Consider the following 144179-nt stretch of genomic DNA (forward strand, 5'->3'; position numbering starts at 1 on the left):
TCTCACGTCAATGTATTTACACAATGCTTAGTTAGCCTTAAACCCAAATTAACAAAAAGGTTCATATTGCAAAATAGCTAACATTTCTACAAACTCATGAGCACCGACTTGGCTTGTCTCTACTATTCTGAGACAATCACACACTCTTTGATGTTCAGCTCTCTACTCCTTACATAGTACAATCCAGGAATAGCACAAAGGTAAACTCCTACCTATCCCCACATCTCCCCATGAGGCGGTGGGTCTTTAATAAATGCAAATAGTATACATGGAATTCTGCATATATTCTTCGATGCATATTCTTGAAAGAATAATTAGGAACACACAAAGTTAATATAATGCTAAAATACAGTATGCAGCAATTAAATCATAATTGTCATTGTATAGCTATGGTGACATTATATAAAGAAGAATAGCACTTTATCTGGTGAATATCAGACTCAGTTTTCCCATTTTTAATTTGTTATGTTCTTTTTATATCCCACCTAAATAATCGAGTATTAATATTGGAGTGGTTTTTTTTCCTGCATTATCAGTGATTTTACCTATATAACATGTGCAGTTTTAAAAATTGGCAAAATTGATGCCAAAATAAGCTAGTAATCCTAAATATTTAATTACGTGATACAAACACTCAGGAGCTTCAGCTATTTATGTTAGGAAAAAAAAGTCCAATTATATAGAGAGATTCAGTTTTAAATGACCATAGACGATAAAAATTTCAAGCAGCCAAAACTACCCTTAAATACCCTCATTAAGCCATTGAGGGCAGGGTGCATTTGGCTGCAAACCATTGCTATACGGCAACTGTTCAGCACACTCGTTTGTGAACTGCTGAACTAGACTCAAGGAAGGAAGAAAGGAGAGTTATTGTGCAAAGATTTCAACAGACAGATCCATCTGCCTTGAAAATACCTATGAAGTCTCCATGGACCAAAAGGGGAATTGGTAGCATATTCTAAAGTGCTCCTCCTTCCTGAAGACATTCTTTCCTTGACTCACTTTTAACCTTTGGCTTTTATAACCTTAACACCTATTAACAGACATGTTTGGGGTGAGCTCTGAGGCGATAATGAGGCTTCATCTTAGAGACGGTCAGTTTCTAACGACAGACTTCAGGTACCTGCATTTATATGAGACTGCACTGATCTAATTAACTTGATGGAGAAAGTCAATTCAAGGATTGTAAATATTTTTGGTTTTGTGTTACCACCTATAGTGAGAAAGTCTACAGAAATAAAAAAATATTGTCAGTGGGGTTATAATCATTTTAAACAAACAAACAAAAAGAAAATTCGTCCCGGAAACTAAAGTCATGTTAGAAACAGAAGAAGCCAGTCAGATCATCACTAAGAAGAGCACTTCTCCAGCTTTCACGTGTGCACAAATTATCTGGAGATCCTGCTCAAGAGCCGACTAGAGCCTGAGATCCACATGTTTGACAAACAACCACAGATGCCTGTGATGCTGGTCCCCACACCACACTGGGTAGCAGGGCTGTAAATCACCCTCCCAGAGCCAATAGCCAGAGATACCTAGAGCACACTACACTGCGCGTGAAGACTAACTACCAACCAAAAAACCACAGAACAAAATAAGAACAATGAATTGACCTCTTATTGTAATATACCGTAAGCAGCCCTTACTCTCCATCTTTTCAGACAAGTATGTTTCTATTCACATCCTCAAATCCGACACTCCACAGAAACCATATGGAGGGTTGTCTTCAGATATGGAGGCCACTATGATGTAGACAGATTATGGAGCACATGCAGGGTGGTATTTTTGTGTAGGTGATGCTAATAGACAAAGAAGACAATGGGGCCACCTTGTGAGCACGGAAAGTTTATAAGCTGTTTACATGAAGAAGGGACTCCTTCACCTATTGAGTTGCTATTATTGTTTAATTTTAAGCTTCCCTTTTAAGTTTCATGTAGTTGTTACATGATTATGGACAAGAATGAAGTGAAATCATAACAAAACAAATAAAACCCCTGTATTTTGGTAAATTTGGTAAGACAGCCACTCAGTATTATAAAAAGAACAAAACAATCCCATAATCTTTAAACTTGTTATCAGAATTCAGTGGTTGCATTGACTTGAATTTACTAACCAGTTCAGGCAGAAAAATTAATCCTTCTCAAAGTCCTAATACCCATCTTTTTAGGAGTTTTTCAAATTAGTGAGTCACAAACCCCAAGCAAATAACTTGAAGGAAATTATCAAAAAGATTTTGCTGATTTAATTTTTCTGGAAGTAGGATTTTGAAGCTACTTTAAGAAAGTCTATAAAATTGGAGATAACTCAATAGATCTGAAAATGACAAAAAAGACTCTCAAGAAACAAAAGAAATAATACAAAAAGAAAAGAAGGATTTATGCAGAACAGATATTAAAGGTGTAGTGTCAAAAAAATTCTGGGTAAGAAAATCTGTTCTGATAACTTGCAATGTTAGATTAGAAAAATTTTGGAATATTACCAAGTTCCATGAAAAACATGGAAAATAATTTCAAAGGAAAGGGAGGGGACAAAAACCCCAACAATTCATCCTCCTCTCTAGTGAAGAATATTAGCGTATTAACAGACCAAAAGTTTCTGGAGAGTTGCCATCTGTTCTATGGAAGAAGAAATGACATATAGCAATATGTGTAATTATAACAGGTACCAGTTCAACTAATGTTTATTGCCAGTGTCAGGTGGTTTGAAATACCCAAGAAGTATCAGCACAAACTAATGTCTTGCAATCACTTTTTACTTTTGTGTGAAAAGGAATGGTAAATTGTTTTTGTAACATCTCCATAATAAACCTTATTTTCACCCCTTTTCACCTTGCCTTCTATAAAAGGAAGTAAAAAAATGAAAGGCAATGGCTTCCATGACTGCTTACTTGGATGGTTCACAGCCTTAAACTTAGGCAACAACAATCAGTTTATTTAAAAAAGCATCTGAACTCAACACAAGGAAAGACTTAGCTCTGTTTAAATAGATTAAATATGTACCTTCAGACATGGGTGACCTGCCATCTTCCTCCACTCCTCCCCTGTAGTCTCTGGAGAATCAGCGTCCTGACAGAAGTATACTGGAACTCTGTGGGGGCAGAAAAAAGTTTGAGAACTACTTCACACAGGCTTACTTCCTATTTCTTTATTTCTTCTTTTCTGACCTCATTGCAGAATGGACAATTACTTATACCTTTAAGTTCACTTCATGAAACATAATAATCATTGTTTCAAGCAATGTATCTTCTTTCCTCTTTCCTCTCTTCCTTCTTTCTCCATTCCCCTTTATCGTCTTTCCTGTTAGTCATTTCTTTCCATCCCATAGTCAATCTCTCTAATGCTTTTATTGTGACTCTTTTGTTGGCAGTTTTCTTGCAAGATGAGTATTGTTGTTTTGTGCGCCTGTATATAAATTTGTGTATGTTTTGCCTTTTGCCCTTAAGCACCATAGCCTTAAGATATATTAATATTGCTATGCATATATTGGATCCACCCCTGCTAACAGTTACACCCCTGATGTGTATATACCACATTGTCACAGTGCTAGATACCCAGGCTGCTTGGTCTCTCTGCCACCGTATATAATGCTGCAATGGACATCCTTGTACATATCCTCTTGGGTCTGTGTGATAAATTCTTTGAAACATGTATCAACAATGGAATAACTGGAGGTTTCCAGTCTAAGAGAGTGTCTTCTCCACATCATCCAAGACCACTCCAACTATATTTGCAACTCAAGGTTTTATTTCTATAGCTTTAAAGAAGATAATGGTCTAGCTTGATTGGAACATAGATATTTAGGAATTTATTTATTTATTCTTCTTTTGCTCATTCAGTAGTTTACTGAATACCAAATATGCGTATTTGATGGTATAAAGATAAATATCTATCCTTCATTTTACATATATGTGTGTGTGTGTGTGTGTGTGCCATTTTTACAGATGGGTAAAATATGGCTTGAGGTCATGTGATTATTAAGTGACAAGAGTTAGAATTTGGAAAAAGTCAAATTCCAAATCCCCTCAAGAGAATAAAAGAAAGAGAATATTGTCTTTATAGGAAAAACATCACCTTGTTCTCTTGAGAGTGGGAAATGAGGGAAAATAGATGTTCTTCCTCAGAAAATTCACACATACAGTTCTTGATTTGTTAGTGGAAACTTGCACCTTGGTAAGATGTGTCTTTAACCCAAGAGTTTTGATATAGTGCTTTTGTGTTCCAGAGAGAAGAGTGGATGCTCTGAGGCTCAGGCCAGTATTCTCACTGGAAGCTGAGCAGGGAGGATCTGGCAGCACAAGCTTCTGAGAAAGACTCTGTTCCAGGGGTCATCTTTCCCTTTCCTGAGTACTTTTTAAAATATAAGTTCCAGTAGAAGGTGCACAGTACGTAGAGCAGCAGCATGAGAATGAAGTGTCACAGTATTCCCTTAGCCATGGTTTAAATTATCCATGCACAACTGTGGTTCTGAAACACATGATCCTCTTTCTAACATGTTCTCAGAAGGTCAATAATAGCCTAATGCTACATCATGATGCCTACGTCATTAACCTTACTTCATCTCATCACCATTCAGGCATTTTATCATCTCCCATCATCACAAGAAGAAGGGTGAGTACAGCACAATAAGTTATTTTTAAGTTTATTTATTTTGAGAGAGACAGAGCAGGCAGGGGAGAGGCATCTGGAGAGAGCAGGAGAGACAGAATTCCTAGCAGGTTCCACACTGTTATCCCAGAGCCTGACACAGGGCTCAATCTCACAAACCATGAAATCATGACCTGAGCCAAAATCAAGAGTCAGATCCTTAACCGACTGAGCCACACAGGTGTCCCCAGTACAATAAGTTATTTTGAGACTGAGAGACCACATTCACATCACTTTTATTACAGTATATTGATATAATTGTTCTATTTTATCATTAGTTTTTGTTGTTCATCTCTTATTGTGTCTAATTTATACATTAAACTTTATCATGCAGGTATAGGAAAAAACAGAGTATATATAAGCTTTAGTACTATCTGTGGTTTGCAGCCATTCACTAGGGGCCTTAGAACAAATCCCCCCAGGCTAGGTGGGGACTATTGTTGCCTAAATGAATCTCAAAAAAACATAAGGAACACCTGCCGGGGTGGGGAGGGTTAAAGGAGTAGTGATCATTTCCAGTTTAAAAACTCCAAAATCAGAGGTTCTTAACTTTTTCTAGTTTGATATCTCAAAAACATAAAAAGCATTTCAGTGATGTATTGTAACAATGGCTGTCCGTTTAATATTAGTTTTGAGTGAAATACATAATAGCAAAAGCAACAATGAATTTAGTAATACTTCAATTTGTACCTAACATTTTACAAATACCAGTGATATAGTTTTAGTTTATTAATTTATCTTTAATGTTACTACTTTACTTTTGGTGGTTGTATCAGAAAAGCTCCAGGGTGACTTGAATAGTAACAGTGGGGTACCCTTGGCTTCCTTTTTGGTGTTTCAATATAAAAAGAACCTGACTACTTCTCTGCTCACTGCAGCCGGCTTAATCAAAGACTCTGATGTGTCTAATGCCACACCAGGATGGTGGCTGGTGGCTGTGGCTCAGGAGCAGACCCCCAGCTGTTCCCTTTGCCCCACTGACTGCCAGGCTGCTTCCTGTGACTTCCCCAGCCAGGTCACACAGGTAATCATGCTGCTAGAGGCTTGAGGAGATTGTGAGTTATCTGGGGATGCCAACAGTGTGGCCATAAGTGGGAGACTGGACTTCCCAAGACAGGCTTGCTCACCAGTCACTCAGACCTGCCTTGGGGAGATCGAGGTAGTGGGGGATGGCTCCCCAAGAGTACTTAGCACTTCTGTAGGAACTTATTCCCGGACGTGGAGCCCAGGATGTAACACGACTACTCATGGATGGCCCAGAGCAAATAGCTGGAGGGGACAGCTGCCACGCTCTTGCTTCTGGGCTGATTGATGGAAATTTTGGCTTATGATTATACATGGCAGGGACTAAGGGGTGCTGGACCACCCAGTCCATCTGCAAAGGAAGTCTCTTTGCTGGAGGCTGTTTTACCACCAACAAATGTGCATGCGCTCAGGGTGTATATTTATTATACTCTGTGTTATTCATTGCCTTTACAGACTAAAGCCTATGGTTAATGCTTGATGAACATTTAGATTCCCAAACCCTTATAATTATTTACTCTCTCCACCCATCAACAAGAGACCATGTCTTGGAAATCACTATTCTAAATGCCCCAAATCAGTGTCCCTAGTTGGGTACTTAACATACCACCTTGTACTGATATTTTTAGGTTATGTATTTTTTGGTTAGTATGTTAGTATCCCTCATCTCGTACATGTGGATTGTAAACTCTCTGAAAAGAGAAATCATATATTACATTTTCATACCCAGGATGTTCAGTGGCAAGAACACAGCTTTGCAGAGAGCCATGCTAAATGGAGGGGGAAAAAATTAGTAAGCACCAACTCAGTGCCAGGAATTGTGGCAAATGCTTCACATTTACAGAGGACACTTAAGTTAACTTTACAACTTGCATTGTAAACCCTTCCTTTGTGCAGCAACAAAGGAATGGTTTTTAAACAGTGTAATCCCATCACCTAATCTCATTCCCTTGTCTTGGAAGGATTCTGGAGCACAGGTGTAAGCTAATCAGAGCACTGCACTCACCCAAGGGGTCATTAGATTAAGGCTAGGCATAAGACATAAAGTGGACCATCAGATTGAAAGCAAAGTGTTTTTGTTTTTGTTTTTCCATTTTGGGGGAAGGAAGCAAAGCTGTGCACAGCCAATTAATGTAAGGATCTAGATCCTTGAAGTCACTGAGCCATTAAACCAATCAATCAGACCTGAACTACTCTGTGGCAGATTCCCATATCTATCATCTACCTTTCTTGACCTGCTCTCTGCTCTGAAAGGCTGATTTGTATGAATGTGTAAGTGGCCGCTCTTCCCTCTGGCTTCCAGTTGGCTCTAACTAATGGGGGAACATCAGCAGGACACGGAAAGGAGGGAGAAGAGTAAGGTCAGCATATTTATTCTGAGACAACGTCCTGTCCTGGAATACCTTCTTTTCTGAGACAGTACATCCCTTTACTATCTAAACCAGCTTGAGTTTGTTTTCACTTCCAGTGAAAAGTGTCCTGCTGAGATAGATATATATATATATATATATATTATCCCATATAAGTAGCCTTAGAAAAAGCTCAAGGAGTATTATTTCCATTTTACTTCAATGGAACGAGGGCCCAGAGAGATTGCCTATCTTGGACAAGATGTTGAAGGAAGCCTGATTTTTTTAAGTTTAGAAACTGATTTACGTTTACTAAACACTCTATTTTAGAATTATTGATTTCACTTTTTAAAATTTAGTAAGTGTCTTTCAAATACTTTCTTAGCCAAAGATCATGATCATAAAATAGGCTCATTTAACCTTTTATATAGGTTTCAGTTGGTGCTGGATGCCATATATATTCTCCTTTATCATTTAATCGCCCCTAATCTGTGAAGATTCTAAAATAGAATATATAGAAATCATAATTTGCCTCCTATTAAAGAACACCTTGGGATACATCCTAAAAGCTTTAAAAAAAAAAACAGCTATTTTTTTAGAAATCATTTGAAACTTACAATGGAGCTGCATGAATAGTACAAAATATATCCTTATATGCTTTACCAAGATTCCCCTATGGGTCATATTTGCCCCCGTTACTTTTCCTTTCTCTTTTCCTCCCTCCCACCAACCCCCCTCTGTGTATGTGTATATATGCCCCATATCTGTATATATATCTTTTTACTTCTAAATACTTTCGTGCATATCTCCTGAGAACAAGGACATTCTCTTATGTAACCACAGTGCAGTTATCAACTTCAAGGCATTTAACATTGAATACTTCAATCTCTAATATTTCAATTTTTCCAATTAACCCAATAATGATCTTTACAGCATTTCCCCCTCCATACAGGATCCAGTCTAAGATCACATGTTGTATTTGGTTTTCGTGTCCAATTAAAGTTTTTTTTAATGTTTATTTATTTTTGAGAGAGAGAGAGTGCGCACAAGCAGGGGAGGGACAGAGAGAGAGGGAGACACAGAATAGGAACCAGGCTCCAGGCTCCGAGCTGTCAGCACACAGCCAACATGAGGCTTGAACCCATGAACCTCCAGATCATTACCTGAGCCGAAGTCGGACGCTCAACCGACCAGCCACTCAGGTACTCCTTCATGTCTCTTTAATTTATTTGAGTTGGGAAAAGTGCCTCAGCCTTTTATTGACTTTAACCACAATTCCATTTTGGAGCTTCCTGCCTCATTCCTCCCTTTTAAATATAATGCTCCTTTTTTTTTTTCCCTGCTGTTTCTCCATGATTGGATTCAGTTTATGCGTATCCTGTCAGAGGACTACCTGGGTGAGGTTGTGTGCTCCTCAGGATATTGCACCCAGAGGCACCCACAGACCATCCGCCTTTCCTTGATCACTTTAATTGTGACCACCTGGTCAATGTGTTGTCTGATTTTTCCACTATCTAGGACAGAGGCCTGATTTTTACAATCAGGATTTGTCAGACTGCAGTGCTCTGCTAGTGGCTGCTTCCTGATGACTTTGATTCATCTGCCCTTGTTGAGAAACTTAATAGAACCATTATTTGCTGACTCTAATTGAAGTGAGTTTTCTTTCTCTTAAGACCAAAGTCTGGGCAAGGGAGGTTACAATCAAAGGATTTCTACAGCTTCTGAATTGTTTTCAAATCCTAACAATTGGCCTCTGGCTATTCAATTAAATAACTGTTAAGGGAAAACAATCGATTTTCCAAACCTCTTTTCTTGCAGGCCCACGTTGCTTTTAAGGTATCTTACCTTCTCCGTAAAAGAAGTGTCTGCTCTGTCTGTTCAGATGTAGGGTGATTTGTTTCTGAGCAGCAGGTAAATTACTTTGTTCCCAGAAGCAGCTTTGGGAGGAGGGAGCTCAGGGTGGGAAGGTCCTCAGAGGGATTTATGCAATGGTTGGTCCTCTTCCGCATTGCTGGGGTCCCGGGAGCCTTGACAATTTGGTTCTAGTCAACCCCGAAAGTGCTAAAGGTCACATCTCCAATATTTCTCACCTAATCTTTCTTGACCGATTTTCCCTGTTCCAGAAGGTAGTTGGGAAGACACTAAACTTTGGGCAGGCTTTGCAGGTGGGTCTCTGGGCTCATGTGAAATCTGAATGTAATAGCTTTAAGTAAACAACTGATCTTAAAACCAGTACAATTGGTTGTTGAGTCAAAATGCATCCCAGACCTCAAAGACTTTGAGAGAATGCGAAACCAAACTCCTTACCTGTAATTACATTCTGTTGATTTGTCTAAAGTAATTCCCTTTTGTCACTTTAGGCTGCACAAAGCCCTCAAGAGATAACGGCAGGCGTTGTTGGCGCGCACAGTGCTGGTGTAACAGCCAGCAAAGAAAAGAAAACTTGTGGTCTGTGCATTTCACTGCAGGATACAAATCATGCAGCAGAATCTGGCGACTATTATGAGGCTGAAATAAGCACATATAGTCACAGAACAAAGCAACCAAATTATGTATTTAACATAATAATAATTATAAAAGCTTCCTAGGCATCATTTTGAACTATCTGCTGCCATGAGTCCTGAGGGCTTCCTTCCACTATGGGGAACACTAAAAAATGAACAGTGACAGGAAGCTGGGGTGGAGAGCGGGCTCAGCCATTAGTTTCCTTTTGTGTGTGAGCAATTGTTTTAAAGTTCATTGCAATGCTCAGGGTATCATTGTTTCCACAAATTACCCCTTGGATGGTTTACTATGAGTGCCAGCTTCTCTGGGGTACCTTCTGGATTTTACAAGTGGTTCCATCACACAATGATTATTATTCTTCAAGAAATTATCCAGAGTGGCTTGTTACATGACAGACATGTGGTTTGAATTTTGTTATAAACACAGAACAAAGGGTCTGAGAGTGTTTCTTTTCATTATCTGAGCTGTGTGGCTCTGAGGAAACATGAGACAGTTCATTATTCAAATGAGAATATTTTTTTGCCTTTCATTTTCGCTTTTATTTCTGTATATCCATGACATTTCAGCAAGCAAGCTGCCTCCTCTAGAAGCACCATCTGCTTTTCTTTTCAACTGTGACACCATCTGAGAGAATACCTTCTCACTCGTAGAAATACATGTGGCATGAGGGGAGTGGTGTTGTTAATTATATATTACATATATAGGTGTGTGTGTATATGTGTGTGTGTACTTTTTTGTTAGTTTTAATACCAGAGCATAGATATATAATTATGAAATTTGATGTCAGTAAGACAGCTAAATAAAAATTTCCAACCTAACTTTCTCTCAGGTCTTAAATCCCTTCTTAGTGCAATGGGATATAAATTCCATGAGCGTGGGACTTCTGTGTGTGTTCACTGGTATATGCTGGAATCTAGAAGAGTGTTTGGTATATAGTAGGTGCTAAATAGTTGTTGAATGACGAAGTGTGAATAACAGGGTTCTTCCTGAGTACTTTTTGTGTGTTCAGCATGTACCAGTCAGAAATTACTCTTGCTGGCTGTGGATGTTCATGCCCTCCATCCCCATAGTGGCTGTGATCCTCTGTTGCCCTGCGTTAAAATACACTGTGATAGATGATGGTCTTGGATGGGGATGCTTTCTCTGACCTGCATCTGCCTGTGCTGCCAACTCTCTAGAATCACACAGGAGTGTCAAGTTTTCCCACAGGAGTGTCCAGCCTGGGCCCTAGCCTTGGGACTTTTGCTTCATTATTACACAGATCACAGAAGCAATCAGACCTTATTATCTATTGAGACGACTCCTGTTAAACTGCTACCATAACTCAGGAAATCTGTGAAACATAACTTCCTAGGTACAGCTTTGGATAGTGCGGTATAACTGGCCATGAAACAGCAGCTGTTGGACTGCCCTGATGTCCTGCAATTGGAACTGCATTGTCTCATTTCAGCAGAGGTTTCAGAAAGAGGCAGGGAGCAAGACTGGCTGCTCTTCAGGTTTCCATGGCGGAAAGTATTCATGTCCACACCTTGGGCCTTTACAGCCCATTCATAGAAAATCTGATAGCAGCAGGCGCTTTCATTGGTCTTGACAGACATGTATAGAAGGGAGAGACAGAGGTCATCCATGATATCATTAATGCCTAATAGCTAACTGACTTCAGAGGCAGAAACATATGATACTATTTTTTTTAGGAGCCGCTCTAATGAGAAATTTCCAGTGATTTCCCATTCCCAATAGAATGGAAACCAAAATTATAAGCAAGGTGTGTAAAAATCTTAGCTAAACGTACCTTCTTAGATGAAGTCTCCTTGCCCACCTGTGGCCACCCTATACTGGAAGTGAGCTGGAGGACAGTCACCATCCAGTAGGCACCCCTACTGTGGTAACCATGCCATGTTGCCTTGAATGGAATGCCCTCACCTCTGGTGGTTGAAGGTCTAGTAAAGGGGCTGATGACTTCCTCTGTAAACATATTCAATTGAGGTACTCAAGGTACAACTAAAGGGAATTTTGCAGCAAGGAGTTGGAGAGAGAGCTTGGAGCTCCAGAGAGAGGTCTGGCTGGAGACTCAGCTTGGGGAGGTTGCAGCTCTTGATTGTATGTGAAAGTATAGGGTGAATGAGATCATGTAAGATGAGTGTGTAGAGTAAGAAGAGACGAGGACATAGGTTTTATGGGAAAAGTGAAGAAACTGGTACCCATGAAAAAAAATTATGAGTCAGTGATCTGAATTAGAGGAAAACAAAGGAAAGTGGTATTTGAATAATTAAGCTAATAATTACTGAATGCCACCTATGTGAGACAGCTTTTTTTAACCTCTGGGTGTCAGTTAATTCAACTAATACAACAACCATATAAAGTTAAGTTTTATTATCTCAATTTTTAATATGAGGCACAGAGAGGCCAAGTAGCTTGTCTAAGAGTACCAGCTGGCAGGTAGTGAGGATTAAGATTAGACTCATCTGATTCCAAACTTGGTATCCTATCTCTTCTATAATATCTCTCCAATGTAAAAAGAAAAAAAAAAACAAAAACAACAAGGCAATCAGGATGTAGAGAGTGGCTCAAATTTTCACAATGCCACATGCTCCACAGAAGTCACTTAAGATATGAATGGGATCAACGTGGCTTTCCATCGGATCTGACAACTAGGATGATACGATGGTTTTAGCATGAGTCACTCTAGTGGACTTGGGGCAGGTGAAGTTTGAAACAAATGAGCTCCAGGGAGTCACCTATATTTCATCTATTTCTTTGTCACAGGGTCTAGTTGTAGGGCACTTAAATAGATATTCAAAAGATAGTCATTCTCTGAATATTTCCAAAGGTAAACTTGAACATAACTTCAAATCTCCATAGTACTTTCAATTCTCTATTTCACTGTAGTTGTATAGAAACAGCCCACAACGAAGATACAAAGCTGTATACCTTGAGTAACAAGCAGGACTGGTAGAGTTTTGGTTTGTGTATGTGGGAGATAGTGGGAGAGGCAAGCTCTACAGCTTTTTAAAGATGAAGAAACTGAGGCATGGAGAGATGAAGTAACTTGCTATGGTGAGGAGGGAGCAATTGCCTAGTGATTACCTCCAGGAGATCTGAAAGGCTTTCAGCCTTACCAAAACTAAAAATTCAGTTTGGGGCACCTGGGTGGCTCAGTCGGTTAAAGCGTCCGACTTCAGCTCAGGTCATGATCTCACAGCTTGTGAGTTTGAGCCCCGCATCTGGCTCTGTGCTGACAGCTCGGAGCCTGGAGCCTGCTTCTGATTCTGTGTCTCCTCCTCTCTCTGCCTCTCCCCTGCTCATGCTCTCTCTCTCTGTCTCTCAATAATAAATAAATGTTTTAAAAAAAATCAGTTTGCCATTTAATGCTAATTAAATTCCATTCCTGTCTTGTCAATTCTGGTGGGAAAGAAAGGGCTTCTAGGATGAGTATGAAAGATCTTTAGGAACCTCCCCTCCTGGGTTCTCTTAGGCTCAGGAAATTAAGGAGCCAATGCTTTCTGCAATCATCTCTGCCCCAGTCCCAAATCATGAAGGAACCTCCTGCCCTCTTCAGCAGCTACCACAAAGACTGACCTGAAATATGACTGTCCCTTCTCTAGTGTTCAGACCAATTGAAATTTTTTTTTTTAATTTTTGGGGGAGAGAGAGAGAGAAGAGAGAGGGAACATGAGGGAGGAACAAAAATAGAGGGAGACACAGAATCTGAAGCAGGCTCCAGGCTCCAGGCTCTGAGCTGTCAGCACAGAGCCCAAGGTGGGGCTCGAACCCACGAATGTGCGATCGTCATCTGAGTTGAAGTTGGTCTGTTAACCAACTGAGCCACCGAGGTACCCCCAGACCAATTTAAATGAAAGATTTCCTTACCTCAGATTTCCTCAGGAATTTATGCTGGGCAATAGCACGATATTCTTCTCATTACAGTGCAAATGTAAAAGTCACCAACTAATTGCAACTAGTTATGATTTTATTTTATGTGTTTAAGAATATATAGAACTCACTGGATGATAATAGTTTGTTTTTATAGTCATACAGTTCAATTGCCCTCTACTAATTTTAAACAATATCTGGGTGTTAGAAAAACATTCAAAAGAGCAAAATTCAAAAGGAAACAACATCAAAACCCTTCACTAGAAAAACCTACCCATTTTAAAAAAAATTAGTCCAAAGTTGAATTCTCACCTGGTTCAAACAGAATTCACCTTTTCCTTTGTAGGGTTTTAGAATGGAGTAGGCAGAGAAACAAAGGGAAAGCAGTAACATGTGTAAGTGATCACCAAAACACCAGCTCATTTCCAACTAAAAAGACATGCTTTGTACACGGGTCACAGAACACATCAAACTAAACAAAAGTGCTGAGGAAAGTCACAGCTTATGGGGAAAAAAACCCAGGAGAGATTTTTTTGCAGGTAGATGGATAAGAAAGGGTAAGTTTCATTCTTGTGGACTGCAGCCTAGGCTGTCTGAAATAACCAGTTAATAACGTTAATAATAAATCACAAGATAACTCTAGAAACAACTATAGGGGGACCATGCCAAAGGGACTAAATAAGAGAAGGGACTTTCCAGAGTTAGTAAAAAAACTACCTAAAAGAGTGGGAGTGGATTCTTTCCAATGGAGGGAAATTCCTCTGCAAGGGTTTTCTTTTGTGGCTACGTTTTCTAGCATTGAAAATAGTTCGTTCTGGAGAGAATGCAGCCAGTTCACTATTGAATTTGCATTCAAAGGTGAGAAGAACAGCTGGGGAAAAAAAGCATTTTACAGTAAAGCCACATAAGAACGTGCAGGAAGGAGTCTGGCCCAGTGAATTCGAGTTTTTCATCCATATTTTCACACATAAGTGCAGTACGTCCCATTAAGCACACCTTTATGGGCCATTTGCCCCAGTGATGCAGCCAGAGTTGCTCAAAATCGATGATTCTTATATTGGCTTCAACTGAATGTTTGTGAGAATTTTTCACTGCCTTTCAATTTTATCAGCATGCCAACCCATAAGTAATCTACAAACAACCCACAAATGACCCAGGGCACAAACCTGTCCAGAATTATCTCTGTCCTTTCTTCCATCTAAAAATCAAGAGTTCTGGCAAGGAACACATATTTGGTTTAGTGATGTGTTAAGTCCCCCATTGCTTTATGCTTCACAGCCTCTGTAACCTCTAGCATAGCAAAACCTACATGGTATGGAAGAGAAGGAAGAGTGCAATGATGTCATAATCAGCCTTGGTCAACTGGAGAGGAAGGAACAGAAAAAATTATCAAAAATATAAACATGGGGCTCTTACTCTGAGTGACATACTATGTTACATGTGGTGGGTAATACACCTAAGAAGCTTAGGGTAAAGTTCTCGTCCCTGGGAATCTCTCAATCTAAGGTATTATCTGGAGAGAGAGATACAGAGTCATTACTTGAAGCCTGTATTTTGAATAAGTATGTAATAAAAAGCCAAGGACTCTGTGCTAAGAATCCTAAATTAAGTAGTATCATCTCCCAGCTACATTCAGCTTGTATGGGACAAAATTTACTAGAACAAATGAGAACATCCCTAAATCTGGAAGAAAAAAAAATGATGCTTTACCTGTATGAACCCATTTAATCTTCACAACAGCCTTATAAGCTATTATTATTGCTATTTCCATTTTATAGACTGGTAAACTGAGGCAGCAAGGTTAAATAATGTGACCAAAGTCATACAACTAATATGCAGCAGAGATGGGATTATCCTACAGTGTATCTGAGCATACCCAGGCCCCAAATGAGTTATAAACAGTTCAGCAGTGAAGATGAACCAGGGATTGGTATTAGAACTCATTGTAGAGCCTGCCAATGTTATTCAAATAAATGCATCTGTCATACTCACATACATAAAGGAAGGTTCTTGTGCTTCCTGAGTAAGGTGGCCAGATAATTTGTACAGATACATCTCTAGAGATAAATGAACAATTAGGGTTCCAAAAGATCTTTTCCCTTTTATTCTTATATGCAAAGTACCATTAGATAAATGAGTTGCTCTGATGCAGTTACTTTGCATCTATGAAAGTATATACATTGAAAAAATCTTAATAGCAATTTACTGACCTAGGAGACTTCAGAGTCAGGGAGCATCAAATGGAAAGGGCTGAGGGAAAGGCCTAGATCAAAAGAAAGGGAAGGCAGCATTTACTAAGTAAGTGCTTAGTAAACGAAATGTTTAGGTGAGGAGCCATGAGGAAGTAGACCAATAAAGATGTATTTTTCCAAGAACCAATTATCCATCCAAGCACTGCTTTAGATGCTGTGGAGGAAAAATGCCATCCTCCTGCGTCTGTGTAACCTCCATTATTATTGGGGAAAGAAAACTAAAGCACTTAAAATAATTGTCAAGAAGTGCTAACCATGAGTCTAAAAGCTCAGGAAGAATACTGGAGAACAACTTCCTGGCCTGAGTTTTCTGAGAGAGCAAAGCTGACTTCTTGAGCATGGAAACACCCATCAACAGCCTGAGGATGAACTTTTGGGACTCTGCCTGAAGAGCCTGTGGAGAAAATCCAGGCCCGATCCTCAACCTGTTTCACTAACTGCCTCCCCTACATACACAGAAGGCAAATGGCTCTGTGGCCTAGTTGATTAAATGCTTCATCAGGCAGACCAGCCCCTGGGAACTGTATGCAACATTTTATTGCCTTTCAAGGCAATTGTTTCTCATTGTATAGATGTGCCTGAGTGGATAAATAATCTAGAGTTTCAATGCCAAAGGCTAATTTGCCCTGGCTTGGGAAATATCTGGTTTTGAACCCTAAGCAGCATGAATTATATTGATAGGTGTGTATGTTTCTGGCTGACCACCAAGGGCCCCCCTTCCAGGAGGATGGGAAAGTTGTGGGATAAAGTTTTCTCACAGAATTTACCACTGACTGTAAAGTGAAATGGCTACAATGAATACTCATCCTTCCCCATGCCATCTTAATTGGGTTGGCAACATGTATAATTACCATGATGGCAGAGGAACCCTGTGATGCTGAATGAAGGACCAGCTTCTTTGGGTATTTGCAGACAGCCACAAAAAAAGTCATTTTCTGAAAGGTCTGACCACCAATGAACTCATTTGAGTAGAGGTACATTTTGCTTTGCTTGGGCTTACATGGCTTTCAAAATGCAATGCTTTCATGCCTTAGAAATAGGAATTTATAGAAAGTGAATGCTTGCCAGTTAAAGGGATTTTAATCTCTCTTTCAAATGCTGTTACTAAAGTTCAAAGCATGTAAGGCTCTATCAATGGGTTGCAAACCACCGTAATACAACACTTATCCAATTTGCAAGGATGTTAGTTAAAAAAATTTTTTTTCTCCCAAGGGGGAAAAAGGGCTTTGCAGAGAGAGCCTACCCAGGAGTAAATTATAAAGCTCTCCCACGAACATCAGAGCTACATAAACTTAAATGTAATTACCACCTTGGTAAGGAAAAGAGAGTCTTTATTTTTTACCTTTTCAGCAAGAGACTATCCACTCCTAGAAGTTCATGAAAGGTCATTGGCAGAATCTAACCTCTACTTTATGCAAACTACCAAGACTAAATTATACATTTTTTAAGAGCCTGCTGAATGCTATACAAAGTCTTCTTTACAAATGCCAATTTCCAGTCCAATTGTCAATGAAACTTCAAGTCAGTGTCACATGCATGTAAATAATATTGAGGTTCTTCAGTTAGATGTCTTTTACCTGGGATAGTTTCATCATGTCCCCCTCTGATTCCTCATTACCAGAGGGAAGCTAAAGGATCGTCTGATGTTGCAAAAATAAAACCTGAAAAGTGCTTTGACTCTTCTGAAAATTAATGAGCTAGATTCTTTCAGGGAGTACAGTCCCTCATGAAAATACATTATACATTTGAACTCTATATTAACTAAGAATCCTGTGGTACCATTTAGTAAGTTATGGGCTTTCAGGGACTCTTGGTATACATTTTTCTTTTATATGAATTAATATTAAATGGGAATATTGCTCAAGGAAGTGGAGGAGAGTAGGCTGTTCTTCAATAGCAAAGGTCAAAATTGTGAAACAGATGTTTGCTTATAGTACCCTTCTGAGATGTCCTTTTCTTCAGTTACCTCTCTTGCTAGCATGCAACTCAACACCTTCTAGGGACACTCCCATGTTAAAGAGACATGTTTGTATGGACCCACCCATTTTTGTACTCCTATTTATTTAGCATGACTTTTTCTTGTTGGTTGAAAGTACTCAAGGAGACTGGGACTATTATTCAATTATTCAATCCCTAGGGCTAGACCTCTAGGTAGAGCCATGTAGGGACTTTCTGATGTGGTTCAAATTACACTGCTTGGGCAACTGCTCTTATGATGAGTCTGATGTGATCTGAGATATCGCTGGGTTGATTGGCATAGTAGGGTCTCCTCCCTAAGGAGTTTCTGAGAAGGGCGATAAGGAGATAATTTGTATAAAGGGAAATCAAGCCCATCCTTCCACGATAGGAAATAAAAGTATATCTCAAAGCTTATGCTGTATGCCTTACCTGATAATATAAACTACTAAGAAATGCCTATCTCTCACATTTTGGATAAATGGTGGATCTGGGTCGATAGAGCATGTTTTTTTTGTTTGTTTGTTTTTGTTTTTGTTTTTGTTTTTTTCTCCTCTATTCTGTAACATAGAGTTTGGAAGTGTTAGTGTGATTTTCTTAAAATTTCTATTTTAATGCCAGGAAACAATTTATTCCCTGGAAACATGTAGCTCAATATTTCTTAAAAGCCAAAAGAACAGAATGTGAAAAGGCTTTTCAAAGAAGTTTCTGTCTTAGCTAAAGCAACAGCAATGATAGTAGTAATCATGATCATTATCTATTTCATTTATATAGGATTTTATAGTTTAGAAAGTACTTTCATGTACATTATCTCATTTTTTATATAACCGAAATCTTGCACAATACAAAATTAGCTGTTGTTTATGTCAAGGCATCCTGTGGGTTATTAGAAGCTGTAGGCCAGATGTTATGAATGGTGTAAAGAGTGTTTCTTGGCAGAGCACTGAAAGGTCCACGCTTTTGGGTAAACTTGAATGGTAAGATAATGAGAAGAAAATTTGGCTTGCTTTGCTGAATAAAGGCACCAGGGAGGGTCAGGGACAACAGAGCCATAAAAGCCTGCTTTAGGTTCACAATGCCTCAACTCAGGAAGAGCAGAGATCCAGCAGAAGTGGCAGCCTAGAAATCTACATGAGATGGGTATCGAGCCACACTCAGGGGAAGCAGGACAAAGTTGCAGGAGCTCCTCTACATAGGAGCTTTCCATTTATGATCTTGCATGAATTGGCGAACAAAGCTGCTGGCCAAGGAGGAGCACCTCCACTCTGTTCTATCACCATCAGCTTCATTCATTCATTTACCGTCCTTTTCACACATAGTTTTTGTGCCAGGCATTCTGCTTGGTGTTAGAGACACACAGTGAGCAAGACAGACACAGGTCCCTGCCCTCATACACCTTGTCTGGTATAGACAAAGAACAGGAGAGCAGAAAACAGATTGAGATAAGTGGTATGGAGGAAATAAACAGGGCAATAGATAGAAACTTGAAACATTTAGAGAGCATGGATCAATCGCAGGAGCAAGCTCTATTAAGAAAGCCTGAAAAATTGCCTTCTGTAGGGGCGCCTGGGTGGCTCAGTCAGTTAAGCTGCAGACTTCACTCAGGTCACGGTCTCACCATTCTTGAGTTTCGAGCCCTGCATCGGGCTCTGTGTTGACAGGTCAGAGCCTGGAGCCTGCTTCCGATTCTGTGTGTCTGTCTCTCTCTCTGCCCCACCCCTGCTCATGCTCTCTTTCTTTCTCAAAAATAAATAAAACATTAAAAAAATTAAAAATTGCCTTATGTAAAACAAAATATGACACCTCTTTGACTAAGTGTGGACTAACTTCTTCCAAAATGTCATAGATAGAAAAGATCACACTTCGATGGAAAATAAATGATTAGGGGAAAAACAACAAACACGAAAGTGAATATATTTTCAGAGTACATTAAATCAAAGGAGATACCTTTCTGTAGAAGAAAGCAGGAACATCAGGGTTAGAAATGTGCTGTGGCAGACAGCCCTTCTCCCCAACTCTTGGTCATCACCTTGTGCCAGAAGCCCAGTGCAGCTGCCCTGTCCCAGCACATGGTAGAGTCATGTAGACGGGGGCATGAGAAGCATAGACTCTTCCTGCTCTGCCCCAGGAATATATAAAAATGTCAGGTGATTTCCCCTCTAGGAAGAGTTTGCTGGCATTGAAAAGGAATAGCAGATAGGAAAGTCATGGGATAGTAAAATCCCTTCTGCTTCTCGGGCACATTCACTCTGTTATTCTGCTGCACCAGGAAAGAAGGCCCAGTATCCTATTTCCTTCTAGAGCTTTTTGAACCTCTTCAGACCACAGTGTAGTCTTGGCAATCTTTGAGTGATGGGATTTGTAGGTACTATTGATCAAATCCTTACTTCGTAGCTGACATTCTTTCAATTCAAGAAGCATTCTAAATCCTTTATTATACACTGTGAATGTATTGCTGGGAACTTTGAAATAATATTTCGTGTCCTATTTAGTCTTTGTGGAATAGAAACAAGATATGCACAGTTGGCAATTCTTTTCTCCTTGAAGTTCAAATGTATTGTTATTTGAAAAAAATTAATTTCTTCTACTTATTTGTTAGTTTTATTTATTGACATACAAAAAGTTGCACATAACTTCTATAGTTATACATAACTTTATAGTTGTGCATAACTATACAATGTATACAACTTGATGAGTTTAGAGATAACTATATATCCGTGAAACCATAACCACAATCTATGCCATAAACCTATCCATCACTTCCAAAAATTTCCTCCTCTTTTTATTATTATTATTATGATTTGTGATAAGATCTACCCTTGACAAATTTTTAAATATGCAATATAGCCTTTTTAACTATGGATACGATTATATACAGTAGATCTGTAGGATCTTATTCATCTTGTACAACCAAATCAAACATAATTTTTAGGCTCTTTTGTAATATCTGAGCTGAAGGAAATTACAAAAAAATCTATACTGACCAAAATAATTTTATCATGAGATTTTTATTATTTATAAATAATAAATTATAAATGTCATTTATAATTATAAATAACAAATTATTTATAATGTTTATATAATATTCATAAATATATGTTTATAAATAATAACATTAATATTTTTATTATTACTATTTTTTTAATAGTAATAGCTTATTTATTAGAGAGAGACAGAGACAGCAAAAGCACAGCACAGCACAAGCACAGACAGACAAGCACAGCACAAGCTTATTTATAAATAGCTTATTTATTAGAGAGAGACAGACACAGCACAAGCAGGGAAGGGACAGAGGGAGAGAGAATCCCAAGCAGATGCCATATTGCCACCTCAGAGCCGAAAGCGGGTCTGAAACTCACAAAACCATGAGATCATAACCGGATCCAAAACCAAGAGTTCAGATGCTTAACTGACTGAGCCACCCAGGTGCTGCCTCTATTACTATTATTTTTAAATGCTGATTTATTTTTGAGAAAGAGAGAGCGCACAAGCAGGGGAGGGGCAGAGAGAGGGGGACAGAGGATCTGAAACGGGCTCTGCACTGACATCAGTGAGCCCGATAAGGGCCTCAAACTCGCAATCTGTGAGACTATGACCTGAGCTGAAATTGGACACTCAACCGATTAAGCCACCCAGGTGCCCCATGAGATTTTTACTATTAACTTTTAAGTCAAGAATTGATGCCTGAAGGAGGCATTCTACTGTTAGTCACCTTGCTGATAGCTAACCACTGCTCTAATATATAAGAGAAAACATTATTTTCTTGTGTTTTCCTCCTTTCTTCTTAGGGTTAAATGAAACCTAAGTATCTCCGATGTTGTAAAGGAAAAGACACTTAAATTGGTTTACTTTCAAGTAACAAGCTAGTAAGACCATTCTTGAAATTGTGCCCCTGGAGAGGCCACAAATTTTAATTATCCTTCTGTTTCCAATGGTGTATACTATAATTTTATTTTCTGCAACTCTGACTGAGGACTCCAGTCAGGACTTCTAAGGAAATTATGCCATTAATTTAATTACTAAGATTTTTATTTGTATTTAACTTATGAAAAAATATATATATATGTTGGGAACTGCTTAAATGGTGTATTATTTCTCTCTATTCATAAGAGAAACAACCACTGTTGCTAATAAATGTAGCTAGGAGAAGTGTGCTGGGATTCATCATATACAGCATACAGTTAAGCTCTTATAAAAGCAATCATTTATTACATGTGATCATATTTACATTTCTCTATTTGTGTTGTCCAGAAGAATTTTGTTGCGAAAGAATGGTAAAGGAGGCCAATAACCATTAATATAGCGAGATAAGTTCCTTGTAGAAAGACAGAGAAGGCCACAGCAACATTATATGCTAAATTTTCTAGGAATTGTGGATAGCTGTAGATAACTGGGTTTCAGCCAATTTTTGACAGCATATAAATAATTTGATATGTACCAAAAGAACTTTGGAAAAGTTAAGATGAAATTTTCCTTAGAGACATAACTATATAAAGCTGGGTTGCTGATTATAATGTGTGATTATAATGTCCCAGCTTTGCAGCCCAACAGTAAATACATGGGCTCCCAGAATGGGGCTAAAAAGAAGGCCTTTTTTTGTACTATAAGTTGGCTCTTACAGATGTTGGGAAGGAAACAGCAAAAAGAGCAAATAGTTGGTTCCAGTTTGTAACAGGGTTCAAACATTTTTAGGCTTACCATTGTTGTTATTTTCCAATAGAATTTGGTTTGACTCTGCCCATACTTCTACTGCTACCTTTTATTTCTGCTGGCCTCCACCTGCTTCCTACATATACCTCACTCAAAAGATGCTGGGGCGAACCTGAAATGTATTTGTACAGTGAAAACAGTGACCATATCTGTGTCTGCACAAGCAGTATGAAGTACTGTCCCACTCATTCAGACTCCTGATGGCAAATCACTGTGTTATGATAACTGATCAATAACTTCATTTCGCTTATGTGTCTGAATTTAAGTATCCAAATAAAATTGCTGGCTGACAAAATGATCAGAACAATTGTCAGGAAGACAATAGGATTGGCTAAGCATCTCCCAAAGTTTATACACTAGGCCTACAGATGCTGGGCATTGGGGTAGAATGAGGTAGAATGGATACATTTGCATATAGGCAAAAAGGCTATGATAAGTCTTGCACTAAATAAACCTATTTGATTTTGCTTGATGCAGCCAAAGGGAACCCCCTTCCCCTTTTTTTCACCTAAAAACTAAAAACATTCTGAAGAGTCAAAATTTTGGCAAACACAACTTTGAGAAATGCTAGTCTGGACAAGTTCTTCATTTTACAGATGATGAACTGAGTCCTTGGAGATTAAACTACACACTCACGTTCCCACAGTTCATCAGTGGCTTATCTGGCCCTAAAGTCTAGAGCTCATGACGTTCTAAGCTTCAGTATACTATACCCAACCTGTTCTTTTTATCTACAGTGCCTCAATTCAGCAGATAATTTTGCAATATTTACTTCTCTTTTTAAAAAGCTTTTTAAAAGTTGAGATGCAATTGACTTTAAGCAAACTTCACCCTCTTAGTGTCTAGTTCTCTATGAGTTTTGAAAAATCACCACCACAATCAGCAGTTCCATTTATTTCTTAAAATGTTAAATTTAAAAGTTTTTAAAAATGTGTGCTAGAATGCATTCAAATAATTTCAATAGAAATATGTTCAAATGAGTTTAAAATCTGCTTAAGAAAAGAATCTTAGTCAGTCTTGATCAATGCAGCTGACTGTATACAGACTTCAAGAATGACAATGGGTACAAGAATTATACTGGGAAAAAGAAACGACGAGCCAAACAGTCAAAGATGAAGCTGTACCAAGAGAGGAACATGTAGCTGAAGAAATAACCAGCTGGGACTTTCACTTCTAACTGACTGTCTATGCATAAACAACTAAAGGGAGAGAAAGCAGCAGCAAGAAATCATCTTGACAATTCCTGTAAGAATTTCTGAGAAATCCTGGGCAAGAAGCCCCTCCCCACCCCAAACTCTTCACTCAGGGCACGGCCATTTCTCTTTGGAAATACAGTACTTTTGATCCATCTCCCTCAGTTTTTCCTTTCTCTACCCTTGTACTTCTCAACTTCCATTCCTGAAGTGAACCAGAAGGTCCCCTCTTCTGCTTCTCTGAGATACATATTATTCAGTGGTGAGCTAAAATCATCATGTTTTAGTTAAATACCAGTCATTGGAAGCCTTGTGGAATCATTCAGTTTTGAGAATGAAACTCCTAATTTCAGTTTCATATCGTAAGTACATTTATGCTGCTTGATTATAGTTTCCAAGTGAATTCTATCTTTAAAATATCGTGTCCAGTTTTGTGTTTGAGGCAAAATGGGCTCTGATTAAAAGAAGCAAATCTCGCTTTTATGAACTTTATTCATTTATCCAGATTTTTTGTTTTGTTTTGCTCTCTTCTTGACCATTTCAAACAGAGTGACTAGGTAAGAAAGCATACCTCACATGGGACTCTCCTTTATGGATGCCACCCCCTGAGTGGGAACACATCCTGTTTGCCCTAACTTTGTCCTAGCCTGTTTGTTTCCCAAAACAACCAGCTTTAACCATGTGGGATTGGAAACAAGAAATAAGATACTCATCAGGAGGGGAGAGCATGCCTGCTGTGCAGGTAGGTCTTGCCCAATTTTAACATGAAAAGGATCTGGTAAGAAAGAAAACATGAAGCCCTAGAAAAGAACAACAGTTGCCATGTGGAGGCAAAATGAATGTGGGTTGTGTATACTGACTCTCCATAGGGATTACACTGGGGAGAGGAGGCTGCTGGGCCTCTTCCGCCCTGTCAGATGGCTGAGCGAATAAAGTGCAATCCTAGTGCAAACTGGCTGCTACCCATGTGCTACGGAGCACTGATTTCTATCCCTCTGCTCCAGCTGGGGGCCACATGGAAGCCAAATGCACAAGGATGTCTAAGAATGCAACCACCAACTCTGTCTGCAGAAAAATATGGTCCTAGAATGGCAAGTATGATAGAGCTCTTTAAATCAGCAGGATGACCTGATCCCCCAATGGGATACTCTAATATAAGGAGCTCTTGCTACATGTCAGACACTGTCAGGTGATCTACATGCTTCACCTCATTTTATACTCATAGCTGAGTATGAATACAGACCTTAAAAAAACCCTCTTTTATAAAGTTGGAGACTGAGGTTCAAAGATGTTATGTAACTTTAAGCTCCAGATTTGGCAAGTGGCAAAGGTGAGATTTGAACCCAAGTCTGGTTGACTCCAAATTTTGTGCTCTCAACTTTCCTGCACTGCAGGCTAATGAGGCAAAAGGAAACATTTGTCCTGCATTATTTTTCTTATGCCCTCAAAGGAGATCCGTTCCTTTGGCTGCTTAAAGGATGTTGAATAACTTGTTCTTGTCTTTAGGATGGTAAATGCTTTAGTCTGACTGCTTAGCACAAGCCAATTCTCACTATTCTTACAGAATGCAGTGATGCTGGTATATGCCTATGTTTTACTCCTTGGATAGTAATGGCTAATCTTTTCATGGCTAGGCAGTTAAATTAGTTAATCTACAAGCAAGAATCAACTTGAAAAGTTGTTGGAGAAAATTTACTTCTCAGCCCTTTCCCAACACTCAGGGAAGGGCACGCTGATGCCCTGTTAAGTTTCTTCGGTGCATTAATGAAGTCTCCTATACAAATGGGCATAACTTCAGTAAAAAGTCAATTTCAGGCAGGAAACCAGCACTCATTTGGTTTAGGCAACAGAAGCTTTCTGCATTTTTAATCTTCTCACAGGTAGCATGGGTCACTGGTGTATTTGTTTTGAACATTTCATGTTGGAAAGCAGAACTCTAATTTCTCTGCTAACCGGTGCTCTTTTGTAAAGTAGATATTAGCACATCACTGAGTAATAAATAACTCAAAACCCATGACAACCATAGGAACATCAGGTTTCTTCTTGCCTCACATGCTTGCCAGGCAGCTGAAAGAATGTCTGAAAAAGATATCCGGAAGGTAATGAAAGACAGAACTTTCCCTCAGATATATTTCTTGGGGAATTTACATATGCTATTATTTACCATATCCTATAGGATATGGTGAAATAGACATGACAGTCATATTTGGAATGAACACAAAGCTTTATTTATGTGCCATACATATGGAAATAAGATGAATTTCCATGAAGTCCTAAGAAAAGTGCATTGACTCATTTCTATTTTACTTTTTGTCCTCTTATAATATAACATGGTAACAGCCATACCACATGGGAAGTAAATTCACAGTTACAACCATTCAGATATTCCCTGATATGTAAAGTTTGTAGCATTACTCTTTTGTTAAGACTCAGAGCCCATATCGACCTGCTGGTCTTGATGCATATGGTGACCTGGCTAAAAGTCTGGATTTGTTAGTGGTTGCCAGCATAGTCTTTGATACTATTGTTGTAGAAGGAAACAGAAAAATTACATTAATCTACCAATTTCCAATGGATTTTTATGTGAATCAAATGACATAAGTTACATAACAGTTATCTGAAAACTATAGGACATTTTATAGAAAAGAGTTTACTCAATACAGATAAATCTTACAAGTATAATGTGAAGTGAAAACCACAAGTGACAGAGCACTTTACACAATATAATACCATTTTGATAAAACTCAAAATCAAGCAAAACTAAACAGTTTATTATTTAGGTTACCTATATATGTGATAAAACTATATAAAGAAAGGAACACAAAATTCAGTATAGCCCTTACTTCTTTCCAGGGGACAACAGGAAGGTGACATAGATTAGTAACACACAGGTAGACTCACATTCTGGTTTTTGAATGTGTGGTAGTTTTGTGGGCATTTGTTATATTATTTCGTTTTGAAATTGGAATAAATAGTCCCTATATTTTATAGTTATCATGGTATGTTCAAAAGATAATGAAAGTTTATATCAAATGGTGCTACATAATAATAAGAAAATTCAAATCGAAATTTTATCTCTGAATCATCAATGACATTTTTAGGTTCATATATTTTTTAAATTGCTTCCTTCTCTTCCTTCCCGTTTTCCTCTCTTTCTCTTTTTCACTTGTTCTGACACCCACAGACTTACACTGAATACCTAGGTAGCATCAGAAGCAGTACAGCAGAGATGAATAAACTAGCAGAGTAACATTGGATGGAGACTTGGAGCCAGGCTCTATGACTTGCTGTCTGGTGACCTTCAGCAGGGTCACTAAACATCGCTGTGCCTTAGCTTCCTCATCCTAAAAATGGGGATTCAAGTCAAACTTGTTTCACAGGGCTATTACCAAGATTAAATGAGTTAATGTCTATAAAGTGCTACTCCATATTGTTAAACTAGATAAACCCTGTGCTGGCAACTGAAGTATAACAATGAAAACAATGTGGTTTTAGACTTGGACAGCTTACTTGGTCAGTTCTGCAAAAACAAAAAATTTGTACTGAATGCACCATCACATTACATGAATAACAGAATTTGAACAAAAACTTTTCTGTAAAAATACATTTTGAGAAAGAATAAATGACTTGTGTCTGTTACCAGGCCTGGATTAGCTTGTAAAGATAAAAGAATGGTGTTCATCCACCCAGCCTCTAAAATAGTCCTATGCATTCACTCTTCCATGGAGAGACTACTGGAAGACCTCATGGTGGAGACGGTGGCCTCATGAGATAAAACCGTCAGGCTGCTCATTAATTACCTTGATGAACTGTTGACAAAATATTAGTCTAATGAAAGTTCATAGACAGAAACAAAGAGTAGCTGAACATAAGCAGTGATTTTCTTGTTATTCCAAGAACTGTTATAAACTGTGACCCCTAGACTAGATTGTAAACTCTGTAGACGCAAGAAAAATTCAGGGATGAATCTAAGATTTCAGTCAAATTGATTACAACCATGGCATGAGAATTTTGTTTGTAGGAATTAATTATTCACATAATTGTTGGATGGAGTCTCAGGAGATAAAAATAACACATTTTCTCTTCACTTTGGTAAAAATCCTTTTTGGTTTTTGTCTTCTTTTTTTTTTTGAGAAAACTCTGTAATTATATACTGACCCATTAACTTTCAGGATTTTATAAGAAATTATGATTTTTGGATTAATTTCAGAAATCATAGTTTAGTATGACAGTAGGTTTTTGTTGTTTTATTTTCTTAAAGACATCCAAGTTATGATGAAGTTGTTACGAGATGAGAAAACAGCTAGCAAAGAGCTATGACAATTGCAATAACCAGAAGTCATAAGAACAAATATGCAAACATGTGGTTTAGGGTAGAAACCAGATGAAAAGGTTATTATGAATGTCAAGCTAGAAGCAGGAGAAAGAAAATTAGGAAAGGAATGGGAACATAACAAGAAAGATAAAATGAAAGGCAAAAATATATTATGTTAAGAAAAAGATATTAAAAGAGTTCATGTATCCATTCCATTCCACTCCCTTGATGGAAAGGAAATCTGATGAAAAATCAAATGACGACAGTAGGCAAAGATTGCCTTTGCTTTGGCTTAAGCACAGCCATAGTCTTACACACTCTGCCTCCCTATATAATTGAGGCCATTTTCCTGGTGAGTTCCAGTTTAGAAAAAGGAAGGATAGAATCCCATGATTCATTCCAAACCTGAGGGATTTTCGGTTTTGCTTTTGTTTTGGATCATATGTCTAAACAGGAGAGCACTAGGCTAATGTCTGCAGCATATCACACACGCAAACACACACACACACACACACACACACACACACACACACATATACACAAGATCCTGCTTCTGAAGACTATCTATCTACATTTTCCAACACTATAAAAGTGATGATTACTCCAAGCCTGTCACCCTTGGGTGATTATGCCATCTCATCACTCACACCAATAGAGAGCTAGGTCTTTCTTGTTTTAAGAGCCTGAAATGAAGGAGCAAGGATTCTAGAGATTTTCAACTAAGCTTTCTTTCAGAGATTCTAGTATGCATATTTGGAGTCTTCCTATTGTTTCCTTGTTCAACAAGAAACAATAGCCTGCTCAGAGGCTGAGAGTTTGCAGTGCTCAGAGGCTTGTTGTTGCCGCACCCCAAAGATACTGCTGACAGGCTTTGGCTGTGCAGCAGAAGGCATCTTTGTGGAGTCATGCACATGGGACAGTTGTATAGCACATTTCACACATTGTGAGAATGAACACACTGAGTGCCAACTGCTGACATTAAAATATGGCTGCAGTATAAAAATACACTTTCTTGGAATAGAAGAGATGTCATGGGTCATCCCTTCTAGGACAATACTAAGAACAACAACAAAAAAAAAAGACAGAAAATAAGGTTGGGAGGAAAAGGAAAAAAAAAAACAACCTCTGAGCATTTAAAATATCTTTTTCATTTGGAAAGAAACCATTGTAACTAACAAAGAGTCGGTTGTTCTGCAGCTCCTTATTGCCTTCAGATTTGGATATAGTCATCACTAAAGTGTCTGTTTTCTACAGTCTAATTTCAAATGTAATGTAAAAAAAGAAGCAAATGTCTCATTTGGGCTCTTTAAAATGTATTACAAGTATGCATTTGTGTATATGAGGCATCTAATAATGTAGTAACCCTACAAAGTCAGGCTCACACAAAAAAAGTTTTACATTACAAGTGGAAACTATGATTTTCAAGAGTCAAGAGAAGGAACAAACAGCTAATTTTCATTGTGTGCACTAAAAATAGAAGCTAGCATAATGATGTATGTTTTCCCTCTTTAACAGCAGCAGTTAAAACTAAGCCTTTGCTAAGAGGCCAGTTGAGTATCCTAACACCCATTTAACACCACAGAGATTTAAACTCTCAATTCCCTTGACTGATTATTGTCTTCACATCAGCTTAAATTATTAACTTACTTATAGGCAATTTTGAAACAGCCACAACATCCCATTATTGCATGATTGACACAGAACATGCCACCACTTTTATTTTAGAATGAACTATTTAAACATGCTGGCATCTATGGCAAATAATATAACAAAACATAAAGTAGCCACCATGCAGAGTTAGTGATGTTTATATGGATTTAAACAAACATTTATTGTTTGTATGGATTAATTTATCCTCTTTTCTGTTAATGAACAGGTAGGTTATTTCCCTTTGTTGGCAGGGAATAAGAGCATCTTGTATGTGTGTTCTCATGTAGATATGAAAAAATTTTTTCTGAGACATAACTGGATGTGGAATTGTTGTGTCATGGAGTATCCCAGCTTTAGACTTGCAAGATACTGATAAATTGTTCTCTAAAGCAAATGGACCAATTTATTCTCCCAGTATACTATATCCCTGCAAAACTGGATATTGTCAAACTTTAATTTTTCAAGTTTTCTATTTTTTTAAACATTTATTTATTTTGAGGAGGGGGAGGGGCAGAGAGAGAGAGGGAGACAAGGAATCGGAAGCAGGCTCCAGGCTCTGTGCTATCAGCACAGAGCCCAACGCGGGACTCAAACTCACAAACTGCAAGATCATGACCTGAGCTGATGTCTGGACACTTAACTGACCGCCATCCAGGTGTCCCTCAAGTTTTCTTTTTTTTTTTAACATTTTTATAATGTGAAAATTGAAACATTATGAAAGTAGAAATAATATAAGTCTTGATGTACCTTACAGTTTCAACAATTATCAACTTATGGTCAACCTTGTTTCAGGCATACATCCACCCCCTACACACCTACCCCATTATCATCATTGGATGTTTTGAAGCACATCACTGACAACATATTATGTCATCTGTAACCATTTCAATCTATGTCTCTAAAATATGAGGATTCTTTGAAAATCACTACAAAATCATCATCATATCTAGAAATTAACAATAATTTCTTAGTACCATTACATAACCAATCAGAGTTCAAATTCCTAGCTCTGTAGGAATGTGAGTCTATGATAGCCTGATTGTATGAATTGTCAGAGGAAATTAGAAATTTAGAGTTTCCTCCTGAAGTTAAGCTTCCAGAAATTTTAAGAACGCTGTATAAAATATAAAATTTATAGGCTGGTGATGGTCTGAGAGCCACGTGTTTTGACACCTGGATTAGAGGTTTTCTAAATAATATATGTTTTAAAATCTGATATTTGGATGGTTGGGGTAGTTCAGTTAGTGGAGAAGAGGAAAGTGGAGCCCATTTGTAGGACACTAAAAGATTACCTTGGGATGGAGGGATTTCTTCCATTCACAGCTTTCCTTCTCACCCCACCAGCAATTCTGATGGTCTCCAGTAGGCGGCATCTGTCATTCTAACTGAGGATTTTTGCCACAGCTATTGATAGGGAAGTGCTGCTTTCTTTAAACTATGTTGGGATAGGGAAAAGGTGGGGCGATGATCAGATGAGGCACAGACTTTGAAATCTGGTCCCACCCCGGGCTATGTTGGTGAGGAGGTTACATGTGAGGAAAGTTGAGTGACTTGTTCAAGGACACATACTGCTTTAGTGTCATCTGCTGATTTTTTAGGTTTCTTATCAATTCTCAACTTTTGCGTACAGTCAGCCGATCTAGTCATGAGACTGCAGGAACATCTCAAGGCCCACAGAAATGCTAGGCTTTTCTGTATGCATAATTAGGGTTTAATTAAATTTAATTATTTAAATTAAATTTAAATAAGAGTAAGAATATGAAACATCAGTGAAGTCAGAAATTAAGTATGCAGGGCCTTATATGTGTAATAATTTCACTGTAGTTTCTTGCTATAGTTTCCAACACTGCTGATGGGGTTTGCATAGAGATAATTCCCTCATCATTGTAGCTCTAAGTAATATTATCATTTTTTAAGTGATAATCTTGTTACAAAAACTGTTATATATGTATTGTGCGTGCACGCACGTGTGTGTGTGTGTGTGTGTGTGTGTGTGTGTGTGTATAAAACAGAGATGTTGAAGCTTTTAAACAATAAGTATAAGGAATAGTAGAAAGTAAGTTTCTTTATGACCAAAAAATAATTAGATGTCATCTGAAAATAATACATGTTATCATTTATTGAGTCTTACTATGTATCAGAATTGATGATAAGTACTTTGCAAATTCTCTCACTTGATCTTTTTAACAAGTCTATGAGCCAGCTAGTTTTACAGATGAGGAACCTGAGGATTATATGATTAAGAGTGACCTTAGATTTGACCCAAGACCTCTGACTTCAGAGCCTATACTATTATTCTCTGCACTACACTGCCTACCTAAGCAGATGCTTCAAATTACATTAGCATCATCTAAAATTCTAACAAAGATCACTCATCATCGTCTTCTAGGGGATTAAAGAGTTGACCAGAATTGTTTGTTCTTCACTCCACATTTCCTGTGAAAGTTCTGAGACTTGATTTCCTCAAAGCCACATCTGCCGAGTGGCATTGCTCAAAATTCTGGCTTGTGTTTCTTTCTTAGCACATACTCCATCATATGTAGCTTGAAGTGAGACTCCTAACAAAGAAAGTGAAAACACCCAAGAAAGTAACGTCAAGGTGAATATATCTTATAAAAGACTTTATAAGCATTAGTGAGGAGGTTATCTGACAATGTGCCACAAATTTAGACCTCATTTAAACACATGATGTGCAATAGTTGTCTATAAAATGTAAACACGTTGTATATATTTTAACATCCCAAGTTTAAGCATGTTGCTTAATGAGAAAGAGCTGTTGTATGAAGCCAGAGTAATATAGCATTTATGAGAAATCATATCTTCACTTGACTTTATGGAAGTAAAATTAATCTGTGAGCAATTAGGTATTGGGATGAAAATTGTTTCCTGTTTCCTCAAATAATACTTAGAAATTTAGGTACGGGCAATTAGTTGTGGTTTACTCTCCCAGGCAGCAGGGCAGATTGGTAGACAGGGACTGAACTGGAAACTCCCTGACATGCAAACTCTTTTAAACCTTGGCCACTCATCAGTATTTGCTCCCCTCCATCTTGAAGAGTCCACATCTACTTTAGTGCCTTATGCGTGAAAGGAATAGTGTCAAAAGGTTTTGGCCCTATAGTTTTTTGGAGGATTTGTTTTATTTTATTTTTAAAAGTTCATTTGCATTCTCTAGGTAGTGGTATACACTTTCTAGTCTGCTGTACTCCCCATAATTCCCTATTAATTAATCCTAGCTGCTTCACTCATTCACTTTGTCCTGTACATTAAGACATTTGCAACCCTATTTTATGACCTAATGGAGAATGATTCATATGTAAAAAAAAATACAATAATAGGTTATATGTGAGTAGCATGATTGTGACACAGTGGGGACACTGTAATGGAATGAATGTTTGTGTCCCCCCCAAATTCATATGTTAAATCCTAATTCTTAATGTGATGGTATTAGAAGGTGGAGTTTCGAGGAGGTGATTAGGTCATGAATGGGATTAGTATCCTTATAAAAGAAACCCCAGAGAGCTCTCTTGCCCCATTCTACCATGTGAGGGCATAGCTAGAAGATGGCTACCTGTGAACCAGGAAGCAGCCCCCATCAGCCAGCGAATCTGACAGTGTCTTGATCTTGGACTATCTGGTATCCGGAACTATGAGAAATAAATTTCTGTTGTTCACCGGCCACCAGTCTATGGTGTTCTGTTAGAACACCCTGAATGGACTAAGGTAGTCACAAAGGAATAAATAATTCTTCAGATTAGGGGAGAGATTAGGAAGGGTTTCTATAAACAGGTGACCCATGAATTGATATTAAAAGACATATAGACTGCCTAGGAGTATGGGGTGAGAAAGAAAGGAATGCTTGCAATAGGGAACATATGATCAAAGAGGAGAAGAGTGTCAAAAGGAATTTTGGAGGCAGGTAGGGGACAGATTTTGGAGACTATTAAATGAGATGAGTGGTGAGCAAGTATTCTTTAGATGTACCCTAATTCCAATTCCAAATACATGCATTATTAAATAAGGACAGTGCAGATTGTGACCTAGGGAGTAAGAAATAAATTGCTTACAATTTAATCTTAGACATTTTCAAGATGAAAACTCTAAGTGACAAAAGGAAACTTTGTAAGGTAATGGAAATGTTCTATCTTGAATGGGATATTGGTTTTATGAATTTTGACACAAGTCAAAATTCATCAGGTTGTACATTTAGGATCTGTTCCTATGCATAATAATACCTCAATGAAAAAATTATAAAACAAGGAATATTGCTATAAAATCATAACAATTATGATGTTTTGTTTTTTAGAACTTAAAATTTTATAACTAAATGGTATTTAAAAGTCAGTTTCTCCATTGCACTAGTCAAGTACTCAGTAGCCACACAGAGCTGGAAACTGCTGTACTGGATGGTGTTCATGTGGAGTATTCCCATTATCACAGCAACTTCTAAGCATTTGAAACACTTCGTCCTCATGGATTTGGATATATTTGACTATTTTCATGCATATGTCATTTTTGATTTCTCTTCCTTCCACCTATACACCACTCAATGTTGAATTATTCTTGGATTTTTGACTTGTCATTTTCAGCTTTTTCAGCTTAATTAAAGCTATAGGTAAGTAAAACTTTCTCAGGGCCAGATGACAACATATTTGTGCAATATTAGATTATGTTTGCAACTTTTCTTGCCCAGATATTTTCTTCTCTCTTCAAGCAGTTATTTTCAGAAAACCAGTTACATGAGCACATAATCTATTTTCAGTTTGGTTTTTGTATGGATGAGGTTTGGCAAAAATATTATCATTTCTTGTATTCTTGTCTTGTACCCAATGGGTGCTGTTTGAACAGCATAAATTTCAAATAATTGAAAAACAGAAATCAAATATTCTGAGATTTCTTAAGAAGAGGAATGTATATATGAGTGTCACGAGGGTATTGCCATAATCATGATTGGGATAAACACATTCCTGTTTGTTGAGGCAGGCCACTCATTTGCTTGACCTTGCCAGAAGTTCAGTGGCTGACAACTGAGGTTTTATAGTGTTGGAGGTCTGCATGGCAATTTTAAGTCTGCCATTTAGTAACTGTGTGATATTAGGCACATTATATAACCCCTGTTGTATTAGTTTCCTATTGCTGCTACAATAAAGTGCAACAAAGTCAATAATTTAAAACAACACAAATTTACTAAATTATAGCTCTGGAGACCAGAAGCCAAAGGGCTACGCTCCTTCTTGGATGATCTAGGGGAGAATCCATTTGCTTGCCGTTTCTAGTTCTTACTGGCCACCTGAATCCCTTAGCGAGTTGGTCCCTTCTGCTTTCTTCAAAGTCAGCAATGTCTGATTAAATGTTTCTCATGCTGCATCACTCAGACAATCCTCTTCTATTGTCAGGTCTCTCTGTACTTCCCTCTTACAAAGATGCTTCTGATTACATTGGGCCTCCCTGGATAATCCACTATAATCTTCCCATCTTAAAATCCTTAATTAATCACATCTTTAAAATACAAGATAATATATAGGTTCTGGGGATTCAAACATTGGTTCAATTCAATTCACAGGTTCTGGGGATTCAAACATTGACATCTTTGGGGGAGGGGTGTAATTATTCAGCCTACCATCCTTCATCAGTAGAGTAGAAATAATAACACCTATATAGTGTATGTACTTTGTATACTTTGTAGGGTTATTGTAAGAAATAAGTAAGATGGTGCACGGCATGCATTGAGCAGAGTTAGTGTTTAGTATTAGTAATGATAAACTTAGTGGGATAAACTCATCTGTACCATCCTAATGAGTGATGGTATAACCTTGGACAAGCTATATTGTGTCTCAGAACTTCAGCTTCCTAAACTGAAGACAACAATACTTAATTTTCCAGGATGTGTTAAGGATTAGAAATAATATTCGGTAAGAGCCCAGAAGAAGTAGGAACTTGATAAAAGCTGTAAGAATAATGGCAACCATCAATGTGATGATGTTGAAAGGGCGAAAAATTGAAGGGAAACTCTTTTCTGTTAGAAGGTGAAAGAATTTGAACTGACTTTATTCTGCATGTCAGCTCATATAAAAGAGGTTTTATGTGCTTGATTATGGCTTCCTGATTATTCTTTCTTGCAATTCTTATAAGTAGCTTCAGGATTTTCTTTCTTCTTATTCCTTTGAATCACACTGGAAGCTTACATCCTTTCACTTTGCCCCAAATAACATATTCCTTATGTTAAATTCACTTAGTAAATTCTAGAACATAGTAAACCTTATATGATCAGTCTTACTAAAACCCACGAGATTAGCTATCTATACCTCTATTTAATGGGGCAAAAAATGAGCATATTGCAAATCTATACTGAGCTCCTAGTAAGCCATGCTAATATTACATCCAGACCCACTATATGATGTCCCAGTATGACTTTCATGATCCAACAACAAAATTTACCCATGACAACAGATCATTACCTTTGTTACAGAAGTGCAAACTGACTAAATATGTGTATTTATGTGTTTAAATGTTAGTCAAAAGCCTTTTTCTGTTGGGATTCTATTTCCATTTTGATACACATGTATATATTTACACACGGAGCCAGATAGCTTGGGTTCAAATACTGGTCCTCTCACTTACTACTTGTCTGAACTGACAAAGTTACTTAGCTTCTTTTTCTTCTGTTTCCATATGTTAAAGTGAGTGTATAAATAGGAGGCACATCAGAGGATTGTCAAAGGTCAGATTGTGGGAAGGATTAAATGTATCAATACATGTAAAATGCTTAAAACAGTGTCAGGTACATATAGAGACTGTATCAGTATTATTATCATTGCTGTATTCTTTAAAAAAGTAAAATTATAACTTGTCACTTCATTTAAAAGTTGTCTACATGTGAAATGATGGTTTAGACAAGATGGGCACCAAGCTACAATTTATTTAGGGTTGGAGACACACCATTGCATTTTCACAACACTAGGGTTATTGTGAGTTTTCAAAGTGTACATTCAGTCCAACCCTAGAGAGAAACCCAAAAGGATGGGTAATTTTACGAAGGAAAAATTAGATATACTTTTGGATGTTTTACTGATATGTTTGGCAAAATGCCGTTCAATAATAACCACTGAACAAACTCTGTCAGCACTGAAGGGCTCATGTGACAAGATCCTTGTTAAAAGACTTGGAAGCTGTTATAAAGTGGCACAAACACTCTTATTAGTTCTATGTCCACATCCAATCCCTGGTGCATTGTGCTCTGTATGTAGTCTGTTTCTCTCACCATAACGCAGGAAGCTTGTATTAGCATGGTTATCTGTGACCCTTGGAATTTAGCATTACAATAGATTAGTAATATGTTTAATATCTTGTGGAATAGAAAGGTATCATTCTTAAGTAGCTAAAATAGTCCACACTGCATAAGACAATCCCAGATGATAAACAAAAAGATGAATTTTGTAAATATTTCTTTACTATTTAGTTTTTGCCTGAATAGGGAACTTTTAACCTTAAAATGCCAATAGTAGTTTCAAAATGTTCTCTGTGGAAAATGTACAGAGTAGAATGTTCATCCACACACTTTCAATGCAGGACTCTAAGTGACTGTCGCTTTCCCTGACAGCTGGCAAAGCCTGCCGGTCCTCCCAGCCAACTCCACTGTTTTATAGGTGTGAAGATGGGGTTCCAGAAAGGTTACGTTAGCCAACGCCAATTTATTTCTTAGAAGTAGAAGCTAGATGAGAATGTTAGTATCCACCTCTTTTTACTATATCAAATTATTTTTTCTTTATAAATTTTATGGACTATGGAAGCCAAAGGAATCACTATATCCACATCTTTTATTCCCACATCCAGACTATAACCTATAAACACATTTAGTTAAATATGATCACAGTTTGCTATTAAACTCCACGTCTCTCTTTGGTGTTGTTTTGTCCTTGCCAGCAAGTCGGTCATAGATAGGATTTCTCTCAAGTGTTCCCAAAAGAGGTGATTCTGTGAGCCAACTGACAGAGGGCCAGAATCCTGAGGTCGTCAACTCGCATTCATATACAGTTACATATACTTTTTTATTGAAATGCGTGTTTGAGGCACAGCCCACGTATCAGCTTTTCCCACTGACCTCATTTAGAATGAGGAGAAGATGAATTGTTCCTAAAATTCAGAAGTTGTCATGTTTCATGTCTTGTGATTCTGCTATGGCAGCAACAGTTGACTGGATCATGGATGGATAGCCTAGGAAGCCCCAAAGAGATGTTCTCGACCAGATGGTAACTGATCAGACCTAATCAGATTATTTTTTGTTTTAGGAATGAAAGAAAGAGAGAGAGAGAGAGAGAGCAAAAGAGAGAGAGATAATAGAGTCAGGGGTAGAAGCTGGTGCTAAATTGTGAGAATGGCTGATTCCAAGGCAGGGAAGAAAGAAAGGGCTCATGATCTTTAGAGAACAATAGTTTACCTGGATCACTTAAACTGCAGAATTGATGAAGAAGTAAAGATTTGTTGAACACCTACTATGTGTTCGGCACTGTTCTAGGTGCCAGGGACACAGTAGTGTATAAAATAAATGAAGCCTTAACTTCATATAGCCTCATTTTGGGGAGAGAGTGGAATGGACAATGAGATGTTGATGCAATAGATAATAGGTTAGAAAGTGATTAAGTGCACTATGAACAAAAATGGTAAAGCTTGGTAAGGGGCATCAAGAGAGTTGGTAGTGGTGGTAGATGAAGGCTTGTTATTCAATTTTTTTTCTTTCTCAAATTATTTTTTTTCTTGTGATAAAAAACGTATAACAAATTTTAAAACAGAATATTTAGAGCAGGTCTCATTAAGAAGATATTTGAGGGGCGCCTGCGTGGCTCAGTCGGTTAAGCGTCTGACCTCGGCTCAGGTCATGATCCCTCAGTTCGTGAGTTCAAGCCCCACGTCGGGCTCTGTGCTGACAGCTCAAAGCCTGGAGCCTGCTTCGGATTCTGTGTCTCCCTCTCTCTCTGCCCCTCCCCTGTTCATGCTCTGTCTCTCTCTGTCTCAAAAATAAATTTAAAAAAACATTAAAAAATTTAAAAATAAAAAAAAAGAAGATATTTGAGCAAACACTTGAAGGAGATGAAAGAGCTACCTCTGGGGCATAGATGCTAATGTCCAATAGATGAGGACCTATTGTTCTAGTTCACTTTGGGGCTTCTATATTGAGTTAGATTAAGGGAGACCCACTGAGAAGTCACCAATAGCCCCAATCTACAAGAGCTGCTAAAACAACACTGGAAATGTAATGTAGTGATTACCAGAACGTCTCTCAGAAAGAATATTATACTGTGGTTGGAAGGAAAGAGATGTTTGAGGCAGAGAGGAAATCTACCTCAAGAGACATAGAATGCATGATTCCTAAACTACCTTCTAAAAAGGGTAAGTTCCATTTGCTGTAGGCTTTTATTTGGGGGCATGTTTCTCTTTCCCAAGTGAATTTTGCATTTTGGGGTCAGATTTGAATTTCTTAGGAAAATAGTAGAGGGTAAGGCCTGCCACTGAAGCCCATCTTCTCTACTTTTTCTCCAAGTAATTCTTACCAGCTCTCCTAATACTAGAGAATACTGGATTGAAGGGGTGATACATTATTAGACTGCATAAGCGTAGTGGACACTGTTGCATCCCACCCAGATCCCCTTCATTTTCTTTCACTAACCCATGAGCTCAGCCCCCATCTTCTGTGCTGTGCTCCTAAAAACTGGTACCCATGACTGCCCGTGGACATTGGAGCCACAGAGGCTGCTGCCCTGACTGAACAGAAGGATCTTAAATTTTCTGTTCTTTTCTTTCCCATTCTTGTCTTTTAGCCAATGCTATCTGAAGTGAGGTCTAAAAGCCCAGTTCCTTCATCTCAGGGAGGTACAAGCTCTGAAGAGTGATTTATGTCCCAGAGATGCTCTGAAATCAGGCTGAAATCATGCTGCTACTTAGCTGCTTTGCCTTCCTTATCCTGCTTCTCCCACTCCCTTACTGGTCTCTCCTAAGAGCGCTTCCTAAATAAATCACTTTCATCTGTACCTGTACCTGTGCTCAGATCTGTGTTCAGGGTAAATCCAAACTATGACGACAGAGTGGCCACATTCCTTGTCAGATTATAGCTGTATATTTCAGCTCCCGGAGCACTAAGAAGTTGCCCAGAAGTTGCCTGGAATTCCTCATTTCCTTGTTTACCTGAACTTTTGCTGTTCCTTGAAATTGGAATGAGCCTAACTAATGCAAATGACAAGATCTTTTCTAGGAAAATACTGGAAATCTCAGATTCTTAGATGCTTCACAAGGAGCCATGAGTATAATAGTTCTTAAATTGTGGCAATATGGGGGTGTTTGCTTCAGCAGCACATATACTAAAATTGTGTTTACATTTTGTGAACATGTAAAGGTACGTTTAAGTATCTGACACTGTTGGGTGCAAAACTTATTAAACTCCTTTATCAAATAAAAATATTCCAAAAACTATTTTTTCCCCAGAATTGAGTCATTAATAAAAAATCTGATCAATTAAATTTCCTGGAACAGCTTACACAACTAAAATTTTGGTATTGCTGATTATTTTTTATAAGTCAAATATTTAAAAATCAGGCAGACATATATAAATGAATACACTGTATGTCAGCTAACTTGACAATAAATCATATTTAAAATTAATAAAAAAATAAAAGAAAAAATAAATTTAAAAAAGAAAAAAAGAATTAAGTTGTGTTTTTCCTCTTTACATAAGTGACAGTCCTTTAACTGCATGGACGTATCAGTAGAGTTTGTGTTTTAATGGAATAAAAAAATTACTTACTATGCCAATGTTTACCTATGGCCCCTCATGGTAAAAATGGAATTCGTGTGGAATTATGAGTTAATTACAGCTCCTGAGATACTTATTTATACATAACTATAAAAGGAAGCATCTTGTGTAATATAAAACAAAACAGTTAAAACATTTAATTGGAAAATGCAAACAATTAAATATTTGAAAAATAGGAAGAAGTCTTTGTAGTCAAGAAAACCAAATACTTAAGAAAAAGTGTTAATAAAATGTTGAGTCAGAGAAAGCCAAATAAATTGATGGTCTCACTGATTACTGTAATATAATATATAAAAGGAAGTGTGAAGAAAACAGAATAACCAAACAAATCTTGAAACAACTGAACAAAGTTGGAAGACTTAATAACACTTGTTTTCAAGATTTACTATAGATTATAACCAAGATGGTATAGTGCTGGTTTAAGGTTCAATGGAATAATATAGAGAATTCTGAAATAGGTCTATAAATATTTGATTAATTGATTTTTTTAAATAAATGAGGAGCTAAAGTAATTAAATAGGAAAAGAATAGTCTTTTCAAGAGATGCTACTGGAGTATTTGGATATCCATATGGGGAAAAAATGAACCTTAATTCTTACCTTACATTATATGTAAAAATTAACTTAAAATGGAAAATACACATAAACATGAAAAATTAGAACCATAAAACTTAAAAGTAAGCCTAGGAAAAAGTACTCATGACAATGACATGGACAAACATTTCTTTGAAGACAAAATGTACACACCATAAGAGTAAAATTGACATACAGTGTGCTCTCAGCTTTGGGAATAGATTCCCATGATTCATCGCTTACCTACAATACCCAGGGCTCATCCCAACAAGTGCCCTCTTCAATGCCCATCATCCATTTTCCCCTCTCCCCCATCCCCCATCAACTCTCAGTTGTTCTCTGTATGTAAGAGTGGCTTATGGTTTGCCTCCCTCTCTGTTTGAAACTATTTTTCCCCTTCCCCTCCCCCATGGTCTTCTGTTAAGTTTCTCAAAGTCCACATATGAGTGAAAATACATGATATCTGTCTCTGTCTGACTGACTTATTTCACTTAGCATAATACCCTCCAGTTCTATCCACATTGCTGCAAACGGCAGGATTTCATTCTTTCTCATTGCCAGGTAGTATTCCATTGTATAAAACCACATCTTCTTTATCCATTCATCAGCTGATGGACATTTAGGATCTTTCCATAATTTGGCTACTATTGAAAGCGCTGCGATAAACATTGGGGTACATGTGCCCCTAAGAATCAGCACTCCTGTATTCTTTGGATAAATAGCACCTAGTAGTGCTATTGTTGGGTCATAAGGTAATTCTATTTTTAATTTTTTGAGGAACCTCCACACTGTTTTCCCTAGCAGCTGCACCAGTTTGTATTCCCACCAACAGTGCAAGAGGGTTCTCGTTTCTCCACATCCTCTCCAGCATCTGTAGTCTCCTGATTTGCTAATTTTAGCCACTCTGACTGTCATGAGGTGGTATCTCAGTGTGGTTCTGATTTGTATTTCTGTGATGAGGAGTGACGTTGAACATCTTTTCATGTGCCTTGGCCATCTGGATGTCTTCTTTAGAAAAGTGTCTATTCACGTCTTCTGCCCATTTCTTCACTGGATTATTTGTTTTTCAGGTGTTGAGTTTGGTAAGTTTTTTTATAGATTTTGTATACTAAACAACTTAATTCTTTAAAAGAAGAATCTTCCCGACATTTCTGGACTGTAGATACACCTCTCTTTGAGTTGAAAAATGATACTAGAATACTACAGAGTTCTATTATTCTGGATATTTTTGGGCCCAAAATTACTTCAAAATAGACATAATAATGACAGTTTCTTTAAAAATTTTTTTTTTCAACGTTTATTTATTTTTGGGACAGAGAGAGACAGAGCATGAAGGGGGGAGGGGCAGAGAGAGAGGGAGTCACAGAATCGGAAGCAGGCTCCAGGCTCTGAGCCATCAGCCCAGAGCCTGACGCGGGGCTCGAACTCACGGACCGCGAGATCGTGACCTGGCTGAAGTCGGACGCCCAACCAACTGCGCCACCCAGGCGCCCCAATAATGACAGTTTCAAAAGATAAAAGATTACATTTCAGTATTTCAAGTATGTCTCAATAGAGGAGTGAAACAAAAGTTTAAGAGAATAACCTCACAGATACCTAGTAGAAGTTGTAAATTTATGTTTTGGAAAGGAAATAGTGTAGAAGAGGTTTTAAATATATAGTTCCATATTCATAGAAATAATCACAGAGATTTTGGTTTCTTATCTAACTCATAACACTTTAGAGATACCAGTGAGAAATGCTTCACCTAGAAATTGCTATATATTATATATTCAATGTATTCAAAACTGTTCCAGTATGATGGGCTAACATTTAATTTTTACATATAAACTGATAACTCTATTTGCTTCTATTACAGTCAATCTTTATAAATATGACAATAGCTAGCTGATAAGAGTCATTCAATTAACCTGCACTAAGATGTCTCTTTTGGATATTCATGGACCCAATCATTTTTTTTTTTTTTTTTTTTTTTCAGAACATCATGTAATCATGCAGTGTTCAAGTCAGGGGACTTAGGTGAAAGAGGTAGGAACCCAGCTAAATTGGCTCAAGAATTTGGGTTATGAAAAAGATACAGTGAGGCTCACTGAAATCCAGAAACAGGATCCACTATGTAACAGGGCCTGGGAACCCAAAGTTATAAAGCTGTTAGGAATGAAGGCTACTTTGTCTCTTTGGAGTAGGAGAGACAGGGGTGCAGGGTTATGGGATCTCAGCTACTTTGTGTATATGACCCATCATCAACTCTGCCTGCCTCTTCTTCAGCTTGTACATAATCCAGAGAGACTGATTCAGCTCCTATCATGGGAACTCATGATACTTACATTTCTGACCCCCATTTGCTATCTAGCTAAGTGTTTCGGTATCTAAATTTCCAGGCAAGATTGCCCCCACTTACACTTTTTAGTCAAACCTCACAAGTCAAAAGTTCTGGAAGAATATGAAGGAACTGACTACCTTTGAGTCAACTGTCATACCTGGTTCAATTAACTGTGGTCAAGGAGAGGGTATGGGGTCACTCAGCAGAGAACATGGTTTTGCAGGGTAGCAAGGCCTGCCACTAGTAAATGTTGAATGTTTGTTGAATGAATGAATACATGCATGCATGAATGAATGAATGAATGAATGCATGAATGCATGAAGGTGGTATCTATAAAAAGAATAAAGCCCAGGGTCTTAAAGATAAAACTTGGTGATGCTCTAGGATTAAAGGCAACAAAAAACAGAAGAGGAGGCATTAAATGTATTTACAGGCATTTTATACCAAATACAAACAAGCTATATTGAAGGGTGTTATGCCATCTGTTCACCACATAATTACATGGTTTAGGAGCCCTGCCTGCTTAGAGGAAGACGACTAGATTAGAAGAGCAACAGTATGATTCCATAGGCCTAATTCTCAATATTATTTCCTTCTGCTTTTAGGTTTTAGCTAGTTATTCTGTGGGTTTGAAAAATATTTCCTATTATACCATGTAGCAGAAGTTCCTTCATGTGTTGTATTGTGTCGTAAGGGGGAGAATGTAGTTGGCATGTTAGTGGAACCTTTGTTTCTTGATTGATATGTTTATTATCTTAATCTGGAAAATCTTCTTAGAAAATTACAGATTGGGATGGTTTGGCTTAGCTGTTTGCAACATACTTCTGCGCTCGAAGGATGCTTGTCTTTTGAGCTACCCTATTTTACTTCTGGACAAGAGACTATTAGGATGGTCTTTAACTATTAGGTTATCTTTTTAAAATAACTTTTTGATTAGATTTTTTTTTCTCTTAGACTGCATCTCATATGGCAGCATGCACTTTCCTGTACATCTTCCTTACCAGGTCTGGAGTTACACTGTTCTCAATGTATAGAGAAAACTGTTTCTTATAAGTCCCTTTATTGTCTTCCCTTGATGTGCTTACAAAGTACTTCTGCACTGAAGTTTTTGCTTGCTCAACCATAACCCAGGAATCATTTGGTGCTGTGAGGGCTGAATATGCATCTATCTACAGGCCACAGAGCCCAGAAACTTTGTTTCCAGGGATAATTTTGGGGAGGACTGCATAGTTCTGCAAACAACCTGCTAAGGCACCAGGTTGGTTTTCACTACATTCTACCTTATATTCATCTTCGCCTGCTTCCACTTGGCCTTCAGAGATCTTGTCCATACCTACTCTGTTAAGAAGCCGTGCTGGCCCACAGCAGGCCCCCAAGGACTCAACTATGTGCCACAGCAACATTTTTCAGGAAAACTTCTATAGTTTACATTGGACATTTGTGAGCAGAAGCACTTTTCAAATGACCTTTCTGTTGGTAACACTATCATCCTATATTTGGGTATGTTTTACTTTTTCTTATCCTAGATTTCTAAACAGTTTTGAGCACATTAATCAACTCTACCTCCTCATCTTCTCCCATATTACACTTGGAATCTCTGGAGGTAGGCTTTATTCTCAACAATTTGAACAAACATCATCTAGCCAAACAGAAACTCATGTTAGCAGCTCAGAACAGACCGGCAGGTCTAGCAGCACTCAGGGAGATAAAGTGTTAGTAGATGTTTGATTTTGTTTTTGTGTTCTGAGTATGAGTGTTTTATGTATGTTTGTATGTATGTATATGTATGTATGTATGTATGTATGTATGCCACTTTTTAAAAACCGAAGTATACTAGACACACTAAATATCTGATTAGTTTCAGGTGTATGTAACAGTAATTTGATATTTTTATACATTACCAAATGATCCCCACAATAAGTCCAGTTACACCTGTCACCACACAAAAGTTATTATAATATTACTGATTATATTCTCCACGCTGTACATTACATCCCCATGACTTCTTTTTTTAATTGAAAGTTTGTTCCTTTTAATCCCCTTCACCTATTTTTCCCATCCCCCCCAACCTCTCCCCTCTCTCTGGTAACCATTAGTTTGTTTCCTATATCTATGAGTATCAGGATTTTAAAGTAGCAGGGAAATTTTACCAAAATCTTCTTGTAGCAGTTTACAAGTACCATTGCACATATTCCAGTGTCCTTGTGACATTCAGATACTCTCTTCTTTAATTACAAGCAGATGTGAGGATTGAAATATCATGGTTGATAAAGTAAGTAATGTGGCAAATAATTCAAAGAATTATAGCTCATTTTCTAACACAGGATTACGACAGAAAATCATCCTGAGAGGAAGCTTTCTTTACTTTGCCTTGGAAATTTTCACCAATGATATATTTCTTATTTAATGTATTGTAGTGACCTTGCTCTAATGCTTTCTCTTTCTGATCATTCTTTAGCAATAAACCAGAAATAGGAAACCACCATCAGGTTCCAGTGGGAGTTGGATGTCAAATCCACAAAGCTGAACTTCAAAGTGTTTTAACAGATTAAAAAATAGAAGACCACAAAAACCACATGGACCACAGAAGGGAAAAAAGCTTGTTTACAAGGTCAGTTCAAAGTGTAGCCAAGTGAATGACCTGTATTTGGAATGGAACTCACTGGGCCAGAAACAGCCAGTGACACTCCTGAAGACTAAGACTAAGGTAGGTTGACTGTGTATGGATCAGAGGGAACGAGGGTGTGTGTATGTGTGTGGATATGCATGAACATATGAGCAGGGTCTATCCCAGTACTGGTTATAGGTACTATTTGAGCTCTTTCCTGTTGTAAATCATTCTAATCTTTAAGTGTTTCCTTTGGTTGCTTTCATGTCTGCTCCAAACTTGCAAATTCCCAACACACGAACTTCTTCCTCTATCATCAACTTTGTCCTCTCCTCCACACAAAGTGCACTCAACTATCCTTCTCATGGTGACTATTATTTAGGGATTCCTTACTATATGTGGGCATCCTGCTAAAAGCTAGACACCATTGCTTCATGTAATCATGACAACATTGATGGGTTTGGGGTATTCTTATACCCACAGTTCTTAAAGTTGAGGAAAGTGACTCTTCAGGAGGTAAAGTAGTGTGATCAAAGTCACATAGTAAGGACTTGAACCCAAACTAGTCTTAATTTTAAATAAAATTGTCTTTTAGCAAAAACAAAAACAAAACACATTTTTAGACTCTAAAAGTAAAATTACTCTAAAAATGGTGATATGAAGAACCATCAAAAATCTACCTTCCCTTCTTTGAAATGAAATAAATAAAATTAATTAATTAATTAGGGATATATAGATTTTTTTTAATTTAAAAAGTGCTAAGACCAAGATTTAAAAAATCTGAAAGAAACAACCTATCAAAGGGGCACAACCAACAAAATTAACTTCAAAAATGTGACAGCCAGGGATAAAAAGCAAAATATCCTGTCCCCAATGTGGCCTTCCTTGACCCTCTGTCTTACCCTACCTGCCAAAGCACTGATGGGCATCATGAGCAAGTACAGAAAACACTCACTAATATCCTAAATACGACTATCATTTTCCTTTCCTAACTGAGAGGGGCTTGGAATGGCTGCTGGGAAGGGAGCAGTGGGCCAGAAAATGTGAACACCTGTGGCTGGTTCTGGAGGAGTAGCTGGTCTTAGAGTCCCAGGCTGAGCTAGAGAAGCTACCCAAGATGGCGACAGCCACGGGACTCACCTCGTAGGACCTCCTCCTTGGTGCAGTAGATTCCAACACAGGACATTTAGCAAAGAATGACCAAATCTGGAAAATACTTCAATCATGATCCATGTGCTTGGCTGGGAATTGGTAGGCAGGGCATTAAATGTCTGAATAGGACAGGGAGAATGCCTAACAGGCCTCACCAGGACTGAAGAAAAATTGAAGTCAGGGATGAGAGTGCTGGGTAGCCTTCTTCAATTTTACCTTAAGAACTGTTTCTGATATTGTAATGCTTTTAAGGGATTACCATGTAAACTTCCCAAACACCCATGGAGAAAGGTCGCTGAGAGTGTTTAGCAGAACGTTCCAAATCCGAAAGCCAGCCGCAAGAAGAGAGCTACTTGACACCTGCAGAGAAACTGTCACTTCAAAGGACAAATGGGAGGGTCTCTCCGAAGGATCAGGATGTAATCCCCTGCTTGGGCAGAAAGCTCCAGCTTTTTGTGGGCAGCTTCCCAAATTCCCAAGAGGCTAGGTCTCACTAAGTCAAGTGGCTCTCTTGTTAATTACTGCAAGAGCCTTCTAAATCTCCAATGAAAAGATTGGGTTGCATACAGTTTTTCATCTGTGCTAAAGACTGAACACTTAGCACTTCATCTCCAATCACAGCTTCCCCTCAGTGGGGCAGGATGTGTCCAGCTATGTATGGGATGTGTTTTCCCAGAGCACAGACCTTATCAGTATGGCAGGTTTTAAATAATGATTAGATTTTATAGCTATTCTACTAATACTGAGAAAAGTCCTAAGTATTCTAGAACCTCACCTAGAAAGTCTGGTGTAGATGGACAAGGAAAATGTACACATTCTCAGCTTCCTTAAAATTATTCTGTGGTCTCCATCTGCTAAAACAGATTCTTGAAAATTGCCAGAGAGCATAGGAGAATCTAGTTTCAGGGCCAAAAAAGCTGGATTATATTCCTGCAATTTCTTTTCCATATATTCAAAACATTCCCCTCTTGGGGTTCTGTGGGTTGCTGATTAGCAGTGCAGTTGCACAAAGCAGAGCTCTTCTGTTTAAATAAACCTAAGATACCTCAATATTGCTCAAGTCAATACATCAGGGATGGGGGGAAAGCTCAAGTACACCTTTTGCTAAGAATATGCTATTGCCTTACTTGTTTGGAATGTGACCAGCATTTTTTTAACTTTTTGTCAGCAAGTTTCCTCTTTTGCTTTCAGGTGACACTCCTTTTCTCATTATTCTTTTTGGGTAATCTCAGAATTCAAGGAAATTTTGTTCTTTTTCAAAAGATGACACCCTGAGAAGTGAAGAAAGACCTGCCCTGAGTCATAAGGATGATTAGGAACAAAAGTGACATCTCCCAGACTTTTGTTCTCCTGTATCATGGTGCATTCTCCTGGCATTCACCATGTTCTCATAGGGCTTGGATGGATATGGCCAGCCTAGCCAGACAGTTTCTCAAAATTTGAGACTTCCTTTCTTCTGCCCTTCCTTCCTCCCTCCTCCCCTCCTCCCTCCTTATCTCCTTCCTTCCTTCCTTCTTTCCTTCTTTTCCAATCCATAATATTTTCTTGACATATTTTAAGCATAATTCTTGATGTTCCTTATTTAAACATGGCATATATACATATGCGTGTGTATGTGTGTGTGTGTGTGTGTGTGTGTGTGTGTGGTGTTTTACAGTTGCCTAGTTGGAATGAAATTCCAACGAGTTGTGGTTGCTAAATGTCCTTGTTTAATGTCCACATAGAAAATTAAATTTCACTTGCATCTTTGCACAGCTCATTCAAGTCAATAAAACCTATCATGAACCTGACATGTTGTTTGGCTGCCTAACTGGAATCAGGAGTGATCAGGATTATGCGCTCTTCTTCACTCTAAGAAAAATCCCTATTTAATACTACAGGACATTTACAGCAAGGCTGGAAAACACAACATTCAGATCCTACTATCCAAAGTTTTAGGACAGAAATTGAAAGGGCTCTCCTAAGTGCCAGAGGCAAGGAAAACACTGGCGTTTGTCTTGACAGAAACAAAACAAACAAACAAAACTTTCTCACGGAAATATTCTCTGATACCAGAAAGTCTCCTCTGATATTCACTTCTCATGTCAAGACACGGCTGAAGTCCCTGCATTCTGCTAGTCACAGGAAAGGAGATTATTGTGTGGCTTCAATATTCTTACCTTTCAGAAGTGCTAACAATGTGTCCCATCTTCACAATGAACCAGCTTCTTTCTTGCCAAGCTCCAAAATAAGTTGTTGGGCAGGAGAAGCGAAAAAGGCTGGTACTTTTATGACATTAAATATAAAACAACTCCCCCCCAAAATGGATGAATCCCAAAGGGCTGCTTACATTTGCTTCTGGCCAACAACACTCCTCAAAACTCAGCATGATGGGATTTAACAACAAAACGACACCAAACCAAACATGGCAAGTCAGCAAAGAATTCTGCTGTTTGTGGAACAGGTTTGGGTGAATTTGCTGGAGTGGCAGACTTGCCCCCAACACAACCTGCCAAGGTTTGTGAGGCAGTGGCAGTTTTACCCCTAGCTCCACATTAAAATCTCCTGGTTCAGGACGTGGGTTCAGAAGTACTATGTCTGTGCCTCATCTTCAGAGATGTTTTTTCCTCTCTAGGGAGCCCAGATATTACTATTTCTCTAAAAAGAGTTCTAGGGGATTCATGTGCAGTTAGAATTGAGAACCATCTGGTTCTCTGCAGGAACAATTAATTAATCAGGCGCTATGAAATCAGGAGACTTAATTGTACCTGATTTATTCAAATGCCCATCAGGTGTACATGACTTTCTCAGAAACTTGCGAAAAAAGGCTATGATCAAGGTTTTTAGAAAAAGGCTCCGAGTAAATGTATGGATTCTAAGCACATAAAACATTAATGCAAGTGCTCAATATCACTGACTTACAACAGAAACCGCTGTTATTGATTTGTGGTATCTACAAGTACTTGAAGGAATAGATTGTAATTTGAATCAAATTGCTCAGAAAATTCCCCTGTTAAGTCCATCTACTAGAAAAATATTATTAGAGAATAAGGAGTATGTTATTCTACCCAATGGACCTGAACCCACCTGCTTAGGCCCATACAAGAGACAAGTCAGCTGCCCACTGGCTCATCCTTCTCTCTTGGAGAAACTCCCTTTCTAGGCACAGAAGCACTCCTCTTCCATCCTGAGGCTGTACATAAAGACACAATGGCCCACAGTCCTATGGAGCAGGGTGGCAGAGGTGAGAAAGGGGTAAACCGTAAGGACTGCTAGAGGCCTAAAGCAGGGGTGGAGACAGAAAGAAGGGATTTCTGGAGGAGAGGGCACAGGGGCTTTGTACCTGAATAAGAATGCCTTTAAATTTTGGCTTTCCATTAGAACTATATGCAAAGCTTTAAAAATATTCTGGTGCTCATATTCCACCCTGGACCAATTAAGTAAGAATCTTTAGGAAGGGCTTGTGGCATCAGATATTTATTTAAAACTCAGAGATTCTAATGTGCAGCCCGAGTTGAGAACCACTATTGTGCTATCAGCCTCTCAAAGGGCTAGTAAAATAAATTGGTTATATACATAGCATGATTTCTTAGGTGCTGAAAGAATCCTCTTCCCCTTCTTTGAGTTCCTACCTGCCTAACACACTAATGCCTAAGATTCAACAATTAGAGATTAATTCCTTTGACTCAGTGAGAGATTTTCTCTTGTATTATAAAGCACACACTCCAGAAAGAAGTGTATGGAGCCTTTAAAGTCATTTAAACCATTATTAATGGGTGTTTTAACAGGGGAAGGAATGACCAAAAAGTCAAAGGGAATTTTAGGGCACCAGGAAGGGCAGCACTAGGATTAGAGTGAAAAAGGGGGACTGAAGACTAAACTAGCCACCTCTTCAGTTTTGCTGAGAGCTAGTTCCAGAGGACGACCTCTGTAGACTGCTGGCTTCAGAAAACTTGCGGCCTGGGAGACGTGCAGGCTGAGAACTTGAAGGGAAAGAAACTGGAAAACTCGAGGTTCAGTGGTCACATGGAAATGGCAAGAGAGCCTCCAAATGGCCATTCTTCTGGTCCTCCAATCTTTGAGAATCAGAGAACTGATCAAGGCCAATGTCATGAATTGATAGATGAGAAAACTGGTTGAGAGTAACAGGGATGGGACTATGACTCAGATTCCCTAACTTAATTCACACTTTCCATTCTGCCAAAACGTTCTCTTTCACAAGAAGGCCAACTTCTCCCTTCCTTGGATTTACTTTTTTTTTTTTTACTTTTTTTTTTAATGTTTATTTTTGAGACAGAGAGAGACAGAGCATGAACAGGGGAGGGGCAGAGAGAGAGGGAGACACAGAATCTGAAATGGGCTCCAGGCTCTGAGCTGTCAGCACAGAGCCCGACGCGGGGCTCGAACTCACAGACCGTGAGATCATGACCTGAGCCGAAGTCAGACGCTTAACCGACTGAGCCACCCAGGCGCCCCGGATTTACTTTTTATATGGGAGTGGATTTATCTCTTCTCCCCAGAGGCTCTTACTATCAATTATGTTTTTTCATTCCCTGAATACAGAGAGCTCCCAACTTATAGAGGGACTGTGTTCCAAAAGCTTAAATGGAAGGTGGTTATCTATAATTCAGAATACACTTTCTTAGAGAAACCAATGTTATATATGGCCATTAGCTTCCCAGATCAATTCATGAACAACTTCAATCAAATATTCCTGAAGTGATGTGATCTTCTATAACCATTATGGAAACAGGAGTTTATCAAGTCAAGAAATCTTGACTCCTCTCCTCAAATAACTTATCTCCCCATCAGTCCTACTATAATAACACTTTAGGGAAAAGATATCAAAGTAAATATTCTTTGTATCAATGCATAATGTGGTAAGTCACTAAATGTAAGTTTACTGTGAAAAGTTTGGTGAGGGAAGTGAGAGAACCTTTCCTCCAAAAAGGAATATATATTTTACAGATGCATAAATTTATAAATAAGGGGACATAGGTAATATCTACATATTTACTTCCTAGCAGATGTGCTTTCATCTAGAAAAAATAATTGTATTTTCACACTTAAAAATTCAGTGGAGAATATCCACTGCATCAGGTCTAATAATACCCAATACTAATTTCCAAATTTTGTATCTTGAAACTATGGTGTAGAACATGCTATATTTGAGGATGCTTGACATTTCAGTAGCAAACACAAGTGACAGAGGGACTTCAGCCAAGCCATAGGAGATGTGGCAGATTTATTAGTGGAGAGAAATGTGTTCCTAATGATGACTTTGAAAGATGGCATAGGAGTTTTGAGAGGATGTGTTCTCTGTAGCTAAAGATTTATCTTTATGTCTTATAAAGTAGCAAAGTTGTATCAGACTCTACAAAGGAAAGGGATCGCTGGCCATACAGAGCAAAAGTAAGTAGCCCTACAGGATGTAAGATGAAAGAACCATGAATGCAGCCAGCCAGCTATGGGGTAGAGAACTTGCCTTTCAAGCCACATACAGAATTCTGTCAGACAAAGGAAAGAGAAACAACAGCTGAAGCAACAACAACAAAAAAGCAACAAAAATCAGGGGTGGGAGGTCATCAGAGCAAATCTTCACACGTGCATCTTCTGACTGCTGGGAATGTGGATTTCCTTTAAGTTCTGAAGAAGCAAGGAGACGACAAGTTTTAACCACCATTTTCTAGAAAAACATGTTTCTTTATCTAGCAACCTCCTGTCAGCTGATGACACAAGAGTTGCTTGAAATGTGACTCAGTACCTAACTTCCCATGTAGATCCTCTGTTGGCCTTTAACTTTGATTTTATATGCATGCCTCTATCCATCCACACATGCAACAAATCTGTAATGTAATAAGCCCCTACTTAGTGCCAAACAATGTTGTAAGTTCTGAAGACAAAGTAGTGAATTACAAAAAGTCATTCCTTTATTTTATAGGGGAAACAGACAATAAGCCAATAAGTAAATAATCATATAATTATATAATTTCAGAGATAAGGAATATTTAGTAAAAGGAAATAAAGTGAAGGGGAAATACAGAGCTATTTTAGATAGGATGCCCTGCTGAGAAGGGGATATTTAAGTAGAGTCCTGAATGAAAGAAAATGAGTCAGCTATTGGCAAATCTGGAGAAAAGATGTTTCAGGTGGTGACATCTACTAGAGTAAAGGCCCTGAGGCAAGAACAATCTCAGCATATTGGAATAATGGTAAGACAACCAGAAGAGAGTTGGAAGACAGTAATGTGGGGTGAGAGAATGGTAGATGAAATCTGAAATGTAAGTGGGGCCCAAAACATGTAGAGTCTTGAGGACTTTGGTAAGGAGTATGTGAAGGGAAACCATTTGGAGATTTGGAGCAAAGGACTGACATAAGATTATTTATATTTTAAATGCCATCCTGGAAAATCTGCTTCCAGTGGAGTAATAAGTATTGAATTTACCCTCCTGCCTGAAACCATTAGAAAACCAGACAAAATATATAAACAACAACTTTCAAAACACTGAACATCATGCAGAGAAGGATCTCTAAGAGACAGAAAACAAATCAGGTGGATCTTACAACTGCCTGGCTTACTGCCTAAAGAAAGTTTCCAGGCCACAGCAAAGGAGGGGAAGCCAGGTAGGGCCCACTGATCTCATGAGTTGAGGGGACAGTTGTGCATCTGGGGAAGGCAAGGTATTTCAAGATGACAGAGCACAGAGAGGAGAAAGCTGTGCAGAGAACTCCAGGGATCTGCAAAGGGGCATTCAATTGAGTACTGATCAGAGCATGGGTGTGAAGAAATTATCTGAAGCTGGGGGGAAAAAACACCTTCTGAAAGAATGAGAGGAAATAGTACTCAGAGTTCACACAGGGCCAGGAATAGGGCCTATTTTGAACATTCAGAGAGAAGAACCTCATAATTCAGAGGGCACTGATTAGAGTACTGATTAGAGTACTAAGAAGAGTCTTGCAAGAACTGTGGGGGAAAATTAACCCTACACTAAATGTTGCTGTGATTCTGCTAGCCAAGCTTAAAAATAAGATCCAACAGGAATAAACTATCTTAGTGCCAGAATAGAATTCAAGAATATTTATAGGTAAACAAAAATATCCAGGATGCAACAAAGTACAGTTCACAATGTCTGGCATCTGAAGGTATGCAAAGCAGAAAGAAAATAATTAGAGGATAAATCAGTCATTTGGAACTGACCTATAGTTGACACTGAAGATAGATTAGGATATTTAAGTAGCTATTACTATAATTGTATTCCAATAATAACTAAGCTAGAAATAAGATTGAACAAGTAAAGACATGGGAAATACAAAAACAACAGAACTTTAAGCCACTGGGTGGCTCAGTCGGTTGAGCGTCCGACTTCGACTCAGGTCATGATCTCACAGCTCATGGGTTCGAGCCCCACGTTGGGCTCTGTGCTGACAGCTTGGAGCCTGGAGCCTGCTTTGGATTCTGTGCTTCTCTCTCTCTGCCCCTAACCCACTCGCATCTGTCTCTGTCTCTTTCAAAAATAAACATTAAAAAAAATTTTTTTATAAAAAAATAAAAATTTGCTGGGATTAACAGCATATTAGACCTTGCAGTAGAAAAGATTACAAAGCTAGAAGATATAGCAATAGAAATCACCCAAAATTTTTAAAAAAGGCAGAGAAAAAGTCTAAAAAACAAGAAAGAACAGAGGGTCAGTGATCTCTGGGATGACTTCAAATGATCAAATATACATACAGAATTCCTGAAAAGCAGGATAGATGGGGGTGAGACATGTATATGTGTGTATATATATATATATATATATATATATATATATATATATTTAAGTAATCTCTGTACTCAATATGGAGCTTGAACTCATGACCTCAAGATCAAGACTGCACACTCCACTGACTGAGCCAGCCAGGTGCCCTGAGACATAAACATATTTTAAGAAACAGTTAAGGTAATTTTTTTAAGTTAATGAAACTATAAACCCACATATCGAAGATATTCAATAAATCTCAAGCACAATAAACATGGTGAAAACTACCCCAAGGTGCATCATAATCAAATAGAGAAGGAGAAAAGTTCTGCAAAAAGTTCCATAAAAAAGGTAAAAATGGGGGCACCTGGGTGTCTCAATCAGTTGAGCATCTGACTTTCACTCAGGTCATGAACTCATGATCTCATGATTCATGAGTTCAAGCCCTGCATCATGCTCACTGCTGTCAGTGCAGAACCTGCTTGGGATTCTCTGTTCCCCTCTCTCTCTGCTCCTCCCCTACTCATGCTCTCTTTTTCTCTCTCACACAAAATAACATAAACATCCAAAAAAAGGCAAAAATGGTCAACATTTTTATTCTTCTCTTTGTAAATCTGATTTTAAAAATTCACTAATTTTTCTGATATTACAAGGAACTATGGTTTTAGAAATTTTTGTCAAAAATAAAAACAAGTAAGTTTTGCTTCAGATCCAGAAGATAGAAAGCTTCCCTTTTCTACCAATACAGAATATATGAACCACAAAAATTACAATTGCTAGAAAAATGTCTTTCCAGTCTGCTCAGTATCTCCCATTTTCTACTAGGATTTATTTATTAATTAATAATATCTTTAAACACAGTAAATGAGTGCAAAATTAAGTTGGAGAGGGGCGCCTGAGTGGTTCAGTCAGTTAAGCCAAATTTGGCCCATGTCATGATCTTGGGGTTTGTGGGTTTGAGCCCCGTGTTGGTCTCTGTGCTGACAGCTCAGACCCTGGAGCATGCTTCAGATTCTGTGTCTCCCTCTCTCTCTGCCCCTCCCCCACGCTCTCTCTCAAAAATAAATAAATAAATAAATAAATAAATAAATAAATAAATAAAATATTTAAAATTTTATACAAAATTAAATTGGAGAAAGAGGAGAGTATTGTCCATTTAATACACAAGATGGTAGACGAGGCAAACCAGATGATTATCATTTGTTTGGTAAATAAAACTCTAGACATGTATTAAAGTTTTATTTATTTATTTGTTTATTTATTTATTTTAATTCCAGTATAATTAACATACAGCTTTATATTTGTTGCAGGTATACAATATAGTGATTCGAAAATTCCATACATTACTCAGTGTTCATTACAATCAGTGTACTCTTAATACCCTTCACATATTTCACCCATACAACCATCTACCTCTCCTCTGGTAACCATCAGTTTGTTTTGTATAGTTCAGCGTCTATTTTTTGACTCATCTCTTTTTTTAATTTGTTGGTTTGTTTTGCTTCTTAAATTCTACATATGAATGAAATCATATGGTACTTATCTCTCTCTGACTGACTTATTTCACTTACCATTGTACTCTCTAGATCCATTCATGTTATTGCAAATCACAAGCTCTCATTAATTTGATGGCCGAGTAATGTTCCATTGTATGTATATACCACTTACCCATTTGTCTATTGATGGACACTTGGTTGCTTCCATATCTTAGCTACTGAAAATAATTTATAACAATATAAATTATTGCTTTTATATTTTTTAGGTAAATACCCAGTAGTGGAATTACTAGAACATGTGGTAATACTATTTTTAATTTTTTGAGGAACCTCAGTACTGTTTTCCCCAGGGGCTGCACCAGTTTGCATTTCCACCAACAGTAGAAGAGGGCTCCTTTTTCTCCACATCCTTACCACACTTTTTTGTTTCTTGCGTTTTTGATTTTAGCCTTTCTGACAGGTGTGAAGCAATATCTCATTGTAATTTTGATTTGCATTTCTCTGATAATCAATGATGTTGAGCATCTTTTCATATATCTGTTGGCCATTTGTACATCTTCAGAGAAATGTCTGTTCTTGTATTTTGCCCATTTATTTGGATTGTTTTTTGGGTGTTGAGTTGTATAAGTTCTTAATATACTTTGGATACTAACCTTTTATCAGATATGTCATTTGCAATATCTTCTCCCATTCAGTAGGTTGTCTTTTAGATTTGTTGATTATTTCCTTTGCTGTGCAGAAGGTTTTTATTTTGATGTAGTCCCAAAAGTTCATTTTTGCTTTTGTTTTTCTTACTTAAAGACACACATCTAAAAAAATGTTACTACTGCAATAAGAGAAATGATTGCTTGTTTTCCTTTCTAGGATCTTTTTGGTTTCAGGTTTCACATTTAGTTCTTTAAACCACTTTGAGTTTATATGTGTATATGGTGTAAGAAAGTAGTTTAGTTTCACTCTTGTGCATGTAGCTGTTCAGTTTTCCCAAAACCACTGTTGTGGAGACTATCCTTTTCCTATTGCATAATTTTGCCTCCTTTGTTGAAAATTAATTAACTATATAATCGTGAGTTTATATCTGGGTCTCCTTTGTTGAAAATTAATTAACTATATAATCATGAGTTTTTTTCTGGGTCTCTATTCTGTTCCATTGATCTATAGCTCTATTTTTGTGCAGGTGCCATACTGTTTTGGTTACTAAAGCTTTGTAGTATATCTTGAAATCTGGGATTGTAGTATCTCCAGTTTTGTTCTTCTTTTTCAAGACTGCTTTGAGTATTTGGGTCTTCTTGGTTTCATAAGCATTTTAAGATTATCTGTTCCACTTATGTGAAAAATGCTGTTGGTATTTTGATACGGGTTGCATTAAATCTGTAGATTGCTTTGGGTAGTAAGGACATTTTAACAAATTTGCTCTTCCAATCCATAAGCATGGAATATCTTTCAATTGCTTGTATGGTTTTCAATTTCTTTCACCAATACTTTATAGTTTTCAGTTTAGAGGACTTTCACCTCCTTAGTTGATTCCTATGCATTTTATCATTTTTGGTGCAATTGTAAATAGGACTGTTTTCTTAATTTCGATTTCTTCTGCTTCATTATTAATATATATAGATACAATGGATTTCTGTATATTGATTTTGTATCCTGTAACCTTAGTGAATTCACTTAAGTGAATTCAGTAAACTTCAGTTCACTTCAGTAAACTTCAGTTCTAGTAGTTTTTTGGAGGGGTCTTAGGGCTCTCTTTATAGAGTATTCTTTCATCTGTAAATAGTGCAAGTTTTACTTCTTCCTTACCCATTTGGATGCCTTTTATTTCTTTTTCTTGTCTGATTGCTGTGGCTAGGAATTCTAGTGCTAGGTTGAATTAAAGTGGTGAGAGTAGGCATCCCTGTCTTGTTGATCTTTGGGAAAAATTCTATTTTTCATCATTGAGTATGATGTTAACTGTGAGTTTTTCATACATGGCCTTTTTTTTTTTTAATTTTTTTTTTCAACGTTTATTTATTTTTGGGACAGAGAGAGACAGAGCATGAACGGGCAAGGGGCAGAGAGAGAGGGAGACACAGAATTGGAAACAGGCTCCAGGCTCTGAGCCATCAGCCCAGAGCCCGACACGGGGCTCGAACTCACGGAGCGCGAGATCGTGACCTGGCTGAAGTCGGACGCTTAACCGACTGCGCCACCCAGGCGCCCCTACATGGCCTTTAATATGTTGAGATATGTTCCCTCTAAACCTACTTGTTGAGATTTTTTTTATCATGAATGGATGTTACACTTTGTTAAAGGCTTTTTCTGTCTATTGAAATGACTGTATGGTTTTTATCCTTTCTCTCACTGATGTTATGTATCATGTTGATTGATTTGTGACTATTAAACCAACCTTGCATCCCAGGAATAAATCCCACTTGATCACAGTGAATGATTTTTTTAAATGTATTGTTAGATCTGGTTTGCTAATATTTTGTTGAGGATTTTCACATCTATGTTCATCAGAGATATTAGTCTCTTTTTTTGTAGTGACTTTTGTGGATTTGGTATTAGGGTAATGCTGGACTCACAGAATTAATTTGCAAGTTTTCCTTCCTCTTCTATTTTTTGGAATAGTTTGAGAATAGGTATTGAACTCTTCTTTAAATGTTTTGTAGAATTCATCTGTGAAACCATCTGATCCTGGATTTTTGTTTGCTGGTAGTATTTTGATTAGTGATTCAATTTCATTGCTGATAATTGGTCTGTTCAAATTCCCTAGTTCTTCCAGATTCAGTTTTGAGAGGTTATGTTTCTAGGAATTTATCAATCTCTTCTAGGTTGTCCAATTTGTTGGCATATAATTTTTCATAGTATTCTTTTATAATCCTTTGTATTTCTGTGGTGTCATTTATCATTGCTCCTCTTTAATTTTTGATTTTATTTGAGTCTTTTTGTTTTGTTTCTTTTTTTTTTAATGACTCTGGCTAAATGATTATCAATTTTGTTGATGTCTTCAAAACATCAGCTCCCCATTTCATTGATCTATTATTTTTTCAGTTTCTATTTCATTTATTTCTGCTTTGTTTTTATTTTATTTTATTATTTTATTTTATTATTTTATTTTATTTTTAAAATTTATTTTACTTTCTTCCTTCTACTGTTTTGGGGTTTTGTTTGTTCTTTTTACAGTTCTGTTAGCAGTAAAGTCAGGTTGTTTATTTGAGATTTTTCTTCCTTTTTGAGGTAGACCTGTATTGCTATAAACTTCCTTCTTAGGACCACTTTTGCTCCATCCCATAGACTTTGGACCCTTGTGTTTTCATTTTCATTTGTCTCCTTTTTTTCTTCTTTGATTTCTTGGTTGACCATTCATTGTTTACTAGCATGTTATTAAAATTCCATGTATTTGTGTTCTTTCCAGATTTTTTCTTGTCGTTGGTTTCTAGTTTCATAATGTGTGGTTTGAGAAGATGGATGGTATGACTTCAATCCTATTGTATTTGTTGAGACTTTTTTTTTTGTGGTCTAACATGTGATCTATTCTGGAGAATGTTCCATGTACACTTAAACAGAATGTGTATTCTGCTGTTTTAGGATGGAATGTTCTGAATATATCTGTTAGAGCCATCTGGTTCAATGTGTCATTCAAAGCCACTGTTTCCTTGTTTGTTTTCTGTTTGGGTGATCTATCTATTGATGTAAGTGGGTGTTAAGGTTACTTTTATTGTATTACTATCAATTACTTCCTTTATTTCTGTTATTAGTTGTTCTAAGTATTTGGGTACTTCATGTTGGATGCATAAATATTATTCTGTCTTGTTTGTTCCCTTCATAATTATGTAGTGTCCTTCTTTGTGTCTTATTACAGTCTTTGTTTTAAAGTGTATTTTGTCCTGGGGCACCTGGGTGGCTCAGTCAGTTAAGCATCCAACTTCAGCTCAGGTCATGGTCTCACCATTCATGAATTCGAGCCCTGCATTGGGCACTGTGCTGACAGCTCAGAGCCTGGAGCCTGCTTCGAATCTGTGTGTGTGTCTCTCTCTCTCTGCCCCTCCCCTGCTTAGGCTCTGTCTCTCTCTCTCAAAATAGATAAACATTAAAAAAATAATAATAAAGTGTATTTTGTCTGATATAATTATTGCTTCCTTGGCTTTCTTTTAATTTCCATTTACATGATAAATGCTTTTCCATCCCTTCCCTATAAATCTGCATGTGTGTTTAGGTGTGAAATGAGTCTCTTGTAGGCAGCATATAGAGGAATCTTGCTTTTTTTATCCATTCTGTCACCCTATAGCTTTTGATTAGAGCATTTAGTCCATTTACATTCAAAGTAATTGTTGATAAATATGTACTTATGGCCATTTCTTACTTGTTTTGTGGTTGTTTTAAGTTCTCTGTTCTTTTGTTCTCTTGCTCTCTTATCTCATTGTTTGCTGGCCTTCTTTAGTGATATATTTGGATTCCTCTCTCTTTCTTTTTTTGCATATCTATTACTGGCTTTTGATTTGTGGTTACTATTAGGTTTATATGTAATGTCTTATGCCTAAAACAGTCTATATTGAGTTGATGGTTTCTTAAGTTTGAACACATTCTATGAGCACTAAATTTTTATTCCTCTCCCTTCCTCCCTCATTTTAGGTATATGATATCATATTTACATCCTTTTATTCGTGTAGCCCTTGACTGATTTTTATAGATGTACTTAATTTTACTACTTTTTGCTTCCTACTTTTGTCACTCCTGCTTATGGTCTTTCCTTCCTTAGAGAGTCCCCTTTAACATTTCTTATAAGGCTGGTTTAATGGTGATGCATTCCTTTAATTTTGTTTGTCTGGAAAACTCTTTATGTCTTGTATTCTGAATGAAACCTTTTCTGGTTAGAGTGATCTTGGTTGCAGTTGCTTTTTTCCCCCCAGCACTTTGAATATATCATGCCATTCCCTTCTGTCCTACAAAGGTTCTGCTGAACAATCAGCTGATAGCCTTATTGGGTTTCTCTTGTATGTAACTGTTTTCTTTTCTCTTACTGCCTTAAAAATTCTCTATCATTGCTTTTTTGCCATTTTAATTACTGTGTCTTGGTGTGGACCTCTTTTCATTGATTTTGTTGGGGGCTCTCTGTGACTCCTGGTTGTGGATTTCTGTTTTCTTTCCCATATACAGGAAGTTTTCAACTAGTATTTCTTCAAATAAATTTTCTGCTCTCTTTTCTCTGTCTTTTCCTTCTGGGATCCCTATGATGCAAATGTTATTATGCTTCATGGTGTTGCTAAGTTCCCTAAGGCTATTTTCCTATTTTATTATTATTTTTTCTCTTTTCCGTTCAGCTTGATTGTTGAACTCTGCCCTCCAGGTCACCGATCTGTTCTTCCACCTTCCATTTCCACTCCCCCTACTGTTTTTTCTTTTCCTTTAGTGTATTTTTAATTTTAGGTTTTTGAGTTCTTAATATCTGAATGGTTCTTTTTTATGTAATCTATATCTTTGTTGAGGGTCACACTGAGGTACCCCACTCTTTTCTCCAGCCCAGTGAGTATCTTTATGACCATTACTTTAAATTCTCTATCAAGCATATTACTCATCTCCATTTCATTTAGCTCTCTTGTGATTTTTGTCCTTTTCTTTCATTTGTGACATAGCCTTCTGTCTCTTCATTTTGTCTAACTCTCTGTTTCTGTCTCTATGTGTTAGGAAAGTCTCCTATGTAGTGGCCTTACAAAGAAGAGGTCCTGTAGTGCCCTGCAGTGCAATGTCCTCTGTTCACCAGAACCTGGCACTTCAGGGATGTCTCCTATGTGTGTTGTGTGCACCCTGTTGTTGCCTTTGCCTTCAGCCCCATCACCTGTAATGGCTCTCTTTGCCTGTTGTGGGCAGGTTTTATTCCCTGTGGTGTTAGAGAACCAGTCTGCGGCCATGTTGGTATTGAGTTGAGTCAGACTAGGCTTTTGCCAGAGCTGCAGTGACACTGATCTGCAGGGTGCTCTCCCTGTGTTTTCCCCTGAGAAGCTTTCATCAGTGGATGATGCCTGCAGTCAGAATTGATGTCTGCCCTCAGCCCACTGCTGGGGCCACAGCTGGACTGGTGTGTGTGCATATCCTCCCCTCTCCCCAAGGCAGGAGTCACTTTGGCATGTGTCTGGCCCATGTAGGGGCTGCTTGCACACTTCCAGGCTTATGGCACTGCTTTGGACTGGCTGTGGCTAAAGGCATACAAGAGGGGGCAGGTCTGCAGGAGAATGCAGAAGTGGAGGTTATTTCATTTCTTTTTAATTTTTTAAAAAAATGTTTGTTTGTTTGTTTATTTAGAGAGTGCAAGTGGGAGAGGGGCAGAGAGAGGGAGACATAGAATGTGAAGCAGGCTCGAGGCTCTGAGCTGTCAGCACAGAGCCTGATGTGAGGCTTGAACTCATGAACTGTGAGATCATGATGTGCGCTGAAGTCAGATGCTTAACTGACTGAGCCACCCAGGTGCCCCAGAGGTTATTTCATTGTTAGTATTATTTACAAATATCTCTTCACTGTTATATTTTGAGATTGACACATTATTTCATGATATTGTGTAATAGCTGTGAAATGGTTAACAAACAATTTAGAAAACTTTTTAGAAAGAATAAGGCATGAGAGAGAAGTGAGCAATTGTAATTCTGAAAAGAAATTAAGCTCTGATTTTTAAGATAGTATTCCTAGAGGCTGAGCTCTTTTCTTTAAAATAATAATAAAATATAAATCCATTCAAACTAGTTTCCTGTCAATTAAACAACTGAATCAGATTTATTGTGGGGTAAAATAAACCAATGGATTGCACAGAAATCCTTGTTTGAACCATATTAAAACATTATTTGTTAAAAACAAAGTTGTTTTGCTTTTGTGTATAAGCAAACCCTTTCTCTTACTGGCATACTGAAAGGATTTGCCATTTTCTCAAAGGGATAGAATCCAAATAAACACAATGTATATACTGGTGAACACTCACTCTCCAAGATATTATTTCCTAATGGACAATAATAGGATCATTGCTCTGAAGTAAGGAAGCAAATGTCCTCACATATGAAAAAACCTGATGTATGAGAAAACTGCACGTGATTTTTATTTCATTTTAAGCAAGACTAAACCCAGAATAGAAGTGAAAAGTAAGAGGGATATTTTGGCCTAAAAGGCAAAGAAAACATCTATTTTACTGATGTTGTTATAACTGAAAAGAATTTGTATAATACTATGATTTCTTAATAGGAATTAAGCATCAAATCTTTCTAGTCCCTCTTGTTAACAAAAGAGACAATGAATGCTTCAGACTGACTCTGCACATTTTATTTGGTTTTTGAAAAACTGTTATAAGTTCTAATAAGTAATTACATTTCAAGGAGTGGGATTCAAGATTATTCCATTTACATTCCTTTAAAAAAATGTTTATTTATTTTGAGAGAGAGAAAGTGTGTGTGATTGTGTGCGCACGTGGGGAAAGGGCGGAGAGAGAGAATCCCAGGCAGGCTCTGCACTGTCAGCACACAGCCAGACTTGGGGCTCGATCTCATGAAGCATGAGATCATGCATGACCAGAGGTGAAATCAAGAGTAGGTCACTTAACCTGACTAAGCCATCCCGGTGCCCCAACTTCCATTTATATTCTCAGGGAAGATCTTTTTGATCTTTTGAACCATTAACAATTGAACATTAACAGTTGAGGGGAATAGTCATGTAAAGGAGTGATTACAACAGTGGCAATGCTTTTGGGACTGTGGGAGCCTAGAGGATGGGAATCCAGGTGTGGGTATGATCTTGTATTCCTCAAAGATTTTATTCTGACTTCAACTCAGTTGTTTTCCTCTCTCCTCATCCTCTCTCACCCATAGGTTTTCTTGATAAACCAGAAAGTTTTTTAAATGAAGAGAGGTTTCTTATGGTTAGGTTGACAGGCAACTGAGGTGGGACAATAAACTTTATTATAATGGACATTGATGTGGCCAATATTCTTGAATTTGGAATTCAAGGTGAAGATCTTGAAAGGAAGCCTTGAAGAGAGCTGTCCCCTCCACTCCTGGGATGGGGAACATTTCCTTTCATTTAGTGTGGTTTATTTGAGGGATAACCCTGCTATTTAGTTTCCCAACTGGGATGCTTTTGGAACGAAAGACGTGGTATTCATAATTACACTGAGATAATAGAAGTAATCAGGACTGCCTCAGAAAAAACAGGATGTATGTTCATCCTACTTGGTTACAAGTACATCAGTTCTTACGGCAATCCATCTATCTGTCTGTAGATCATTTTCTACTGTTTACACAAGTCTTACATATGTTTTCATTCTTTTGTTCTTCAAGAAATTTAGTCCATTTTTTAGGTCTTTCCACAGTGAAATGGGGTTAACTTCATATTATACAAATTTAAGGTTTGCTTTTGAGACTTTTAGGGGTGGAGAAAAGAAGCCTATTCTCTCTAGGATGATGTGTATAGAGCACAGGAGCTGCAGGATATGTGGCCTTCTTATACATTTTGCTTTGTTCTCTGTTGAGAATTTAAAGAGCAAAACAAAAAAACTTCCCCTCCTGAGCCACTTGATGACTTTGGCCAATTAGGAAGGCATACTTAGGTGGTGTGGATGCAGAGAAGGAGTGTGGCTATGACTGCTTCAAACTGAGCAAAGCAGAAAGCTTATTCAAACATGACTGGCTGACCAGGTTGCTGTGTTGACATGCAAGGCTGTGTGCTGATGAGATCTACTAGGCAGATATTGCTCTGGGAAAAGTGCTTCAGAACTAAGCATGTGGGAGGCCATATATGAGCTTGAATGAGGATATATTCCTAGAAATTTATTTTCATACCTGAAAAAGACTTTTGAAGTCATCTGTCCAACACTCATATTTTATAAATGGGGAAACCTAAGCTCAGAAAAGTAAGCAGGGCCAAAACAAGGTTTCTCAGCTCCTTTTCCAGGGCCTATGAGGCAAGTCTGTTGTGTTGCATAGTACCAAGTGCATGATTCAAATACACTGCAATGACATGACTTAGACGGTATAATGGATGGGGAGTGGGCTTCATTAAATTTTGAGCGGGCTTAATATCAGAACTTTGATTACCCCCTACTTCTCACTTAATAATACTGACTTGGTCATTAGTTGTAATTCCAGTTCTCCTATTAACTACCAGGAAGAACTTTGGGGAAATCATTTCACAGTGTGGTTTCTTTCTCTGCAAGTTGTGGAACTAAGCTAGATTAAATTCTTTCAAAGTCTCCCTTCATCTTGAATTCCCAGCTAATCAACTCTTCTCATTTTACCACCCCGATGTGTCATTTGAATAGTAATTACGGTATAGATCCCAAGGCTGCAAGAAATTAGCAGAGGTCAGACAAAATGTTCTGCTTTATTCTCACTTTTTCTTAACTTCCCTATTCACCCTTCTAATCATTCTCTCTTATTTCTCCTTATTATCCATCATTTCTTTTGTTTCTATTTCTTCCTTCTGTTTTATTTCTAAATTTTCTCACCTCCCCATAAAAAAGTAAAAGCAATTATTAGTATTAAAGTAACAAAAAAGAGAGAGAAAAGATATATTCCCTTGAGTGTAATAAGTCTAATTTGCCCTACCATAGATAGCAAAATATTCACGGGAAGAACCATAGAGGCACTATCCAACTAGATGCTCTTCTGAAAAAGGTGACAAAAGTTTATCATGACATTATTAATCACTAGGGAAATGCAAATGAAAACCACAATGAAATATCATCTCTACCCCATCAGGATAGCTACTATCAGGAAAATAAAACAAAACGGGAACTGCGTGGATAAGGATATGAAAAATTGGAACTTTGGTAGGAATGTAAAATTGTGCAGCTGCTATGAAAAACAGTACAGTGTTTTCTCAAAAAGGTAAAAATAAAGTCACCAGATAATCCAGCAATCCCACTTCTGGATAAACGTCCAGGAGACATTTGTTTCCTCAGGCAAAGGAAACAAAAGCAAAAATAACTATTGGGACTACACCAAAATTAAAACCTTTTATATAGTGAAGGAAACCATCAACAAAACAATAAGGCAACTGACTGAATGGGAGAATTTATTTACAGATGATATATCTTATAAGGTGTTAATACCCAAAATATATAAAGAACTTATACAACTCACACACACACCCACACACACACACACACACATACACACACACACACACACACACACAAATAATCCAATTCAAAATGGGCAGAAGATCTGAACAGACATTTTTCCAAAGACAAACAGATGGCCAACAGATACATGAAAAGATGCTCAACATCACTAATCATCACAGAACTGCAAATCAAAACCACAATGAGCTATCACCTTACACCTGTCGGAATGGCTAGAATCAAAAAGATAAGACATTACAAGGGTTGGTATGGATTTTGAGAAATAGGAACCCTTGTGCACTGTTGGGAATGCAAACTGGTGCGGCCACTGTGGAAAGCAGTATGAAGGTCCTACAAAAAATTAACAATAGAATACCATATGATCGAGTAATTTTACTACTGGTATCTACCCAAAGGATACAAAAACACGAATTCAATAAAATATATGCACCCCTGTGTTTACTGCAGCATTATTTACAACAGTCAAGGTATAAAAGCGATCCAAGTCTCCATCCATAGATGAATGAATAAAGAAGAGTGGTATATACATACAATGGAATATTATTCAGCCATAAAAAATAATAAGATCTTGTCATTTGCAATGACATGGATAGACCTAGAAGGTATGATGCTAAGTGAAATAAGTCGGACAGAGAAAGACAAATACCATATGATTTTACTCATATGTAAAACTTAAGAAACAAATGAAAAACAAAGAAAAAAAGAGACAAAAAGCCAGACTCTTAAATACAGAAAAGAAACTGGTGGCTGCCAGAAAGGATGTGGGAGACAGATAAAATAAATAAAGGGGATTAAAGGTACACCTACCATGATGAGCACTGAGTAACATGTACAATTGTTGAATAATTTATGTTGGACACCTGAAATTAATACAATACCATATGTTAATTACACTTCAATAAAAATATAAATATTAACCATTCTAAAGACAAGTAAGCTCCCATATGATATTATAGAGTAAGATATGAACAAAAATAAAAGGTCAATGACAAAAGTGCTGAACAGACTTCCGTAGTCAGTAGGATAATAAAGAAAGCAAATTTAGTGAATGAAGTGGAAAGAAACTTCTTCAATAGAAATGGTAATGAGCCACTTTCTGGAACACTAATATGTGATCTGAGCAAACAGAGCATAAAATACAATGTGGGCTCCTCTTGTTTTCTTTAAGGTCTTTTATCATTTAATATAAGCATTCAGCAATTTTGTAAAATACCGGTGAGAAGAAATTCTTTTTATTCAGTTTATCTGCCAATAGACATTTTAAATGATAAGAAATCCTTCAGGCAACTAAAACTCTTTTAGAAAATACTATCCACATTCTTTCTGTTGAAATCTTAGCACAAATGCTAGAGGACTAAAAAATATGTGAGGAAATTTCTAACAGCAAGTGAGTGGCCTGTTCTCCACTACTATGGTTCAGAGTTGCCCTTGATTTTGAACAACATCTAAGCCATTAGTACAGCTTTATTGCTTAGGCCATGGCCCAAGAAGACTCAAGCACTGGTATATGCCTCAACCTTCAGAAAACCAAGTAGAATCTCTAGCTACCTGCCTTCCAGAAGGCTGTTACTATAAATCCTACAACCTGACCCCCTTTGCTCCAGACACCCCAATATTTCAAAGTTGGTTTAAAGGTACCAATTCCTATTTTTCTTCTCCATAGGTGTTATAAGCAACTAAATATACAATTTTCTAAGGAAAATTGATTATGAGATAATTTAATATCCTTTGATGTGTTCAACCAGCAAGATGGAGTCAGACTTTGCCACTAATGTTAGAAATGTAGGACATTGACTCCAATTGCATATAATAAACAGATCACAGATTGCTGAATGTGATAGCCCAATCAGCCTTTAAAAAGTTTTTTGTTTGTTTGTTTGTTTGTTTAAATCTAGGGAGCCTCAGTCAGACAGGCAAGAAACACTTCTAGAAGGAATAGCATGATGGCTGCACAAGGAGAACCCCAAGTTCTCTTCAAACTTGTATTAGTTGGTGATGGTGGTACTGGGAAACTACATTCATGAAACATCATCTGACTGGTGAGTTTGAGAAGAGTGTAGCCACCTTGGGTGTTGAGGTCCATCCTCTTGTGTGCCTTACCAACAGAGGACCTACTAAGTTCAAAGTATGAGATACAGCTAGTCAAGAGTAATGTGGTGGGCTGAGAGATGGCTATGACATACAAGCCCAGTGTGCCATTATAATGTTTGACAACACCAAGGGTTACCTACAAGAACGTGACCAACTGGCAGAGAGATCTGGTACGAGTATGTACAATCCCCATTGTGCTATGTGCAACAGAGTGGGCATTATGAACAGGAAAGTTAAAGCAACGTTTATTATCTTTCACTGAAAGAAGAACCTTTAGTACTATGACATTTCTGCCAAAAGTAACTACAACTTTGAACAGCCCTTCCTGTGGCTTGCTAGAAGACTAATTGGAGACCCTAACTTGGTGTTTGCTCTCACCCAGCCAGAGGCTGTCATGGACCCAGTTTTGGCAGCACAGTATGCGCATGATCTAGAGGTTGTTCAGACAACTGCTCTCCCGGGCAAGGATGACAACCTGTGAGAAAGTGAGAAAGTGCAGCTGGAGCCCAGCATCAGAAGTCTGGTTTTACATTGAACTGTCCTGTGATGTCAGGGGCACAGTGCCACTTTAGCTACATAGCTAAGTGGAACATGTGCTTCATCTTTGGGATGCTGAAGGAGATGAATGGGCTTCAGAGTGAACGTGGCAGTTTCAAAAGTACCTTCATTTTATGGACCTGCATATTTAGCTGTTTTGGTACAAAGCTGTTTCCTTCCTGAGTTTCAAATAAAAGACTGTTATAGTAGTATCACAACATCCAGTGGTGAAATCCCGTTTGTCACTGTCCTTCCCATTCCTTTTCATTTAGAATCAGAAGAAAGGTGTATTTCAAATACCTTAAAAATAAATAAATAAACAAACAAACAAATCTAGCATTAGGAAAAGATGTGACTCTTTTCATGTGTCTGCCTTGACCCTGGTGGAGAGGGTTGTTCTGAATTTAATCCATACTGGCTAGCATTGTTCTCAGGGCTGATAAGCAAACAAAAAGACCTACTATGAGCACAGATTCAAGGACAGTGGTGGCAGTCCCTGATTCCTAAGAGTTTTAAATGTGGTTATCATTCTTTTTTCATTATTTTTCATTTGTATTTAAATGTTGAAAACATTCCAATTTTAGAGTTCCAGTGCAAGTTCCAACTTTCGCCACATTTATGTATTTGTTGACGTTCTTGTTCAAAATGTTATTTGCATCTCAACCAAAGAAGAACACAATGGGGTTTTATATTATTTACTTAGAATTTCCTGAGCCTCTAAGGGAATTCGAATTAGGGTTGGCAGTTTAAACAATACATCCTGTATAAAAGTTATAGCACAATGAAGGCATCTATAGAGACACAGTCCACACACCACAAAGGCTACAAATCTCAACCAGGAAGGTCAGCATGTCTGTACCCAAAGATCTTCAATGACCTTCCTGAAATATCTAGTTCTTTTCCTTTGAAGAAAATGCTTCACGAGGTAGAGATGTGCCAGTGTCTCATGCAATGTGTGAGCTGCTGTGGTAAGTGATCCCCTGTTTCCCTTATGGAACAAGTAATGCATTGTAACCCTTAACAGAAAACTCCAGCTGTCCCTTTACACGCCAGCCTTTTGGCAAAGGTTCAGATTTTTTTTCCCCCTTGAATAGTCATAATTCATAGAGAGGGCCAGACACACAGATTTCTTTTTTCAACTGACTTTGTGTTTCTTTGGCTATCTTATCCCTAATTGCTCCCTGCAAACCCTCCCCTCCATGCTGGTAAACTAGAGGGAACCAGTTTCATGAACCAGTAAATACAAGGCTTAAACATTCACTCTGTGAGACATATACAACATTTATTGCCAATTTTGATTCAAGTAGAGAGGAAAATTGCGTAAGTCGGTTATTAGGAGCTGCAGGTGTGCCTGGAGAGGGAGAAGTCTTCTTATTCAGGAACTATAGATAATCCCTCTTATAAAACTTCCCTAGTTGTAAAATTTTTTTTCTCATCCCTTTGGGAAATGCTGTAAGCAGGAAATCGCATATGTGCATTAAAAGTGAGGTGATAAGCCAATTTTGCCAGACGGTACTTTCAGGAAATGACTGTGAATTTTGAAATTTTGTTGACTCTTCAAAAATTTCTGATTTACTTGAACTCAATTTTAACCAAATTATGCTATATGTGATTAACTTATTTTGTACACATGTCTTTTTACATGCCTGTGAATAAGCTTCCACAAAAATAATGTCATTTGAATTGGCAGGAAGTCTTTATTTCCTGTCCTGAAGTATACTGTAAATGAGAACATCTGAGCAAAGGCCTCATCCTTTGTTTTTTTTCTTTTTTCTTCTGTCTACTGAGCTGTGCATTATAAATTCTCATTGAAGAAGGAGCACCCACATATAAGGAGAGCTAAGTGGGGCCCATTCATGGGCATTTTTAAGAAGCAAAGTGTTGTTGTTTTTTTCCGACACAGTTGACCTAAGTGCATCAGAGTTTGAGGAGTCAGTATATTTTGGATGACCATGATGCACCAGGCCCTATGTTGGGTTTATAAGCACAATTTCCACCCTCAGGGAGCTTAAGATCTCACAGGCAGAGCAAGGTACATACATCTCCCAGATACATGGTTGCACAGAGTAGGCTATATTCAAGGGCCCAAATGAACGGAGCAGATGAACAATCTATGTGTACCACAGAAAGAACTGGTAGACAAGGCTGGGGTGAGGGGTCAGCGAAGCACAAGATGAGAAGAACATTTGACTTCTAGGATGGACATAGCTTGGATTGTCAAACGGTATTCAATACAGAGGTAAAAACATATACCAAAGGTGAGTAATTCTGGATACTGGAGGTTGTGAAGAACAAAAGAAAGGTCCATGTGGGTGTCAGATGCCAGCAGAAGAGTTTGTACTTTACTACATGGGCAAGAGAGAACCTACTGAAGGTTCTAAAGCCAGTAGCTGACACAGATAGGGACCTTATCTGATCCAGTGTAGATGAGATCTTTCTAGCCTCTACATCCTCATGTCTTTGCAGAGGTCTGTTTGAGACCCTATGCTATGCTTCCCAAATCACCTTTCAGGACTAAAAGACATTACCCCACCTGTTGGGCATGCTGTCAGCAACCAGAGCTCATTTGTCAGCCCTCTCTGACAGCACTCTATTAGCTTCAGCTAAAGAGAGTGGCCCCTTCTAAGGGCAGCCCACATCTAAAAAGCCCACAACTAATTAAGTGAGAGTGAGTATAAAGATCTCAATCTCTTGCTCCCATTTGGGAAGTGTCTGAAGAATTATCCTGGCATTAGTGTCCCCCATGGGGTCTTGCCCAGGCCTTGTAACTTCTCTCCAGCCCCATTCCTCTCTTTGCTCAATCTTATTTCCTTCCCTCCCATTCTCTAGTCACTGATCCCAAGAAGACTGCCTGACAACCCTCCTGCATATTCATTTCCATGCTAGAATCTGCTTTCCAGACAACTCAACCTACAACAAGGTGATCTTCCCCTGCTCCCAAAGGCACTGACAAAGCTTCTGAGTAGGTTTCTGGGGAAGTTTTCAGCCACCACACTGCCCAGTCTTGTGGCAAATTGACAGTTACATTTATGCCCAGAAAAACTAACAGGTATTTGTTAACACTTCTAATGTTCCGAGGCACCATACTGGACAATGTGGAACGATTTGGCACAGACCCTAAGGACCAAAAATAACACCACAAATTGCTTATAATGGTTGAAATGAGTATATACACAGTGAGACTAGAGAAAGTCAAGGCCAATGTGGGTGTTAAAGAAAAAGTTATTCATGACACCTGTTAAAATTATAAGGCAGACTTTATTCAAGACTATTATAGCCATAGGGATTACCGCAATGGGGTTTTACAGTAGGGGGGAGGGAGAGAGAGAGAGAGAGAGAGAGAGAGAGAGAGAGAGAGAGACCAGGCTTAATTCGAAATACCAAAAGGAAAAGTGGGGATTTATAGCCAAGGAGCAGAATGAGAGAGTCGCTAGAGGGGAAATTATTAAGAGGGTGGGATAATTTTTTTTCTTTTCTTTTCTTTTTTTTTTTTTTTTTTTGCTAAACTGACCTGAGAATTCTTGCTGAAGGCAGGCCAAGGTGATCAGATAATACCTAGAGGAAGGTGGGGGATGAGGAAATTGTTCAGATGTGGAGGGGGATCAGAAACTGTTGTAAGGGATTTTGGCTAGACTGGCTTAGCCAGAACCTTTCTTTAATTTTTTTTAAACGTTTATTTATTTTTGACAGAGAGAGAGAGACAGAGCATGAGTGAGGGAGGGGCAGAGAGAGCGGGAGACACAGAATCCAAAGCAGGCTCCAGGCTCTGAGCTGTCGGCACAGAGCCTGACGCAGGGCTCAAACTCACAGACTGTGAGATCATGACCTGAGCTGAAGTCGGATGCTCAACTGACTGAGCCACCCAGGCGCCCCTAGCAAGATTTTTGTTAAAACTGGACTCTACAAAGATGGAGACAGAAGCCCATGACCAAGGAGTCTTTGTTAGGGGCAGGATGATCGGGGAAGGGTTCATGGAAGACCTTGTGGGAGGAAATGGTTCAGGAGAGGCCAACAGGAAGGACATATGGAGGATTCTGGTAAGGGATACATAGTGAGCAGAACTGTGAAACTTTTGTGAGAGAGACATGTTTGAAATCAACAAATCTCTCAGGACTGGACTGCCTCTCTAGGAAAAAAGAGCTAAAGCTGGAAAAAGTGGAGCTGTATTGCATAGGGACCTGGGAATTTTTGAGCAGTTAGTATACCAAAAAGTGACATCTTGCCCCAAAGCCTTCCAGAAGGGTGTAATATCCTCAGCTAGTAACTTATATACTTATATAACTTATATAACTTATATAACTTATATACTTATATAACGGGTGGGGGCCCTTTGTTTAGTTTTTGTTTTTTAACATACCTAGGAACTGGAAAAGTAATAGGGGGAAACAGCAGACCCCAGACAATGTTGAGGGCTTAGAACAAAAGAAGGTGAGCATATCCAGAGACCTGCTCACAAAGAGGACAATTATTTTTAAAAGAATTCCTTTCAGTTTTATTCTCTCCAAGTTCTGAGGTAGAAGAAAACTACAGCACAGAGTTTTGTAATTTGCATACTCAACTCTTGAATAGTAACACTGTGATTTGAACCTAGGCTGTCTGATTCCATAGCCTGACATAGTTAACCATTAAACAATATTACCTTCTGCTGGAGTCCTTACAATAATTTTAGTGAAAGGAGAGGAATCCAATTCTTTTCCTCTATCCTGAATAAATCTGTTCTAAAATTTACTTTCTGTATACTCATAGATGATTTTCTTATTCATGATGCTAGTTTGGCATCATGCCTTATAGTTCTGAGTCTGTCTTAAGATCTTGACTGTCTCATGGCCCATTCCTCAATGCAGTTTATTAACTTGAACATTCACTAGAGATTTCCTAGATTAAATCCTCAAAAGGAAGTATGATTGGTCTAGCTCACTTTTAGGATCAGACAAGGTCATAAGTTACTGTCAGAAATTCGGTGTTTTGGGGTCACATGTCCACTGCTGATCCAATAAGCTGTGGCAACTAGGGAAGTTTTTCAAGAGATGTAAAACAGGGCTAATCAGGCATAAAAAGCTGTGGGTATGTAAAATTTCTCTAGGTAAAGTAGGCCCTATAGTCAGCCTGAATCTAAAAGGATAAAGCCACAAAGAAATATTATTCAATACCAGGTGGAGATTTCTTTTTACCTTAAATTCCTTCAGAATTGGGAGGGGAGGAGCACAATCTCAGAGCTAAGGCTTCTTACTAACTTCCTGCTCCCCTACGGCCAGAATACCTAGCTGTACCAAGCTTAGTGTTTTGACAATCAAATACTTGTCTAAATTCAAAGGCAGAAAGATTAAGTAGAAAAAAAAACTTTTAACCTTTCTTTAGTAAATGTTTTATTTTGTCAGAGATGAATAGTGATTTGAACAGGATTAGGCAAATTCCACTCTTGAGGTAGAAATCCATTCAATGAACCCAACTGATATGCAATCAAACTTTCTCTCCACACAGCTGCTGCCAACTCTTTACAACCTTATGATCCTACATAATTTACATTCCTGCATAAACATCTTATTTTTGCCACCATTGAACCATTTGCAAATTCTTTTTTACTTAACCTAATAATCTAAACCTTGCTATCAAGCATGATTCATAAACCAGGTCTAAAACCATTTGAAGCAGCATGATCTAATATAAAGTATGGAAAAAAACTATTAATGCTAACAGAATATAACAGAAATAACTTTCAAAAGACAATTGTAGTGGTGACACTGCTCAAATATGAGCAGGACAGATGTGTAGATATTAAGCATGCATCCACAGAAAGAGGCTAATTGTAAAGTATGTTTTATCAAAATTGCCATATTTCCAGCAGTTCTGATCATAGTTAAACCAAGGTTCTCAACTGGTGACAATTTGGCGATGTCTGGAGACATCTTGGATTGCTACAATGGAGGTTGGGGTCAGAAGGCTGTCATCTAGCAAGTAGAGACTAAGGGTGCAATGCACAGGACAGCTCCTACAACAAAGAATTATCCAGCTCCACATGCCAACAGTGCCAAAATTGAGAAATTCTCAATAAACTACAAAAGGAATCCGAAAGTGCACCATAAATAGACACTCACCAAGAAACACAAGCCTTTTGAGTGGTATCAGGCTGAACGTGTTGAGTGTTTTTGTCGTAAGTAACCTTCTTTTGTTTTTCATCACGCTCTTGCACAAACACTGAGCCTGCATTCTTGAAGAACTTCCTCTAATGAGTCAGAAGTTCATCTTGATAAATACTGAATACTGTCTGCGTTTAGTCTTTGCTTTGAATATTTATCTAATGGAATCAGACTCCATTCTCCCCTTCTTGCATGAGGATAGAATGGGTTATTGCTGGGCACCTGGCTGCAGAGCCAGGTCATGTATTTCCTCAGCTCCTATGGGACTCTAATGGCAAGTCTTGACCTTAAAATACTGCGTCTGTGTTCTCTCTTCCCTTACTTGCATGCCATATGGAAGTGCCCGAATATGATCTAGTACAGCAAAAAGAATTGCTCTGATTACCTAAATGACTGAGTGGAAGAGAATGACCTTCTTATCCAAGTACCTATTATGTGCAAGAAAAATATGTGTATGTTCTTTGAGCCACTATATATTGGTGCCTCTTTTTTATAGCAACTTACACTTGACCCTACCTGATACACATGCTATAATTTTCTAGTACTGATTTTAATCAACAGTGGTGTTGGTGGAAGTGGTTTTCAGTTGCAATAAAGAGCAAACGTGGACTTAGAAGGACTAGGAACTCAGCAGTTGATTTACTAAGGTATTTTGACCAACTGATCTTCCTTTATTCATTAAATAAACATTTATTGAACCTATACTATGTGCTGGAAATAAGAAGTAAGAATAAGCATTCTCCAGGGATCAGTTTTTAAGAAAGTAAGCATAATATGTATGTTCTTTATTAAAAAGACAACAATAGTAATTTTTCAAACTTCCCTCTTTCCCATCTCTTCCAATTCACCCAAGATCTAGGTATATAAACTGAAATGTGCTAGGCTCAACTTTATGAGGAAATGGCTAGGCGAGAGAGGCAAACTGAAAGGTCCTGGGCTATGTAGGTAAAAAATGAAAGACTAAGGAGGAGTAGGTAGGACTGTGTCAGTTTAGACAGTACAAGTCCATTCTAAAGTCTTCAGCTGCTCCTCAGCTCTACTATATTGATTCTATATGGAAATACAGACTTGGTTTGAGAATGCAAAGAAATATGGATTTTTATATGAGCACTCCCAATTTTGAAATATTGGCAAGGTTTGTAAATATTTATTGAATTTCTTGGGCTGGTAATCAATAAGTAAATTAACATGCTTATTCAATTCTAAGATATCTAGTCATTTTCATGGATCTGCTGCAGAGGTCTATAGTGACAGACAGGGCCATAGATATGGATACATAGAGGTGGAAAGAAAAAGTAACATTTTTTTTTTTGGTGGAAGGAAACAAGCAAGGGAGATCATATTTAGCATGATTATCTAAACCTTTCCAAATTCATTCTCAAGATTTTATTTTAGAATACTTGCCTACTCTATATTGACAGGGCAATAGAAATGTTTTTATGAAAAACTTGCTTACAGAATAAAATTATAAAACAGTATTATTATAGCATTGTAGAAATGCTCTATGTAATAGAGCAGTAATACCTTCTCAAGTTTTTCTAGAAAACAAAGCTTCTAAAAAACAGTAACGGTTGGATCTCAAAATAGTCAATTTATACCCCTAGCAACAATATATGACAATGCCTACTTCTTTATAGGGTATTCAACATTGTTTATTATAATATTATATATTATATATAATATAATATATTATATATTGTTTATTATAAGTTTTTTCCTATCTAATAGTAAAAAAAAGTATCTTGGTGTTATTTTAATTTCCATTTCTTTTATTATGACAGGGATTAGGCATATTTTCATATTTTATCAAGCATTTATCAGCTATTATCATATATTTGTTTTTGTTTTGAGTTCCATTTAGAATTGGACTTTGAGCTACCAAGGAGAACCTTCTCACTCTGAGTCTGGCAGGGATATGCTAATAGACTTAGGACAGTGGATTTTCAGCATGAACACAACCTCAAGCTACTTTGGTAGTATGCAGGAAACCCAGGGACTTCTAGTTCACTAAGTGCTTATCTGACCCAGAGAATCACTTGGCCTTAAGGTCATTTTGCAAATTAAATTAAAGAGGAAACTCCCTGATCCAAAACTTGCAAAGTGATTTTAGAGATCTACAGAGGGATATGAACAGAGTGCTGAAAATATTTTTGCTTTTCCTCAAATTTCACATTTCTGCTAAAACAACTTTCTGTATTAAAAACTTCCAGAAATTGTATTTCTTAGCTTTTCTTAACTATCAGGTAGGTACCGACACAAGACAAAATCAACAAAAAGCAATGATAGCTAATGCTAACTGCTAAGGGTCAGATTCTGCAAAATGCTTTGTGAGTAAAAAAGCATTTTAAAATATTAAATGATTAGGGTTTAGATAAAAACTAAGGATAAGTATTCCCTATTTTCCAATAAATTTGGGGAAAATAAGCATTATATTGGCCATATGTTCTCCATTGAACAGTACTAATGATGGTCCTCAAACTTTTCCCTTTCTCTTCTCTATCAACTCATCAGAGACCTAAGTGTATAATTTGAAAAGTCTCCTAATTATGCAGCTTATTATCTCCTCTCCACACTGGCTCCCCTCACCAACTTCTGCCTCAAAGGGCTGAACTAAACCCTCATTTTTAATTATGAAAACAGAAAACTGTTTACTCCTGTTTTTCCCTTTTCTATCAGCCTATAAAATATTACAGAAAAATGGGAGACAGAAGTAAAGTAACATAGGAGCTAGACATGAGAACTATTTACACATCTGTAGATACCAGGGAAAAGCTTATCTGGCAAAAACACAAATAAAATCCTAAATCAGAAATACAGGGTCACACAAGAAGAGACCAAGGATATTTGTACTAATTAACCTCAAATTTGCAACCCTACCTCTGAGATAAGTTTGTGCCTAAAATGGAGGGCCACGATTCATACTAGAGGTGCTTTCCTGCACAGTGTAGGAAGGTGACTTAAGGCACGGCCTTTGGAATTGGATAGAACCTGAGTTCCCACCAATAATCTGAAAGAAATGATGGGCTCAGTTTTGGAGTATTTTGGTCTGTGACCATGGTGGCTCTCAATGAGTTATTCCTCTTGGAATTTATCCCCTTTGCTGGGCCCCTAAATAGAATGTTTTCAAGCCATGTCCCCAGGAGGAAGAACCTTCAGCATCATGTTAAGTATATCACTCTATAGTGATAATTCCTTCCCCAGTGGGTCCAATGGCAATTTCCTCATGTGACTGAATTCTGCAGAAAGGAGAACACATGAATATTTTGAGGGCTGTTGGACACGGTCCAAAGTTTCATTGATTTCAAGGGGCCTGATGAATCAAGATGGCAAGTTATTTACATTAAGCCTAGAAAGGCAATGTATGCTTGTTGAATATGGACTAGCCCTGTGACTCACTTTAACCAATAAAATATAGCAGCAACAACACTGTATCACCACTGGACTTGTCTTCATAAAGTTTTGTAACTTCTCTTTTTATACACTTAGAAACCTTAAGCCATACAGGAAGTTTCTGGGCATAATGGTAAGTGAGTATACTCCTGCTTCTGCTCTTGATTCCCAGAACCATAAATTGGTTCCATTGTGACAATGCATCATACAATATTCATTGACTCATGGTATACTCTGCAGTGAAGAATACTACTCCAGACTAGTACCATAGCTATAGCAATACAAAGACATTCCATTGTTTAATCAAGCTGGCAACTTCTGGGTGCTACAGTATGTGATAGGATCAGTGAATTCCATAGGCATATGCCCACTCTTCCCTCTTTTCTATTTTAAAGTGGGTTCCTTGGTCTCATGGGATAATAGGATGCCATGTCAGTAGATTAAACACTCCATAAACCCTTGAACAGTGGTGTCAGGCCCTGTGAATAGGACAGACAAACTCTGACTCAAAAGATGTGTCAATTCCAGCCAAGATGAACCATTGCCCTCCATGGTAGAAGTGATTCAATGTTAACAACTTACCATCTTGATGCTTTATGCCCGTTGGTATCAATGTCAACTTGGATACTGTGACAGCAGACCTCAAAATATCTGACTATTCTCCTTTGCCTAGAATATAATTATATGAATAAATCACCTCCTTTGGGAAAAATCTGGGGAAATAATTTATTTCCCTATATTTATCATGATGTTGCATGGTCCTTCTTCTTGGGGACCTACCTTCTCCTATGGTTGGTGAACTTCTCATCTCACAAGCTCTTATCACTTTAATAATGGACTGTCCTCTTGGCTCCATAGTTTCTGGGTCATTGTTTCATCTGAATATCCAGAATCCTCTGGAAAAAAACCTCAAACACAAACAAAGTAGTGCCATACTTAATAACCTATCATTATGAGTTAGGTATTTCTAATTCAGTAGGAATGAACAAGAAAAGAAACCAATTGTATATACAACTGGATTATCCATCACTGGCAGAAGTGTGGATACAGTATCCAATCTCTTATTATAAAATCATTATCATGATTTTATATCATGATTAATTTCAAATTTAAAATAATGCTACTTTAAAAAAGCATATTGGGGTGCCTGGGTGGTTTCAGTAGGTTAAGCGTCCGACTTTAGCTCAGGTCATGATCTCACAGTTCATGGGTTCAAGCACGGTGTCGGGTATTGTGCTGACAGCTCAGAGCCTGGAGCCTATATCATATTCTGTGTTTCCCTCTCTCTCTGCCCTTCCCCCGCTCATGCTCTGTCTGTCTGTCTGTCTCTCTCTCTCTCAAAAATGAATAAACATTTTAAAAAAACACTGATGTAATTTAATTTGTTTTATAAGGGGCTTAAAGGATATACACTGAACTTTTGATCACCTCTAGATGCTAGGCTTATGAGTGATTTCTTTTATTGAATTTATTGTAAAGCTATCCAAAATTTCTACTATAAGTATTCATTAATTGTATACTAATTTTTTTTATTTTTTTGCTTAAAATTATATCAGATGCCTATTTCTCAGTAAAATCAATATTCATTAGTTACATTAAAGTTCTACAGTGTTAAATAAATTTTGAATATTTTTTTCACAATTTGATATTATATATGTCCTCATTCATCCATCTCCCAATTGCCTTCTGTCATTCAAATTCCTGTTCATTTCTTTCATCAGTTTTTCTTTGTTAATCAGAACAACAGAAAGAATAATGGCTAACATGTATGCAACTATAAAATGAATTTGGCACTCTGTGAGCTTCAGATTTTTACATATTGTTATTTGTAACCACACTATATATATTTCTACCTTTATTTTAACAGATGAGAAAAATCAAGATCTGGAGAAGCCCGTGTGGCTTCTCCATAGCGAAGCCACAATGTGACTGTGTGATTCTAGAGCCTGCTCTCCAGTTACCAACCACCGCATCCCACCACCCTGCTACTTAGCACAGGCCTCTCAGCATTGTGAGGTTGAGATCATTGTTTTCTCCAGCTCTTTTGGAATTGGATACTGCTTTCGTTTAAATCCAAACCATTATCTTACTGCTGTTTGGATGCTGTTTAAAAGCAAGCTTAGAGATCTTTAGCTTTGGGGGGGTGTTTACAGTTTTTCAATGGAGTGGAAACTAAGGATTAGTCAAGCTGGAGAACAGAGTGAGGGCACTGCATTCTTTCCATCTTCTGTGCAGTCCAACCCTAAAGGGATGTGTTCATTATTTTGCTTGATGGGTGGGCTTAACATATTGAAACCTCATACTCAAATTTCAACAAGAATACAAACTCTAGTGATATCCCAAAATAAATTACTTTTGGATAATGTGTCATTGAGGAAAAACCTTTAAGCGCTCATTGTAGCACTTAATGGATTAGAAGATTGGGGTCACTGAATAACAGGCTCATCTAGAAATGTATATCTATAATACACATAGTTCACAAATTAAGTCATATTCCATGGTGAGATCAGCTCAGTTTACTTATCACTGTAGCTTCTTATTTTTACGTTACATCAACTGTCTTGCAAAATGCTAGATCCTTCCCTGCCACTATGTCTTCACCTGTGCCAGCACAGCTGGAGAAAATCATACCAGATAGATCGGCACTTCTAAATGTACCACCCTGTCCTTTACATGCCCAGCATCCTCAGTGTATCACTTGTCTCAGCTTCTCCCCGTTCTTCACAGTGACCAATTCAAACAGTTCTCCTTCTGTTCAAACATCAAACAACCACTTCTGTACACCTATATCCCTTTAATCACCTCTAAATTCTCTCAAACTAAAATCCAAAATCTTTACCAAAGTGTCCTCCTTCTCATACTTGGCTGATGTTCTCTTATGCCCACCTCACCCTTCTTGACTCTTGCCGACATTCTTACTATTTCTCCCCCCCAAAACACTAAGTATGCTTCCAGTTTAGGACCTTTGCACATGCTAATCCTCTGCCTGAAAAACATTTCCTTTGATGCCTCTATGACTTGTTTCCTCACTTCACTTACTCCTCCACTCACAGATCACATTTTCTGGGAGACCTTCTTTGACTACCCCATTTAAAATAGCATCCCCCACTCCCACCACGAGTCTCTATTCTCTTTATCCTGTTTCAGTTTTCTTCATAGCATTCACCACCAATTAATATAATTTATTTATTTATTAGATGCTTTGGGTCAGTTCCTTTGATTAGTATATCAGCTCTATGAAAAAAGATTTTGTTTTGTTTACTTCTATGTCACCTGTGTTTACAAAGGAATTTTGCATATGCTGCTTAAATATTTGCTGAGTAAGTGAATGAACGAATGAATGAATGAAAAGCCGAATTTTCACAACTGCTCTTTGTTCTCAGTCTCAGTCCTTTCCAACATGTTCTGCAGAATGCAAGAGTGAATGTTGTAAGACAGTACAGCTCAGGGGAGGAGCCAAGACGGCAGAACAGCATGGAAGTTTTTTGTGTGTCTCGCATCCATGAGTACAGCCAGACCAACACTAAACCATCCTACACACCTAGAAAACGGATTGGAGGATTAACACAACAATCTACACAACCTGAACCACAGAATTCAGCAGGTACGTGGCACAGAGAGGTGAACTTGGGGAGTGAGAAGGTGCAGGAAGGGAGGTACTTTTGCAAACAGAGAGAGGAGGCGGGGGGGGGGGGGGGGAGGAGCATGTGGGAAAAGCACCCTACCCCAAAAGCAGCTGGAGAGAAATTGGAAAATTGGAAACAGCCGCAGGCACTAAACTAAAAAGGGAGAAAGGAGAGGGTTTAAACTCCATTAAGACTGTAAACAAGGGGAGCGCAAAATCTCCAACTCCGCAGCTCCATACCTGGCGGTGCTCTGGTGGCAAAGATGAATCCCCAGGAACAGAGTGGGGTCCAAGAGGTTCTCGGGCCACAGGGGGAAAAGTGGTTCCATTGCTGGAAGGACATTTGGTAGAGACTGTTGAAGCCACCTGGTCCCAGCAGACCCCGGAAGGCAGCCACATTCGCTGGTGCTGGGGCAAGGTTGTTGAGGGTGAAGCCTGGTGCCAGATGTGTGTTGTGATTTTCCATGGTCTCTGAAACGCTGAGGCTACTGTCTCGCGAATTTTTTGGGGGGCAGGCTGGCACCTGGACGCAATCTTGGGGCAACAGCAGGGCGTTCCTGGGTGCAGCCGACATTCGGCCATTGCTCGGTGAGACCCTCCTGCAGAGGGGCGGAGCGGGTCAAAGCTGCAGTCCTTCGGAAGTAAGGGGCCGGGGAAAACAACCTCATCTGAGACAAAACTTGGGAGAGAGGTACTGCCTGGGGCCTGGTCACAGAGAGTGGAAAAGCTGGGAGTGGACGAGAGCTGAAGACGGAGGACCGGTGCGCGACTGCTGATCCGGGAGAACAGACTGGGTGGCTGGGTGGCACCGTTTTTTTCACCAGTCCCACGCATGTGCATGCGCACGCGCACCTACGAGCACTGCAACAATCCACCCCAGTGGGCTAGCAGCACCAGCTAGGGGAGAGAGGAGCTGTTACACCGAGCCCTGCACAACTGGGCCAACTTGGCTCTTTGAGAACACAAACCTCACTGCCCGCTAAATTTATGGACTATAAAGAGCTACATGGACTGACCTCTAGGGAAAAACAAAGCAATTTCAATCCTACTTAAATCTGTTAGCAGGTTCATCTACTCAATTTTTTTTCTCTCTTTTTCCTTTTTCTCTTTTACAATTCTTTTCTTTTTCTTGAATACAGAAAGAGAAAAAACTCATTTTTATTTTCAATTTTTATTAAAAATATCTGTCTTTAATTTTTATTATTATATTTTTTACTTTTGTGTAAATTTTTTCAAATTCTACTTTACTTTCATAATTTTATTTTAGTCTACTTCAGTGTACTCACCTTTTCAAATTTTCAAACAATTTCCTTTCTTTTTCTTTTTTTCTCTTTTTCATTTCTTTCCTTTTGCTTGAATGCAGAAAGAGAAAAACTTCATTTTTACTTTCAATTTCTTTTAAAAATATTTTTATTTAATTTTTATTACTACATTTTTTGCTTTTATGTAAATTTTTTCAAATTCTATCTTACTCCCATCATTTTATTTCAGTCTACTACAGTGTATTCACTTTTTCAAATTTTCAAATGATTTCTTTTTTTGGTCTTTTCTTTTTTCTTTTTTTGCTTTTTCATTTATTTTTTCTTAAATACAGAAAACAAAAAAATTCATATTTCTTTTTAATTTTTATTAAAATATTTTTCTATAATTTTTTCTACTATATTCTCTACTTTTGTGTATTTTAGTGTACTTTAGTGTATTCATTTTTCCAAATTCTCAAACGATTTCCTTTTTTTTCTCTCCCTCCTTTTTTTTTTTTTTTTTTTTGGTTTGTTTCTCTAATCTGTCAAACAACTTTCGACACTCAGACCAAAACACACCTAGGATCTAGCATCATCTATTTGATTATTGTGTGTGTATTTTTAATTTTTAATTTTAATATTTTTTAATTTCAATTTTTCTACCTCATTAATTCCTTTTCTCCCTTCAAAATGACAAAATGAAGGAATTCACCCCAAAAGAAACAGCAGGAAGAAATGACAGCCAGGGATTTAACCAATACAGATACAAGAAAGATGTTTGAACCAGAATTTAGAATCAGGATAATAAGAATACTAGCTGGGGTGGAAAACAGATTAGAATCCCTTTCTGTAGAGATAAAAGAAGTAAAAAATAGCCAGAATGAAATTAAAAATGCTATAACTGAGCTGCAATCACGGATGGATGCAGTGGCAGCAAGGATGGATGAGGCAGAACAGAGAATCAGCGATATAGAGGACAAACTTATAGAGAATAACGAAGCAGAAAAAAAGAGGGAGATTAAGGCAAAAGAGCACAATTTAAGAATTAGAGAAATCAGTGACTCATTAAAAAGGAACAACATCAGGATCATAGGGGTCCCAGAGGAGGAAGCGAGAGAAATAGGGGTAGAAGGGTTATGTGAGCAAATCATAGCAGAAAACTTTCCTAACCTGGGGAAAGACACGGACATCAAAATTCAGGAAACACAGAGGACTGCCATTAGATTCCACAAAAACCGACCATCAACAAGGCATATCATAGTCAAATTCACAAAATACTCAGGCAAGGAGAGAATCACGGAAGCAGCAAGGGAAAAAAAGTCCGTAACCTACAAAGGAAGACAGATCATGTTTGCAGCAGACCTATCCACAGAAACTTGGCAGGCCAGAAAGGAGTGGCAGGATATATTCAATGTGCTGAATCAGAAAAATATGCAGCCAAGAATTCTTTATCCAGCAAGGCTGTCATTCAAAATAGGAGAGATAAAAAGTTTCCCAGACAAACAAAAATTAAAGGAGTTTGTGACCACTAAACCAGCCCCGCAAGAAATTTTAAGGGGGGACTCTCTGAGGGAAGAAAAGATGAAAAAAATATAGATAGATAGATAGATAGATAGATAGATAGATAGATAGATAGACAGACAGATACCAAAAGCAACAAAGATTGGAAAGGACCAGAGAACACCACCAGAAACTCCAACTCTACAAGCATCATAATGGCAATAAATTCATATCTTTCAGTACTCACTCAAAACGTCCAAGTACTCAATGCTCCAATCAAAAGACATAGGGTAACAGAATGGATAAGAAAACAAGACCCATCTATATGCTGTTTACAAGAGACCTACTTTAGACCTAAAGACACCTACAGATTGAAAATAAGGGGATGGAGAACCATCTATCATGCTAATGGTCAACAAAAGAAAGCCTGACTAGCCATAATTATCAGACAATCTAGACTTTAAAATAAAGACTGTATCAAGAGATGCGGAAGGGCATTATATCATAATCAAGGGGTTTATCCACCAAGAAGACCTAACAATTGTAAACATTTATGCACCAAATGTGATAGCACCCAAATATATAAATCAATGAATCACAAACATAAAGAAAATCATTGATAGTAATACCATAATAGTAGGAGACTTCAACACCCCACTCACAGCAATGGACAGATCATCTAATCAAAAAATCAACAAGGAAACAATGGCTTTGAATGACACATTGGACCAGATGGACTTAACAGATATATTCAGTACATTTCATCCTAAAGCAATAGAATATACATTCTTCTCCAGTGCACAACGTTCTCCAGAATAGACCATATACTGGGACACAAATCAGCCCTAAGTAAGTACAAAAAGATCAAAATCATACCGTGCATATTTTCAGACCACAATGCTATGAAACTCGAATTCAACCCCAAGAAAAAAATTTGGAAAGGTAACAAAAACTTGGAGACTGAAGAACATCCTACTAAAGAATGAATGGGCTAACCAAGAAGTTAAAGAAAAAAATTAAAAAGTATATGGAAGTCAATGAAAATGATAGCACCACAACCCAAAACTTCTGGGACACAGCAAAGGCAGTCATAAGAGGAAAGTATATAGCAATCCAGGCCTTCCTAAAGAAGGAAGAAAGATCTCATACACACAACCTAACCTTATGCCTTAAGAAGCTGGAAAAAGAACAGCAAATAAAACTCCAAACCAGCAGAAGGCAGGAAATAATAAAGATTAGAGCAGAAATTAATGCTATCAAAACCAAAAAAACAGTAGAACAGATCAATGAAACCAGAAGCTGGTTCTTGGAAAGAATGAACAAAATTGATAAACCATTGGCCAGTTTGATCAAGAAGGAAAAGGAAAGGACCCAAATAAGTAAAATCAAGAATGAAAGAGGAGAAATCACAACCAACACAACAGAAATAAAAATAATAAGAGAATATTATGAGCAATTTTATGACAATAAAATGGGCAATCTGGAAGAAATGGACAATTTCCTAGAAACATATACACTACCAAAACGGAAACAGGAAGGAATAGAAAATTTGAACAGACCCATAACCAGTAAGGAAATCAAATTAGTAATCAATAATCTGCCACAAAACAAGAGTCCAGGGCCAGATGGCCTTCCAGGGGAATTCTACCAAACATTTAAGGAAGAGCTAACCCCTATTCTCTTGAAACTGTTCCAAAAAATAGAAATGATAGGGGCGCCTGGGTGGCGCAGTCGGTTAAGCGTCCGACTTCAGCCAGGTCACGATCTTGCGGTCCATGAGTTCGAGCCCCGTGTCGGGCTCTGGGCTGATGGCTCGGAGCCTGGAGCCTGTTTCCGATTCTGTGTCTCCCTCTCTCTCTGCCCCTCCCCCGTTCATGCTCGGTCTCTCTCTGTCCCAAAAATAAATAAAAAACGTTGAAAAAAAAAAGAAATGATAGGAAAACTTCCAAACTCTTTCTATGAAGCCAGCATTACTTTGATTCCAAACCAAACAGAGACCCCACTAAAATGAAGAACTATAGACCAATTTCCCTGATGAACATGGATGCAAAAATCCTCAACAAGATATTAGCCAACCAGATCCAACAACACATTAAAAAAATTATTCACCACGACTAAATGGGATTTATACCTGGGATGCAGGGCTGGTTCAATATCTGCAAAACAATTAATGTGATTCATTACATCAATAAAAGAAAGGACAAGAACCACATGATCCTCTCAATAGATGGAGAGAAAGCATTTGAGAAAATATAGCATCCTTTCTTGATAAAAACACTCAAGATAGTAAGGATAGAAGGATCATACCTCGAGATGATAAAAGCCATATATGAGTGACCCAACACTAATATCATCCTTAATGGGGAAAAACTGACAGCTTTCCCCCTAACGTCAGGAACAAGACAGGATGTCCACTCTCGCCACAGTTATTCAACATAGTATTGGAAGTCTTAACCTCTGCAATCAGACAACACAGAGAAATAAAAGGTATCCAAATCGTCCAGAAGGAGGTCAAACATTCATTCTTTGTAGATGACATGATACTCTATATGGAAAACCCAAAGATTCCACCAAAAGACTGCTAGAACTGATTCATGAATTCAGCAGTTGCAGGATATAAAATCAACACACAGAAATCGGTTGCATTCCTATACACCAACAATGAAGAAGCGACAGAAAGACAAATCAAGGAATCGATCCCATTTACAATTGCACTTAAATCCATAAAATACCTAGGAATAAATCTAACCAAAGAGGTGAAAAATCTATATGCTGAAAATTATAGAAAGCTTATGAAAGGAATTGAAGAAGACACAAAAAAATGGAAAAAGATTCCATGCTCCTGGATAGGAAGAAGAAATATTGTTAAAATGTTGATACTACCCAAAGCAATCTACATATTCAACACGAACCCTATAAAAATAACACCAACATTCTTCACAGAGCTAGAACAAATAATCCTAAAATTTGTATGGAACCAGAAAAGACTCCAAATAGCCAAAGCAATCTTCAAAAGAAAACCAAAGCAGGAGGCATCACAATCCCAGACTTCAAGCTATACTACAAAGCTGTAACCATCAAGACAGTATGGTACTGGCACAAGAACAGACACTCAGATCAATGGAACAGAATAGAGAACCCATAAATGGACCCACAAACGTATGGCCAACTAATCTTTGACAAAGCAGGAAAAAATATCCAATGGAATAAAGACAGTCTCTTCAGTAATCGGTGCTGGGAAACCTGGACAGTGACATGTAGAAGAATGGACCACTTTCTTACACCATACACAAAAAGAAACTCAAAATGGATGAAAGACCTCAATGTAAGACAGGAAGCCATCAAAATCCTCGAGGAGAAAGCAGGCAAAAATCTTTCATCTTGGCCGCAGGAATTTCTTACTCAACACGTCTCCAGACGCAAGGGAAACAAGAGCAAAAATGAGCTACTGGGACCTCATCAAAATAAAAAGCTTCTGCACAGCAAAGGAAACAATCAGCAAAACTAAAAGGTAACAAACAGAATGGGAGAAGATATCTGCAAATGACATTATCAGATAAAGTGTTAGTATCCAAAATCTATAAAGAACTTATCAAACTCAACCCCCCCCCCCAAAATAATCCAGTGAAGAAATGGGCAAAAGACATGAATAGAGACACTTCTCCAAAGAAGACATTCAGATGGCCAACCGACATGAAAAAATGCTCCACATCACTGATCATCAGGGAAATACAAATCAAAACCACAATGAGATACCACCTTACACCTGTCAGAATGGCTAACATTAACAATTCAGGCAACAACAGATGTTGGCGAGGATGTGGAGAAAGAGGATCTCCTTTGCAGTGTTGGTGGCAATGCAAGCTGGTGCAGCCACTCTGGAAAACAGTACAAAGGTTCTTCAAAAAACTAAAAATAGAACTACCCTACGACCCAGCAATTGCACTACTAGGCATTTATCCAAGGGATACAGGTGTGCTGTTTCGAAGGGACACATGCACCCCCATGTTTATAGCAGCACTATCAACAATAGCCAAAGTATGGAAAGAGCCCAAATATCCATCAATGGATGAATGGATAAAGAAGATGTGGTGTGTATATATATGAATATGAATATATGTATACATATATTCAAAATATATATATATATATAGTATATATATATATATATACGTATATATGTATACATATATTCAAAATATATATATATATATATATATATATATTGTATATATATATACACCACATCTTCTTTATCCATTCATCCGTTGATGGATATACATATACATATATACATATATATATATATACATATATATATATATAATGGAATATTACTTGGCAATCAAAAAGAATGAAATCTTGCCATTTGCAACAATGTAGATGGAACTGGAGGGTATTATGCTAAGTGAAAGTAGTCAGAGAAAGACAAAAATCATATGACTTCACTCATGTGAGGACTTTAAGAGACAAAACAGATGAACATAAAGGAAGGGAAACAAAAATAATATAAAAACAGGGAGGGGGACAAAATGGAAAAGACTCATAAATATGGAGAACAAACTGAGGGTTATTGGAGGGGTTGTGGGAGGGGGGTGGGCTAAATGGGTAAGGGGCACTAAGGAATCTACTCCTGAAATTATTGTTGCACTATATGCTAATTTGGATGTAAATTTTAAGAAATTAAAAAATTAAATTAAAAAAAAAAAAGAAAGTACTGCTTAGGGTGTGGTCTCCAGACCAGGAGCATCCACATCACCTAGGAGCTTATGAGAAATGCAAATTCTCAAGCCCCATTGCAGGCCTACTGTTCATACTCTCTGTAGTAGACCCTAAGAAACTGTACTTTACAAAGCTCTCGGGATGATTCTTATGCCTTCCTAAGTTTAACAGGCACATCTTAAAAAGAATATATGACCATGTGATTGTCTTGTTTTAACTCTTCCCTCTTCCTAAGACAAAGTTTAAACTCTTTCACATGGCTCCTAAACCCACTGAGGCGCAATCCGCCTATTCATCTGCCCAGTGTCACCCTGTCACTAACCCTCTTTGCACCCAAGTTCCACTTTGCTCTAATTTTTGAGTGTTTTCAGTTAACTGCTTGCTTTCTCTAGCTTCATCTTTTACACATGTTCTCTTTGCCTGGGACCTGTCTCTTCTTTAACACTATCTTTACCTGCTTATTACTCTTGTTTATCCTCATTATTTATGTTAGCTGCCCCTGCATTATGTTCACCAACATTTGCACTTTCCCCATTCACACTTGTTTTTGGTGTGTGTGTGTTAATGTATTGAATTGACTGAGTGAATCACTAGGTTGAATGCCCCAAAAGCTCAAGGTATTTACTTAGCATTTTGGCCATGCTACCTGGCCTTTAGTGGACATTCATTAATATTTCTTGCATAAATAAATACATACAGAACTGGGAATACATTTTTCCTGATAAAAACAATGCTATAAATGATGTCTAGAGATAGGTTGGATGGTATTTCAGTTCCATAGCTCAGAGAGATCATTTATTAACTATACATTCATCTGGATACATAACCATTTAGGAAATTCATTTTAATCCCAAATAATTGATTTGTATGTCATCTTTTTTTTTTTTTTAATTTTTTTTTTCAACGTTTTTATTTATTTATGGGACAGACAGAGACAGAGCATGAACGGGGGAGGGGCAGAGAGAGAGGGAGACACAGAATCGGAAACAGGCTCCAGGCTCCGAGCCATCAGCCCAGAGCCTGACGCGGGGCTCGAACTCACGGACCGTGAGATCGTGACCTGGCTGAAGTCGGACGCTTAACCGACTGCGCCACCCAGGCGCCCCTGTATGTCATCTTTAAGAAGATTCCCAACTGGTAAATTTCGTACTGTCATTAATTAGAGGGAGTGGTGCAAAATTTAAAAAAAAAGGAAAGCAGTTCCTAAGAAAAAGATCTCTGGAAGATTTAGGAAACCACAGGCATGAGGTTTTGAAGGAAAGTGTTAGAAGGTCACTTAGAAGGCTAAAAAATACAGACCATTCAGCACCAAAAGGCTTATTGTAGAGGCTTATGGGGACGTGCGACTTGGGAGAGTTATTCTCTGACTCTGATCTATGAAAAGAGAGGAAGTTATTATGCCTTGAAGTGCCCAAACTGCTAGTTTATTGTATAACCCAAGGCCCTACATTAAGTTAGAAGAGAAGTAATTGCAAATGAATGTTCATATATGTTATTGCTTAACCTTCTCTTTCATGTTTCTGCTCCAATAAAAGGAACTGTGGTACTTTCTTCTCTATTTCATTTTCTCTGGGCATGCAGTACGGTGGAGGCTGCTATGTACTACATGTTGGAATGATTAGCTGATCAGTTGGCTCTTCAGTGCAAGTACTTTCCATACCTCATGCATTCATCTTCAAATGCTTAGGATCACCAGGGATTCTATGGTTATTTGAGCTGCCAGGAAGGAACAAAATAAATGTGGATCATACAGGGACATTCTCACCCCCCACCTTTCCTTGGTTTTATGTTTTGGGTTTACCGTTCTTCATTTGGGCAATAGCAACTCAACTGGGATAATAAGGAGGCAGCTTAGTGTTTTAAAAAGAGCCTGGATTTTGTGACCCACCAAAATTCAAGTTCCAGCTCTGCTGACTATTAGCCCTGTGACCTCAGGCTGGTTATTAATTTCTTTTGAGTCTCCATTTCCTTCTCATTAGCAAAACGGGGCTAAGAATAGCATTTGTCATGAATTGGGAGTAAGATACTATGTGTAAAATGCATAACCCATAGTAGACTATTTAAAGAAGATTAATTCTGCTTCCTCCACCTCACTTCACCCTTTAAGTAAGGAAATAATTATTGATTAATTGTTAATTTGACGAATGCACCATTAGAATTAAGACCTGAATTAGCAGGTCTAAGTGTTTCTATGTTTAATAACCACCGTGGCTAATTAACAATTCTTACTTACATTCCACTTAAAAATCAGGCTTACATGCTGTAGAAATCTTTCCAAAAAGGAGTGCTAAGTGTGGGAAGCAGCACATAGGAGCACAAATTAGATGCCTTAAAAGAATCAGACTTTGGAAAAGCTTTTATACAAAAGAGATTATAAACATCTCAGAGATGGAGACGCAGAGGTCCAGTATTGTGATTACAGTGATTCTTTTGGAATCTCTGTCCTATATGAGATTTATGTGTATCTTACTCTTTCCCAATTATTCAGCACATAATTTTAGGAAACCACATATCCCTCTTTGCCCCTTATTATTCCCTGTAGCGGTCATAACTTGGTTCCAACCCATTGCAGTAGATAAATTTCGCAAGATCTGTAGAAGCCACTTTTAGGCAACAGGCTTGAGCAATGGAAACCTGAGTGAGGCAAAAGGGCCCACAGTGACCAGTGGGTTGAACGCAAATAGGCTTATTAGGCCACCACCTCAAAATATCTGTAAGCCCTAGCTGACCAGTGGGCTACTTACAACCAGGCACAGGTACCATAAAAGGACAATTTCATACACTCCCATACCTCCTCACTCCCCCACTTAATTACAGCCCCCCACCACTGTCTCCTTGCAGTCTCTCCTTTGCTATCCTGCCTGCTGCTCATTTGCAATGTATCCAATAAACTCGCATCTCCTTTGTTCTGCTTTGCATAAATTCTTTCACCTCCTATGCTTCCAGCCTCTACCTGATTGGGTCACCCCACAAAATCTAGGCAGGGCATCTTAAAATTCCATTTATTATTCACAGATGAGTAAGTTGGATTGATTAGCACTAGATTGCCAAGAGCATATGCTGTACTGATGGCAGGTCAGTAGCTAAACTAAACTAAAAACTGGGGCTCACTGTCTAGAAATGGAAGAAAATATTTTAAATTTTTATGATTTTCATACTTTGGCGAATACCCAACTTTTAGGAAAATGCATTTAGTGTTCCACTGAGCAACTGAGAGATGACCTCAGGTAACACAGAACTGTGTGTGGTACACATATGCACATACACATGTACAGATATGTGGTCTAAGGTCTCCAGAAGGGCAGGTAATGGGCTAGCACAGCCAGGGCTTAACAATGTCCAAAATGTGTTTTCCATGGAGTGAGTCAGATGACTTTTTAAAGGGTTGAATTAGATCCACCCAACAAAATATTTTACCAAACCAGAGTTTGACTCAGCAAATATTCTCACACAGAATGGAGTTTCCTGTTGCTCAAAGGGAGGTTGATGTGTTACTTTAGAAATTCCTTTTCCCATGCGTGGTGTCTGGAATTGTCAATGTGCTGCATCTCTGTGATAAATAATGTGGCAGACAAAAGGACAGGGCTTGCCCAATTTTCTGAGGTGTTAAGGATAAGTGCTTTATGATGGGGTGATTACAAGAAGACAGGATGTGAAAAGCTATCATTGCTCTGGGCCTGGAGGACACCCCTTAATACCCAATCAGGCTGAATCACATTTCAGTGGTGAGAAAATATTTAAGGTAATATGTATTGGACCTAGAAATGCATTCACAAAGTGAAATTTTACAAATCTGTAGAAAAAATAAAACTTCTTTAAAAAATATAAGGCTCTACCCAATTCTTAGATTCCTTAAATCATCGAACATCCCCCCAGCCCCCCAGAAATAAGTTGAAGAATATCCTTTTGGCTTCCTGAATATCAAGAGTTTTAAAGACCACAACTCATTAGAATTTCTTCCATATTGATCCAGAATCTTCTGATTTTAAAACAAAACACAAAACTAAACAACTAAGTAAAAATCCCTGGTTTGAATGCAAATTAACTCTCTCTCTCTCTCTCTCTCTCTTCTAATAGTTTCAGTCTCTCCAGTGACTCTTAGCATATTTCCTGAGTATTTCAGCTCTTTGGGGCTTCTCTTTCTCTCCTACCAATAAGTTCTTAGAAACTAAGAAACATTTAAAAAGTAATTTCTTACTGAGACTAGCTTCATGTGATCATGTAGTAGGAAAGAAAAAAACAGTAAATATTATTAAATGTGCATATTGCGATGAGGTAAAGCCATTTTGGGATATGCAGCAGAGACTTGAGTCTACAGAAATCCTATTTTAATTATATTCCATCAAGGTCCTGGAGTTTGGTCATTGAGTGGCCTGGATAACAAAGGATTACTATGTTCTGTGCACTGCAAGTTATGGGAAAGATCATAAATTATCTTGATGACTCATTTCCTCCAGCCACTCTAGCACTTCCAATATGGGGAAACTTTCTGCCACTTTTCTTTAAACTTGTGAGATATAAATGGGAAAAAAAGAACCTGAAATTAAGGTTGTTCAATAATTACTAAATAACATATAACACTTGAGCTTTCTTAAAACCATTTTAATAACCAATTGATCCCAAAGGCCATGCTTAGGGTGACTCAGTATTCTCAGTGTCATTTTGTAGGAGTGGCTAGTGACACCAGGAGGTTATTTCATCTAAGTCACACAGGATGTTCCCCATGTATGTGCTGAGTATGCGAGAGTATGTAACAAAGGTCCCCTGTTCTTAAGACACAGATTGAAAGAGAAAGAAAGGAAGAGTATCTTTAATTCCTGCATGATCATATTCTCAGAAATGCAATTCAAAACCCTAAAAGGTTATGCCATTTCTAAATCCTCTATGCCGAAACCGAATTCACCCACGGTTATTTTTTATTCAGGTACGCATTCATGAGTGAAGACAAATAGCTTTATTTGTTCTTTAGCTTCTTACCTATTTGGATGAATTTTTAGATGGTTTTCTTTACTTATTTAGGATAGTCCTAAACAAAAGAAATGTTGAGTAAATATTTCTGAGTTATCATCTGAAATTTGCCTATGGATGGATTACTGCTCTGTAGCTGCCAATTGCTTCATTTCCTTGTCTTTGTTCTCATTCCAGGATCCTTTGGCATCTGTTTCATTTCATTGTTCTCTCATTTTTCATTTTTTTTCATGTAGCCTAGCTAATTAACTGCAGCATTGTAAGTATCAAGGATACGAATTCTGTACAATGCTTTGAAATAGATTTCATATGATATTATATATTTATGGGTAAAATTTTTCATTCTATGCATTTTCTCCTTATCCTTCCCTTTGAAGATGAGATCATTATAAGGAACCTAAAGTGTGGCTCGCTCTTCTCACTAATAAATGTTTCCAAGAATTTTACATCTCTTATGGCTGAAACACTGGACGTTATAGATATGTTTTTCATTAAAAAACCTACTTTTTATTGTTGGTGTGCATTTCCTGTTTTCCATTTTTTCAATTCCCACACCTTGCTTCGGGACTCCCCCTCCAATGATGGATTTCCAGAGGGACCTGTTAACAGGGCAATAACCACAAACTCCCCTTCAGCTACTGCCTGTCAGCGCTCCCACCCAAGTGGTATGAGGTCTCCATGTGGTTCCCTTTGTCTTTTCTTTTCTTTCCTCTTTATGACCCAGAACCCCTTTCATACATGGGGACATCTTCAGTCCTCAAATGGACCTCCAGGGAGCTTAAAATTTGCCTAGTGCCAATAAGATTCAGAAAAATTCAAGGGCAACAAAATTTATATATACTAGTCTCTTTGAATTTGGAAGCCAAAGAAATATTTTCTGCTCTTGCTAGAAATACACTGAAGATCCTCCTTGGAACTGTCAGATGCTGTGTGAACTACGTGGAGTGTCGGGTAACAAATTACCTTCTGGGAGTTAAGTCTAAGGACTCTGGACTGCCTTTCAGGTCACTGTCTTTGTCAGAGGCAAATTCAAAATTTAACAGATAAGGGTTGATGTGTGAATTTTGTAACAAGCTTAGTAATGATACTTAGGGGTATTAGCACCGCTTCAAATTCTGACTCCTTTAGCTCCTGACTCCTGTCCATTCTTCCTTTTTCTGTGACTTGATCTCAGTCTGTCCAAGTATCTCTTTTTCTTTCTCTCTCTTTCTCTCACTCTCTCTCTCTCAGTAGACTTTAAATAATTAAGAACATGGTGTAACATGAAAATCCATTCTCTTCCATAGATTTTTCTTCATCGTTTTGTGGTAGGTCTTTAGGGAAGTAAAGAGTAAACAGAGCCAGCTTAAATGGTAACTTATGACCTTCATAGTCAGGATATGATTTATATTTTATATATCCTTAAAGACAAAAATCAGCTCATTCCCAACTACCAGCTCCAGCTCTCTTGAGTCATGAAATTGACCAGAGAGAAGATGAACTCTGAGGAGAATCTCGTAGTTATTAAGGTTTGTCCCATCAGATAAACGTGCTATGTTTAAAGCTCAGCCCAGGTTCTCAAATGACAAAACATAAGAACTGATGAAGTTTAAAACAATTTTTTGATTATCCACCCAAAATTATAGTAACCTCTGAGAATTACAATCTGTACTTACCATGGCATTTTAAATAGCTCAGGAACATCTTCATTCATTACTGTATTGATACATTTTTCTCATAAGGTGATTTTTCTGAGGGAAAAAAAATATTTTTTGAAATACTCTGAAATAGTTATAATAGGCTTAAAAATCTATAATGGTTTGTCAAGAGAAATAGGTTACTAATAATGTAGGATTGAAAAGTGCACTAACAGAAGGCAGAGTTAGAAAATACTTTAAAAATGTGAACTGCGCAATAATGCAGAGTAAAGAGATCCTTGTAATTAAACATATTCTAGTCAAAAACAAATGACCATCAGGCATGGATGCTACACAGTGTATTTACACACTGGTTAACTGTCTACTCATTTTATTTAACACTAGCTGACGAAGTTTCCAAATTCCTTGCCATTTGCACTTTCTGCACAATCCATGTCACTCTTAAAATGCAGTGTCCAGAGATAAATCTAATATTGCAGACATGTTCTAGCTAGGGTAGAATACAAAATGTCTGATGTACAAATGACCTTTTATTAACATAGTCTAAAATTATGTTAGATATTTAAATAGACAAACCATATTGCCAATTCTTAGTAAACTTAGAAGCTTAGTCTCTTTTATCTTGTTTTTGCATAAGTGACTTTTAAATTCTGAATGTAAGTTTTTATATTTATTGCTGACGAATTTTGTATTATTGATTTTGATGTCAAGATGGTTTTTCACCTTCAATTATTTTATTATGTTCAGTATTTCTTGCAGCTTTGTGTCATTGCAAAATATAAATAAAAGACATTTTCTTCATCTTCCAGATTGGTAATAGAGGTTTAATAGAAGTGAATCTAGTGACATTCTAATGGAGTCTTCCCATAGGAAATTTGAATCACTCCTCTCCATAAAGCAAATTCTCTGAACATAGCATACAATGTTTAAAGAAAATGTTTTTCCTTTAATCCTTGAAAATAGCTCTTTACTTGTCTTTGAAAAAGAGCATGAAAAATAGTGAAATACAAGTGACATGAGGATTTGCTAGCGGGTGGTTTTTAAGTTATCTTAGGCTAAAAAATGTAAGAACTCAAATAGGGACCTCCTACCTGCTATGGGTTAATCAATAACCTTTGGTTTTGCAAAAACATCTGTGACTGTTAAGAGTGAATTGAAATACATTAGAAATGGCATTACCGGGTGACGGTAAGGCTGCAAACCAGAGGTTACTGGCTCCTGCTTCTCCGGGCAATAGGCGCGCCGTTTGCTCACTTTGAAAGCCTTTCACATCTGGCGGGTGCTGAATGAATCTACTGTCAAACCGCGGCTGCTGTGGTACCTGGTTTCTTACGAATTAATTACATGTTCAGAACAGAGGACTTAGGGGTGTCTGGGGACTCGTGGCGGAGTTCACACAGCCTCTTTTAAACAAAGGAGGCTCTGTCTTAACTTATCCTCATGCTCTTAACGAGGAAGTGAATTTGATCATGGGCCACATTAGGGATCCCTTATTTAACAGAGCCAGTGGTGATTGGATCAACGTTTTTCTAAATAGCATCTTGTGTGTTAGCCATAAAGGAGGTTAGCTTTGTTCTATTTGGCTTTCAAATATGGTTCTTATCATTGACTAGCCTGAGAGAAAAGAAAATGGCACAACTGTATTTCCAGGGAAGTATGTGTGTGTGTGTGTGTGTGTTGTTAGCCACAAGAAGTGGGAGAAAGCCAGAAGTATTCACAGGACAGGAAAACTGGAGGCAAACTAGCTAGTATCAGAGGGTAAGGACTGTATTTGCTTGCTGTTTTTACCTCTGGCCAGGAATTTACATTTGAGACAGTGGAGGAGGTTTGTGCAATCTGAAAGGACAACCAGAGCCTCTGTGATCACAGAGGTTGCAATCCAGAACCTGAGTTTCAGAAATCTAGGATTTTCAAAATGATTCACGCTATGTTTAAAAACCACTTTTCTTGAGGAACAATGGCTTTTTGGTCAAGCCCCTTTCTATAATCAACTTAAAGTAGCAGAAACACAAAAGAAAGTCAACCCTACTACTGGATTGTGGAGACAGATCTGGGACTCAGAATTGAGATGGTGCTGCTTTTCCACTACCATCAGCGTGGGCTGTGGTCCATCTAGTAAATTTATATCCATGTTCACGCTACGCAAGGTGTTAACAAGAGCAGAAGAGAAGACACTAAAAAGATGGTGAAGCAAGTACATGAAGCAGGTAGGAATAAATAACTATATCAACTATATACAACATATAGTTGATCAACATGTCAACTATAAACAGCTGGCTAAGTGAGGCCATTAAGTTCAAAAGGCACTCAAGAGTCAACCAGTAGCTCTTCAATTCCCAAGACTGGATTAGAGAAGTATCCCTGCTGTCCACTCATCAGCCGCCACAAACTCTTTTCAGAGGAGAAAAAACATCCAGAGGCAGAGAATTAGTAGGAAGGAAGCCATGGAGAGTGTAAAATGCTAGAAGGATACCTTACATATTGAAGCTGCTTTCTTTAGTAAACTTAGTTGTGGTAGCTAAGTTCTTTCTAGAAGTAAACGTGTCGCATGCACTTTGAATCAGGACAATGGGAGGGAGGAAATTTACTCAGACTCTGCTGCTTTTTCTACACTCTTCTTTTGGATGAAGCTGATGAACAAACAAACAGAAACCTCTAACTCCTCAAAGATCTTCTGTGAATCCTCATAGCCATGTGTGGGTGAGAAAATTAATACTCGATAATAAAAACGACGTGTGGGAGTGGGTTTGTTCCCTGGTCTATTTTGTACGTGATGCTGTGCTGGTGGTACATGTCTATGTCCACACACAAGGAGACCAGCTAAAGGATGGAGGTGATAAATTAAAAGGCTTTTCCCATTACCAGAGTCTAGAATTCTTAATTGACTTAGAAGTGGAACAAGTCTAAGCAACTGGGAAAAACAAAGAAAATCAATCTAAAACAAATGGGAGGAGTGGCTCTGATACGTAATTATTACTTTTTAATTCTGCATTGTTTCCTAAGTAACTAAACAAGTTCACTTCAGCAGCTAAGCACACTGCTTAGTGTCCAGTTCTCTTGGGGTCATGCTATTTCAATCATCTAGTCTTCTGAGATTTCCCTTTGCCAAAAGACCAGAGGGATCCTTGAAAGCAATTTTGGATCACACCCAAAAATCTAGAGGATGTGGCATTTTCGTTTCAACTGCAAAGCAAACCACATTACAAGGAACTGAGAAAAGCGGTACATAAGGGACTCAAGAGAGTGGGCCAATTTGTGAAATGGAATATATTCTTTCTCCTTATAAGCACAAAACTGGCATCCACAGATCGAAGTGGGATTTAGAATAAAACAAAAGGAAAAATATTTGTGCAATATTTTTTTTGGATTGGTCAAATTGTAAACTCTTCAGAAAAATAAAGACAAAAGACAAGTATTAGTAAAGCGGAACGTTGGTAGTGAAGTTGTTGATTGTCTTGGGGCTGCTCTAAGGTCCCATGAGAGCTGAAAATGTACATTGGATTTTAGCCTGATTTACTCTCCTCTTTTTGGTCCACAGGGAGGAAAACTATTTGGCATCTGTTCCAATTCAGTGTTGGAAACAACACTTTCAAACACCATTTTTATGTGTTCATGTACTTGCTACTGTGAAAAACAACTTTAGAAGACACAGTCCTTCATTTTATGAATTTTATTATGGTTTACTGTAATAATAATGTTGGGGTCTTAGGGGGATTGATACCTAGCTTCCTTCTCCTTCCTACCTGAATTCTCGACCAGAATTGGGAGATAAATCGAAGAGTTTGACAGAGGTCAAATTACCACTTTTGCTACTGATAAACTGGACAATGTGAGTTTAGATCTACAGCTAAAAGGGCTTGTAATAGTATATTCCAGAATTAACCAGACATGCCCATCATTTCCTGAGAAAACTGGGCATCTGCCGGGCTGCCCAGAAGTGGCAAGCCCCAGAAGCCTAGTGGAGCACAGACCAGGTAATGTGATGAGCCGATCCAGAAGGGCTCTGAGGCCCCTGGGTCTAGTCTCTCCTTCCCTGGGCAGGAGTAAGGGACGGGCAGAGAGAGGCCAGAAGTGTTCATCCTAAATTCCTCCACATGAAATTATGATGCCTGAAGGAAAGGAGGCCTCACAACAGGAATAATAATCCTATTTCTATAGTAATTTCATATTCCTATTGATTATCACCATTTGCAGAGGGAAGGTCATAGCAGCTAAAAAAGCCTGACTTTTGAGAGGAAAACAGAAATGGCACTTTATGTACATAAAACAGAGTTACTTCTTTTCAAGGCCCTTTTTTCAACTCACTAATTTTTTTTTCTAATAATTGACCATTTTTGCATTCTTGTGTTAGGTCCTGACCATATTCCTTTTCTTGCTGCGATTACCTTAAAATTCATAAAAAGTTTCTTGAGTTTTATTTTCAGAATTTGACATTGCAGTTTACAGTGGTAATATGTTTGATAACATTTGCAATCTCTATACCTAGATCTCCTCTAACTCACAAGGAAGGCAGTTTGTCATATTCATGATGTTCTTTTTAAATTTAGGAGCTCCGTTTCCTTTTGTTGTCTTTCCCATACGAAGCATAAAGAACCCAGAATATGGAAGATTTTTTTTCTTTTTTTGGAAGTGGGATTCAAATGTTTGGTTGTCCATACAAAAACAAAAACAAAAACAAAACAAAAAACAAACAAGGACTCAGGGCTGCCACTGGGTGCCTAAGTGAATATGAGTTATTTCCTGTCATTTGCAACCCAGAAAGTCCTGGACAATGCAAGCCTTATTCCTTTCCTGCTCCCTCACCCCCTGTATATCCAAGATTAGTCTGTAAAGTTTATCAAGACTTCAGGAAAGGTTGCAAGTTAATAGAAAAGAATTATAACACAGAGACACAGAAATAGCTGCCTACCTATAGGATTGACCCTGCACAGTCCCGACTCCTCCTGAGGAAAACCCTGCATGATGCTTCCATGCCAGGCCATAGGCCCTTCCCTGGCCAGCTATAAGCTTTCCTCTCATCTTAGTTCTTGGTGTGTCTCTTCAGCTGATGTCCTTTTTCTCTCATCAAGGAACTCCTGAGATCATCTGTTCCAGTTTAAGACTCAGAGAACCTTCTTATCCTAGGCTTTCCTCAAGACTAAAGTTGGTCTGCCTACCATTTCTTTATTTGCTGTTCCTGCATCCACTTCTTAGCATAACTGACAGTTGTGAATATCTACTTCCCTCAGAGGATACTCATCACTACACCCACAAGGGATGTGGCTGGGGATGTCAACAACCACACTGAAACAGAAGAATCCAGCATCAATAGGAGAATTACCCATTTGGTAGCAGATGGAATCCCTTCCTCACATTTACTTCCCAGTTATAAAAAGAAAAGGTAGTCTCTTTCTTGTTACAATACAATATTGGTTGAATTTTGACAAATTTCATCTAGGAACACTTCCTCCTTAATGAGGTAAAGAGGAATGGCAGACAAAATCGGTAGTAGATGAAAGGGACAGAAATAGGTTTTGAAGAATCAGAAAAATTAGCTGTGTGGCATCATCTTGAGTTCACTTCTGAAGTCGGTGGCTTCTGGAGGAAGGACTTCAGAAGAAATGGATGCCCAGTAGTTAGGAGAAAGTGGCATATACATTTTAAGTTGGGAAAAATACAGTCCTGATCAGATGATGACAAACCTTATCCAGGAATGCCCCCTTCAGCACGAAGTAGAGATTGTGCTATGTACTCCTACCTTGTGGGCTTTCAGTCCTAATTTTCTGTGAGCAACTACTTAGGTCAAAATAGCTACCTCCACAGGAGAAAGCAACAGTGTGCTGCTCCAGAATGATACAATCTCTATTTGGAAAATAATTCTACAAAGAAAACAGGGTTCAGAAATGGAGCTTTGTGGAGAGAACATGTCACTTGTTTCTATGCATTCAAATGCATACCCAGCTATGCATTCAAATTATCTGATTTTTTTTTTTTTTTACTAAGTCAGTTTCCTGGGTCCTATCTCAGCCCTGTTAATTTTTTTTTATAATGGGGATGGAGATATGAATATTAATAAATCTTCCTGGATGATTCAGATGCTGTGTTTGGGGACCTTTTTCTTCTACCAGCTGTCTTGGTAAAAAGAAAACTTCTCCCACACATGCCCTCATAGTGGGAGCTCTGGGAACAGGAGGTCTACTTTTTGCTTTAATATCTTGTTCTGTAACTGTCTTCCCTACATAGCTGGTCTCTGAGATATCTGCCAAATCCTTTCAATATACATTTACACTCTTATTTTTATCTTAAAATTTTTAATAATATCTGTATATTATGTAAAAAGAAAACAACAACAACAGAGCATAATGCAGAACAGCACTACGTAAGGTTGACTAGAAACTGCCTCACCTGATCTAGTAGGACTGATCTAGTAGGACTTAGAAAAGTACCAGTCTCAGAACCCAGGGTGGGAAAGAGTTTATGCATGGTTTTAAGCTATCTCAGCTGAAATGTATAATGTGAACAATGGGTGAGAGAATAGGAAGCCAAAAAGACCATTCAATTCAATCCAAAAGAAAATCCCTCTGAGATTCATAAAGACAACCATACTTGGTATTGATTCAATAATACTTGTACTAATGTCCAAAAGGAATACCTAAGAATTTCTAAGATTTTAACATCTTGCATCTTCAAAACCACTTGTAGATATTCTATATTAGTGATCCAAAAACAAAGATATCTTTGGCTAAATGTAATATTAATCATAAAAGACAGAAGTATGCTTTGAATCAAGACTAACACAAGTAAAAGAATATCTCCATCAAAAAGACATTGTTTGACCAAGATTGATCCTCTTCTATCCAAAATGTCAACAGACTGGAGACATAGTTTGTCCATTAGGGTATGAATATACTACAACACAACACAAAGAGCACTCAGTTACTTCAAGTACATTTTGGACAAAAACCAAAAAATTTCCCTCAAGCCCTTTGTACCGTATTTTAAAAATTAAAATAAAATGTGACCTTATTTAAACTTGCACATGGCACAGAAATTATATTATTTAAGAGTTTATTGGTATGCAAAAAGAAAAATCAGGGTATCTGGTTAAAGTAAAAACTCAGATGAATTAGAAGCTGGAAACAGGAATAATAGTAGTATCTATAATTAATGAATGTGTGTGTGTGTGTGTGTGTGTGTTCAAATTTGTGTCACAACAACAATCTCATCTTCCTGGGAATACTGTTTTTTCTAGATCATTTGAAAATTTCTTGAGTGCTAGCTACATAACCAAATGAGAACATTGCTGGAATACCAAGGGCAGCTTGGATGGCTATTATATTTTTTTGCATTATAACTATGGTGTCTTTTAAAGTGCTGACTTGGCCAGGATGAACTACATTCCCCAGAATTGCCTTTCCTGTACATTTCTCATTAGGATGGACCACATGAGAAATTTTTTCTATGGGATTTGTAGACTACAACTGCTCCCCCTTCCCTGGATCCTCCTTCAGCTTCTCTGCTTCTCAAGCCAGGTGTCTAGGCTTAGTTCCATGACAAAAGGCCCTTGGCTTCTGATGGCCCAAACCATCAAGGTCACAGACAATGAGAAATAACATGGGTTCCAGTGTGTTCTCATATACTCAAGCTTGTGCTTGTGACTTCCACCTTGTTCTTTCTCTTCCCAATTTTACATCTATCTTTCCTTCCTTGCTACGTGCCCTGAACACTTCAGGATCTAGCATCAAAAGCAAGGACAATGGTGATATAGAGATTGCCTAACCAGCTCTCAAAATAGTGCAAGGTCAAATTGCTATAATAGTGCAAGCTCAGATTGCTATAAAAATCAATCTTTATCTCTAATTTTTTTTTTTTAATTTAAGAGAGAGAGAGAGAGAGAGAGAGAGAGCACGAGTCTGGGAAAGGCGTAGAGAGACAGAGATAGTCTTAAGCAGGCTCCACACTCAGCACGGAGCCCGACATGGGGCTTGATCCCATGACTCTGGGATCATGATCTGAGCTGAAATCAAGAGATGGATGCTCAACTGACTAAGCCACCCAGGCACCCCAGTCTATCTCAATTTCTAACTATAGATTCTATAATACTATTTTCTATTATCTAATTATATATACTATATCTGTTTGTCTATCTATGTCATCTACCTGTCAATATACCTTAGTGGTTCTACCTCTCTGACTGAATGCTGGGTGACATAAGAAGGGCTATAGTTCACCCATAACTCCCCGGGGCAAGGCAGACATGTTTCTCTCTCACACACACACACATACACACACACACACACACACACACACACACACACACACACACACTTTTGAGAAGGCCTTTAGTAGAGATAAAGATTTTGAGAACTTACATGCTTCCTACACTCCCTTACCTTACTGAGTGAGAAATGGGGAGCATGCATTATTTTTACACGTTTTTCCATTCTCCCCAGAGTCTACAAACTAACTTCAGAAAATGAACAATAATTTTGCTGCCATTTTATTCTTTCAAGAGAGGAAGGAAAGAAAACAGCATATGTGACTATTCCCATGCTCTCTGCACCTAGTTAATTGGCTGGGGTGTGATACCTGTGAGGAAGGTTATTTCAAATCCTAGGCTGAACCTCTAACAATGACCTCTGATTAGGTCACCCACTATCTTCTCTAGCCCTTGAACTTGAATTTCTCCAACTCCCTATTCAAGGCCTGTTTCTCAGCATCAATCCAGCTAAGGTCCAGGAATGGATTATAGTTCTTGGAATTTAGCCCAGATGCACAACTTATTCTGGCTCATTCCTCTTTTCTTTTGTATGTATGCTATTCAGACAGGCTCAAAAATATCTCATTTATTATTTTAAGAGAATCATCCTTTTTCTTATTTTAACTGGTAACCTATTATCAACCAAACAACAAACATCTTTTGAGAGCCTAATTAAGTACCTGTAGGAGAGCACTAAGATACATATGTTATGTTTATATTATGTATATTTATATTTGCAATAAGATTTGCTTTCAATATGGTAAGGGTTTATCTAATTTAGTAAAAAATCTATTTTGGAGTCATACAGTCTCATAGATTGTTCTGTATATCCAAAACTACTTCTCAGCAATAATAGAATAATCTTTAATGTAATTCCAATGAGGTAGCATATGGATCTCTCTCTTTAGGACAGTGAGAGATTATATATTATATACTTCTGGAAAATAAAATATTAAATGTATAATATCTATCTTCTTTCCTTAGTAGCTTTGGAGAATAGTCAGGATCTTCAGGGATTTTCAGGCTTTTTCACTCTTGAAAGAATTTTCTGGATGATTTACTTTTCTGAATCAAAGAAAGAAGTAGTAGTAGCCACAATGAGGTAGTGCAGAGGGAGATTTCATGCTTCCTGGCAATGTGGCTTCCAAGTTATACCTTCTTCTAAATGGTCTTGCGACTGGCCAAAGGTCAGCCAATGCCTATTTGTTACCTATTGTAGAATCCCATAACAGGCATCATATTCTTTATTGCTGTTCCAGAAAGAATGTAAAGAGAATGCCAGTTTTTCAGAATATCTATTAATTGGAAGTGATATGATTATTGTATAAATAATTTCAGAAATTTCATTTAGTCACGGGGATAACAAAGAATCTGAAGGTAGAAAGTCTATTGTAAGTAGGGCAGCTTCACGCTGTCGGTAGGAACTCAGGATCCTTCTTTTTTTATTCAGCCATATTTCCTGTTCTCTTCTCCTTACGGTTATAAGATGGCTCCATTTCCACCACTCTATTCAGTACCTTAGTCCCCACTCTATCAGCCATTAAGACTACATTGTGGGCAGGAAATAGGAAGAAGGAAGAAGAACAAGGCACTGACCAAGTGTGCCAGTGGAGTCAGCCTGGTACAGAGAATTCAAATTTCACTGGCTAGAGATGTGTCATGTGTGCATCCCTAGCAACAAGAGAGCTAGAAAATGTAATTTTGCTACTTCTTCCCCTCCCTCCAGAAAAAGATAGGTCCTAATAAAAGGAGAACAGATATGAGGTTGTGAATTCCTAGTCTCTACTACAATAAGCCATCCAGAATGAAGCTTTTCTCCCCTCTTTCTCAAAAGTCAAACTATGCTCCTCTAGGAATTTACACCAAGAACGTAATTGGAGAAGCAAACAAAATATATTTATTTCAACATTGTTTCTAATAGTAAATCTTGATTGGTTAGTAAATTGTTGTACATTCAATTATTTTTTGTTTAAAAAAAGATGCTTTTTTTTTGGAGACAGGGAGAGAAAGATAGAGATAGAGATAGAGAGACAGGGAGAGAGAGAGTGCATGGGAGAGGGGCAGAGATGGAGAGAGAAAATCCCAAGCCTCCAATCTGTCAGTACACAGCCTGACACAGGGCTCGATATAATGAACCAGGAGATTATGACCTGAGCTGAAACCAAGAATTGGATACAATCGACTGAGTCTCCCAGGTGTGCCTATTTTTTTTTAAATGATATTCCAATGGTTATATATATATACATAAATATGTATGGAATGTATATATATATGAAATGTATATATATAAATATATATGGAATGTATATACATTTTGCATACATATATATATGTATGCAAAGGAAAACTAGTTGCCTAAATGTTAATTAGCCATGTTTATCTTTTCTTAGTAATAATAAGGATACTTTGTATTTTATATTGTTCATTTTTCAGTGCATTATGTTATTTTTTCTCATTTTGAAATAAGCATGTATTACTTTTCTTATGGAAAAATTTAATATAGCTTATACCAACTTAGAAAAAAGTAGATTTTTAAATTTTTTTTTTTTTTTTAACGTTTATTTATTTTTTTGGGACAGAGAGAGACAGAGCATGAACGGGGGAGGGGCAGAGAGAGAGGGAGACACAGAATCAGAAACAGGCTCCAGGCTCTGAGCCATCAGCCCAGAGCCCGACGCGGGGCTCGAACTCACGGACCGCGAGATCGTGACCTGGCTGAAGTCGGACGCCCAACCGACTGCGCCACCCAGGCGCCCCAAAAAAGTAGATTTTTAAAATTGATTTCTTCATCAGGTTATCACTAGTACTAGCCATAGGAATAAGAAAGAGTGGGATATTTTTGAGAAGGAGGCACTTTGGGATAAATGTAATTTCTGGACAAGAACACATTTTTCTAGAGTTGCTTTTCTGTTTCATTTTCCCTTTCTCCTTTTGCCCTATTCTCAGATTAAAAATCGTATACAGATTGAGTGTGCACTGCTTTCAGCTGCAGTTCCATTACCCCACTTTGTCACTCCAACAATTACAGGGCAGCCATTTTCCGTAAGTCTCAAGTATATATGGCCTTATGCTCCAAAAATTATTAAAAACTATTGTTTTGAGATGTAAAGCAATTTACAGATACTCTGGCTCAATTCTTTCATTAAACTTTTAAGATACGACACATTTTTCAAAATGTTTAAACATTCAGGAAAGTACAGAAAATAATATAATGCTATGTACTACTGTCCTACTACTGACTGCTATAATACTCATGTTTGACAAATGTTAACATTATGCGTCACATTTTTTTTGACAAGAAAAGAAAGCAGATACAACAGAAGACCCCAAATTGCAGGCCTCCTCCTCATGTCTTAGACATAAGCATTATCTGAAATCTGTGTGTATCGTATAAATATTTGTGTGTGTGTGTGTGTGTGTGTGTCCTTTTATTGGGATTTCTCATTTCTGTCACTCCACTTAGATATAATTAAATGTCTGTTTGAACTTGTTTTTATCACCTAAGTAGATACAATAACCTTTAACTGTGAAGATCTTTCTCCTTTTTTCCCATCACCCACCACATATTTCCTTCCATCTCCCACACACATAAAGCCATGACCAATCCAGCGATACCATGATATTCTTACGAATTACTGGATTGCAAATTATGCACGAGTTCATCAAATATAAAATGAGGTGCATACACTAGGTATGCAACCAGAGACTAATTCTCATTCTCTAGGAAAACTAATCTGGTTTTCTACCTATGGCACATTTATGCTTTTGCATAAGCAAAGTTAGCTTATCTTTTTTCACAATATCTGAAAATAATTTTCTTTTTTTTTTCCCTAATCCACAGCTCTATGACATCATCTCTCCAAGATCTTTCTTTACCCCATTCTAAACATGGAGGCCTTACCTTCTTACCAGCAAGAAGTGTTCTAAATAACACCCCTACCCAGTGAGTTTCCCAAAAGTAAAACAAGTATTTCTAGCCTTGGATGAAAAGAGAAATATTCAGCCATTTAAGTGAGTCATGCTTTTTAAAACATTGAGAGTTTAAAACTGAAAATCACAATAGAAGACACTATTTCAAAACTTCTATGGTTCTTGGTCTGACATTAGATTCTCTACATTCACTTCTTTATAAACCTTCAATTCTAACGTCAAATTTTCACAGCAAGGGAAAACAAATGAAGGAGGTGGGTTATAAGAAATAGCTTTTGGGAACCAGACACCCATGTTTGTTTTCTATCATCCAATATGAGTCAAGAAACTTAGAATCATCAGTGATTGAGCAATTTATTTTTAATGGTAGTAAAAATGAATTATAAATGTGAAATGTATTCTCTTCTCATAAAGACTTATTATCTTCTGAGCTCATCTGAAAGAGTAGCAGTTCAATTTTGCAATGTTTACATGATGTACCTAATTTTGAAAGAAAACAATCTGTTTTGGTCAAATTTTCTTGTGGTGACTTAGATTTGGAAAGGATGGATTTTGCATCTAGGATATGGAAAGACTCCTGTTGTGGCAACAAGAAACAAACCATAAAATGTGTTTAATGGATCACTCCCAATCACCATTTTTAGAAGATCATAGCTCTCTGTAGAATGGTGGTTGCTTGGCTATGCTTTTGAATCACTTGGGGAACTTTTTTTTTTTTTTTTAACGTTTTATTTATTTTTGAGACAGAGAGAGACAGAGCATGAACGGGGGAGGGGCAGAGAGAGAGGGAGACACAGAATTGGAAGCAGGCTCCAGGCTCTAAGCCATCAGCCCAGAGCCCGACGCAGGGCTCGAACTCATGGACTCACGGACCGTGAGATCGTGACCTGAGCTGAAGTCGGACGCTTAACTGACTGAGCCACCCAGGCACCCCAGGGAACTTTTAAGAAACCCAAATGCCTTGGTTCAATAATCTTAGAGATTTTTAAGTAATTGAGCTGATGTTCTGGTGGCACTCTCATGTGCCACTGAGGCTGAGAACCTCTCCTCCAGAATAGGCTGTTAAAACCTCCTCATCATGTTCAAGCCACTCAACTGGGAAGTTTTCAGGTATTTCATGATTCAAGCCACTATATTTGTCTCAATTACCTGAAAGAATAGATGCATTCTTGGGAACAGTGTGGGAGATGAACTCTGAACTTTAAAGCCAGAAATTCACAGAGCCAAGTTTATGCAACTCTAAATATTAACAGCCAACCTAAATTCTTAATTCATTACTCCTCTTTCTTTCTTTTTTTTTTCTTTCTTTCTTTCCTCTCTCTCTCTCTCTCTCTCTCTCTCTCTTTCTCTCTCTCTCTCTCTCTCTCACACACACACACACACACACACACACACACTTGATAAAGAAGTGAAATTGAACTCCCACATTAGAAAGAGAGAAGAAAGATTAGTTAAGGCACAAAGAGATAGAAATATCTTGAAACACAGTGTCTCTCATCTTTCCATTCAGCTTCCTCTGGAGGTAGATGTATTCATGTCCTTCGGTACCTCAGCTTCAGGTACCAGGGGCAGCTGGTGCAGGAAGGAACCATGATCATAACAGCCCCTGTAGCACCTGAGAAACCCCCTCAGCAGTAAGAACCTTGGAATGTCCAGGATCATATCCCAGAGCTCTTGCTCTTGGTGGACTCACCTGGCTTCCCTGGGTGCAATGGAGGGAAAGCTGTTTTCTGGAATAAGGCCCATGCCTAAGATTAGACTGGCCCAGGTGTCAATTGAGAAACTCTCTGAATCCCACAAGAAGATATCACGCCATTTTAGTTCACCTGAATTAAAACAGAAAAAGTGAAAGAAAGGTGACAGAAAACCTCAGGTAAAACAGGATGCTTTTTGAAATTGATATTATGGAAGCTTGGAAGTTCTTCCAATACTCTTCTTCCCTCAAAGCCTCAATAATCAACATCCTAGTTATAAAGGTATCCATATGGCAAACTGACTTTGGATGGTAGATGTGGATTATACACATTCCTTCTACCACTAGTCTTCCGAAACCAAAATACTCTAATGCAAAAGATCTTGCAAAAAAAAAAAAACCCAGAAGTTGGCATTTTTCTAATTCCATAACTGATGTTCCTAACTAAATTCTTCTGAAATTAGCATAATTATGAATAATAGTCAAGTTGTAAGCCAGCATGCTGTTTTTCAAGGCCTGAAAAGAAACTCTTATCTCTCTTTGCATTAACAAGCATAAAATGAGAATTGATATGCTTATTTCTTTTTTTTCTAATATAGCCATTTAATACACAACAAATTATTATCAAGCATCTGTGTGTCAAAAACAGTACTAACTCCAGGGATTACAATGATGAGTAATATTTGATTCTTACGAGAAACAGACCAGTGGGAGAAACTGACAGACACCACTAGCTATGTAGTAGGCATAACTGAAAACGTGTGCAAACTCAAGACTCGGAAGTGACATAAGAAGAAAACAGGTGTGTGTGTGTGTGTGTGTGTGTGTGTGTGTGTGTGTGTGTGTGTCAAAGAGAGAGAGAGACAGAGAGAGAGAGAGCAAGAGAGAGAGAGAATATACCCAAGTGATTAAGAAATTGGGAGAGAATGCTTGCAATGAGATCTATTTATTTTTCTTATTCCATAAGAAATCTTAGCAAATCTTACTTTTGTTTTAAGACCTACAAGTTGCCCTAAAAATTGGAAGTCTAACCACCAGCTTTATGCTTACTTCGTCAGGCTCCACAGACAGCTACTGGGACGTGCTAACAATCTCCTGTTATGAACATCTATTAGGTCTGATGTTTGAAGTCTCAACATAGACATTACTGATTAATTTTCTGTCTACTGGTAAACATATCTCGATGATAACACACATACATAACAGTGCATGACCTTATATATTCTCAAAACACTCTGCCCCACCTTTCTCTAATGTCTAGTTCTTAATCACTGGTTTTAACCAGGTTCCTCAGATGTCTGACTACAAAAAGGACAAAAACTTCAAAACGATTCAGTATCTATCTAGGGTAAAGATGTAGTTTTCAAACACTTTAAAGCCACAGAACTTCTTTCTTTAAGCAAAATCTTATGAGGGAGATAAATATACAAAGCAGATTAAAGCAAGACTGCAGATTTAAAGGCAAGAGGTAGCTTAAAGCTCCATGTGTGGATTCCTCCCCAGTTCTCTGTTCTCCAGCTGCTGTTTCCTCTCCCTCCCCAGCTCCTACCTCAGGCTCTCCACAGAAGCCCTCAGGTTCCTCAAGGCACAGCTGGCAGACTACTCTTCTAAGGAGAACAGATATTTCAAGCAACACATGCAGTCATGTCTTTTTGGTTGAACTTGACTGGAGTGGAGTTTCAGGCACGAATCCAAATTCCCTAAAGCTGCCGAGCTTTTGTTCTGTCACAAACCAGGCACAGACTTTGGCATGTCACTGAAACATTATGAATTGTTTCTCACCTCTACCATGATGTCCATAAAAATTGTTTTAACACTTTTTAAAAAAAAACCTTGCAAAATTAATTTGCAATAAGCACCATTCAAATATAAAGGGTTCTGAAAATCTGTAGAATTTTCCCTTGATTTATCTGGGGCACAATGCAAACAACTTTAGATCCAGAAAGGTCTGTATTTCAATCTTGGTTCTGCAGTTTACCATATATGTGACTTTGACTGAGTCATTTCATTCTCCTAGACTCTTAGTTTCCTCATTTTCAAAAAATGGAGGTAGTAATAGGAAATAGGGTTTTTGTAAAAGATAAATAACAGTAAGGAGTCCCCACCTAGCCCAATGCTCGGTACGTGATAGGCATCAGATAAATGCTCATCGGATCCAAATGCCTTTATTTAAAAAAAAAAAAAGCCACATCATTTCTCTTTAGTATGGATTTTACATCATAGCACTGCACTGTAGCAAATATATTACCAATTGTCTCACCTGAAAAATGGTGCTATATAAATGCAAATTTACTTCCCACAATCACACATACTCATCAGTATATGCCTCCCCACATCTTTCTTTCTTAAAAGCTATCACATCTACTTCTTTGCTCTGTATAGCAACTCCCTTTAGAATTTAATGGGTAAAATTATTCATTTCTCAGCTTTCTTTTTTTTTTTTTTTGTTAGGACAAGCTCAATTTGATCAAAGGTAAGGGTGAAAATTTACAGTCAGATTAAAATGTAGAAATTATCATACCTTTAAAACAAGGAGAACATTTACTGCTTTTTCTCTTAAATCATAATTTTTATAATATATATTTGTATATTTTCTATTGTATATGATATTTCTATTTTTCTATATCTTATTGACAGTAGACTATCATGGGAAGGCAAAGGCAAAGGAACACAGAAACCAAAGAAAGACCACCCTGCTATCTAGCTCTTCCTTTATTTGTTTGATGACTATTTTTGAAATCTTGAAATATGTGAAATATGTATCTTGCCAAATCTTTATATGTTTTGTCACTTCCAATAAGAAATTAGATCTCACATCTGTTTCTGTTTTGAGAATACATCACTTTTTTTTTTTTTTTTTTTAACAGACTTGAAAATCAGAACATGAAGGGATCAGAAATCTGTGTAGAGAATTTGAGTCTCTGGTTGGGAGAAGGGGGCAGGCTGGGAGCTCAGTGGATTTACAGTAGGTTCTTCCTCTGCTAGAGGTTTAACCAATTCCAGCCACCTCTCACTGCCCCATTCAGGGCATTTTTTATCGTAAGAGCAACTGGGGCTATCTCACCTGAAAAACTCACTGACTCTTGCACACCAGAAGGAACTTATTTAACAAGTTGCGACCTCATGCCACTAAAATAGGGTGATAATAATTCTATTCAATTAAAATCAATTAAAACTTTATTCAAAGTTTTCTTTATTAGTTCTGCTTGGGAGAAGAGAGAATTCTTATTCCAGCCCATTTAGTTAGTGAGGCTGAACTGAACAGGCAAAACATAGATTTGGTGTAATGCATAGTTTCTGGAGAACAGCTCCAGCAGTCAGAACAAACCTAGAATGGGGAAACAGCACATTAGATGCCACACAATCCACCAGCAACAACAATTGCTGTATCCATCTATAAAGGTAGAGTCAATTGACAATGCTAATAACATGTAGAAAATAAGTGTATTTCCATGGCAGGGACTTTGTTATACAATTATAGTTTTTGCAATGATGTTCAGTGGAATAGTCATCACCTAAAAGGATACATATCCTTTCTGTATTCATTCTTGGAGGAGGTGGTAAAGTAGGTAGGCATCAGAATCATCTGTGGCCTTCAAAAGCAAAACTTCCTGAAGTCTGTCTTCTCTCCAGGGAAGTGGGGGATGTAGGAGTGAAATGTGCTTTTGGTTATCACTCCCCAAGTGATGATAATGGTAACTTTACTCCTGTCCTACCCACCTCCCTGAGACTGTTTCATTGAGCACTGCAGAGTATCTACACTATCGTGCTTGGCTCTTTTTAGTATCAGGACGTAGAGTATTCTCTTTCCAATATCTCTCTTTTAGAAAAAAGCAGAATAAGATGATTCACCATGGTTTGTTTAAGTTGTATTTCTTTTTCAAAGGTAAAAAGAAACCGCTACGCACTGGTTGTTTTCATTGTTGGCTTATTTATGCCTCACTGTATCCTAAGTAAGCAATTAAGACCAGAGAGAATTGCTTTATCAGTTCCAAATGCCCAGAAGAGACTCTCACACTTGGATTTGGTCATGTATCCATTCTGATCCAATTGTACAATTGCAGTTGAAAGGGGAGAGGTTCAGCCCTGTGGGCTTCACTACTCAGAGAAAGTGACAAGAGGTGCAGGGTGGGTAGACACCCCAAAACACTACCTCCTACTTGTTAAATTTTCTGCAGGCTCTACAGGGATCTGTAGGGCAGACCTAGTATTGATTTATACTCTATCTTCTTTCAGGAAGAATTTTAAATGGTGCAGAAAATGATCATACGAGCAGAAAAGGGCAATTAGGATTGTTTTTATAAGAGATTTTTATGAAATAATGATGAAATGTAAAGAGGAAAGAGATTATACTTTTAAGCTCCTAGGCAATTAGTTAATAGAATTATATGCCAAATTTACATGTGAGTTCCCTAGCAACAAGATAACACAAAAATATGATAGATTATAGAGTTCTCCTGTCCAGAAAAAGAAGTGATAAAAGGGAAGAATTATTTCCAGGCACTGAACTCTAGAAAGAATTCATAAATTAGGTGTTTACTTATGAAATATCATATGGAATAACTGAAAATAACTTCTATTATAGTTTTACAAATAATTCTTCAAATAGAGATTTCTATTTTGTCTTTCTATGAAAGCTGAAGGAATAAAATTAAACTTTAATTCACTAAACTTATGAGGGTGAAAGATTAATGTGGTTCTGTCTGTAAACACCTTTGGGAACTCCTGATTTTTATATCACAACTTGCTGTGGGGTCTTCACCAGGCCTGAGCTAATCTGGAAGGATAAACTGAGAAGTATGTAGTAATTTTCTAAACATAATATTACATCTTCCAATTACTTTTATTATAGAAGTGTGCAACCATCATAGGTTATTAAAAAAAAATAAGAACTTCACATTGTCACAGTCCAGTGATCACCACTATAAATTCTTAGGCATATCTTTCCAGATGTTTCTGCAAGTATTAGTATTTTTTTTTTCAGCCTGCTTTTTTTTTTTTTTGTCCCAATCACCAGTCTCAACCTTCCCCTTCCAATAAATTTTTATCTTATCTACTACTAAGACCAAATAATCAATTGTCCCTAAAATAGCTTTATACTTGGTTGGTCCAAAGCCAGATCCAGGAAGATTCATTACACCTGGTTATTAAGGTCTCTTTCAGTCAAGCAGAATCTTTTTATTATGACTTCAGTTTGGTGAAGGGCCAGAGCCAGTAGTCCTGTGGAGGGTAGGGGGTTGGGGGGATGCTGTCTTCCATTGGTTAGAAAGGCTCTAGCGGGTGGAACTGCATAAAATTCTAAATCCCGGATGGGTTGTTCTGGGCACTAACTGTCAGAGGAGAATCTCCTCCTGTGATTTTGTGATTAGGATTGCAATCAGCAGAAAGGGGGTGCGGAGCTAGCAGTGGGCCAGGTCTGAAGCAGAAACTAGGTGGAGAGCCGTTTATTAGAGCATCTCTTAGAAAACATGCATCAGTGTTTGTGCTGACCAGGGTTTGGCTTTTAGCACTAACCTTTAAATGGAACAATTAGCCCATCTGGGTGACAGTCATATTGCAGTGATCCTGGGAAAGGAACGAACTCCCTGTGTTAATGTTTGCATTTTATAGTGGCCATTTCACAAGGGGGTAATTCATTCAAGAGTGGTAACATACACATCTCTGAATCTGCAGTATTTGAACAGTCCTTGGTACAGTTAGGGGCCAGACTTTGGGACTTGTTTGACATCCCTAACATATAACAAGTATGACTATTCAGAACTGGCATAAGCAAGAAAAACCCTTTGTAAATGCTCTTCTCTGGGCTCCTTCAGTCATGCCTTTCTAGCAGGGTGAGGCATGGCTGGGGCTAAGGGGCATGCCCATCCAGGGCCCCACCGCCATTTCTAGATTAGGCTAAATATACATGAACCCTGGAATTCACTGTGCAAAGGGCTCCAAATGCTTTTCGAAGGGTCTGAGTTGACCTTTCTGCAGGTCTGAATTTCTGGGGGCTCTGCTTAATCCTAGAGTAATATGCAACCCTAGGCCTGGGGGCTGGTCATGGGATTACTATTTGCAGGAGTTGTAAATGGAGTTTGCACCAGAGGGTTAAGGTGTCCACATGTGAACTCAGGAGATGCCTTGAGATTTGGGATGGAGCTGAGGTTGAAAGAAAGGTAGGACTGTCTGCAGGGAGTAGGAAGGGGAGAGCAGGGCCTAGACCAGCTTTCCTCAGACTGCCACATTCTGTCTGGAAACTTTGAGGAGTCTAAGAGTGCTGAGTTCTAACCTGGCCTTCCAGATTGTTATCAAGGGGTATTTTTCAACGTACGAGTCAGGAACATCTTACTTAACAGTATTTTCTCTTAGTGTGTAATGTTTAAGTATTTAAACAAGTGGACTAGGGCCTTCAAGTGTACTCTTGCCCCAGGTTTACAATCACTGGGGGTGAGCCTGTAGCTACTTCTTGCTAACGGAAGTGTTCCTTTATCATTGTTTATTTTTTTCTACAAGTCCTTAAAATCAACTAACCTCTAGAGCCCACTGTTCTGAGTGAGTGGAGCATGAGCCTCAGAAGTCAACCAAATTCATGGGAATCCTTCACAGCTCCTATGTTCCTCTCCAAGACTCTCATTATGGGGCCATAAGTGGATCAAGCTTCAGTCTGAGAAACAGTTCACGGATTATCCAGGCCCCTCACTGCTTCTCCTTTTGTTCAACTTTAAAACATTCTATTACCCTTTCCCACCTCCACTGGTATAGTATCGGGAGAAATAAAAAGAAAATGGCTACTCATTTCACTGAGTTAATATCCCTTGTAATGAACATATGTATTGGAAATATAAAAAATGTTATTTTGGTTTTTTTAATTGCCACTATTAAGGATGTATTTCACTGGTTTTGCTCTCTGTTAAAGCTATAGCCAAAAGTTGACTAAAGACTGATTTTAAGAGAAACAACAAAGAGCTAACACACATCAAAATGAATATTTAGGAAATCATACACTAGAGAAATGCTTTTGCAAAGGAGAAGGGGGAAAATGAACACTTCTATCTTGTCAGCTATGCTATTATTGAAAGAGAAATGAAATAGCCTTACTTTCATAAGCTACATTTGTTTGTTTTTTTTTTTTCTTTCCAACCCGAATTACACATCTCAGCCATATCAGAGACACTTCATGCAATAATTTTGTAAGGAAAAAAGATCATGTGCCAGCAAAATTCAATCCTTGGTTTGAAATGTATTTATGCATTATAAGTGAGGTCAGAACAGAATGATTCAGAGAATGGAGGGAAAGTTTCCTTTGAAGTATTTTGAGAATAAGAGAAGCCCCAGTGCCCAGATGGAAGTGCCATTTGCTTTGTATTTTTCATTTTTCTCTCTCCTCTGACAAACTATTGCAGTGATCCTCAGACCTATATTTCATAGGAAGGCCCATAAGTGAAAACATCCGAACCTTGGGAACCTGATCTCCGTTACCAATTCTACATTTCCAAAAGGGCATTTAAATACATCATTGTTTGTTCCCGGTGACTAGTTAATTGCATTTCGATTTCGTAATTGCAAACAGACCCTAGTCTCTCAGCTTTTGTATAAGCATGACAATCTTTAATATGATGGAACCAGAGTTATGCTCACAAATTCCCAAAGAGGTTCATATTAGATTCTCAGATGATTTTTCTGCTCTTCTATTGTTAATGTTAGATCTGGATTTTTTTTCTTTAACTTACAACAATAGTCATTATTGATTCAATGCTGATTTGGTCTATTGGGAAATTGCTCAAAGATGGTGGCAGAAAAGACCACAAAAATGCTCATATTATCACATTTCACACTATAGATTATTTACATTTTCATGCGTTCCAGATCCAGAGAAAGAAAGGATACATAAAAGAAATGGAAACATTTTCTTTTAAAAAAATGTTTGTTTATTTATTTATTTTGAGAGAGAGAGAGAGAGAGAGAGAGAGAGAGAGAGAGAGAGTGAGCAGGAGAGCACGAGGGAAAAGGGCAGAGAGAGAGAATCCCAAACAGGCTCCCCACTGTCAGCACAGAGCCAGATGGGGGGTTTGAACTCACAACTGTGACCTCATGACCTGAGTGGAAATCAAGCGTCAGATGCTTAACTGGCTGAGCCACCAAGGTGCCCCAGAAACATTTTTTTTTTGACTTGGAAAGAAAGGGGAATTATTATTTTTTTTTTCCAACGTTTATTTATTTTTGGGACAGAGAGAGACAGAGCATGAACGGGGGAGGGGCAGAGAGAGAGGGAGACACAGAATCGGAAACAGGCTCCAGGCTCCGAGCCATCAGCCCAGAGCCTGACGCGGGGCTCGAACTCACGGACCGCGAGATCGTGACCTGGCTGAAGTTGGACGCCTAATCAACTGCGCCACCCAGGCGCCCCAAGAAAGGGGAATTATAAGCTGTCTTTGAGAACTCTACTTTCTGGTCATCATGTTTGTACCATCTCTAAAGTGAGATACAGATTATTAGTTAAATTAGTAGGATTCTGAGCAACATGAAACTGACAATAAAAAGTGAAGGAGCTCTACATAGGCAGTAAAAACAATAAACTGCTAACAATAACATGCAACAAAATGGACAAATCTCAGAGACATACATTCAGCAAAGAAGCTAGACATAGTAGCCTACATACCATTATATATAGTTCAAGAACAGGGAAAGCTAATCAATGCTGTTGAAGTCAGAACAGTGGTTATCTCAGGGATAAGGTCTGGACATGTGTGGGAAAGAGCATGAAGGAAACTTCTGGGGTATGGAAATGTTCTATAATTTGACTGAGGTAGTTTTCCAGGTCTGTACATGATAAAGTCATCAAGCTATATAATTCTAAAATTCGTCCATTTTATACACTCTACCGTACGTATGTTTAACTTCAATTAAAAAATGAAGACCGCAAGAGAGCTAGCTTCACTTACTCTCCTCTGTGTAGTTCCTGTTCTATTTTCTTTGATTTAGCTTCCCTCAGCTCTTTTTGTCTCATCTCTTTTTCTTTGTATCTTAAAGAGGTGTTGGGAGATTGAACAATCATTTGAGTTTGTGAGAAAACAAAATGGATTCAAACGTTATTGAATTTGAACCCAAACCAAATTCAAAATATCCTTGAGAGTAAAAGTTTAGGGGGTGCCTGGGTGGCTCAGTCGGTTAAGCATCAGACTTTGGCTCAGGTCATGATCTCGGGGTTCATGAGTTCAGGCCTCACGTCAGGCTCTGTGCTGACAGCTAGGAGCCTGGAGCCTGCTTCGGATTCTGTGTCTCCCACTCTCTCTTCCCTCCCCTGCTCATTCTCTGTCTCTGTCTCTCTCTGTCTCTCAAAAATAAGTAAACATTAAAAAAAAAAAGAATAAAAGTTTACATAATAAAATTAGCTAACATTTGTTTATCACTTCATAGTTTACAAAGCCTTCCCATATTCATTATCTCATTTGATCATGAAACACTATAAAATACATACTCAGGCTTTCATTTTATAAATTAAAAAAAGCCAAACTCAGAAAATTAAAATGGCTTGAAAAGTTCACAGTCAGTAAGTGGTAGAACCTTTATTTAAAATAGATTTATGGGGGCGCCTGGGTGGCGCAGTCGGTTAAGCGTCCGACTTCAGCCAGGTCACGATCTCGCGGTCCATGGGTTCGAGCCCCGCGTCGGGCTCTGGGCTGATGGCTCAGAGCCTGGAGCCTGTTTCCGTTTCTGTGTGTCTCCCTCTCTCTCTGCCCCTCGCCCGTTCATGCTATGTCTCTCTCTGTCCCAAAAATAAATAAACGTTGAAAAAAAAAATAAAAAAAAAAAAATAAAATAGATTTATGACTCTAATTCAAGAGATCCATGAACTTGGACAAGAAAACCAATTTATATCTCCATTTTATAACTTCTAACTAAGAATTTCTTTCCATTTTAAATGTATGCAACAAACCTCAGTAGTATTCATGATACCTGTGACTATTACTGTCTTAGTCGGCTTGGTCTGTCATAACAAAATACTATAAACTGGATGGTTTAAACAATAGACGTTTATTTCTCCCAGTTCTGGGGGCTAGAAAGTCCAAGATCAAGGTACTCGCAGATTTGGTATCTGGTAAGCGCCATTTTTTGACTCACAGATGGTTGCCTTCTTTCTGTGTCTTCACATGGCAGAGAAAGAGAAGAGAGAGCTCCAGTCTCTCTTCCTTTTCTTATAAGGCCACTAATCCCAACATGGGGACTCCTCCCTCCTGACCTCATCTACCTACCTCCTTAATTACCTACCTCCTCCAAATACCATCACATTAGAGAACAGGGATTCAGTATTTGAATGGGGGAAGGATACAATAGTTCATAAGAGTCACTGATAGAAATAACAAATACTTTCATATCACCTTACAGTTGAAAAAGGTACCTTGAGTGCTCATTTACATACATAACTATTTTATAATCCCTGCTAGATTACGCGTGATTGAAGCCTTCTTGCCTATAGATGCTCATAGGCACTATCTAGGAACTACTTTGTGATTTAGTCATCATGATGAATTTGAGGGTTCCACTCTGGTGACCCAGACATCTTGGTTATTTTCCAGTACTTCATACCTCTAATTGTTGGTGGTCAACAGTTGAAAGGAGGTGAATTAAAGACCACCCCATACATGATGTTCTTATTCTAGACTAAACACTGTGCTTTTAAAATATAACATTTAACTTTAACTCTCATATATTTGGGACACCTGGGTGGCTCAGTCGGTTAAGCATCTGACTTCTGCTCAGGTCATGATCTCACACCTCATGAGTTTGAGCCCCACATTGGGCTCTGCACTGACAGCTCAGAGCCTGGAGCCTGTTTCACATTCTGTGTCTCCCTCTCTCTCTGCCCCTCTCCCACTCACACTCTGTCTTTCTCTCTCCTTCAAAAAATAAATAAACATTAAAAAAGAAAAAGATTTTAACTTTAACTCTCATATATTTTAAATATATTGTCTAATTATGTAGTGCATTAATAAAGGAATATATACAATATAGTATTATATTTAAAAACATTCTGATAGCTATATTCCTTATAACTAGTTTTCCTTTGTAGTAATATGAATTTTATTTTATGAATTAAAAACACTTTTCTCAGAAGGTATCCATAGGTTTCTCTAGTCTGCCATTAAGAATCTCTGCTTCAGGCTTGTACTTTTTCCATTATGTGATCACTTTATAATGTTTAAGAATAACAAAAACAAATTTAGGAAAACTATGCTTAAAAAGAAGTAAAAACTCATCATCTATATCACTCATTTTTTCCAGCTATTGCTTAAAAACTAGGTGAACTGTTTCAACTTTTTTCTTCTAGATCCCTGCAATGCACGGATCCACTCAAGCCAAGCATATTCCATATTGCAAGTTCCCTCCACAGTAATTGGAGGTGTAACCATTAACTTGTCTAAATTTTATGTGTCTAAGTTTCTAATGGTAGTGAAGGTAACTAAACAAAAGTGGGGTGCTATGCCTTCATTCAAACTAGTTCCTTTGCAAGCTAAATGTTGTTATTAGTCCTGTGCTGCTTCTTTCTAGAAATGTCAAAGCAGTTTATTTATTAGCCTAGGACTATGAACACTGTGTACAAAGAGTCTTGGAATCTATACTGATGATACCATCACAGATCAGTGTTTTAGCAGCACACTGCAGAAGCATGTGATAAGAACATGTGTCACCCCTTACCAATTCTTAAGTATTAGTTTCACAAATAATAATAATACTGTAATTATGCTGTGTCTTTTAACGTAAGGAAGGCACAGCTCTATTTTTTAAATGAATCAAATGCTATTATTCCAATTATGTATATGATGGAAATGAAAACAAAACTGGTTAATTTGTTTGAAGAAAAATGCCTAAAAACACCTGAAAATAAAGATAATAGAACCAGCAGCAGGTGCCCAACTGCCTAATTGCACATTTCATTTCTTTCTCTCCACTTTATTGAATAAGCAATTACAAGTTTTGAGCACTTGTAAATGATTAAAATGCATTTACACTGAAATACTGCCTTAAAAATAAAAAGTGTATTTCAAGTGTATTTCACAAGTGTATTTTCAAATCTAGCATTTAATTATTTTATTTCTCATGTCAGTTAACTGTGGTGGTTGAAAGTGTAGAGTTTGAAGCCTTACTAAATTTTAGCTCATGTATATCTAGCTATGTGAAACGGAACAAGTTTCCTAACCTCTCTGGGTCTCATTTTTCTTATAGATTATTTTTAAATTTATCTATCTATCTATCTATCTATTTATTTATTTATTTATTTATTTTTAAAATCTATTTATTTTTTAGAGTTTTTTAATGTTTATTTTTGAGAGAGAGAGAGAGTGAGCGAGAGCATGAGAGTATGCACGAGCAGGGGAGGGACAGAGAAAAAGGGAGACACAGAATCCGAAGCAGGCTCCAGACTCCAAGCTGTCAGTGCAGAGCTCTACATAGGGCTCCAACTCACAAAGCATGAGATCATGACCTGAGCCGAAGTCAGATACTTAACCAACTGAGCAACGCAGGCACCCCTCTTTTTAAAGTTAAATTTCAGTGTAGTTAACATACAGTGTTATATTAGTTTCAGGTGTACACTATACTGATTTAACAATTCCACACATTACTCAGTGCTCATCAAGATAAGTATGCTCTTAATGCCCTCTCATTTTAATTAAAGATAACATTAGTACTTCTGTCTTACAACATCGGGCATAGTAAACACTCGACATTGTTAACTATTGTTAACCACTCAAATTTTTAAAAAAATAGATGCAAATAAAAATTGATTTTGGTTCCACATAGAAAGTGAAATTTTATAAGGGGTCTTTTTATATATTTTTTTGGAATTCATACTTCTAAACAAAGATCCAGCTGGTTAATATTAACATTAGGTTCTTAACGCACTGAATGAAATACCTAAAATATGTGATTTCTACAAGGGAAGACACATTTACATGTCTTTGAAAACTTGATCATTTCCCACTATTGAACATAAATCTTAAAGGGACAAATAACAAAAATATATGATCCATTCTGTCTATATGTAAGAAATCATTTGGTCATCTTGGATATCATAAGTATAATCACCTTTCCCATTGAAATGTTCTTCTATGGCCACAAAAATGTCCTATCATGACCAACCACAAATACTCAGCAGCATATAACAATAATCATCGACAATAATCACCCCACAACTGGGGTCTGTGGCTAAGCATCTCTGTGATCTAGGCAAGGTTCATTTGCATGTCTAGGGGTTGGCTAGCTAATTGCTGATCTGGGAAATGGCTGTGGCTAAGATGTCTGGGATGATTCAGTTCTACTCCACATGGATCTTATTCAGGTTAGCTCACATGTGTCATTGTCATGGTATCAATGGCAAAGGACAGGAGCATGAACAGAAATGCATGAACATCTTTCCAAGTCCCTGCCTGGTTATATATTCTAAATCCTACCAGCCAAAGTGAGCCACACAGCTGATCTCTGTATCAAGAGGCCAGGAATTATATTACACCACCAGATGACAACAGCTGAAAAGTCACAAGGCAAAGGACATAGACTTAGGGAAGGGTGAAGAGCTGAGACCATTACTGCTATCAGTCTACCACACCCATGTTCATGTATATCATTGCTACAGAGTCTCCTAGGTTAACATAACTGACAACTCAGATCACTAACTTTCATGCATCATAATCTATTAATGTATGCATGCTTGCCCTTTGAATGCCCCCTTGTACCACCTTGTCCCTTGCCTGAATTTATCAATTTCTCTCACACATTGTCTTACCCAAATTACTGTTTCCATTTCTCCTCTTCTTCTAGAATAAACATTGCCAAATAAAAAAATACACTTTTCTTTATATTATAGCATGACTATGTTGACTGCAACTGAAACATTTAAACTTTGCACATCAAATTTCAGTGCATCTAAAACCCAGATTTATTATGAGTATCTAAAGGCAAATACATTTTCTGTTGGTTTTTACTAGGATGAAAGACTCATGATTGATGGTTTATAATAGTCTCTCTTAGTCACGATTGTCTCTCATATTTATATTCTGCTATAAATTCTTCAGATCTGCCTAGTACCACAGCTGACTTCACCGTGTCTCTCATGCGTAATGGCCTGGCTAGCAACACCTTCACTTGTAAATAATATATGAACGATAAAAATCCTTGTCTTCACGGCAGCACTTTCCGTCGACATGGATTTTCAAAAGTGGGTCAAGACTTTCCCCCATTCTGTGAACCTTACATCATGTTCTTTCATACTTGGCATTTATGACATTCCTAGTGACTTTCTAATGAAGATGACTACAGGAAAACCCTGAAGGAGGCACTTGATAAATTCTTTCTGATATTGAAATATGAGGCTAGTTTTGAGATTGGTTCCTTCTCCCGCCAATAATCTTTTTTCCCTCTTTTCTTGGGACAGTAGAAATCATTTCTATCTTTTATTCTTAGTCTGTGGTATATCATTAGCCTGTCAGATCTCACTAAATATATGTTTGTCTGCCTCCAAGAAACATCCTGCAGAGTAAGAATGTTGATAGTAAAAGACAAGTTTTCCAGAAATATCAAATGTATACACTCACATTACAGACCTATAGTAAAAAGTGGAGTGTCATACACTGGTTTAATTTAAAATGATACAAACTAAGGACAGGAAACAAAATATGACTTTGGAGAGCCTTTGTTCTTTTTTCCCTTCTCCATCTCTTCTGCTTTGCTCTCACTACCGTCCCCAGTGAGTCATTAGTATTTTATGTATCACTGCCAGAAGAAAGCATGTCAGAGGTTTGTACCCACTCTCTTCCTTGTGAAACTGTTTTTGTTTCTGTTTCCTCACATAGGTTCTGGTTCCTCCACTCCTCCACTGTACTATACACTCCAATTCTTAGTTTCCTATGCTCTTGAAAGAACTCTTTGGCCGTTTTTTGGTTTTTTTTTTTCTTCTTTCTTTCCTTTCATTTTTCAGGCTGTAATGGAAAGCATACATATTGGCTTATGTAAGGTTAGGTCTAACCCTCTCTGTTTCAGAGAAATTTAATTGGAAAGTTTCACTCTGGGCTAGAAAAATGGAAACAAAAATCATTTTGTGTGTATCTAATTTATATGTTCGGCCTTTGTTTAATTTTCCTCATATTTAGTTTTGTTGTAAAACGGTCTCCCTGCTATAGGAAATGTTACAGACAGATAGTGACCTCTTTTGCCTTAACATAAAAGACTTTTCAATAACTCAAAATGAAAGGAAAAGATGGCAACCGTAAGAGGGGAGCTAATGGCTAAGAGGTATTACCAGTGATGTGCTTTTGTAGCCTGAAGGACTGAGTGCTTTAGCCCAGAACACTGATTCCTCTAATAAATAATAAGGGTGTATATGAAATTTGAAAATGAGATAGGACACTCATGCTCAATTGCATGGTGACAACAGAACTATCAAAATGTGGACAGGAATATAAAATAAGTACAAAACTTCTGTTCAAATTATTATTTGTTACCCTATATTATTATTATTCATATTATACATCCCCATAGTCTGCCCTGATAATTTCATATTTGCCTGCCCAGCCTTATTCTTTTTTGAAGTAAAAAAGAGGCAATCTGGGATATTTAAGATAAAATATTAAGATGAACCTGGGGTTTTCAGAATAAAAAAAACAAAAATTAGTATAATTCTAACAACCAAAGATAATCACAATTAGTATTTTAGTTATTTTTTTTGGACTTTACTCGTCTAACTATATGACTCATGAGAGCACCTAAAACTCAGCATAACCAAAATTGAACTTAGTCCATAAGGAGTTCTGATTAAATGTCAGGCATTATGTTAAAAAACAAAAACTAAAACAAAACACTGAGTTTGTGTCCTATGGCAAAGTAATAGGCAAATAGATTAAAAAGAAATCTATCTGTAACTGTTATCTTTCCGCCCAGACTTCTCTTCATTTTGGGAGAGACTCAAGAAACTTTCTTTTTTTTTCATCCTCCTCATCTGATTGTTCTAGTTCAATGAATTATTATCTCCTTAGCAGCCTCCACATCTGATCCTCTTTGTATCCCCATCCCCTCTATCTTCATTCAAACCTTATTGGCTCTTGCCTAAACTATTACAGTAATCTCCTAAACATGCTCCATACCTACAAAGTGTGCTTCCTAAAATCCAAATCTGGTTTTATTGCTTTCCTTCCTCTCTATCAGGTTTTGTTTTGTTTCATTTTGTTTCAATTAGAAAATACTACAACTCTAGCACTTCTTAATTCTTTGATTATATGACACAGGTAAAACCTAACATCTCTGCTATGGTTTTACTACTCAGTAAAAAAAGGACAGGACAAAGGCTTGGGAATGTAAAGGATAATTTTTTTTTTTTTTTTGGTAGCTTCATCTTTTATGATATTCTTGGTCCACAATATTCTTCCTGGGCACATTATCTAAGAAAACTGTGAAGTTTCAGATAAGATAGTAATAAATGAAATAATAAATTAATATACTATACTATACTATAATATAATGTAATTAATATAGAAGAAAGAAACATGTAATTTAGAATAAATAAGAAGGAAAGGTAACAAGGAATCAAATAAAAAAGTAAGCCTTAAGACCCAGGTAGGTAAAACAATGTAGGTAGAACAATGGTGAGGTTTTAGACTGAGAAAATAATCTATGTTATGAAGAAACAGGTGGATTAACCATAACTTTTATAAAATGAAGGCTTAAAATCACATATAATAAACATTCCTGAGTGCAATATTTTTTTTTTCTCACCTAAAATGTGTTATTTTCTAAAATATGCAGTGTAGCCTTGTAGGGATATCTACATATTCTCACTTAAACAATAACAAATCTTTGCAAACCTGAAAGAAAAAGAATATGGGACTGGCTTATCCAATTCAAAGGAGGGGGTGACTAAGTGGAGCCAGACCAACATGGGTTCAAATCTTGACTGTGCTGCTTATAGCTTGTAAGACTGAGTTAGCTACTTGATTACTGAGTGCCAGTGTCTTCATACGGAAAATGGGATCGGTAATATCTATCTTACAGGAATGCTAAAAGATCTGGAAATGCTACATGGCATATGTTTGACACAATTGCTTAGCAGTTTTCTCAATAAATGGTATGTATTGTTAGGATTACTGGAGTCACTGAAAACTGTAGAATCAAGGCAAAGTAATCACATACCAAATCCAAAGCAGTCATATGGTTTGGCCTAAATTATATTATGACTAAAGAAAAGATATGTTATCAGAGAATTCTAAGTAGAAATTACAATGTTATGAAATAGCTTAAATTAATTATTAAAGCTTTCACCTAGTGTATGTTCTTTAGAGAGGAAATGTAATCTTCAGCATTTATTCTGTTACATGTTACCACTTTTACACTGCATTGTTTGTAAAAGTAGGTTGCTGAGAGAAGCCCAGGGAGAAATGCGTAGAGTATCTGTTTCATTGGAGAATAGGCTAAACACTGTATTTGAAAGACCTCTGCTAAAGTGTTGAAAGCATGGACTCTAGTGATTCATGCTTGGCATGGTAGCTTAGGTCACTTAGAGGTGTTTTGCAACCTGTGTTTTGGCAGAACTGTAACTTCCAGCTTCATTCAAAGCCCCAGAGAAAAAATATATCCTAACCAAACAAAAAAAAAAAAAGAGGAGAAAACATCTCTCCAAGTAAACACTGAATGAACAGACCAGTGTTTGCGAGGAACTCACTGACTTGTGGCTCATCCAGAAAGTGTGTCAGAACACCAGGTATTTTGTTTCCAAAACATGCTGTACTGGCATGTACCTTTAATAAAAATCACGGAGCAGCCAGCATGCATTCCAGGTGAAGGACAACATGTGCACAGAACCATCAATTTTGTTTCAAACTGGCTAGAAGAGAAGAAGTTTGACTTGATAGGTTCTTTTAGTAGGTTAATTCCCCAAGAGTCTCTTAGCCTTTCCTTGCTTAGGAAGTGAATGCTGTCTGGAAACAAAACCCAGCATTTTTTATAGCCAGCGCACAGCTCTAGCCCAGGGGGGCCTGTGCCGGCCAAGACTAGCAGTGTTTTCAGTATGCGTGTACCTTCCAGGGGCTTTACTCAACACACAATTGAAACTTGAAGGCACTTTGGAGAAAAAATAGAACTAGGCTACTTGAGACCCCCATTTTTCTAAATTTTAATATTTATAAGATTATTTAGAGCATACGAGTACACGATCATCTGTAAAAACATAATCCCAGAAAATATTACTTGACTTTTGTTTCATTTTCCCCTTGTTTCTTTTACTAGGTGTGTGCAGATAAAAATTAGCAAATGTATCGAGATCTTTTGTCAATGATATTTAGCATTTTGCTGCTAAGATTCAATAAATGATTATTCCCAATGATCTATCCTATACCAAATTACTGATAAAAGTGACAATAAAATTTTATACATAAAACTGTATTTCACAATGAAGTATCCTCTAACAATAATATACATTCATTAATCAGCCTGTTTTTGTACAACTCTCCATTTCAGGCCATATTTCCCCACATTGTCCAATTATCCAATGGGACGTTTTGAGAGATCTTTAAAGTACATCTTAATGAAATCCTGATACACAGGGTTATAGCATTTCTGAATCTGGTAGACAATAACTCTGTGAGAGGAAGCTAGTCCAATTTGATGTATTTTTAGTAAACTCAGTCTGGGTTCTTATGATCTCTGGTTTCTCTTCCATCTGTTCTAGAACTTATCCTAATGCCTTTAAAAAAAAAAAAAAACAGCTTTGTTGAGAAATACTTTACATACTACAAAGTTCACCTTTCTTAAAGTATACAAGTCAAAGGTTATTAGTGTATTTATAGAGTTTTACAACCATCATTGCAATCTAACTGTAGAACATTTTCATCACCCCAGAAAGAAATCTTGTACCCATTAGCAGTTACTTCCCATCCCTCCTACCCAATTCCTACCCCCTTCCCTGTAGTCCCAGGCAACTACTTTCCTTTTTATGTATTTGCCTATTCTGGACATTTCCTATGTGGTTTATACAATGTGTTCTCTTGCGACTGACTTCTTTCATTTTATATAATATTTTGAGGATGTTCCATGTGGTAGCATGTATCAGTATTTCATTCATTTATATTGCTAAATAATATTCATTGTATGTAAACACCACATTTAATTCATCCATTTATCAGATGATGGACATCTTGATTATTTCCACTCTTAGCTACTATGAACTTCTGTGTACAAGTTTGTGAGAGGACGCGTTTTCATCTCTTTTGCCAAAATACTTAAAAGTGAAATTGCTGTGTCATATCTTAATTCTGTATTTTACATTTTGAGGAAATGCCAAACTGTTTTCCAAAGTGGCTGAACCACTTTACATTCCCACAACCAATAAATGAATTTCAGTTTCTCAACATCCTCACCAACATTCGTTACTGTCTTTTTTATTATAGCCACTCTAGCGGGTGTGACGTATCATCCCATGGTTTTGGTTGGCATTTCCTTAATGACTAATGATGTTCAGCATCTTTTCATGTGCTAATTAGCCACCTCCTTTGGATTAATGCCTGTTCAAATCCTGTGCACATTTAAAAAAACTGATTGTCTTATTACTGTTAAGTTTTAAGAGTCCTTTACGTATTCTAACTACAAGTCTCTAACAGAGCTAGGATTTGTAAACATCTTCCCCCATCCTGTGGACGGTCTTTTCACTTTCTTGGTGGTATCCTTTGGAGCACAAAAACTTTTAATTTTGATGAAGTCCAGTTTATTAATCTTTTATCACTTGTGGTTTTGGTTTTCTATCCTAAGGAACCATTGACTAACTCAAGATCATGAAGATTTACTCCTGTGTTTTCTTCTAACAGTTTTGTATTTTTAACCTTTACATTCATGATCCACTTGGAGTTAACTTTTGTGTATGGTGTGATGAGTAAATTTTTTGTTTTGTTTTGTTTTGTTTTGCATATAGAGATCTCATTGTGTCAGCATCATTTGTTGAAAAGATTTATTCCTCATTGAATTGTCTAGACCACTCTGTCTAAAACAATTGGACCACAAATGTAAGAATTTATTTTAATGCCCTTTTTATCTAATTCTAGTATAATAGAATGGTAAGAAACTATATCAATTTCATCATATATTTGGGGGGAATTGCATTTTTTTGTCTTTTTATTGAAAATAGCACATAGTTACCCTATAATTACATACCACTTTCAAATGTCTCCGTCTTATTTACATTTAGAGTCTAAGGATTCTTTTGAATCGTTATGGCCTTACCATATATTCTTTTCACAACCCACACTCATGATCATGTCCTCTTGTTACTTTTAGGCTTGGCTGTTAATAAAATTTCAATATGTATCCTGAAGTTTTTTGACAAGTAGAGGATATGAGATATATTGGTCACACCAAACACTTTGAGCTTTGAAAATTCTATAGTCTGTTCCAGAAAACGTGACCATTCTTACCACTCACAACTGCATTCTTTTACAATACGTATTCTTTTCATTCCAGTGCTAGATCATACTTGTTTTTAAGATAATTTGTGTAACAGGAAAAAAAAAAGGAAGAATTTGGTTTCATATCCAACCACAAGTGTCAAATGTAAAGAACTTAGTGGAAGATTATGTGGTAGCTAATCATCACTAATGCATTTGTAGGTGTAATCTATATTGGGTCTAGTGGGTGGCTAGAGGGTGTACTTTGTCTTTGGTGTATTAGACACTTCCCATTTTCCAAAATGTTAATGTGCTAAAAAGAAAAGGGTGACTTAGAATCAAGGAAATACAATAATATCTCTTAGAATCTTGTCACTCAAAGTTTGCGGAATATATTTTTCTCTTGTTGTAAAACAGCAGATTTACACACACATATCCTTAGTCTTCTAGCAGTTCTCTGTATTCCAAGATTCTAAGATTGCTGCCACTTTTCTTTGAACGTTCTCTTTGTACCTTGTGATTGAATTCATTCAAGACTGTAGGTAGACTTCTTTACAGCTGTTATTTTGTATATATACTGGCTTATTTCCCCTTATCCATATTCATCTCACCATTTTCCATCTCAAGATGATTCTCCTTGATGGAAAAGCAAAACAGAATGTAGAATTCAGCTTTTTGTATCTCCAAAATTGCACCCTTGTCCTTGGGCAGCAGGCATGTTTTTCCTTTGCTTTTATAGCTTCAAAACGTAATCTAATGCAAGTTTGTTTTCTTTCTTTTATTCCATCAACATTTTTACAAAAGATTCCCTGACATAATTCTAATAAGACTATGACACTCATTTGCACTTGCCTTTAAAGGAGAAACTATATGGGGCGCCTGGGTGGCGCAGTCGGTTAAGCGTCCGACTTCAGCCAGGTCACGATCTCGCGGTCCGTGAGTTCGAGCCCCGCATCAGGCTCTGGGCTGATGGCTCGGAGCCTGGAGCCTGTGATTCTGTGTCTCCCTCTCTCTCTGCCCCTCCCCCGTTCATGCTCTGTCTCTCTCTGTCCCAAAAATAAATAAAAACGTTGAAAAAAAATTAAAAAAAAGATAAATAAAAAATAAAGGATAAACTATATGTGAAATATGTGTACAGTGCCTGGGATATGGTCAGATATAGTAGTAGTCCTTATTGTCCTGATTGTCATCATGATTGTCATTATTAGCTGCTATAACTTTTCCTTTTGGAACTGGCTCCTTTAAAACTTGAAATATTTATGCAAATTGAATGCCTTTTTAAAATAGTACAAACCTCTAATAACTGAAGAACCTCTTGACTCTAACCTTCAACACTAATTCATCACCATAAATTGCCTGTCTCTGTTCCCAGAGAAAACCAGGTTTCTAACAAAGTCTTTGAAAGAGCAATACTATATTTTCAGCAAACAGGAGGAACAAATTAAAAATTGGCTTCCATTCTTAAAGCTTTAAGTGAGTGCACCCTGTTGCCTTCAAAAGACTTTATATAAGATATTTAGACTGGAAAGTTAATCTCACAGGTGTGCACACTGGGTCTACTCAAGCTTTGACAAAGAGGTGGGGAGAGGGGTAAGGGGGGGGAATCCTGAAAAACTATCAGGTTTAATGCCTAGTCAGAATTGTGGAACCACAGTAAACAAACACAAACTCAAGGCTAAAAAGCAATGATTAAAAGATTCTGGCCAAAAAATGATCCATCACTTTTTTTTTTCTCCTTAGCTTTCTTCCTTGATCTTCACCATTTTATGAGGTTGCTTTATAAGTAAAAAATACTGGGGTACCTGGGTGACTCAGTCAGTTAAGCGTCCAACTCTTGATTTTGGTTCAGGTCACAATCTCATGGTTCGTGGGACTGAGTCCTGTGTCCAGCTCTGTGCTAACAGTGTGAAACCTGCTTGGGAATCTCTCTTTCTCCCTCTCTCTGCCCCTCCCCTGCTCATACTGTCTTCTCTCTCTCTCTCAAAATAAATAAGTAAACATTTAAAAAATATAGGTTTTGGGGCGCCTGGGTGGCTCAGTCAGTTAAGCAGCTGACTTTGGCTCAGGTCATCATCTCATGGTTCGCAGGCTCAAGCCCCGCATCGGGCTCTGTGCTGACACCTCAGAGCCTGGAGCCTGCTTCAGATTCTGTGTCTCCCTCACTCTCTGTCCCTACCCTGCTCAGGCTATATCTGTCTCTCTCTCTCAAAAATAAACATTAAATTTTTTTAAATACAAAAATAAAAAATACAAGTTTTATTGCTATTGATTTGTAAGTGCTTCCACGTTTATAAATTTCTGAATTGTATTCTTTAATGATGATGATAATATTAATAACAATACTAATTATACATACTCATCTTAAGGCAACCTTTTGTACAAACGCTTTTGGACTCTCTTAGGTAATGACAACCACTTCCTCCTTTGTGCCCTCATTGCAACTGTACACGTGTCCATCCTGGCTGCACAGGATAAACACCTCACTGTTTATTTATAGCACCAACCCCCTACTGCTAGATATTAGCTTTTTGTAGGGACAACAGTACGGGAGGATATATGGTATATCTCAATAAATATTTGTAGAATGACTCCAGGAATAAATTATTTCCCCAGCAGTTTACTACTTCTGCATCATTTGTTGTATCTAATTGATACTAAAGTTTTCATATAAGAAACTAAAATTTTACACTATCAGGTGTGGATATTTTACAACTCAGATCAGTATTGGTGTAGCAGTTACATCCACTCTTAACCTTGACTTTTTCTATCCCATCAGTACAATAACACTCAGGTAAGTGCTGGTATAGCCCAGGGAATAATTCTCTTTCCCCAGCAATGTCTTTGTTACCTACGTTCAGAGTAAGCCTCTGAAAATTTAAAAACTAAGACACATGGAAGAGCTATTGTAGTCAACCTACAATTAATTAGCAATTCATAGCATAATTACTAGAGATACATGGTAGGATATGTCAGAGTGCCAGCATTTCTTTTATTTTTTTTAAGTTTAGTTATTTATCCTGAGAGGGACAGAGACAGCGTGAGTGGGGAGGGGCAGAGAGAGATGGAGACAGAGAGAATCCCAGGCAGGCTTCCTGCTGCCCCCACAGAGCCCAACGTGGGGTCTGAACTCATGAAATGGCAAGATCATGACCTGAGATGAAACCAAGAGTGGGATGTTTAACTGAGCCACTAAGGCGCCCTGCCAATATTTCAAATCTTGAAATATCTGACTTGAAGAAATGCTAATAATTCTCTCTAAATCTAGCAGATAATGCTTGCAGGTCTGAACTATTCATATCAGGACTTTTATGAGTGGTGAATTAAGAAAGAAGAGAAATATAAAGTTAATACAGCAAATTCTTTGAACATAGCAGGTAACCAAGTCATGTATCTCTATGCATACAAAATTGTAACTGTATTACTTTCTTGGTGAAATGAATCTTTTGTCATTATACAGTAACTTTTTATTATTCATGTTTTAGTGTCTTAAAAATGCTTTTGTTTGGCATTAATTTTACATTAGATTTCTTTTGATTAGTGTTTGTCTGGTGTATTCTTTTCCATACCTTAATTTTAGCCTTTTTGTGTTCTTACCCTTTAAGTATGTCTCTTTCAAACATTGTAGGCAGACTATTTTTGAAGCCAATATGATAATATCAATCTTTTAAGCACAGTGTTTGGCCTGTTTGTATATAATTTGAAGGCTGACCTGTTTGTTATTATTTCTACTATCTCATGTTGTATTTATACTTTGTCCTATTTTTCTTGCCAATTTTTCTACCCTTTTTGGATTGTTTCTGCTATTTTACTTTCATTTTTCCTCTTTTACTATTTTAAGTCATATACAACCTTTGGTACCCCTTAACATTATCACTATCTTTCCTTTATAGATCATTTTTTCTTTTCTCTCCGACTGCTTTCAAAATCTTTAGTTTGGTTTAAGTGTTCTCCAGTTTCACAACAATGAGTGTAGACATGGATTTTTTAAGAAATTTATCCTCCTTGGGATTTGTTGAGAATCCTGATTTTTGGATTGATGTTTCTCTTGGGCTATGAAACCTTAGCCATTTATCTCTAATATTGGCTCCCATTGTTTTCTCTTTTCATAACTGTAATTAGATATCTTTAGACATTCTCATTCCATCACACTTCCTATGTTTAACTCATTTTCATATTTTCCCTCAATGTCTCTCTCTCTGATGTACGTGCTGGACGATTTTCTCAGATCTATCTTCCAGTTTCCTTTTTTTTTTTTAAATTTTTTCAACGTTTATTTATTTGTGGGACAGAGAGAGACAGAGCATGAACGGGGGAGGGGCAGAGAGAGAGGGAGACACAGAATCGGAACCAGGCTCCAGGCTCCGAGCCATCAGCCCAGAGCCCGACGCGGGGCTCGAACTCACGGACCGCGAGATCGTGACCTGGCTGAAGTCGGACGCCCAACCGACTGTGCCACCCAGGTGCCCCATCTTCCAGTTTCTTAATTTTTCCTTCAGTTGTATTTAGTTTATTATTTAACCTGTCCATTAAACTTTTATTTTCATTTCTGGAAGTTCTTCTTTGGCCTGATTTTATAGTCTTTTAGTTTTACTCTTATTTCTTTATATGTTTGAAGGTAATCACTTTATGCTTCTTCCATATTTCCAAAATTTGAAGTCCAAAGAGGTTTAATTCCTGTGCTTATTTCTGCTATCTTTGAGTTTGTTCTGTTGCTTGTAATTTGGGTTGTGTGCTCTTAGGTTGGTGATAATCCTAAATTGAAGAGGCATTCCTTCAGAGAAGTTTTGTATTTGTTTCTTGCACAGACTCTGAAGCATTTAGGGTCACTTTAAATTAATTTCCTATTATGAGTTTCCTCAACTGCACAGGTAGCCCAAATTTTAAACTCCATACTCATGTAATGGTTAGCCTAGGTTACAAATTCTCAGGGGAAAATTCTTTTTTCTGCTGTAAAGACAAATTAATTTGTTGTCTCCCTTTTCAAAATGGCATAAATTTTTATTGCCTACTCTGCAGCATTCTTGATACAATCCTCACCTTGCACAGATGACTACATGTTTCTGTCTGGTATGTAGCTGTTAAATCCATGACCCTATGTTTCTGGTGCTGACAAACTCTCTAGCATTAGGACAGGTTTTCGGTTCCATTTTCATTTTTGGTCCCTGGGAATTAAAATATAGCCTTATTTTACTGACATGAAATTAATATTTACACTGATAGAAGAAACTATATTCTTCATTTGACTTCTTGAGATTCCTTTTCTGTTTCATTTTTATTTGCTTTTCATGTATATGATCCATTTTCATTTTTTTTCTAATGATTACTCATCTTTGAATGGAGTCAGCTTTTTGCTGAAGAATGGTGTCAGGAGCAGTGTTCCTGACTTGGGAATACAAATGCATCTGCATCCCTGGAAAGTAACTAAAGATTGAGATGTTTCTGCTCTTCACTGCCCTATCAGTAATAGACAGCAGTGGCTCTGGTGCAAAATAAGTCCTCAATAAATACTTTTTAAAGTTTTTATTTTAATTCCAGTTAGTTAGCATATTATATTAGTTTCAGGTGTACAATATAGTGATTCAACACTTCCATACATCACCTGGTGCTCATCATGACAAGTGCACTCCTTAATCCCCATCACTTATTTAACCCATCCCCCACCCACCTTCCCTTTGGTAACCACCAATTTGTTCTCTATAGTTAAGAGTCTGCTTCTTGGTTTGTCTCTTTCTCTCTCTCATTTTTCTTTTTGCTCATTTGTTTTGTTTCTTAAATTCCACACATGACTGAAATCAAATGGTGTTTGTCTTTCTCTGACTTATTTCACTTAGCATTATACGCTATAGCTCCATCCACATAGTTCTAAATGGCAGTATTTCATTCTTTTTATGGCTGAGCAATATTCCCCCCCCCATATATATATATCTTCTTTATGTATATATATATAAAATATTCTTTATGTATTCATCAATCAGTGGACACTTGGACTGTTTCCATAATTTGGATATTGTAAATAATGCTGCTTTAAACATCGGGGTGCATGTATCCATTCGAATTAGGGTTTTTTTTTTTTATTTTTTAAATAAATACTCAGTACTGCAAGTGTTGGGTCATAGTGTAGTTCTATTTTTAACTTCCTGAGGAAACTCCATTCTGTTTTCCACTTTGGCTGCACCAGTATGCCTTCCCAGCAACAGTGCATAAGTGTTCCCCTTTCTCCACATCCTCACCAACACCTGTTATTTCTGGTGTTGTTGATTTTAGTCATCTTGACAGGTGTGAGGTGATATCTCATGGTAGTTTTGATTTGCATTTCCCTGATGACAAGTGATGTTGAGCATCTTCTCATGTGTCTCTTGGCCATCTGCATGTCTTCTTTGGAAAAATGTCTAATCATATCTGTATATTTTTTAAATGGATTATTTGTTTTTGGGTATTGAGTTTTGGAAGTTCTTTATATATTTTGGATACTTACCCCTTATTAGATATGTCATTTGAAAATATCTTCTCCCACTCTGTGGGTTGCGTTTTAGTTTTGTTCATTATTTCCTTCACTGTGCAGAAGCTTTTTACTTTGATATCACCAAAACAGTTTGTTTTCTGTTTTTGTTTCCCTTGCCTCAGGAGACATATCCAGAAAGAAGTTGCTATGGCCAATGTCAGAGAAGTTACTGCTTGTGTACTCTTCTAGAGCTTTTATGGTTTCAAGTATCACTTTCAGGTCTTTAATCCATTTTGAATTTATTTTTGTGTAGAATGTAAGAAAGTGGTCTAGTTTCATTCTTTTACATGTTGCTGTCCAGTTTTCCCAAAACCATTTGTTGAAGAAATTGTCTTTTTACCACTGGGTATTATTCCCTGTTTTATCTAATACTAATTAACCATATAAATTTGGATTCATTTTTCTGAATTTTCTATTTTGTTCTATTGATCTTTGTGTCTATTTTTGTGCCAATACCATGCTGTTTTGATTACTACAGCTTTGGAATATAACTTGCAGTCTGGAATGGTGATGCCTCCAGCTTTGCTTTTCTTCTTCCAGGTTGCTTTGTGATTCTTTGGTGGTTCTACACAAATTTTAGAATTTTTTGTTCTATTTCTGTGAAAAATGCTGTTGGAAAAAAAAATGCTGTTGGTATTTTGATAGGGATTGCATTAAATGTGTAGATTCCTCTGGGTACTATAGACATTTTAACAATATTCATTCTTCTAATCCATGAGCATGGAATGTCTTTCCATTTCTTTGTGTTTTCTTCAATTTCTTTCATCAGTGTTTTACAGTTTTCAGAGTACAGGTCTTTTACCTCTCTGGTTAGGTTTATTCCTAGGTATCTTATTTTTGGTGCAATTGCAAATGGGATTATTTTCTTAATTTCTCTTTTTGCTGCTTCATTATTGGTGTATAGAAATGCAACAGATTTTTGAACATTGATTTTGTATCTTGTGACTTTACTGAATTCATTTACCATTTCTAGCAGTTTTGGGATGCATTCTTTTGAGTTTTCTATATATAGTGACACATCATATGCAAATAGTAAAAGTTTTACTTCTTCCTTACTGACTTGGATGCCTTTTATTTCTTTTTGTTGTCTGATTGCTGTGTCCATAAGCACTTTTTGAAGGAATAGATGGATAACTCTACAACCAAAGTTTATCTTGGACACTTACTCTCTGTGCCTGTTTTTTCTTCTTATCTGGGTGCATATTTTTTTTCCTTTAAGTATGGCATTCAAACATCCAGGCTTCTTCATATAAAATTCCTGGTATGTAGATTGTTTCTTCTTCGCCTTATCATTTATGTAGGCTAGGAGGCTACAGCAGAGATAATTATCTCCCTGAACATTCTGAGCTTTTTGAGCTAGCTGTCAAGGAACAGTCTTACTTCTAGGTTTGCCCACAACCGAGCTCTTTTGTCTTTATTTATTTTTTTTTCAACGTTTTTTTTTTTTTATTTATTTTTGGGACAGAGAGAGACAGAGCATGAACGGGGGAAGGGCAGAGAGAGAGGGAGACACAGAATCGGAAACAGGCTCCAGGCTCCGAGCCATCAGCCCAGAGCCTGACGCGGGGCTCGAACTCACGGACCGCGAGATCGTGACCTGGCTGAAGTCGGACGCTTAACCGACTGCGCCACCCAGGCGCCCCGTCTTTTGTCTTTATTTAAAGAATCATTGGTGAGGCTTTTCAGGACTGTAACACTTATTTGTAAAGAAATTTTTATCCTGCTTGATGTCTAAAGAAGCTTGCTTGGGCACTCAGCTCCATTTTTTTTTTTCATTGGTGTAGAGTTCTTAGTATTTGGAAGGTTTGCTTTATAATTTGGGGTTTCAGGTTGTGTCTATTTCCTTGTTTTATTAAACATGGAACACTTTTCCCTCCGGTTTTCACTAATTTATTATTCACAACTGAGTTTGAGAAAGCATGGGAGTGTTAACCCATGGAGTTCTCTTCTTTTGAAGTTCAATTTACCCATGTATGTCCCTCTCTTTTTGTCATTGTTAACATCATATTTTCACTGCCAGAAAACACTGCATATTTTTCAACATTCAGCTGAGACTTTTCTCCATAACCACATCTCATCCTGCTATCTTAAGGGTTTTTTTTTTTTTTATTTTATTTTTTAAAATTTACATCCAAATTAGTTAGCATATAGTGAGACAATGATTTCAGGAGTAGATTCCTTAATGCCCCTTACCCATTTAGCCCATCCCCCCGCCCACAACCCCTCCAGTAATCCTCAGTTTGTTCTCCATATTTATGAGTCTCTTCTGATTTGTCCCCCTCCCTGTTTTTATATTATTTTTGCTTCCCTTCCCTTATGTTCATCTGTTTTGTCTCTTAAATTCCTCATATGAGTGAAGTCGTTATTAACTTTAAGTTAGGAACAAGAAGATCATCTGCTGCTTTTCTCCCCGTAATCTGTGCATCAACACATAATATTTCAGTGATTGAGCTCTGGGAAAAATTATACAAAAATGAATTCCATGATTATAGTAACGCCTAATGGGCAGCCTAATTGCCTAGATATCTAAGTTGAATTCCTTTATATTATTGATTTATATGCAATAGAGTTTCCAAGTGGTGACAGATTTAAATACATAATTTCATAAATTTCCATTCCATTCCATTCTAATACATTCCAAAAGAATGTACTATAACATGGCAGATCTATAGTTTATGTTTCCATGTTCTAAACAGGATCAAATTTGTTTTACTTTGATGAGATCTAATTCATCAATTTTGCTTTCATGGCTCATGCTTTGGTGTCAATGTAAACTAGTTTCAATGGAAACTAGTTAATTAGGCCCTAAGTATCAAACTTATGATCTTTGTTTTATTAAGATTCTGTTTCTACCTAAATGAGCCAGTCGACAATGGGCTCAAGTTCCTATTCCATAATAATGTGCTCTAACACTCTATTTATGTTCACATATACTTCAGTAAGTATAATGCTTCCAATAACAAAACATATATAAAATATTTTAAGTTTTAAAAAAGCAGTGTGTGATTGTTTTCCACCACGTATAGTTTTTTTCTCTCTTATATCTGTTAGAGTATAAATAAGATAACCAACAAAATGAAAAAAAAGAAGCATAGATATTTTGCTCCCAGTATCTCTTCTAAAAGTGTGATAAATCTATGTTCTTTTTACTTTATTTTAGCCTACATCAGATATTACTTTAATACTATCTTTAAGTCAAAATCTAGAAGATTTTATTTATTTTTAAGTGTAACCAATCTACTTTGGGAAAAGAAACAAATCTTGCCAAACTAACATACTTTCCAAGTGTAGAAAGTAGCTTGTAGGGTTACCATGATTCAAAGTTTCTGAAATCTCTAATGGCATTATCTATTGTTGGAAGTGGAATTTTCTTCCCTTTCTAGATAATGTCCAGATAATTATCTGGACTTTTGTACACTGAATATACAATCAGTTCCACTATAGTGCTTGTTCTGAAAAATGAAAATTTGTTTCAAAGCAACCAATATATTAGGAAATAATTTGAGAATAACACAGACTTTATGTTTCTTTACGTGTAATTTTGACTGCAAGAAACAGTAGGTAAAGAAATAAAACTGCTCCTAAGCTCAACAACCAGATAGGTAGCAATATACAAAACAAAATACAGACATGTACACATCTCAGTTTTTAAACATCTACCAGCTTCCTCGGTTCCTTGCATGTTATGAGCCACACCCATACATCATGTGTTACAACTTTTCCTCTCATGTCAATTAACATTCCTTCCTCCACTTCACGGTAACTCACAAGCTGCATCCCTTGCAAAGCCCACTTCCACTAACTAACTTCGGGTCTTTATCAGGGCAAAGAGTCATATTTAGCATGGTATTTATGGGTTCTTTAACCATTTAACAGTGTAAACTGTGCTACTAACTTTATAAAGTTCTTATTTTTTTTAATACGTCACTGAGTAAAATTTAGAGTGATAGGACCCCCAGCCCATTTTTCACTTAACCCCTATAGGTATTTTGTAAATTAAACTTTTTTTGTTTTGAGATAATTGTAGGTATTTTGTAAATTAAACTTTTTTGTTTTGAGATAATTGTAGATTCTTACAACATGCTGTTGTAAGAAATAATACTGACTTATCCAATGTATACTTTGCCCAAACATCCCCCTAGCCCATAACACCTTGTAAAACTATAGTACAATATCACAACTAAGATATTGTCATTGAGATACTCAAGATATAGAATGATTCTAACACCACCAGGATCCTTCCTGTTATTGTTTTTAAGCTATTCCCATTTGCCTCTTGGTTCCTCTTCTCCATCTTTAACCCCTGGCAACTACTAATCTGTTTTTCATTTCTACAGTTTCGACACTTCAAGGATTTTATATAATGGAATGTATGGTGTGTAACCTTCTAGGGATTGGCATTTTCACTCAGCATAATTGCCTGGAGAGCCATTAGAGTTATTGCATGTATCAATAGTTTGTTACTTTTTATTGCTGAGAGCATTCTGTGGTATGGTATACCACAGTTCATCTATTCAGGGTTGAAGAGCATCTAGGTTGTTCCCAGTTTGGGGCTATGACAAATAAAACTGCCATGACACCCATGTATAAGTATTCGTGTGAACATAAGTTTTGGTTTCTCTGGGATAAATTCCCAGGAGTGCAAATTCTGGACATTTTGGAAGTTGCATGCTTAGTTTAAGAAATTGTCAGACTGGCTGTACTATTTTACATTCCCACCAGCACTGTATGAATGACCCCATTTCTCCACATCCTCACTGGCATTTGATATTGTCATTATTTTTTATTTTAGCCATTCTCACAGGTATGTGGTGATAACTTATTGTGATTTTAATTTGCATTTTTCTAATGACTAATGTTGTTGAATATCTTTTTATGTGCTTTTTTACCATCTGTGTACCCTCTTCAGTAACATGTCTCCTCATGCTTTTTGCTTATTTCCTAATTGGATTGACTTGTTTCCTTTTTTACCGTTATGATTTTAGAGTTCTTTGCATATTCTAGATACTAATCCTTTGTAAGCTATATGGATAGAGAATTTCCCCACCACCCAGTCTATAGCTTATTTTTCCATGTTCTAAACAGGATCAAAAGTTTTTACTTTGATGAGGTTTAATTCATTAATTTTGCTTTCAAGGCTCATGCTTTGGTGTCAAGGCCCTATGGTTTCTGTTAAAACAATTCTTCATAGTGTGTGGTTTTTAGACATGCACATGTCACATTATAGCAGAACTGACTGTACTTTGGAGAAACAGAATAAAAAATATTAGGGTAGCACACTTTTCATCTTAAAATAAGCTGCTGTTGGTTCAATGAAATTCTGAAAGCCCAATTAAATTCTGGGGTTCCAACTAAAACAATTTGGAAAATCCGACTTTAGGTCTGGTTTTGCGTTGCACTAAGTTCACCAGAGATATGGCAATTATCGCCTTAATTCAACAATACTGCTTAACTCAGGGGAATAGATCTCCACAAGTTTAAATGTGGAGATTCATTCGGTTCACAACAGCACACAATGTTTAGCCACTAGTCCCAATGGTTAGTAGGAAAATATCTGTCAATGAATTTAGTACTCTTGTTAAAAGATCTTTTTATCTCACAGATTTTCAATTAAGCAAGACCTCTATTACAACAAAAAGCTGAATGTTTTCCAGTCAGCCCCTCAGGAAAGATACCATTTTGGCTCTGAAAGCCATTATGAAAATTTGACCTTTTTACCTTTTCCTGACCAGGGCTTTTCCAGATGCAAATTTAATGGTTTAAACGCTGAATGCTATCGGCCTCATAAAGCATGAAACCTCCTCTCATCAAAGCAGCCATCATAATTTAACTGGTGAGGCTGCCACCGTGCAGTGGGCTCCAGCCGTGTTCCTGCCAGAGAAGCCATCAAATCAGTCCCGCTCTTTCTTCAGCTTTCAGGGGTACTGAGAATTGACCTCGAGTTAGGTCTCTTCCATGTAGAGGAAGGGGAGGGAGGAAAATAAATTATTACATAAAACAAAGACTTCATTATTTGGTACATATGTTATGGTTTACCCCCATTTCATCCTCTGAACAAGGGATTGTCTGCCTTCAACTTTTCCAGGGCTCTTAAAATCCCTCTTTATAGTCTGTGCAGTCAACTTAATGAGGACCATTTGAGGAGCATAAGCGAAATGATGTCATTTGGTCTCTCTCTCTCTCTCTCTTTCCTTTCCCCTCTCTAACTACAGGACTTGATCCACCCTGAGTGGGATGTAATATGCACACAGTCTCAGAATTATTAAGATGAAAGCTTTGACTTGCTTCAGAGCACCAAACTAATTCCCGTCTCTTCTACCATTCAGGACCATCCTTCTAGATTCACCCAGAATTCACTGAACACCAATGTGCCAGGCATTATGCTAGACGTTTTCATTTCATAGAGGTTCATCTTACCCTCATGGCAATCTGCAATGCTAACTTATGCAGCTCTGGAAGATTAGTTTTAGACTTGCCTCATTATATTACACCCAGTGGACTACTAGAGCCGGGGTGTGCTGGCTTGTAAGAACTGATGGTTAAATTTTCCGGAATTTTGTGAGCACTTATTCAATACAGCCATTATTAATACTTATATTAAACAAACTTACAAATAAATACATTGTATTTAAAGCAAAGCTAACAAATACTCCTCAAATTCATCACTTCCTAGTTACTTTACTAGTATCTGTGCCCCTGAGGTTGTTTATGGTTATTGTGTCTGTGTGGTAAAAATACTCTTGAATGCTGTGCATCAACCACCAGTTCCACTTACTGTGATGTGATGATGGTAACCTGAAATCAGCACTGGTGGGAGTATTTACACTATGGAAATCAACAAATGCTACAAATCAGGGGTTTTGCCTTGCGGAGAGGTGGTTGTTAATAATTTACCAACACACCAACTACACTTTTCCATGGTTTATATGTTGTACTATGAAAAAATACTTTATTGACTGCAAGTTTTGTGGATAACTGTTCACCAAAATAAATTACCTGCATGACAAAAAGCCTCTCTGTGTCTTGAACTCTGGAAGAAATCAGAACCATATTTAAATTAAATGCATTCTTTTGTAGTAGAAGAAAAAGACCTCCACTTAGGGACTTGAGCCATGTGCATCATACAAATCCACACCTGTCTGAGCACAGTGGGTGAGGCCTCAAAGACAATGTTGGCATGAGAAAATTAAGAACCCCATATGAACTAACATATCCTAAGGAGAGAAAAATGTGATTCATGCAAGTAGGGACCAGCGGCAGTTGTATGAGCACAGGTGGAATGTATACTGGCCTCCCGCTCTTTCCTCCACCTGAGGTTTTGTGCCAAAGT

At 37.6% G+C, this 144179-nt stretch overlaps 1 long non-coding RNA gene and 1 pseudogene across 1 annotated transcript; one reads left to right on the top strand and one right to left on the bottom strand.

Annotated features, from left to right (window-relative positions):
* Positions 1–3005: 3005 nt before the first annotated feature.
* On the bottom strand, positions 3006–96181 carry LOC147584307 (uncharacterized). Its single transcript, XR_015255329.1, has 3 exons — positions 96105–96181; positions 67046–67098; positions 3006–3087 (listed from the first exon to the last, which is right to left on the bottom strand). It is a non-coding gene; the product is annotated as an uncharacterized LOC147584307 (long non-coding RNA).
* Positions 68179–68810, top strand: LOC112861255 (GTP-binding nuclear protein Ran-like; annotated as a pseudogene).
* Positions 96182–144179: the final 47998 nt, after the last annotated feature.

The sequence above is a fragment of the Puma concolor genome, chromosome A1, assembly GCF_028749965.1.
Source record: "Puma concolor isolate L17-30 chromosome A1, mPumCon1.1.hap2, whole genome shotgun sequence".
NCBI lineage: Eukaryota > Metazoa > Chordata > Mammalia > Carnivora > Felidae > Puma > Puma concolor.